General features: G+C 36.4%; 3 protein-coding genes and 1 long non-coding RNA gene across 6 annotated transcripts; 2 read left to right on the forward strand and 2 right to left on the reverse strand.

The window, feature by feature from the left end:
• Window positions 1-7,694: 7,694 nt before the first annotated feature.
• LOC112588689 (uncharacterized) lies at window positions 7,695-9,010 on the reverse strand. 2 transcript variants are annotated; one of them, XR_003112999.1, is made up of 3 exons: window positions 8,814-9,010; window positions 8,425-8,616; window positions 7,695-8,315 (listed from the first exon to the last, which is right to left on the reverse strand). It is a non-coding gene; the product is annotated as an uncharacterized LOC112588689 (long non-coding RNA). The 2 variants fall into 2 exon arrangements; XR_003112998.1 differs by having other exon boundaries at window positions 7,696-8,315; window positions 8,776-9,010.
• A 4,227-nt stretch (window positions 9,011-13,237) lies between these two features.
• On the forward strand, window positions 13,238-86,105 carry Sk2 (Sphingosine kinase 2). Of its 2 annotated transcripts, XM_025299361.1 has the most exons (7): window positions 13,239-14,807; window positions 56,175-56,526; window positions 71,279-71,650; window positions 81,345-81,580; window positions 81,654-81,752; window positions 85,649-85,788; window positions 85,873-86,105. In XM_025299361.1, the coding sequence occupies exons 1-7, from the start codon at window positions 14,264-14,266 to the stop codon at window positions 86,059-86,061; spliced, it is 1,932 nt and encodes a 643-aa protein (XP_025155146.1). In that variant the 5' UTR covers window positions 13,239-14,263; the 3' UTR covers window positions 86,062-86,105. The 2 variants fall into 2 exon arrangements, with proteins under 2 accessions (XP_025155147.1, XP_025155146.1); XM_025299362.1 differs by lacking the exon at window positions 71,279-71,650 and having other exon boundaries at window positions 13,238-14,807.
• A 2,962-nt stretch (window positions 86,106-89,067) lies between these two features.
• LOC112588679 (piggyBac transposable element-derived protein 4-like) lies at window positions 89,068-92,144 on the reverse strand. Its single transcript, XM_025299352.1, has 2 exons — window positions 90,588-92,144; window positions 89,068-89,241 (listed from the first exon to the last, which is right to left on the reverse strand). The coding sequence occupies exons 1-2, from the start codon at window positions 92,142-92,144 to the stop codon at window positions 89,068-89,070; spliced, it is 1,731 nt and encodes a 576-aa protein (XP_025155137.1).
• A 32,882-nt stretch (window positions 92,145-125,026) lies between these two features.
• LOC112588695 (uncharacterized) lies at window positions 125,027-125,639 on the forward strand. The gene has a single exon (XM_025299379.1). The coding sequence runs from the start codon at window positions 125,036-125,038 to the stop codon at window positions 125,594-125,596; it is 561 nt and encodes a 186-aa protein (XP_025155164.1). The 5' UTR covers window positions 125,027-125,035; the 3' UTR covers window positions 125,597-125,639.
• Window positions 125,640-144,179: the final 18,540 nt, after the last annotated feature.

Consider the following 144,179-nt stretch of genomic DNA (forward strand, 5'->3'; position numbering starts at 1 on the left):
AGAACGAAGTTTTGTCAACAAAAACAGTAATGCCTGCGGCGCTCCTTGTCGTTACGGCCGATTCATTTGCGCTCTTTCCGATCATACGTTACGTCGTACCACGCGGGAAAAGATTCGCCGAATCAGCTGTTAGTACTAAAAGCATGTAATCGCCATAATAAACGCGTGCGCTGCGGAGTTTTGCGGAAAACGAGTACGTATCACACGCTCATTTATACTGCGCAAATTTCACGACACAGCACTGCTACTGATTTGGACTCAAATGAGAGAACGAGATTTCTTGTTTTCCGCTACAAATTGAAAATTTTCCGTCTGTTTCCTCGGTTGATGTTTTCAGTAGGAACAATTGTAAATGTCAGTTCAGTTCAGTTCGTTATATGGCTCCGGACTGCATACAGCAATGTCCATATGCCACTTCTCAGTAGTATGATGTAAAAAGAAAAACAGGGACAGCGCGTACGCAATCCCCACGATCAAAAAATTATGCGTAGTTACAAGAACTGCATCCAACCGCCACGGAGGTGAACAAAAGACTATTGTAAATTGTCAACAGCGAAGCGCCAGATCATACTGGCTCGTCCACATGGATATATGTGCGCATTGAGGAATCGACCAATTACAAGTCGAGAAAAAATACTTTGTCATGTTCTATTTGTCATACGTCTGATAGTTTCAGGGATGATTGGTTTGTCCAGTTTTTATCATTTTAATTTCTAATATTCAATATTCAAATATTCTATACGTATTAGTCTATATTTTAATTTTAATATTTTAGAAATAAAATTTTAATATTTTTGTAAAATTGAAAATATCCCGAGAAAGAAGATTATAAAAGACATTTATGAATTTTATTTATATGTGGCTATAAATAGAGTGGTTCATTTAAATTGATCACCTTAAATTTCTTACTTGTTTTTGAGGATACGGAAAATATCTTAGGAAAAAATTACAGTTCGAAGGGACAATTATGATGACAGAAAGTTTTTCCTTCGAGGTTATTTAAACTATTTAAAGATTAAGACAATTTTTTTTTAATAGAACTATGTTTCTTATTTGCATGCTTTTATAGCTAACATCGAGAAAAGTTTAGCGACAATATAACTTTGAAATTATTTTGAACATGGAAAATTATGTATGAGGGAAACACAAAAGTCAAATATTTATGCTTTTCAACACAAAAATTTATTTAAGGAAGTGTTCGAAACGATGCCCTCCGACTTCAATATATTTTTTAATATGATACATAAATAATACTCATCTTGTCCTTTCTATTACTTCTAATTTTATAATCGCACATGCATCCACAATGCGCTGTCTCATGTTTTCTTGCGAGCTGGTACGTCATTATCAATTTTTCATTCCCCATAAAAATATTTGGAGTAAACGCTTATGTTTCTGACACCTCATGATATTGACGTTTTTATTTGAATAAAACTATTTTTTCCTTTTTTCATTTAACATCATTTTTTTTCCGTGTGAACATATATGATTAAAATTTATTGTTATTTATTATTATTATTGTTATTTATTTTTTATTTTATGATTATAATTTATAATTTATATGTAACTTAAGTATAATCATACATAATTTTATATAATTATTTATAATCATATATGTTCTTTTTTCCTGGGATTATAATATTTTGTAATTATAAACAATTCACGAGGTAGAATCTTGCGTAAATGAATTCTTAATGTTTTTGTGAAAGTTTTTGTGAAAATTTACATACAAATGCATTCATGCGATAAAAAGCGAAGACTGCACAGCCTTGAACTTGGGTCTTTCGTCACAAAAAGTGGAATATTAACACTATTATTATCTTGGGCTTGAAAATGTACTTTGACATTCTTGAAGTATGTCGGAGCAAGGTTCGAATATGCAGCACGATATCGGGGTCATCTTATCTAATCAATATAGCATATCTAAGATATATCTATTTTTCGCATATGTATTGAGCGGAATATTACAAAAGCAATAAGTAAAAATAATATAGTCAAAAGAAAAGAAAATAATATTCTCTTTCCATAATCTTTATTTACCTTTTTTTATAGTTGACTTTTACATAAATCTTTTGTAATAGCAACATATACACACGTAAAGTTTTTTTTAAAAATAATAATGTTATTAATATTTAATCGACATGATTTAATATTTATTTATCAATACTATTAAATAGTAACAATACTATTTAAATAGTAACTTTAATTTCTTAAAGAAGGGAGAAATTTAAGAGATTTCGTTTGCAACAAATTTTTCAAATAAAAGATTTATAAAATCGAATTTACGAAAGGAATATAACACTCATCTGCTATTATTCGTTTTCTTTTTTCGTTCTAATATCTCAGGAGAGGATTTAATTATTAGAAGATAATTAAATGTTTTTGATTCATTATTGCTTGTGTATTGACATTTGTTTCACTGTGTTGATGTTTCCGTCTTATCATGCAATTGCATTATATTCCTTCTTTTGTTGATATGCACTATTCTACAGCAAAAAATTCCTTGAAGTTACTTCACACTGTCAATACATAATATCGATACAATTTAAAGCCTGTATTAATATTTGTTACTTGAAACTTGCCTCATATGAGATATCTAGATTTGAATTTAGAGATCTAGATTTAAATTTAAATTTTTCAATTGAATCATATAATATAATTTACGTCTATTATTTAAACAGATTACTATTTATATAACGTTTTCTACTTAGTGGATATTGATTGATTTGGGACCAATTAATGACAAGATCTGTGATAAGTCAGACAGAATTTAGAATGTCATAAATTGCTCTTGGATTGATCAAAATCTGCTCAATCGAAAATGTTAATAAAAGAAATTTATGTTAAAGACATATATATGGTATATGTATTATATCTTATATATATATATATATATATATAAGGTTTTATATATGTATATACATACATACAAAGTGACCCATTTCATATACAGGGTGTCCCAAAAGACACAGACCACCCTAATAACTCTTCAGTATTGAAGTTTCAAGAAAAATGATCTGAATAAAAGTTGTAGGGATTTAAGTGAGCTACTTTATGATGACCTTGACTTTAACTTTGACTCCTATTTTCAAGGTCATTCGAAGGTCAGCTTACGTTTTTTAAATGGAAATCCTTTTTTATTTTTTATTACACTGTTTTTTCCTACTAGTTAATTTGAACAACTTTTGTCTAAAACATTTTTTTATTTGTCTAATATTTTTTGAGATATTTGAGAAAAACTTCATAACTTTTTCAATATTTAACTTACGATATCTCACTAATTATTTGTCGGAAGAAACAGTAGTACTAAACTTTCTTGCTTTATTTAGTCTCAAGAATATATTGTTACAATAGTGCCCTGATTTTTGTTAATTTGATGATTTTGAAATTTCCAAAAATCAGTAAGTTAACAAAAGTCAGGGCGTTATTGTAACAATATATTCTTGAGACTAAATAAAGCAAGAAAGTCTAGTACCACTTTTCCTTCCGACAAATAGTTAGCGAGATATTGTAAGTTAAATATTGAAAAAGTTATCAAGTTTTCCTCAAATATCTCAAAAAATACTAGACAAATGAAAAAATGTTTTAGGCAAAAGTTGTTCAAATTAACTAGTAGAAAAAAACAATGTAATAAAAAATAAGGATTCCTATTTAAAAAACGCAAGTTGACCTTCAAATGACCTTGAAAATAGAGGTAAAGGTCAAAGTCAAGGTCATCATAAGGTAGCTCACTTAAATCCCTACAACTTTTATTCAGATTATTTTCCTTGAAACTTTAATACTGAAGAGTTCTTTGGGGCGGGACATTAAAATGGGACACCCTGTGTATACATTGATATATTGTTGGACATTGTTGAAAAGATTTTAATTATTAAAATCCACGCTCAACAATATATAATAAAGATGCAATAAGTTTGGTTAGGTTAGGATTTCTTTGGGAAGGTGTGGGAGGTGGGGGGGTGTGGGAGAGGGGCGGAGCCTCTCTCCCACTTATATGTACCCTCTTACACTTTAACACATTGCACATGCTTCTCAGTTAGTTTTAAGCCAGCGGCACACGGTGCTTGTTTTCGTGCTGGTTTGTTTGCTGGATGAAAATACTGCGTTCTGATTGGTACATTTCCATCCATCTTCGGAAATGTACGCAGTATTCAATCAGAACGCAGTATTTTCATCCAACAAGCAATCCAGCACGAAAACAAGTACCGTGTGCCGCTGGCTTTAGTCTATATTATCGGCATGACAGATTTTCTAACCCTATACGTGTTATTTTTTAGATTTTTGTAACTTTTGATCCATTTGAGAGCGACACTTTTTTCTTGCAAAATCGCGTTCTACGCACCAACATACACAATTATGCAAAGTTTGTGCGAAATCGAGGTCCGTCTTCTAAATAATTACCTATCACAAACTATACAGGGTGCACGATTTATCTGAAGACATTGAAATATCTCGAGAACTATGCATTAGATAAAAAAAAGTGGTTAATGAAAGTTGTTAGTCTCGAAGGGGGACATCCAATGATATCAAACTCGACCTCCCACCCCACCCCCTGGGGGTGGGGGTTGGGGGCAACTTTGAAATCTCAAATGGAAACCCCTATTTTTTATTGCAGATACGGATTCTACGCCACAAAATACGTAAATTTTGTCCGAAACTTTTTTTTTTATTCGTGATAGATGGCGCTGTAATCGCAAAAAATTATATTTTCCGCAATTCTCCAGAAATGATCATTGGATTAAGAAATAAAAAATACCTGTTCAATATTTTTAAAGAACATAATAAAACTTATTCCCCCCCCATCCTCTCGGGGTAGGGTGGGTAATAACGTTCAAATCTCAAATAGGGACCCACATTTTTCATTGCAGAATTAGATTGTACGTGAAATTTTTATTGAAACAATTTTTTTCATTCGTGATAGATAGCGTTGAATTTTTCCGAGAAACTACTTTTAGCGTTACACAGGAATAACGACGAGGACGTAGTAGTTTTATGTTCCCTTCGGGTGCTTTTTTAATGTGAGTCCCCTTGCCTCTCACAGATCGGGGTGCTTTTTAATGTGAATCCCCTTACCTCTCACTGTTCAATTAATTAGAGTAAGTGTTCGAAATTTTTACCTTCAACTTCAATACACTTATTGATCCTTTTTTCAAGTGACTGTACACAGGATAGAAGCATATCTGCGGGAGTTTCAGCGCAAGCGTTTCTTATGCGTTCTACCATGTTTTCACGAGTTGTTAGCACTTGTTGATAAACCTTATCTTTTAGGTAACCCCACAGAAAGAAATCCGGCGATGTCAAATCAGGCGACCTAGCAGGCCAATTAATCGGGCCACCTCTGCCAATCCACCGACCATTGTAATCACGGTCTAATATTTCCCGTGCTGCTATTGAGTTATGCGCTGGGCAACCGTCATGCTGAAACCACATACTTTGTCAAACGTTGGGTTCCCATTTGAGATTTGAACGTTACCACCCACCCTACTCCGAGAGGATGAGGGGAATAACTTTTATTATGTTCTTTAAAAATATTGAACAGGTATTTTTTATTTCTCAATCCAATGATCATTTCTGGAGAATTACGGAAAATATAATTTTTTGCGATTACAGCGCCATCTATCACGAATCAAAAAAAAAGTTTCGGACAAAATTTACGTATTTTGTGGCGTAGAATCCGTATCTGCAATAAAAAATGGGGGTTTCCATTTAAGATTTCAAAGTTGCCCCCAACCCCCACCCCCAGGGGGTGGGATGGGAGGTCGAGTTTGGTATCATTGGATGTCCCCCTTCGAGACTAACAACTTTCATTAACCACTTTTTTTATCCAATGCATAGTTCTCGAGATATTTCAATGTCTTCAGATAAATCGTGCACCCTGTATAATTTTGGATATATGTAATAATATAAACTAGGCTCATTCGAATGACATTGCTAATTATTTATACTTAATTAATAATTACTGCATAGGAAAAATTATATAATAAACATTATAGAATCTAGAACCAAGAAATATATAGACATTTAACTTTAATACTTAAATTCTGTCTTTTATTTATCTATTTAAGTAAATTATCCTTTAAATACTTAATTAAATTATCTTTCATATATATATATATATATATATATATGATATATATATATATATATATATTGTTGTGCCCGCGCGTGAAAGAAATAACTCGGGATAAACTAAACAAGAATAGCTTTATTTACAGCCAAGAAAAACGGATTTTAATCAATCTCAAAATAATCGCACGAATTCGCTTTACGTCCGTACGCTGTGACAGGACTAGAGCGACTCTCTTATTATTCCAGTTGTTAGTAAACAAATTCCTTGACAACGATAACAGCTGTCAAACACTCTCTATATGCCTTCTTCACAGTCTTCTCCCAAGAGCGTGGGAACAATACGTTCCCCAAAGGTGTGGGCACAACAATATATATATATATATATTGATATATATATATATATTGATATATATATATATATATATATATATATATATGCAATATCTAATTATATTGGCCGCGTTCAGTAGAACAAAGTGATCAGAGAGCGCTTAGTGATTATTGTCTGTGATTGAAGCATTCTTTTAGATTCTTCATAGACCCAGAAGTATTTATTAATCAGGAGCGAGATTCAGTGGAAAATCTAGTAATGTTGAGTCCAACTGTTGAGTCTGCTGAATGCAGCCATTATGACCACCTGCTAATAACTAGAATAACCGCCTCTTGCAGCATACACCGCAACAAACTACCGTGAGAAGAACTCGATAATGTTATGAAAGGTATCTGCGGACATTTTTGATCATATAGAAAGCAGTGCATCCCGCAGTTCCTGGAGATCCAGTGATAGCGGATTCAGTTGCCTAATGCATCGGTCGAGAAGCTTCATAATTGGCACGTCGATTCGTTGTAATTGTTTCGTTCGTTCAGTCTTGATATATTTTCACTACTGCAGCACTTAACAAAATCCGCTGTTTCGGAAATGTTGGCAGCTTTGACCCGATAATCATGCTTTTTTCAAAGTCTGACAGGTCGCGTGCTTTGCCCATAACAGAAGCTTTTTTTTTTTTTGATAACGCAGGGGAAACCCATCATGGGTACCCTCCACCCTCTGGGAGGGGCGGAGGGTTATGTGAGACTCTCACTAAAACCCCTGCGGGGTGTCTACCAGTCAGACCGAGATGGAGGGAGTCAGGGGAACTGCGCCAACATTCCCTCCCCGACACTCCGGCCCCAGGGCTCGTTGTCGAGCCCCACGCCCAAGTGCCGTGCCCCCTTCTCCTTGAGGAAAAGGTTCATGGCGCGGCACCCTTAAAGAGCCTGAAATCAAAGAGCCGCAAACTGTCTGCTAGGCAGGGGAATCTTTTTCCTCGCAAACATGGCGTCCCTTCGCGCGAAGTTCGAAACTAATATCTGAATCTCGTAAATGTATTAGTGTGATTATTCAAATAAAATTGAAATAAATTTACATAATCGTTTGAGAACGAACATAAGTTTTATTGAAAACAGTTATAATAATTATATATTATAACAATTATATTATATATTATAATAATTGTATTGAACATAATTATCTTTTAATAATTACATTATATTATTATTGCTGTTACTAAAATGTAGGTTCCCAGACAGCACATAATATTTACAAAATATTTTAGAAATATAGATCAAATATTTTATAGTTATTGTAATGTTCAACATTCTCTGCTATGAAAACAATTATAATAAATATGTAAAAATATGTCTGCAAAATATGTTTCATAAATCGATTTATAAGTCATAAGTTGTTTCATAAAAATATTAATGAAAAATGGTTTTCTTAAATATTTTTAGATATTTATTATAATCTTTTTCATATCTGAGAATCTCGGACATTACAATATTTATATAATATTTCACATCTATATCTCTAAAATATTTTGCTAACACTGTGTTCTATCTGGGTTATTGCATTCAATAGAAATTTCTTGTGACAACAATTAGACTAACATACTAAAAATAAAAACAGAATTACTTTACTCAATATCGTTGGAAGTCTCTGCTGACTAATAATAAAGTTTTATTTCATGCTTTTGCCTAACAAACGTGAGCCCATGCTGAAACTACCAAATTCTGAACCGGATTCTTTTCGTTCTTCATGACCAGTGAAAATTTTTAGTCGCATTTGAATGAATCTCTTCAGAATAGCTGTTGCAAGATTGTGACAAGCTGTTGCAAGATTGTGACCTACAAGTATTTGAGCAGTTGCAAAAAATTATAGGAATAAGGCTTCGAGTATTTGTTTGTAAATCTTCTCTGCTGAAATGTTCCTACAATATAAGATAAGAACCATAAAACAAAATCTTATGACATAACATCTAAACATATATATTTTCTAAAGGAAACAACTATTTTATAATTTTATAATTGCATTCATACCTCAGAAAGATAAAATTCATTTCCCATAGTACTTCTGTTTAATTTTTCTAACCATTGTTGCCACAGATGAGGAATACAAGGGCACCTCCTGAACTTTATCCCAGTACTATACTTATTTGAACAATTATTTGCACTACATACTCGTACCATGATGCAAATCAATATTTAAACACCGCAACATAACTACAAATACTGCAAAAATAATAAAGTAATTACATAATTTGAAATTATTCTTATAAATGTTTCATGCGACAGTAAATAGCCATCAAATCTCTTTAAGGAAATACAATAAAACAAGTTTGTAAAAGGTTATGTTCAAATTCCAGCAAGTTTTTTAGACAATGTATTTACATTAGAAACATGTTTCAAAAGATTTAATGTAAAATAACCTCGCAACCTTCTTATCTAGCAGACAGCTAGCGAACTGTACGATTTTTCCTCGCAAACATGACGTATTCTGACGTCATATAGTACAGCCAATCAAAAACGTGGAGGCAGTTTGCGGCTCTTTGATTTCAGGCTCTTTAGGCACCCTAGTCGGCTAAGCCGACCGGGTTGGCCTTCCGGTGACTATTACGGGAGGGGGGGACACCCACCCCCACCTCCCCGCCCCCACCCCTAGAATTCCCACTCTGGGGGGGCGGGGGAGCGAGGCCCTTTCCCAGAGGGCCTCGCTCCCCCCTTTCCTAACCTAACCGACGCGCGAGGGAGCGCGGGGAGAGGTCATTCACCTCCGACCCCGCGTCCCTCCCCCGCGCGTCCGAAGTCGACCCCGAGGCAGCCGGGGGGGCCGCGGAGCCCGGACTGCCGGTCTCCGCCGCCTCCTCCCGGCCGGCGCCACCTCGGAGTCGCTCTCATCTCCCCCCGGGGAGCGCCGCCTTCGACTCTCCTGCACTCCGTGGTCCGAGTCGCGTCGGCACTCTCACTCGGCGGCCTCCTTCCGGGACATTACGTCCTTGCAGAAGGAGGCCGCCGCCCCGCCCATAACAGAAGCTATATTGTATTTACATTCATTCATTCATTCAATATATGGCTTTGAGCAGAGTTATTATACTCCTTCTCTTATGCCAATTACAACGATTTTGGAAATTAAAAAGAGAAACAGGGACAACGCGTACGCAGTCCCTAAGATCAAAAATATGCGTAGACGAGAACCACATCTAACCGCCGCGGAGGTGAACAAAAAACTCCTGGAACCCTATTCTTGAATCTATACGCAACTTTACGTATACGCACGTTGCGAATAGTAAAAATGCGCATACACGGTCTTGAACTTAATTGTGCAGTATTCGCAACTAGAAACGTATATGTTTTCCGTTGCGTTTAATTACGTTTGACAACATTGGAAAACATATGTACTTTTTGCAAATATCGACCAAAAATACGATATGACGACTTTAATTGGCTGCGTTCAGCAGAACAAAGTGAAAAATATGGAACTAATATGGAACTAATATGGAACTAATATGGAACTAATGGAAAAATCTTTTTGGTTCTTCCATTATTTCAGCATGTTCTAACGCATTTATAACTGGTATGTTTACTATTATATCGTCTAAATCCATTATTGTTACACAATTTTACTCTATAATTAAAATGCAGTGAAATTTATATGCTATTTTCTCTTAAATTTCGTATTTATTATTTCTCTTACGCATATGTAAAGTCAGCTATTATTTTCCACTCTTTTAGCCGTCTTAGCGTTGAATTATTCTTCTTCTTAATAATAGTGTGCTTCTATGTGTACTCTTATACTCCACTTTCTGTACTTTGCATAACGTATCACATACGTTTCGAGAGAAACGGATGAGACCAGAGCACAGACTTCTGCATAACGCATAATACACAACGCATAAGAGAATCAACCAATCAGAGTTCTTCATTTCTGTCCTGAGGAGGGAAATGAAAAAAACTAATTGGTTTATTCTCTTATATGTATTATGTGTTATGCAAAAGCCTGTGCTCTTGCCCATGGTATTACCCATTCGTTGCATTGCGAATGATAATTTGCGTTTACGTTTCACTTGCGACTGTCAAGAATACGGTTCTAGGGATTTTCCATTGCGATTAGTCGAAACTTGCTACTTACGTATACGCAAGTAGTTCAAGAATAGGGCCTCTGTATTCTATTTATAGGTGTCACAAATGTTAATTGGTCTGTTCTTTTTAGCTGCACTGCGAAACTAGTGCAATAAGTTAGAATAAGAGAACTATATTTTTTCTCACTTTAACTTATTGCACCAGTTCAGTAGTACAGCTAAAAAGAACAGACCGAGGCTGCGTTCCGATATTCACTGCTAGTATTGACAATCTATAATATATGTGACATAAAGTATATATTTTCAGTACTGGCAGTGAATATCGGAACGTAGCCCAAATCTCTCTGCTAGTAATATATGAACTTTACGCGATCACTATAAAATTCCCTAATTGTGTATAACTTCTGTTGACATCAGTTGACTCAGGTGGTCATAATAATATGATTGGAGCGTATATAATATATGGTCTGTTCTTTTTAGTTGCACTGCTGAACTGGTGCAATAAGTTAGAGTGAGAAAATATATAGTTGTCTCACTTTAATTTATTGCACCAGTTCAGTAGTACAGCAAAAAAGAACACACAATTAATAACACTTAATGTTTTATATGTGTTATTTATATTTTAGCAACTTAAGTCTATTATTATAAAATTTACTACGTTCTATAACAAGATAAATTTTGCTAACATTTAAGCCAGCGGCACACGATGCTTGTTTTCGTGCTGGATTGCTTGCTGGATAAAAATACTGCGTTCTGATTGGTGCATTTTCATCCATCTTCGAAAATATACCAATCAGAACACAGTATTTTCATCCAGCAAGCAATCCAGCACGAAAACAAGCACCGTGTGCCGCTGGCTTTATTCTTGCATTAGCCTTTTGCGGACAGGACTTCCAAATGTATGAACGTCCATCTAGACGAGTTTTGAGAATGTTCCGAAAAGAAATGAAATAATATAAAAATTTTGTTATAACAATAATAAATTTAATTACACGTAAAAAACTTTATTAAAGTATGTATTAGTAATATTATTAAAAATATTTTTTAATAATAATTGTACTAGAAATTCTATCTACCTAAATTTAATTTTTTAAATTATATTCTAATATATACTGTAATTAAATCATAAATTCTATAAACTTTATAATAAATATAATAAATTGTACTGAAATGTATGTAATTTACAAAAATATTAGAAATGTCTTTGAATATTAGTGATATTATGTTTCAAATATTTGACATAAAATTAACGCGATTACGAAAGAAATGCGTTGTAAAAAAAGACAAAGGTTTACTTACAAAGATTACTTATAAAAGGAAACATACGTAAATAATATAAGACTTGTGAACTGAAAATATCTTAGTTCCTTCAAAAAAAGGTTATACTAATACAGGGTGTCCCATTTTAATTATGTACCTCGATTAACATTATAGAAAATGGTCGAATAAGAAATGTTTTAGGCAAAAGTTGTTTGGTTTGGAGGGTAATATAAGACAACGATATTATTTTGTTTAAAGATGGCACTATTTTCGAGATATTCATTGAACGTCACTTTTTTTTATATAGAAATCCCAATTTTTTGTTATATCATTTATTTCTTAACTTGGACAACTTTTGTCTAAAACATTTTTTTATTTGCCTAATATTTTTTGAGATATTTGAAGAAAACTTGGTAATTTTTTCAAGATTTAACTTACGATATCTCGATGACTATTTATTGGAAGAAAAAGTGGTGCTAGATTTTTTTGTTTCTATTTGGTCTCAGGAATATACTGTTATAATAATGCCTAACTTTGGAATTTTGGAAATCAAGTTTACAAAAGTTAGTATATTATAGTAACAGTTAATAAAAGTTAGTACATTATTGTAACAGCATATTCTTGGCACCAAAAAATCTAGTATAATTTTTGTTTCAACAAGTAGTTAGCAAGATACAAGATGTATTGTAAGCTAAATCTTGAAAAAGTTACCAAGTTTTTTTTAAATATATATCTCAAAAAATATTAAGCAAATAAAAAAATTTTTCAGACAAAAGTTCACGTTAATTGGTAGTTCAAATGAATTGGTAGAGAAAAGTGATATAATAAAAAATGGGGGTTTAAAAAATTCAAGGTGACCTTCCCATGATCCTAATGTTGCTGTTGTTCAAGGTCATACTAGTATTGTTGTATGGTGTTTCATTTAAAACTTTACAATTTCTGTATATATTTTTTTCTGTATACAATTTCTGTAAAATTTTTTTTATCTTACATATTTTTAATGTTATTTAGAGGTTCCGACTTTTTTTCCCTCTTTTGTATATAAATAATAAATACGAAATTGGAAGTTTACAATCATCAAAAGTCACATAGAAAAATCGAGGAAGTTATTAGCCTGGGGAAATATGGTCTGTTCTTTTTAGCTGCATTGCTGAACTGAATGCATAAGTTAGAGTGAGACAACTATATTTTTTCTTACTCTAATTTCTATATTTTTCTTACTCTAACTTATTGCACCAGTTCAGTAGTGCAGCTAAAAAGAACAGATCCATAATTATGAACTTTTCTTGCAACGTGAATTCATGAAGTGTGAACATTTTCAAATGCTCTCGAAACCGAAAATTTTCACTTTTCAACAGAACTCACGGTCGACTCATGAAACAAAGCTGTAAGATAAATCAACACAATCGATGTCTCTTGTATGAATGGTATATTTCATATTATATAACGTTCCAACGCGATAATACTCGACTAGTAGGGCTATGAATTAGCCATAAGCATCAAATCCAAGCTCGGTCAAGCAGTGGGGATAATCCACGAGTCACGGAGAAGGAGTAACAGCCGGGATGGTAGTGGCGATGGTGGGAGTGGAGCCGGGAGCACAGTGTCAGTTCTACAGAACTTCCGATCACACAGGGTTAGCAGCCCCGACGACGCGAGCTTGTCACGCGGTGTATATTCGCCTTGACTACGATTGGCTCACACGAGCCGCACGGACGCCAGTTCGCTTGAGGAGTTGCTCCAAGTTGGTTGACGATTGCCACCACCGTTTTGATCGCACAATTCTACGCGCAAAACAGACTCTCCGGCTCGTAGGTCACCGAGATCGCCCGCAAACGTATGTGATATTTGTTTCTTTTTCTTTTTTGTTTATCGAAGCATAGGCGGAACAGTGTAACGAGTTGTACGAACGAGACGCGTCATCCATGGGCGTCGCGTTGTTCCTTTAAAGGCCTCTTCGCTTATGTGATTGGTGACGATGATCGCGAGCAGTTAGCAGTCGTTGCGCTCTATTCGCTCGCTCGCTAGCTCGTGCACGTGCTATCCTCAGTGAAATCGATAAAGGACGTGTACCGGTGGTCCGGACGTCGGCGACGGTGATATCGACTTTCGGTTTGTCCGCTTCGTTACGTTACATTTTGTTACGTCGCTTTACGTTACGCTACGTTACGTTACGTTACATCACGCTGTTACTCGCAGTAAACACAAGCACCGCGCTAGCTCAGCTGGAGCGCGAGTAGGAGCGAGTCGTTTGTTTACTACGGTGAGTCGATCAGTTGGTCGGTCCCGCGTCATTCGTTCCACTTTCGATTCCCGTTACGATCGCCGGGCGCGCGCGAATGTGAGATTATGGCTACATGTTGAGCGATTAGACCACCACCGCGCTTATTCGCCTGGCCGTTTCATCGACGAGCTGGCGGGAGAGCGCGTTCGGCTGCGAGGACGCAGCGAGGAAAACGACAGTTAGATAAGACGCGCGCGTGTGTGGATCACATCGGCAGTGAGAGGTGCGCGCCTCTCGCAGCTTTGATCAGCGGACGATGGAGAGCAACGGCGAGGGGAACCCGGGGAGCAGCACAGTGCTCGAGGAGATCTTCTACGTGACGTCCAAGCGGAACACGTACTACAAGGTGCGACTGACGGAGAAGGGCTTGAGTCTGCACAAGGAGCATAACGGCACGACCAAGAGCGAGACGATCGCCTTGGGCGACATCATCGGCTGCAGGTGTATGCGCTCGAAGCGCAGGAACGCGGGAAGCTGCGCCTGCCGACCGGGTGCGTCTAAGTCACAGGTGAAGCTGGTGGAGTCGTCGGCGGAGAGCTATCAGGCGTACTACGACGAGCTCGACACGTCCGCGTACTTGTACATCTACGCGTACGCGTTGAAGAAGACACGCGTCAAGGGTGGCCTGAGGCGCGAACGCACGACCATTACGTTGCGCTTCCGCAGCTTCGACAAGTATGAGGACAATCTGCGCGAGGCGAGCAGGTGGCGGCTGGCGATCAAATGCCTGGTCGCTAATGCACCCGTGCCCAAGAACCTCATGAGTCCCAGCCATGGTAATCTGGACGCGCTGATGGGAGGTGAGTTAGTATATATCTGTCTATCTGGATTTCGTTTGGAACTGTCTATGTCTCGGAATAACTTAATCCTTAAAAGCTATCGTCAAATGTCACCCCAATGTAATTTTTTTTATGTTTGTAGTAAAGTATACGGGAGAATGGATTTGTTTTATGATATAATGTTGTCATCACTGATAGTGTGAATAAATACCTGTAAAATTAGTGTTGCCGGTGGTTATGTTTTCTCAATAAGATCAAAACAAAATTCACATGGGGTGAAGTTCCATTCACGGTAGGTTTTCTAAGTGTTAAGTACTAAGCATAAGCGGTGAACAAACTGACCAATCGCAGTTGCATGTTTTTGCGCCATAAGGAGAATAATCAATCTTGATTAATCTCACTGCTTAAGTTTTTTTTGTATGTCCGGGCCCCAACAGTTCGCCGGCTGGTCAAGGTTGCGGTGAGTCTTTTTCTTGATTTCTATTCGACGAATTTCTTGTCGATGGATAAACTTTTGGCAATGGAAATTTCCAACACCAGATTGCCACGAATTTTGGCAGAAACACTTCAAATTATGTCGAACGATTGCTCTCAAATGAATTTTCACCGATAACAACGTTTAATGGCAAAAATATTTAAATATGATTAATAAGATACAAAGTGGTTCAGAACAATTTGTTGTCCTTGAAGTGACATGTTCTTGAGTGTATTTCTTTAGTTCCTGAGTTATATAGATAAACGGTTTGCTTATTACGGATCGGGTACAAATGATAGGTAGAAACGGTACAACATTATCAGACGCAGGCGTTTACATTGAGCGCCCAATGCGATGAGCTTATCAATGCACATAATAACATTGCGCATATCATTTTTATAACTTCCGTTCGGCTGCGACTGATGGAGTGTTACGTCTGCTCTTTTTAATTTTGCGCACCACGAGGAGGAAGGAAAATTCACAACTCACGATTGAACCGAATGTAAAATTGAAAATAAAACTCTTAACATATTACGGGAACAAACGCGCATCAACGAGTGATAAAAGATCACTTTCAAGATAATCTTTACAAAGGTGTACAAATTCGTCGGTTTTCTTAAAAGTAAGAATATCTGATGCTTTTCAACTTGATTAACATTCTTTTTTATTTTTTTGTTTTCTATTTTCCTCCGTTTATATTTTCAAAGTGTGCTTTCTAGTTTGGAAATGCTCGTGTAATTAAATCAAATAAATTAATAAAATTGCACTAAATTAATTAATAAAATTATATAAAATTTTTTATTAAATTATATAATATTTTAATTGGATTTTATCAAATTTTATATAATTTTATTAATTAATTTAATACAATTTTATTATTTTAGTTAAATTTAAATTTAATTAATTTAATTAAACTTAATTAATTTTAATTCATTTTATTAATTTAATACAATAATTAATTCAAAATCTTATTTAATATTACGATCGCATTAATCCTTGCTGCTTAGCGATCGTGTTAATCTGTTCCTACCAAACAATATTGTCAACTATTGCATTTTGTTGTGCAATCATACGCGTTTGCGAAGGAGAGAAACGTATGTCGGCTCCGCAGACTCCCCTCGCGGCATTTGATATGATCGTTAACGGAAGTTTATAAAAATAATGTTAGCAATGTTATTACGTGCATCGATAAGCTTATTATTGTATTAGGCGCTCAATGTAAACGTCTGCGTTTGACGTTGAGTTCTGCCGTCGTTGCCTCTTATATCTGACCCGTAAAAAGCAAAGTATCTATCTTTATAGCTAAAAACTAAGCTTCAGATAACACTTTGCAAGAGGAAAAATTGTCTTAGAACTCGTTCAAGAACATGGGTTTGTTCTTTCCAGTTGAACTTTTTGTACTAGTTGAAGACTGTGTACACTGAAGCATTCTTTCTAGCAGAAGCGACATCAGATTTTACTGTTCTTTCCATCGGTGGAACAAAACTTAGTGCAGCAATCCACTGCTTGCATTAGGTCTGAAGTTAGTACAAGCAGTTCAGTATATTGCGAGGGCCAGATTTACATCAGTTTAGGCAATATATTTGAGAAGAACAAAGCTACAGTTATTAAACATTTCTGCAGTTTCTCCTTTATTAATAGTAATCAATTATGCCACATGAAATAACAATATATTACTATTATGTTCTTCATCCCAAATAGGTCCTGCGTATGATGGAGGTATATGAAGGTAAAATAAAATCTTTATTTGAATAATTATAAACGCATTTCTGTACCTACGAACTTTTACTGTATTCGTCAGTTCAAGTTTCGAACCAGTGCAATTCCAGCAATAGTTCAGCTGAAAAGAACAGTCCCCGTGTCATTTCAAGAATAACAAGTTATTCTGAATCATCGTGTATATCACTATTTGTATTACACTACTTTGTCGGATGAATATATCTATTAAATTTTTGCTTCATTGAATGAATATAATATGTAAAAAATAATGGATCCCGAGAAGATTAGCAGAACTTCCACACAAAGTACGATGTATCGTCAATTAGAAGTAACGGCATTATTGCTGCTGTTAGACACCGAATGTTGACGAAAGAAATGTATAAATTCAAATAAATACACATCTTCAAACGATATATTCGAATAAAATCAAATATATTCAGTATATTTATCAAAGTTAGCAAGTAAGTAGTAAGTAATAAGCAAGTTAAATTCAATAAATGTCAAATAAATATTATGTGCTTTCATTGCTTTCATGAACATCTTGTTCAGAAGACATCAATAACAACACATACGCGTAAATAACGTGTAACAGCGAACGATTGTCCGTGGTTATTTCGCACTATACTATGTAAATCGCTTATATCAAATATATTATTCAAAACATTGTAACTTATAATTCTAAACTTTAAATTTATCAAAAACATATAAGACAATCGGAATTAATCCTGATTCATCTGACAAAGTAGCACAATACGTGTTGAAATATATAATTTATTTAAACGTTTTTGAAATCGTGAATAAAACTTATAGTCCCAAATTTTCAATTTATTAAGTAAATAAAAATATAGCCTAACCCAACCAGATTCATCTGGCCAAATAGTATAACTTTATTTAAACATTTTTGACATTAAATTTTGTTGTCGGTGGAAATCCATTTGTTTTCGCAAGTTCACTCTTTTTTGACAACGCATTTATATCCAATAGGAGAGTTCGTTTCTCAGTACAATATTCATGTGGTTTGTTCATTTCCACTATATATTCTGCTTCACTTTGTCTCAGTTCTCTCTATTCTTCTTTTTTCCACTGAATCTTGGCTGCATATTTGTTTCCTAATAAGTTCTGAAAGTGAGTATTAGTTCTTCGAAAAAAATAAACAAGCCAATAGTCTGATCATACAAAATCATTTTAGGTTCATCTTGAGGCGCTGTGTGGTTTGATTCACTAGCTGTATTGACAATAGTTGCGTTCAGAAAACACAACGGTTGCACAACGATTGAGTAATTCGTCGATGTTATTGATCTGAAGTATAGGAATCTAACAGTAAAGACTAATAATCATTAACCGTTCACTGAACGCTTTGTTTTCTACACGCAGCAAATATGATATATCTGAAAGATTTATTATCAAAAAATTTCATCTGTTGTCACGATGGATTATAAACTCCAAACATACCGATAACATAGAGACAGTCTAAATATCGAAGGTCGTCAGAACGATCATCAGATAAATATTAACACGGTCTTTTCTTTTCGTATTTCTTGTACATGTATTACATTTAATACATGTAATATATTTTCTATAAATGTATGCTGCTTTGCTTTATTACATTTCACGCATACATAGAAGTCTTCCTGAAAATTATTTTTTTCGTATATATATTTAAGCTTCTAAATTCAGATGTAAAAGTTTATTTAAATGTTCATTGAAATTTTTCTTAGCAAGCAAATGCACTTTCGATAAGCTACAGAATTTGTGTATCGGGCAAATCTTTACTCTGAGACAATTCGAGATGTTGAATTTGCAATTCTTTGTCATTTTTGTCATATATCGGGCGGTGATTCAATTAATTTTTATATATATTTTTACATTGTAAGAGCATTTGTGATGCTGCGCAATCAGTGACGTAAATGTTACCGAAAACAGTCAGTATTCTACCGACAAAGTTTTCAAAAGTATGGCACCTCCTTAAGTTGAAATTAAAATGATCTTAAATATAAGATCTAGCTTTTTATGAATACCGCAATTAGCGATTCTCAGAAGATACATTTTCTTACTGAATTTTAAATACCTCGCTAGATTCTCTAACTTTATCCGTCATTATTCTGTTGAATATGCGTCATCTTATCCTATTCCGCTCATAACGTTTTGTGTTACGAGTTGCCTGTTCTTCGGACATTTCTGAAAACATAATATAAACAATGAAGAAAATAGAGATAAATAATAACGCTATATGCTACGAGTTAATCAGAGTGAAGCTTTTAAATTAATATTTGATAATTATTTTCACCGAGCGTTGCGACAATCGGCAAATAGATCGTCGATAACTATTCGCAAAACAACATAATATATTCTACTTCGTTTCTTGTATTGGAGCTTCTTTTTCCAAATTATTCCTAACCGTTTTTAAACATTTCAGTTCACTTCGTTAGGTAATGCTGCAACAAACCATTGGAAATGTGCAAAAATGTTGGAAACCTCAATTTTTTATTATATCATCTTTTTCTATCAATTAATTTAGACAACTTTTGTCTGAAACATTTTTTTATTTGCCTAATATTTTTCGAGATATTTAAGAAAAACTTGGTAACTTTTTTAACATTTAACTTATAATATCTCGCTAATTATTTGTCGGAAAAAAAATAGTACTACTTTTTTACTCTGTTTAGTTTTAAGAATATATTATTACAATAGTGTCCTAACTTTTGTTAACTTATCGACCTTTGGAAATTTCAAAATCATGAAATTAACAAAAATCAGGGCGCTATTGTAACAATATATTTATTCTTGAGACCGGAGAACGGAGTAAAAAAGTCCAGTATCACTTTTTCTTCCGACAAATAGTTGGCGATCTAACCGTTCAAAGAAGCAGCGTCACTTCATACAATAGGAAATGCTTTTACGAATCGCGTTAAAACAGTTTACAGAACACGATTTTATGCTGATAAATTGCGTAATGCAATCATAATGTTTATTTGATACAATGTATCAGCATGTTTTGTATTTATGGGATACATAATTTTCAAACACGTGTTACAAACTCTGGAACGCGCGCGCTAAGCGTATAACGTATAAATTCACAAGTGAGGAAATCACAAAGCAGCGAAGATTTGTATATGATTTACTGATTGTTCGACCCCGGATGTATTTTGTGATTCATCAAGGTTAAAGTGTCACAATTTGTTTTTCATCGATTATATACTCATTTGCACAATGGTTTGCGCAGTTCTTTTTTTCCCGATAGAATCATGAGAGCATCAAAATGGTGCGATTGCAAGCCACTATTCATGAGCTTGCATGGTATATAGTTATGATCGTACACGGCTGAAAATCAATTTATTCAAGACGACGTGAGAATGTGTTAATACTTCCGAGAATATTCCGATGATCAATCGTTGCGGTAATAGTGCTCGAAGAATTGACTAGTCTTGTACTTCGAGATGTCCGACGTTGCAAGCAATTTGCATGCGTAACAATTTGATGCGTGCTTAATCTCTTAATAAAATGGAAGAACGTGTCCAGACGGGTGCACACTTGAGTTCAGTTCGGTCACGTTTTTCTCATCGCAGCTTGGAACGCAGCCGATAATCCAATGAGACAACTTGTGAGAGTTAATCATAAGAGCAAGTTATCTCATTGAACCATCGGCTACGTTCCAAACTGCATCGAGGTAAAAGCATCCAAGCCGCATTGAGACCAGATACGTATAGATTAGCATAATAACTTTAACGCATGAAGTTATATACTATTTCTCTAAAATTCATAATCTATTTCTTCGGGAAATTGTAAAATAATCGTATGCTTGGGTTATTTTGTCGGTCTGTGCATTCGTTTACACATTTTTCTTCCGATGAATTTATGGCGAATTCGATTGGATGCACTAGTGCGCACTGGGGATAAATTAAGGTTATTCGTAGTCCGTTTTTTTTTATTTAAGTTCATCTTCAAATTTTTTATAGTCAATGAAACGGTCAGTACAGCATCCACATCCATTGTTTCATTAGCGAGGATTTTACGAAAGATTTGAAAATGATCTTAAGTAAAAGAACAGACTGTGAATAGACTTTAGGTCTGTTCTTTTTCGAAAGACTTCTGAACTGAGTGCAATAAATTAAAGAGAAAGAGATATATCTTTTTCCGGAAACTAATGGAACTTTTGAAATAAAACACATAAGAAGTTTATTCATCAATATTTATTTTGTTGCTTTCAAAGTACTCCCCATTGGAAGCAATACATACAGGGTTCTCAAAAAGTCTTCGAACGATAAAATATCTTGAAAACAATCAGTTTTTGGAAAAAATATTTCAGGCCAAAGTTGTAAGGTTCAAAATGATCTATTTACTGATCTTATCAGTTTGACCTTGGGTAGCGTCAACAAGGTCAGGGCAAAGTCACCTTGAACTTTTCAAATGGAACGCCCTACTTTTTTTGGCATATTCTTATAATGTATTTCAAGAGCTTTTCAAAACACTACAACAAAGTATTTTTTTTGTTAAGTATTAGGTTGTTCGGAAAGTTCGTTTCAAATTTCGCGCGCTCCACATTTCTATGTAATCAGTAAGAACGAGGGCGCTCTAAACGATTTTATGTTTGTCAACAAACATTCCCGGATCTATGAGCCCGCTAAAGAAACTTCGCAGATCTTCCTAAGTGCAACTATTTCGTCAGAAATCAGTTTGAAAAATGGAGAACCAAAAAGTCCATTTTCGTCATGTGATGCTATATTGCTTTAAACGTGGCTTCACGGCTTCGCAGACCCTGAATGAGATGTTCTCAATATATGGAGATGCCTGCGTCACTCACCAGACAGTTCGAAAATGGTATCGAAGATTCGAAGCTGGCGATTTCAACATGGAAGATCAAGCTCGCTCAGGCCGGCCTCAGGAGGTTGATGAAACGCTTCTTATGGATCTCGTGCACGAAAATCCTCAAGTGACAGTTAGAGAACTCGCCGACACTCTGCACAAGTCTGTTGCATGATCATCTGAAGAAGCTAAGATTCTCAAGTCGACTGGATGTGTGGGCGCCACACGAAATGAATGAACGGCAGTTGCTGGAACGTGTGAACGTCTGCAATATGCTGCTTCAACGGCACCAAAAAGAACCGTTCTTGAAGAGGATTATAACAGGCGATGAAAGTTGGATCCTATACAATTATGTTAGCCGCAAGAGGTCGTGGGGAACCAGCGACGCGTCTACGCAAACAGTGGCCAAGCCGGGACTTCACGCGAAAAAGGTTCGTCTGAGTATCTGGTGGGATTTTAAGGGCGTGGTATATTATGAGCTTCTTCAACCAAACGAAACCATCAACGCGGCGAAGTACAGCCTTCAACTGGACGAACTGAAGACTGCCATCGCACGGAAGCGCCCTGAATTGGCCAACAGGCGTGGAATTGTTTTCCATCATGATAACGCCAGACCTCACGTCGCAATGTCTATCCGTAGGAAGCTGTTAAACTTCGAATGGGACGTTCTTCCTCATCCTCTATATTCTCCCGACCTTGCCCCATCTGGCTACTATCTATTTCTTTCTTTAAAAAATTTTCTTCGGGACAAGAAATTCGAGTCTTTGAAAGTCCTCAAAAGTCATCTTGATAAATTCTTCGCCAATAAGAAACCTTTATTTTGGAGCAAAGGCATCATGCAGCTTCCTGAAAAATGGGCCAAGGTCGTTGAACAAAACGGTACATATTTACTTCAATAAAGTTCCTCTTTGTGTAAAATATTGCGCTCTTAATTTATTTCAAAAATTTGAAACGAACTTCCCGAACAACCTAATACATCCCGAGTTATGAAGCTTCAAAGTTACAGTACCGTCGGCATTAGCATTACCCAAGGTGTATCGCGTGGAGGTTGCACGATCGGATTTACACCTCTTATGTGTGTGTGTGCGTGTGCGTGTGCGTGTGCGTTGCGTGTGCGTTTGCGTGTGCGTGTGTGCGTGTGCGCGTGCGTGTGCGTGTGCGTGTGCGTGTGCGTTTGCGTGTGCGTGTGTGCGTGTGCGTGTGCGTGTGGTGCGTGTGTGTGTGTGTGTGTGTGCGTGTGTGCGTCTGCGTGTTATGTAACAGAAACAAGGACCCCACGGTTCGTCACTCCCGTAGTATTTCATGACTCCAAACCCTTTCTGTTGTATAAAGTGACTTTATCTCATCTTTTAAGATGTGCAACATTTTTCAATTAATTAAATGTTCAAATTGTCTTCATTTTACCATTTGACAATGAGCTAAACGTTCATAGGGATAGCAGTATTTCAGTAATAATTTGGCCAGTAGGGGTCCGTGGGATCCTTGTTTCTGTTACATAACACGCAGACGCACACACACACACACACACGCACACACACATGCACACACACACACACGCACACACACACACGCACGCACGCACGCACGCACGCACGCACGCACGCACGCACGCACATGCACACGTACACGCACACGCACACGCACACGCACACACGCACACGCAAACGCACACGCACACGCAAACGCACACGCACACGCACACGCACACGCACACACACACATAAGAGGTGTAAATCCAATCGTGCAACCTCCACGCGGTACACCTTGGGTAATGCTAATGCCGACGGTACTGTAACTTTGAAGCTTCATAACTCGGGATGTACTTGACAAAAAAATACTTTGTTATAGTGTTTTGGAAAGCTCTTGAAATACATTATAAGAATATGCCAAAAAAGTAGGGCGTTCCATTTGAAAAGTTCAAGGTGACTTTGCCCTGACCTTGTTGACGCTACCCAAGGTCAAACTGATAAGATCAGTAAATAGATCATTTTAAACCTTACAATTTTTGCCTGAAACATTTTTTCCAAAAACTGATTGTTTTCGAGATATTTTATCATTTGAAGACTTTTTGAGAACCCTGTATATGCCAACGCTTCTTCCAGTTCTCAAACGTTTCCGTGAACGCGCTTTGTAGTATAGCCTTCAGTTTACGCAGCGAATTTCCTTCTATGGCTTCAATTGACTCAAAAAAATGTCCTCGGAGCAACTTGAGTTTTGGGAATAGGAAAAAGTTGCACGGAACCATATCAGCACCGAATACGGAGCTTGCGGAACGATATTGGTTAAGTTTTTTACCAAAAACTCACGAACAATCAACACAATCAACGATGTGTGAACTGGCACATTATCGCGGTGCAAAAACCAGTTGTCACGCCACAATTGCGGCTGTTTTTTACGTATGGCCTCACGTAAACGCCGCATAACGGCTAAATAATATTCTTTATTAACCGTTTGGCCTTCCGGGAGGAATTCTTTGTTTATCACGCGATTATCACGCTTTGATAATCGAAGAAAACTGTGAGGTTGACTTTGATTTTCGACTTACTTTGCTTCGGTCGCTTTGGCCTCAAAAATTCTCATTCGCGATAGACAATCCCCAAAGTATGCCTTTCTTAACATTTCCAACGTTTGCATGTAATTTATATGATTTGCAACAAAATTTAATGCAAATTCTTTGATCAACTGATTTCGACATTGTAAAAATCGTCATGGAAAACAATCACTGTCTAACAAAAACTACTATAAATTGTTTACTAATGAGTATAGCGGTTTGAAATTTGACACAAATGTCACTGACAGTTGTATCAACTTAAAAAAAATGATAACCTCAGATTCAGAAGTGCGCGCAATTTAAATGAGAAAGTTCTGTCACTTTCTTAGGGATAGAAGGTATTTTCTTTCGAGTGTCTCATACATTGTTACTTTAGCACTCGTTATAACTGATTATCGTGCAAGCTTTTAATCTTATCTTACTATCGTAACCATTTGATATCTTTCTAATTTTATTGAAAAAAATATACAGCAACCATTACGCAAACAAACGTGTATCCGTTTCCAGAACAGTTTAACTCTTTGTACGGTACATTTTTTATATGACGGAAATCTTGCATTTCTATGTTTTTTGGATCATACAAATCTGAAGTCAGATTTCAAAAATTCAAAATAACAGATCCAAAATAGCTGCCATATACGTGTAATTTAATATAAGTATGAAATAATATATATAGACGAAATTTATAATTAACGATATAAAGGATTTTCAAATCGTTAATTATAAATTTCACATCAGATTTACAAAATTCATCCAAGTAATTCGTTTATAAAAAATCCAGCATGCAAAAAATTCTGGGACGTGCAAAAAATTCTGGGAAGAATATTTTATATTTTGACATGTAAAGAATTTAGTAAAATTTTCAGTCTCTAATCTTAAATACTTTCCAAGAAATTAAATTTGTTTTAAGTCGCTATTTTCGACTTCATTTATTTATAGATAATTAAAAATGAACAATTGGATATAAAAATCATGCGAAACACGTAAAATAAGTATTAATATATAAAAAAAAGTGAAATCTTATTTATTTTCATTAAACTTTCATTCACTATACTATAAGAATAGTACATCATAAAAGAGAAAAAGAAAAGGGTAATAAGTGCACTTAACATTGCCACACAAAGGGTTAAATATTTTTTCTTTGATGCACTTCAAAACACAATCGATGTTTAGTGGGAGAATTTGTCCTTGAAACTTTCAATTTTCGAAAATAGATACTCTCTCATTGACTGTCGGATGTGCTTTTAAGGTCAGCTGAAACGTAATATCGGATGAGATCGATGAATGCACATATTTTCGAAACGGATGTATTTTCATGTGAAACATTCTTACTTGTCAGTTAAAAACGATATTTCGTTCAGCATGTCTAATGTTTCTAGTTGGCGCAGTCCGATCCCGGCAATTTTGCCAATACAAACAGTCGCTGAAATTTACATATCAATCATGTCAGATGATACAAAAGTAACGCCCATAATGGGCTTCGTAGAAACGTCAACAACTATCGTTGCTGGATTGCCAAAACACTTTGCTTCATGAGATCATAATGTTAACGAATATTAGCGAGCGTCACGCGAATGAAATAGCGCTTTGTCACGATATTATATAGCACTCGCAAAATTTTTCTGTCAACATTTACACTAGGGTTCCGCATTGGTAAAAGTCGTATTGATATTTGATCACCAATGTTATCATCAAAAATTAGTATCGATATTCCATAAATATCGATGTGCAACGTCGATATTTTGTCAACATCGACATTTTTATTGAAGATTAAATTTTTGTATTACACGCGTAATTTTCACATGTGTGTAGTGCGAATATCTAATTTTAGCACGGATTTTATTAATAAATGCTCTCTATATAATAACGTTTTATAATAAATTTATATTATGCTAACACAGATTTTGTATACGTCCTATAAATTTTTATTTATGGATTGTAAACGTAATACTTGAGATAAAAGATACATTTCAGCAGTTTTTTTTAAGTTGGAAACAATCTCGCTTTTTATTGGCGTGTGAGTGATTTATCAACTAATGACAAATTAATAAATAAGGCGATAAAATAGTGCGTTGAAAGATACAAAAGTTGCTATTGTCTGTGTAAATTGTAGTATTACTTTATCTAAGATCGAATGTTTCCTTCAATGTTACTTGATCACAAAGCATTGAGGCAAGATTAGTCACTGAATCATGTGTAAAAAGAAGAATATCGAAGATAAGGCATTGATAAAATATTGGTGAAAGATCACATTGATGGCAAAATATCAATATATTGATAAGTAAATATCCATATCTTTTTTACATTTTAACTTTATATACAGGGTGCACGATTTATCTGAAGACATTGAAATATTTCGAGAACTATGCATTGGATAAAAAAAAGTGGTTAATGAAAGTTGTTAGTCTCGAAGGGAGACATCCAATGATACCAAACTCGACCTCCCATTCCACCCCCTGGGGGTGGGGGTTGGGGGCAACTTTGAAATCTTAAATGGAAACCACCATTTTTTATTGCAGATATGGATTCTACGCCACGAAATACATAAATTTTGTCCGAAACTTTTTTTTTTATTCGTGATAGATGGCGCTGTAATCGCAAAAAATTATATTTTCCGCAATTCTCCAGAAATGATCATTGGATTGAGAAATAAAAAATACCTGTTCAATATTTTTAAAGAACATAATAAAAGTTATTCCCCCCCCATCCTCTCGGGGTAAGGTGAGTGGTAACGTTCAAATCTCAAATGGGAACCTGAATCGAAGAGGGAACTGCTCGACGCGCCACTGTGGGTGTATGGCGAACTACGGCTTATTATAAAAGGCAAATTCTGTAATGAAAAATGTGGGTCCCCATTTGAGATTTGAACGTTATCACCCACCCTACCCCGAGAGGATGGGGGGGGGAATAACTTTTATTATGTTCTTTAAAAATATTGAACAGGTATTTTTTATTTCTCAATCCAATGATCATTTCTGGAGAATTGCGGAAAATATAATTTTTTGCGATTACAGCGCCATCTATTACGAATAAAAAAAAAGTTTCGGACAAAATTTATGTATTTCGTGGCGTAGAATCCATATCTGCAATAAAAAATGGGGGTTTCCATTTAAGATTTCAAAGTTGCCCCCAACCCCCACCCCCAGGGGGTGGAATGGGAGGTCGAGTTTGGTATCATTGGATGTCTCCCTTCGAGACTAACAACTTTCATTAACCACTTTTTTTTATCCAATGCATAGTTCTCGAAATATTTCAATGTCTTCAGATAAATCGTGCACCCTGTATATATGGGACCTCCCGCGTCAACCGGCTCACCGGCGTCCTCAAAAATTTATTCATCGAATCGGGACGAGTAAGGGCTCGAGTAAGGGTTCGTCTACTCGAATACTTCCAGAAGCAACATGGCCTTTCCGGAAATTCAAAGTAGTGGCTTCCAGGTGGACTAAATATACCGAAAGATGCACGAGAACCATAATGTATTTCCAATCAAATTATGAGAAACCTCGAATTTTCAACATAAAATACGATAGCTCATGTATTTTGACCCACTAAATCCGAATCTAAAATCAGAATAGCTCTTAAACATCACAGTTCTTTCCTAACCCCAAAAAATAGCTTAAAAACCCCTAAAAATGAGCAAAAGAGGATATCCCGATACTGTATTGGATACAGAGCCATTCAAAATAGGTTCTAATACTAGTATGTGGTTCATCGAGTCTAAATTATATACTACGATTATCCTGGGACGTCACAGTTGTTCCCAAACCACAAAAAATACCTCAAAAATCCCTGAAAATGATCTGAAAGTAAAACTGTGATGCTATCCAGCCGGTTAAGGCAAAACTAAACGTTATCTAACCAGTTAAGGCAAAACCAATGTGAAAGCTCTCTTTTTATAGGCTAAGAAAATATTTTTCGGCATGATTTTTTTTCTTTTATAGTAAAGAAGATCATGAGCATACACACGTCAGTTGCTAAAAGATTTTGCAACGCTCCACCAGTTACGAGAATATAAATAAATCACATATTCATACTTCAATTTGATGATTTGCAAGTAATGCGATATTCGGGTGCTTCAAAACCTATGGCATATGAGATCGGAGAGATATCTCAATCACCGAAAGCGGAACGACGCTTGAGAAGCAGAAAAATATAAAAGTGCACGAAACTATCCATAATTAGCTGAGCGATGCTTTGTCTTGCCTTGATAGGCCGGGCAACGCTTAGTTTTGTCTTAACTGGTCGGACAACGTTTGGTCTTGCCTTAACCGGCTGAACCGGCAGCATCACAGTCTTACTTTCAGATCGTTTTCAGGGATTTTTGAGGTATGGGTATGGTATTTTTGTGGTTTGGGAACAACTGTGACATTTCAGGGTGATCGTAGTATATAATTTAGACTCGATGAACCAAATATTAATATTAGAACCTATTTTGAATGGCTCTATATCCAACACAGTAGCGGGATACTCGCTTTTGATCGTTTTTAGGGGTTTTTGAACTGTTTTTGGGACTGTTTTTGAGAACTGTTTTAGGAAAGAACTGCGACGTTTAAAAGCAATCCTGATCTTAGATTTAGATTTAGCGAATCGAAATACATGAGCTATCGTATTTTACGTTAAAAATTCGGGGTTTCTCATGATTTGATTAAAAATACATTATGGTTCTCGTGCACCTTTCGGTATATTTAGTGTCACCTGGTGCCACCACTTTGAATTTCCGGAAAGGCCATGTTGCTTCTGGAAGTATTAGACGAACAATTCGAGTCCTTATTCGAGTCCCGATCCGATGCATCAATTTTTGAGGATGCCGGTGATTCGGTTGATGCGGAACGTCCCATATATATAGATAGATAGGTAGATTTATTACATTTCAACATTTTAACCAAAAAGGGACTTGGTTTACAAAATTTTTTCTAACATTGCATTGAGTCATTCATATGGATACTCATTTATACCTTCTTTATTATTCTACCCTATCTTATCCTATCTCAACTTAACATATGTACAGAAAAACAAATTATCTTAAATTTATTTCTTTTACTATACATTGTATATATCTCTTTGCTATATATTATTATGTACAAAAATGTATAAAATGTATAAATGATGTATAAAAATGACCGGGACGACAAAATATCTCGAAAACCAAGCATTTTAGACAAAAATGTTTCAGACAAAAGTTGTATGGTTTTAAAAGAGATATAAAACAACTATATCATTTTGTTTACAGATGACGCCACTTTCGTGATATTCACTGATCATTACTTTTCTTAAATAGAAATCCCAGTTTTTTATCATATCATCCTTTTCTACCAATTAATTTTAATAAATTTTGTTCGAAATATGTTTTCATTTGCCTAATATTTTTTGAAATATTTAAGGAAAACTTGGTAACTTCTTCAACATACTTCAGCTTACGATATCTCGTTAACTATTTGTCGAAAGAAAATAGTGGTACTAGACTCTTTTATTTTACTTGGTCTCAAAAATATATTATTATAATAATGCCCTGACTTTTGTTAATTTAATGATTCTAAATTTTTAGAAGTCGAGTAAAAAAATCTAGTATACTATCAGACATCTTTTCATATCAGGTGTAGTAAAAAGAAATCCATTATTTTTCCAATAGATGTCTTTAGTTATCTGTATCTCGCGTTGTATAAGTCCGATCGGGTTCCACTAGATGGCGTTAGAAAGATGAGATTTCGTACTAAAAAAACTTTTGTGACAATTTTGTGATTAGTTGACTCAGTTTTGTTTGAGCGCGCGTCAAAGATGGACACTAGCAAAGAGAAAATACGCTATATTGTACAGTTTCTTCGATAAAGGCGAAAACGCAAGCCAGGCGGCTGAAAATGTGAATAGTGTTTATGGTCCTGATATTGTAACAGCCAATCACGCGCAATTTTGGTTTCGTCGATTCCGTTCCGGTAATTTCGATATCAAAGATGTACCACGCACTGGAAGGCCAATTGTCGAAAATATCGATAAAATCATGGACATTGTCGAGTCCGACCGTCATGTAAGCACTGTTTCGATTGCCCAAGAGCTAAAGATTGCACAAAAAACCGTTTGGAACCATTTGAATAAGGCTGGATACAAAAAGAAGCTCGATGTATGGGTGCCACACGAGTTAACGAAAAAAAACCTCATGGACCGAATTTCCATCTGCGAATCGCTGCTGAATCGCAACAAAATCGGTCCATTTCTGAAGCGGTTCACTGGTGATGAAAAGTGGATCACTTACGACAACGTCAAGCGAAAACGGTCGTGGTCGAATCGCGTTTAGCCGGCGGAAATGGTGGCCAAGCCAGGATTGACGGCCAGGAAGGTTTTGCTGTGTGTTTGGTGGGATTGGCAGGGAATTATTTACTATGAGCTGCTCCCCTACGGCAAAACTTAACTCGTAACTGTACTGTCAACAATTGGACCGTCTGAAGGAAGCAATCACCCAGAAGCGGCCAGCTTTGGCCAATAGGAGAGGAATTGTGTTCCATCAGGACAACGCCAGGCCACACACATCGATAGTGACTCGCCAGAAGCTCCGGGAGCTTGGTTGGGAGGTTCTTATGCATCCACCTTATAGTCCGAACCTGGCACCAAGTGATTACCATCTGTTCCCGTCCATGGCGAACAATTTTGTTGGTGAAAAATTCGCTTCAAGAGAGGCTTGTGAAAATCGACTATCTCAATTTTTTGCCAATAGGGACGAGGGCTTCTATGAGAGAAGCATAATGAAAATACCTTCAAAATGGCAACAAGTTATCGAACAAAACTGCGCATATTTGACCTAAATCGGATCATTCTAACTAAAAATGGTAATTAAAGCCTTCAATTTCATGCAAAAATAATGGATTTCTTTTTACTACACCTGATATATTTTTTACAGTCTCCATACTAACTATTCGTCAATTTTTTTCTCTCTTAAAAGTTTCCATAGTATTCCTCTGTCAACATTATCAAATGCAGCTTTCAAATCTACGAGAATATAACTTCTTATTCCTCCTTTACTTTCTCTCTTTCAGATGATTTAAGATAAATGTTATCTGTAGTCGATCTTCCTTTCCTGAAACCTGCCTGACTTTCTCGTAATATTTCCGACTTATCTACTCCGATTTCAACCTGTTTCTTAAGATTCCTGCGTATATTAAGAGTATGATTTAGTTTTGAGGGTTTTGCAAGAGATGGCATGCATTTCAGTTTTGTCGAAGACATTCCAATCACTGCTATTCTTTCTTAATGCTTTAATATTAATCCATGATATTTAGTCATTTACTAACAATAGATGCAGTAAAAATCATGTTAATATCATCTTAAAACTAGAGCTTCCTAATGAGCATTTTCTTTTTGCATACGTTTCTTTTATTTTTTAATTAGAAGAAAAAAGCTGAAGGTCATAGAATTCTGATAGAAACTTATGATGATGTTGCTCCATCAATTAAGATACGTATATGAATATTGGTTTAGATGATTTAAAAGTGATGATTTCAATGTTAATGACAAAGATAGCTCGAGATAACCAAAAAAGTTTGAAAGTGCAGATTTGCAAGTATTATTGAACGAAAATTCAACACAATCAACTTTCGAACTTGTCAGAGAATTAAATGTTGATCGTACAACAATTACTAAACGTTTACATGATATGGGAGAGATTCACAAAGAAAGAAAATGGGTTCCACATCAATTATCGGAAAATGCCATTATGAACCGGTTTAACATTTACATTGCGTTAATCGTCAGAAAAAAAATGAAGCTTTTTGTATCGAATTGTTACTGGTGATGAAAAATTGATCTATTTCGACAATCCTAAACGAAAAAAATCATAGGTTGATTTAAATCAACCAACAACATCCACTTCGAGGCGCAATATTCACCGTTCAAAGTATTGCTGTGTATTTGATGGAATCAAGAAGGTGTTGTGTACTTGTGTATGAACTATTAAATCCGAATGAAACTGTAATCGCTGATTGTTATCGACAACAATTATACAAATGAAGCGAGCATTGAACCAAAAATGATCACCAATTGCGAATAAACGACTTAAATGATTCTTCTTTGCGACAATGCTCGACTTCATGTTGCATTATCAGTGAAACAAACGCTATTATAGCTGGAATAGGAAATCTTACCGCACCCCGCGTTTTCTCCAAACATTGCTCTATCCGATTATCACTTGCTTCGGTTGATGCAATATGCTCTAGAGGATACACGCTTTCATAAGCCGGTGTGAAGTTGGCACCTCATTTTGTAGCACCGCAAGTTTTAGCGATAGTTCCATTGGCACCCACAATAGTTCTACAGTTCCTGATAGGTTACACCAATAGTTCTGTCGAATTAGTTAACAAAATGGCAGTTTGAAAATATGAGGTGCTAACTTCCCGTAGCACCGCAACTTCCAAAAAAACAATTTCAAGCACGAAATTTTATAGTTCTAGAATAGTTCTATAGTTCCTGATATCTTTTAGGAATAGTTCTGGCTTCTAACCAATTTTAAATAATTTTTGAAACTCAGCGCCAGCACCGCATCACAAGAGTAAAGTATCAGTTTGCTGGCAGTTCCAGCCGACTTCTGGGTTTCTTTTAGTAGTTCTACAATAGTTCCAACGCTTTAGGTTAGTCCCGCCGCGGGTGCCGGCCTTTAACTATTTTTAAATAATTTTTGAATCTCAGTGCCAGCACCGCATCACAAGAGTAAAGTATCAGTTTGCTGGCAGTTCCAGCCGACTTCTGGGTTTCTTTTAGTAGTTCTACAATAGTTCCAACGTTTTAGATTGGTCCCGCCGCGGGTGCCGGCCTTTAACTATTTTTAAATAATTTTTGAATCTCAGCGCCAGCACCGCATCACAAGAGTAAAGTATGTGTCTGCTGGCAGTTCCAGCCGACTTCTGGGTTTCTTTTAGTAGTTCTACAATAGTTCCAACGCTTTAGATTGGTCCCGCCGCGGGTGCCGGCTTTTAATTATTTTTAAATAATTTTTGAATCTCAGCACCAGCACCGCATCACAAGAGTAAAGTATGTGTCTGCTGGCAGTTCCAGCCGACTTCTGGGTTTCTTTTAGTAGTTCTACAATAGTTCCAACGCTTTAGATTGGTCCCGCTGCGGGTGCCGGCCTTTAACTATTTTTAAATAATTTTTGAATCTCAGCGCCAGCACCGCATCACAAGAGCAAAGTATGTGTCTGCTGGCAGTTCCAGCCGACTTCTGGGTTTCTTTTAGTAGTTCTACAATAGTTCCAACGCTTTAGGTTGGTCCCGCCGCGGGTGCCGGCCTTTAACTATTTTTAAATAATTTTTGAACCTCAGCGCCAGCACCGCAAAATAATCCAGCAGACACATACTTTACTCTTGTGATGCGGTGCTGGCGCTGAGGTTCAAAAATTATTTAAAAATAGTTAAAGGCCGGCACCCGCGGCGGGACCAACCTAAAGCGTTGGAACTATTGTAGAACTACTAAAAGAAACCCAGAAGTCGGCTGGAACTGCCAGCAGACACATACTTTACTCTTGTGATGCGATGCTGGTGCTGAGATTCAAAAATTATTTAAAAATAGTTAAAAGCTGGCACCCGCGGCGGGACCAATTTAAAGCGTTGGAACTATTGTAGAACTACTAAAAGAAACCCAGAAGTCGGCTGGAACTGCCAGCAGACACATACTTTACTCTTGTGATGCGGTGCTGGCGCTGAGATTCAAAAATTATTTAAAAATAGTTAAAGGCCGGCACCCGCGGCGGGACCAATCTAAAGCGTTGGAACTATTGTAGAACTACTAAAAGAAACCCAGAAGTCGGCTGGAACTGCCAGCAAACTGATACTTTACTCTTGTGATGCGGTGCTGGCACTGAGATTCAAAAATTATTTAAAAATAGTTAAAGGCCGGCACCCGCGGCGGGACTAACCTAAAGCGTTGGAACTATTGTAGAACTACTAAAAGAAACCCAGAAGTCGGCTGGAACTGCCAGCAAACTGATACTTTACTCTTGTGATGCGGTGCTGGCGCTGAGTTTCAAAAATTATTTAAAATTGGTTAGAAGCCAGAACTATTCCTAAAAGATATCAGGAACTATAGAACTATTCTAGAACTATAAAATTTCGTGCTTGAAATTGGTTTTTTTGGAAGTTGCGGTGCTACGGGAAGTTAGCACCTCATATTTTCAAACTGCCATTTTGTTAACTAATTCGACAGAACTATTGGTATAACCTATCAGGAACTGTAGAACTATTGTGGGTGCCAATGGAACTATCGCTAAAACTTGCGGTGCTACAAAATGAGGTGCCAACTTCACACCGGTTTCATAACTTTGAAGAAGTGCGAAATTTTGTTGAAAATGAATCAATTCCAAAGAAGAATCTTTTTATTGTTGCGGAATCTATCTCTTGCCAAAGAAATGAGAAAAAGTTATAGAAAACGAAGAAAAATATTTTGATTAAGGTATTCGTTTATTATCTTGTTTAAGTGAATTAGTTTTTGAGGAAAACCGTCAAAACTAAATCACATCCCTAATATTTTTAGGCTGAACATAACAACAATATGCTTCTATAATCTTCTACTTTTTCCGTGTCCTCTTTCTTATATATATTATATTAGTAAATCCACGATACTTGTTTTCTGATCCAGGGATATTCGTCCTTCCCTCGATACAGTATTAAGCACATCCCTTAATCTTCTTTTGACAGTTTTTTCTCCGTACTTTCAAGCTTCCATGGGTATCTCATCTATATTAGTAGCCTTTCTAATTTTCATTCTCCTAATTGCCTTTATTATTTCCTCTTTTATATTTCTTTATCCTCAATCATTTTCTCTTCTTATATTCTCTTATCTTCCGTTATTTCCTCTTCTTCTATCTTCTTATTCTCCGATGTTTCCTCTTTTTATCCCTTTATCCTTCGCCGTTTCTTCTATTATTTTATTCTTTACTTCTACCTTTCCCGACTCTATTCCTTCTAATAGTTACATAAAATGTTTCTTTCACTCCTTTTTTTTTAATACTTTTGGCAGTCTTTGTTCTCTTTCCTGTCCTTTTATTAATAAATTTTCACATATCCGCTTTCTTTCTTAGTTTCCTTAATTCTTTTTCTTTTTCCTCTCTCTTTTCTTTTTGTTTCGATCTTAGTAATTCTTTCTATTTCTAAATATTTCTTTCTAGTCATCACTTTCTTCCTCCATTGTTTATAAATTTCTTGAACTTCTCTCTTCTTTTTGGTACAATTCCTATTCCACCAATCTCTATATCCTAATTCCTTTTTAATAATTTTGGTCTTTTTCTTTATCATTGCCTCTTGTACTATCTTTCTAAGTTTCTTCCATTTTACTTATACAGCGTGTCCCATTGTAAAAAAAACAGTCAGTCCGAATATTTCGAAAACTGAACCCGGCAGACAAAAATTGTATGATTTCAAGGCGGACATAAAACAACTATATCGGTTTGGTTACAAATGGCGTCACTTCCGAGATATTTATTGATTATTACTTAAATAGAAACTCAAACTTTTTATCACATCATCTTTTATTCATCATCTTTTTATCATCATCTACCAATTAATTTGAACAATTTTTGTCGGAAACATTTTTTTATTTGCCTAATATATTTTGAGATATTTAAGGAAAACTTGGTAACTTTTTCAATATTTAACTTATAATACCTCGCTAACTGTTTGTCGGAAGAAAACATGGTATTAGACTTTTTTATTCTATTTGGTCTCAAGAATATATTTTTATAAGCGCCCTGACATTTGTTAATTTGATGATTTTGAAATTTCCAAAAGTCGATAAGTTAACAAATGTTAGGGCATTATTGTAATAATATATTCTTGAAACCAAATAGAGTAAAAAAGTCTAGTACTATTTTTTCTTTCGATACAGGGTGTCCTATTTTAAAGGACCCACTCAAATATCTCATTTACGAAACATTGCGTTAAATTGAAAAATGCTTGAAACAAAAGTTATTTGGCTTGAAGGGGGACATAAGACAGCCATAATATTTTGTTTATAGATGGCTCCACTTTTGAGATATTCACTGATCATTAATTTTCTTAAATGGAAATCCCAGTTTCTTATTATATCATCTTTGTCTACCAATTAATTTGAACAACTTTTGTCTGAAACATTTTTTTATTTGCTTAATATATTTTGAGATATTTAAGGAAAACTTGGTAACTTTTCCAACATTTACTTTACGATGTCTCGCTAACTATTCGTCGAAAGAAAAAATAGTATTAGACTCTTTTACTTTATTTACTATCAAGAATATATTACTATAATAGTGCCCTAACTTTTATTAATTTAATAATTTTGAAATTTCCAAAGGTCGATAAGTTAACAAAAGTTAGGGCACTATTATAGTAATATAGTCTTGATAGTAAATAAAGTAAAAAAATCTAATACTATTTTTTCTTTCGACGAATAGTTAGCGAGATATCGTAAGGTAAATGTTGGAAAAGTTACCAAGTTTTCCTTAAATATCTCAAAATATATTAAGCAAATAAAAAATGTTTTAGACAAAAGTTGTTCAAATTAATTGGTAGAAAAAGATGATATAATAAAAAACTGGGATTTCCATTTAAGAAAATTGATGATCAGTGAATATCTCGAAAGTGGAACTATCTATAAACAAAATGCTATAAACAAAATCGCTGTCTTATGTCCCCCTTCAAGCCAAACAACTTTTGTATTAAGCATTTTCCGATTTAACGCAGTGTTTCTGAGATATTTGAATAGATCCTTTAAAATGGGACACCCTGTAGTTAGCGAGATATCGTAAGTTAAATATTGAAAAAGTTACTACGTTTTCCTTAAATATCTAAAAAAATGTTAGACAAATAAAAAAATGTTTCAGATAAAAGTGGTTCAAATTAAGTGGTAAAAAAAAGATGATATATTAAATTGGAGTTTCCATTTAAAAAATGATCTACTTTCTTTTCCATCTTTTTGCCTTAATGATCAGTGAATATCTCGAAAATGGTGCCATCTGTAAATAAAATGATATAGTTGTTTTATGTCGTCTTTGAAACTTTACATACCATATAACTTTTGTCTGGAACATTTCTTAGTATCTTCTATATTTTTTGAGATTTTTGCTTGACTCATTTAAAATGGGACACCCTATATATCGTGAGCCAAAATGATCGAAAAAGAAATAGATTCATTCAATAACTTTTGTTATTACATTAAAATTCACGATATCGTCCTGTCCCGAATAAAAATAAATCAATAACGAAATAAAAATTCGACGTGAATGAAACAAGTTGCAAAACTTACGACATCCTTTTATCACACAAGACAAGTGACGGGTTGATATATCGTCACGATAAAAGTTTGACGTTTCTCAATGTTCTTCCGGGCCTCGTATCTTTCGACATTGGGGAATTGTGCTTGCGTACAGCAAACATTCCGAATGATCGCCACTTTCATGCGCAAAGACGAACGAAAGTCCAATACACTTCGATTTCCGTAAGTGTGAACAATATATACCTTTATTGCGGCAACAACTATTGCCCCATAACACCGACGACAAAGGTCGATACTTTCCTATTAGCTTTCCGTCTCGATTCGTAGTAATCGGAATTTAACAATTAATCTGTCGATGCGTGAAATGCGATATGCAGTTGTTGGTCAAATAGATACTTGAAGATATCGGCTGTCACTCGTTCATTTGTTTCTAATTTCCAACCAGATATTCGAGTAATAATGTAGACGATAGCACTGACTGCGTATATAGAGTGTCTCATCTGAATTGTCATAAACTTACTGCAAGGCTACTTAAATGGACATGAAATATTTTAATCTTTAGCGTATGAAGTTGAGAAACATCCATTACTTTTAATTTTTTTTTCCTCTGGGAATTCCTCTTTACTTGTTTGAATATCCATACTACTCTACGATCTTTTCTCTACTATTTAAACTGTAAACTCTTAGATTACTTCTTTTTAGTTGCATAGTTATTTTGCACTAGTTCTCTTTTCCTCTTTTTTTAGATAAATCTCATCTTGCATAACTGTTTATTTTAAGTTTCAAAATTATACGCCAGTTCTTCAAAAAAGAACAAATCATCTGTGTTTATAGCTACTAATTTGATGTTGTAATTATATAATTAACAATACTACTCATTGTATATTGAATATATGTTTTCAATTGATCGTTGCACCTATTTTTATAATATTTATTTATTATGTCGGAGACATTACAATGATATTTTTCTTTCTTCTATGTTAATGTTCAATGGATTTTTTTATATGACAGACTTTTCTATATGACAGATTGTTCCTGACTTTTTAGGAGAGTAAGCAGACAGCCGTCTTTAACTTTTGCAAACATAATGACGTGTATGTTTTTTCTTATACAAGTAAATTATCTTTGTTGTTTACGCATAAAAGCATCAAGGTAAAGTCAATAAAGAAACACCGTGTGCGAGATATTTCGTGTTTTACTTTAAGATATTCCAGCAAGCAAAACGAAATCTTCATAAGGTACTTATTTTTTACTGATTTTGTATCAATACTCTTATGCATTGAATGATGAGAACTTTCTGATATTATAAAAAATATATTGTTCATTTAAAGTATCAAAGAAAAAATACAAAAGGGATCTTATTAATGGTACTGAAGAAAAAGATTCGTAACTCCTTAAATGTATCATGCATATAACATTTGTGTAATATATCAATGCAATATATGTACATTAAGCGTTAATAATGTCTGACCACTTATTCGCTTCAGAGTTGTTCTTCTTAATCTTACTGATACAAATCGCACATAAAGCTTCCATAATGATAGATTAGTTATTTTCAATGTCATATTATATCGTCTCCTCGATTAATGACGTAAGAATATTTTATATAACATGTGCAATAAAAAATGTCTGACGATTCGAGTGAATAGCTAGCTTGATTAGCGTTCAGTGTGTGTGTGTGTCATATTTTAGTTATAAAAATAAATCCGATAAAACGTGAACATGAGAGACAAATGGTATTTAGAACGCGATTTCAGGAATAAAGAATGCAGTTAGAATGAAAATAGCCACAGCTTCGCAGAATAGATTCAGATCTCGCTGACCATATATCGACGCGCGCTATAACACACATGTATGAAAAGTACGTGTGTGTGTGTAATGTGTTGAATTGATTACTTTGATTGAAGAAAAACCTTTCACCTTGCGCAGTGAATCACGTTTTTACTAACTGCTGTTTTGTACTTTATCCTTAGCACGTATCAAGTACGAAAAAACACGCGCGGGAATATTATCGTATGTTATATAAAAGTATCAGTCGAGAGTAAAATAGTTTGAGTCAAATTGAAGAAACTTAATTCCACGGTTGTATGCGGCGAACTAATTCTTCCCTTCGATTCTTTCAGCAAGTTCCAATGTTCATCGAATCTCTTTTATCAATCGTGTTTAATGTTTTTTATTAATTATTCTTTCAATATTTATTATCGCTCGTATATTTATCGTTTGATTCATATAAGCTCCTGTCAATGAATTTTTTTCCAATATAATTCTTGAGCGCAGTATTAGTGAGGAATACCTGGAAGACCTAAAAGTGTCTTATCAAGGCAGAATCTCTCAAAAGTAATAATTTCAATAAAGTTATTGGCGCTTTCATTATACAGTTGATGTAAGTAAAAGTGAGACGTTTCGTTACACTTTATATACATGTGCGTTACGTAATTAACTTCGTTTGCATTTTATTATAATAATTGCCGTTGAAGGCGACCTTAAATGGAATATTCGTAAAATAATCTTGTTCCTGCAAAATAAGTCCAAAATTTAGTTTTACAAGGAAATTACGAACTTGTTTCAATAAATTGACTATCGGATTTGTCGTTTGATATACTTAATTTTCCAGTAGAAATATAGAATTGTTCATATTTTATGCAGTTGTATCAATTTTTTGGTAGTGAAAAAAATACTTATAAAATATATGCAACGCGTTACAGTTTGATTAACCTTCTACTATTAAATGAATCTTATAGTTGAAGTTCCCACGTCAGAAATTATCGATACGACTCGATTTTTATTCAGTTTGGTTTCCTTGCAAGTTGTGCAGAAAATTTGCATAACTCTGAAATTTGGCCTTTTTCAACATATTTCTTTCCAGTGTACGATTTCAGACACGATTTTGAATATTGTTTCGGATGTGTGTGTCTCGCTAGATAAAAAATATACCATAAATTTAGTTTAAGGAAATTTGCTCTAATCATCTCGACTTTGACATACAGAGTATCTCATTTTAAACGAGCCAAGCAAAAATCTAAAGAAATATGAAAGATATTAAGAAACGTTTCAGACAAAAATTATTTGATTTCAAAGAAGACATAAAACAACTATATCATTTTGTTTAGGTGGCGCCACTTTCGAGATATCACTGATCATTACTTTTCTCAAATGGAAATCCCAATCTTTTATTATATAATTTTTTTTTATTAATTAATTTGAAACACTTTTGTCTGAGACATTTTTTTATTTGCCTAATATTTTTTTAGATATTTAGGGGGAAACTTGGTAACTTTTTCAACATTTAACTTACGACATCTCTCTAACTATTCAAAAGAAAAAATAGTACTAGACTTTTCTACTATATTTGGTCTCAAGAATATATTGTTATAATAGTGTCCTAACTTTTGTTAACTTATTGACTCTTGGCAATTTCAAAATTACCAAATTAGCAAAAGTCAGGATATAAATAAAATGATAAAGTTGTTTTATATTCTTTTTGAAACCACATAACTTTTGTCTGAAACTTTTGTCTGTTTCTTAGTATCTTTCATATTTTTCGAGATTTTTGTTTGGCTCATTTAAAATGAAACACCCTGTATATTGTTGAACTCATCCTACTGAGTAACCTATTGTAGGTTTTAACCGTCGCTTATTATTTATTAAAAAGTTATTATTAAAAAAAGAAATAGATTTTTTGACATATCACATTGATAATGAGTACGTTAAAAAATATTAAACAAGACATGAATGGAGGAAAGGCGGAATGTTTCCCGCTGCATTTCCTTCTCGAAAAAATCTAACTTAATCCGGCTTATATGTCTTTGCATATGGTTGGTATGAGCGTTGTTGGAAAAGTCCTTTTAAAACTCACAATACTTAACCATATGCAAGATGTATAAGTTAGGTTAGATTAGGTTACGCTAGATTTTTTTTTCTTAGGCGGTGTCCCTTCCCCACTTGTATATACTGTTTAACATTTTAACATTTATATTGTATACTGTGTCGAAAAAATAGGCTCTATTTATGAAACTTCTTTTTGACTCACTTTTTAATAAACAATAAGCGCAGCTAAAACTTATAATAAATTATTTAGTAAGATGACCTCAACTATATATATAATAATATATCAAGGTCGAGGTGATTGGAGTTGACTTTCCTAAACTAAATAGTTACCAAAAATACACTCGAAAGATGTGAAGCGATATTGATGATGATGACGATTGATTCAATTTATTTTTCGATAGTTTTGACAAAAATGGCTGATGTGACATGTTAATTTTTATTTCAATCTTTTTTCAATCGACGCGATTATAAATCGACACGAGCATATCGAAGATTTGTTTGAATGTTTTGTTGTCGCGTTCGAATCGTAAAAAAGTAACTCGCCGCATGTGTCACTTTTTCTACAATTCGAATTCGGTGATATAAATTGCTAACATTTTTTTCTGCGACTCGCTCTACATAATGCTCGCATGCGTTTTAATTAAACATGAAGCAGCGAATACTACTCTGAAGTATTAGGTATATAAATGAATAATCCAAATTATTTTAAGCAGTTATGAAATCAATTTTAAATTGAATAGATTTTCCCGCTCTTTTGTGATTATGCAATGCTGACATATAGCTATTAAAAAGAACATATAGTTTGGCGAATGGCCCAACATAACTTTCAAAAGTATTCAGTTCAGTACAGTCGAAGATGGCAACAGATAAGGTGCATATTCGACACTGCATTCTTTACGAATTCCAACAAGGAAAAAATGCTGCAAGAGCGTGCAAATCGATCCTTTCTTGGCGAAGGTGTTGTATGGTATGATGTGTGCACATTTTGGTTTAAGCGGTTTAAAAGCGGTAATTTCAGTCTAATCGACAAACAACGCCCTGGAGGCCCTCCGAAGTGCGATAATGATGATTTGGAACAACTGCTCGCTGAGAATTCGGCACAAACACAAAAAGAGCTTGCAGAACAGTTGGAAGTAACGCAGCAAACGATTTCCAAACGCCTACATCAGATGGGAAAAATCCAGAAAGAAGGAAAATGGGTTCCGCATGAACTCACTGAAACCAACAAAAATCAACGAGTGGCAGCGTGTCTTTCTCTTCTCAATAACCAGCGTCGAAAGTCTTTCTTGTAGAAAATCGTTACGGACGATGAGAAATGGATACTCTATGACAATCCGAAACGCAGAAAGTCATGGGTAAATCCCGGCGAATCATCAAAATCGGTCGCAAAACCCAATCGCTTTGGAAAGGTTTTTCTCTGCATTTGGTGGGATATCAAGGGCGTGCTTTATTATGAGTTGTTGGAACCGGGTGAAACAATTACTGCGGACTGCTATCAACGTCAATTAATCTACTTGAGTCAAGAATTGGAACGAAAACGCCCATATACTGGCAAAGGAGAACGTCCAGTGAAATTGTTGCATGACAACGCCAGGTCACACATTGCTTCCAATACAAAAGACACCATAACGAGTCTTGGCTGGGACGTCTTGCAGTACGGCCGGCGTATTCACCAGACATTGCTCCATCCGATTATCACTTGTTCCGGTCGATGCGTCCGGTCGACGCCTTGTCCGATATGCACTTCTAATCAGTGGATGAGGTCCGAAAATGGCTTGACGACTTTATCGTATCCAAAGACGTAACATTTTTCCGAGATGGAATTCATCAGCTACCTGAAAGATGGCTTAAAATTATAGAAAGCAACGGCGAATACTTTGATTGAACAATTTAATTTACTTTCTTTTAAAATAAACTTTGAATGTAGTTAAATAAATTTGAATGTAGTTAAAAAATTGGATTATTTATTTGTACACCTAATATTTTTATCGTTGAAAGAAGCCGCCGGATAATGCCTCTCCGGGAATTATCATGTTTCTAAACGCATTTTGAACGAACGATTATCTTATCTTCGTGATACTGTTGCACCGTAGGAATTCGCTATCTTTTTGTTCGATGTTCAATATACGGCGCATCGTTATCTCGGACGTAAAAGTAGAAAATGCTTATTAGACAGTCTTCTTTAGTACAGTGCATATTATGCAACCGCTTGTTAATGTCGTGGCATTTGTGGCATGCACAAGAAACTTTAAAAGAAAAAATATGCGTCAGAAAGAATCTGTTTTATTCTCTGCTTCTCTTATTTATCTCGAAGCGGAGAGCAAATGTGAGAAACAAGAATTTCAGTGATGCGATGCAAAATATAAATTATTACTCGCGAGATGAGAATTCGAAAAACAATATAAAACCGGTGTGAATTTAATGCGGTGTGAAAAATAAGCGTTTTTCAGTCGTGCGTCATAACGAGGAAAAACAGGATGAACCTGTCGCGAAATGGATAATTGGATAGAAATCGCCGTTGCAAATTAATCACGAGGAAAGAACGTCTCATTATTTCAAACTGTGAGGCACATGGAACAACGTAAGCGATAAGATGTAAACGATAAGCTGCAAACGAATCAACCAATCATAGTTGAAGACGTGAGCAGTCGTCGTTTACATTTTACCTATGATTGGTTGATTTGCTCACTGCTTATATCTTACTGTTTAAATTTTTCTACATGCTATCCGCTTTAGAGATACTTACTGATGATAATGGAATAAATCGGACATATCATCGTTTTTTTGTTTTCCTTGCGTACAATTCATGATGATGCTTTGAATAAACCTGAGTAATTTTGGCCTCAGGTATGAATTTTTAGAATGATTTGAAGATATTTTTCGTCGCATTTCTAATAAGCACGAATATATAAAATTTTTCAGAGAAAAGTGGCCAAATTTTAAGATTTTGATTTCTAAATTTCTTTCATATTCCACTATAAGGAAGAAAGATAGTCCTGATAAATATGGATCCTGCTGTTTTTCTAAGTTATAAAACGCTTTTTCTGAGTTATAAACACTTTTTATCAAATACATCTCCGGCACATTTCAATCTCATTCCTTGAGCATTTCTGGATAATAATTATTGTACATCAATAGCTAGATTTTTTTAAAGAGACATTTTAAGAATTTCGTATGAGACTCCTAGAGTTTTTCATGAGACTCCTGTTGTTATTGTAAAGTACTGTAAAGTACTTCTTAATCATATTATCGTTTTGTCTAACAAAATACGCAATACTCCGGGAATTCTTCGACAATATATGAGACGTCGATACGAGACATGCATTAATGTGGAAGGAAATTATTTCCAATAATTTCTTTAATGAAATGTTCTCACCAAAGTCTGTTATAAATACAAAGTATTTGTAACTCAGAAAAAAGTTTATTCATCCTTACAATGCAGCGGGTAGAATGCTTTTAAAGTTTAATCACCTATTTCTGAAACATCCTATGTAATAGTTACAATATCGTAACAACAAAATGTAATATATATTGGGTGAGTGCAAAAGTTCGTGCGGAGTTTCAATAGATGGAGTTATAAGCGTCGTAAAGTGTTGTCATTAATACTTCCATCTACATATTATATAACGTTGGAAAGGTGACGTCTTCAGCTGTTATTAAAAGAAAAATCATTTGTTTTCATACAAACTGCTTCGAGAAATATCACTTTAAAAATGAGTATCGATAAGGTGCATTTACGGCATGTTATGCTTTACGAGTTTCGGAAGGGAATAAACGTTGCCGCAGCCGTAAAAAACATTCAGGATGTTTATCAGGATGAAGCACCAGCTAAACGAACTGTGGAAAAATGGTTTGCTAAATTTCGGCGCGGAGAATTTAACCTTGAAGACGAGCCACGCTCTGGTCGACCTTCTGACATTGATGACGATGTTTTGCGTACTTTAGTGCTCAATAATCCGCGAATTTCAACAGAAGAAGTTGCTACTACTCACTAAACGTTGACCGATCAACCGCTTTTCGGCGTTTAAAAAAGATGGGATTCGATTTGAAGCTCGATATATGGGTGCCCCATTTGCTGACCGAGAAGAACAAAATCAAGCGAATTTCTGCAGCCGTTTCTTTACTCGGGCGGCTCAATAACAAGTCGTTTTTGGATCGACTAGTGACGGGTGATGAGAAATGGGTCTTCTACAACAATGTTCAGCGCAAACGGACATGGAAACAATCAGGTGAGCATGGTGACGCAATGCCAAAGGCCAGTTTGCACCCGATGAAGGTGATGCTCTCTGTTTGGTGGGATTGCAAGGGCATAATTTATTTCGAGCTTCTCCCCGCTGGCGAAACGATTGATTCGGACAAGTACTGTCGCCAATTAACCAATCTGAATCGAGAAATAAAAGAGAAACGTCCGATTTTGTCAAATCGCAAGGGAGTCGTCTTTCATCACGACAACGCCAGACCACACGTTTCGAAAAAGACGCTGCGCAAACTGAAGAGCCTGAAATGGGATGTCGTAACGCATCCACCGTATTCTCCTGATATCGCACCATCTGACTATCACTTGTTCCGGTCATTGCAAAATTATTTAAATGGAAAAAACTTTGACTCTTTGGAGGCCTTAAAAAACGGCGTCTCTTCGTTCTTCGAATCTAAACCGCGCAGTTTTTATGATCGAGGCATCCGTATGCTGCCAGAACGTTGGGAAAAGATTATAGAAAACGATGGAGAATATATCATTGATTGAATAAAGATTTTTGTTTGCCTAATCAGTGTGTGACTTTTACTCACAAACTCCGCACGAACTTTTGCACTCACCCAATAATTTAATGTTAACGTAAGTCAATGTAAATAACATATATGTTCGTTATAATTTCCCACTCATACAAGATTGTTGTTATATAACATAAATATAATGTGTTGTTAAAACATTATATGGTTATATTATTATTCGTAACAAAACTATTGTGTAACAGTTGTGTAGATCGCCGAAAGAAATCTTATATAAATTATCTATTTTCCAACTATAGTATGTATGATCGTACACAGTGTACAAATGTTCAATTAAATTGTTGATTTATAAAAATATGTTTCGAAAACTGCAATAATTACTTTAAATCAAGAATGATATTTATAATTAGTTATTACCACTTCAGTGTGGTAATATATAAGTATCTTGCCAATCTAAACTGATTAGTTATAATAATTTAATCATTCTTAGCAATAAATCAATATAACAGTTTCAAAATACACATTGTACACATAAAATAGGTTGTCTTATTGTCTTATAACAATTGTTATATATTATTTCTACGTTATGTAGCAATTATATTCTGAGTTTGTTGAGCAATATTTAATAAGAGAATTTATCTTAGAATCCGAGAATCAAGATAATGATCCTAATTATGGATTATTTAAAATTACTTAAGATTAATCAAGAGTAACTTTCATCAATTGTTATAAATTTATGGATCGAATATTGAAAGGAGCTATATTAGTATTAATATCAATGGACAAACATCATAGTCTTAAAGCAAAATTATTAGACTTTAAATTAATTTATTCTAAATTAAGAACAAATAATTAGAAATGTTAATGGGTGCGTTCCAATTATACTTTAGCATATTATTTTGCGTTCTAGTAAGAATAACATAATATCTATATAAAATTCTGGGTCAATAAATAAAAATTATATACTTAATATATGACATCTAAGATTTTTTAAGGAATGCAGGTTTAAGGATTATAATTTTATTAAGTAAAATATGTTGTAGCGATGATATTCTATAATTTTTTCTTAAATATTAATCATATTTATGAATGTAGCTTTAGAATATAATAATTGTAAAAAAGTTGGAGAATATCAAAAAATTGCCTGTGTTTTCGTTATAATCGTATATCTTTTGAATCAAATTTAAGCTAGAATTAAGACTCGATTCACGATTAGGACCATAACTTTATCTAATAATTTCTTCAAGTGGACATTAGATGCGTTTCACAATATATCGAATAAAATATGTTGAAACCTCTCTGAAAACGAGTGTATACTCGTTGGAATTGACCTGTTGACATTTATCAGATATAAATGTATTCTAAATTCTTTCTTGGTCGATAAAAGTGGTTTTAAAAGTGACTTAAAAGCCTTCTGATTGACAAGTTTCGAAGCACTTCAGAGCACTTTTAAAGCCATCTTTAATGATAAAAGAAAGGTCAGAATATCAATCAAAGTCATTAGAAATTTTTAATTACATACAGGGTGTCCAACTTTAAACGAGTCAGGCAAAAATCTCGAAGAATATGAAAGATATTGGATGCTTACGATAACGAGAGTGGAGCGAGTGAGATCTGGATCTCACTCGCTCCACTCTCGTTATCGTAAGCACCCACTAAGAAATGTTTCAGATAAAAGTTGTATGGTTTCAAAGAGGATATAAAACAACTATATCATTTTGTTTACAGATGGCGTTACTTTCAAATCACTTATACACTGATCATTACTTTTCTTAAATGGAAACTCCATTTTTTTATTATATCATCTTTTTCTACCAATTAATTTTAATAAAATTTGTCTGAAACATTGTTTTATTTGCCCAATATTTTTTAAGATATTTAAGGAAAAGCTCGGTAATTTTTTCAACATTTAACTTCCAATATCTCGTTAACTATTTGTCGAAAGAAAAAATGGTACTAGAAAAAATATACTTTTTTACTATATTTAATCTCAAGAATATATTGTTACGATAGTGCCCTAACTTTTGATAATTTATCGACCTTTGGAGATTTCAAAATCATCAAATTAATAAAAATCAGGACGCTATCGTAACAATATGTTCTTGAGATCAAATAGTATAAAAAAAGTATCACTTTTTTCCGACAATAGTTAGCGAAATATCGTAAGTTAAATATTGAAAAAATTACCAATTAATATTAAATATCTCAAAAAATATTAAGCAGGTAAAAAAATGTTTCAAACAAAAGTTGTTTAAATTAATTGGTAGAAAAAGATGAAAATTGGTAGAAAAAGATGATATAAAAAATGGAGATTTCTTTTTATGAAAAGTAATGATTAGTGAATATCTAGAAAGTGGCGTTATCTGTAAACAAACTGATATAGTTGTTTTATATCTCCCTTGTTTTATACCCCTTAAACCATATAACTTTTGTCTGAAACGTTTTTTACCATCTTTCATATTTTTCGGGATTTTTGCTTGGTTCACTTAAAATGGGTGTATGTAGCATGTCTGGATATTCATGCATTATGATTGTTGATTAAATGGGAAAATAGCGACAATATTTCAAATACTATTCAGAGAGAGTGGTTTTATAACGTAAGACATAAAATTACATATAAAAAAAAGGTGTGATATCATCTTCACGAAAGACACGTGTGATATCATTATTGTTTCCTGGGATAATCAAAATTCATGAATATCCAGTTATAAATATCCAATGTATATGAATAAAAATTTTATGACCCTATGTTCTATATATAGTAAGATTATATTGTAAATGTTAAGAGATAAACGTTGCTAAGTATATTTGAGATGTGTAAGAGTATATTTTACAAATATAATAAAAATATAATATAATATAATAAAATATAAATATAAATATAATAAAAGTATAATAAAAAAAAGTGGAAACAAGTTGTTGAAACAAGAGTTAAATTGATTAAATTCAATTTTAAATATGTTTATGCATGATGGATTGACTACCAAAAATTTTTCCAAAAAAATTTTAGTGTTTTTTTTAATCTTTTCTTTATGTGAAACGACATTTAGTTTATTTCAGGCAATATAGCTAACATATTATTGGCTGTATCTATTATTTATTTACTTAATCTTCTAATCAGAGATACAATCATTTGTATTAAATAGTTAAATAAACTTTTTGATAGAATATCTATACCGTATATATAATTATACGTTTTAATTTCTTTTACATTTTACTATCGATTAAATTTTGTAGGTCAAATTCTCACGTTAGGTCGATTGTTAAACTGATTCTATTTTCATTTAATTTATGGAATAAGATTCGAATAATTCGACGACACAATTCTTTTTATCTGCTTCCTTTTTCCTATTTCTTGAATTCTAAGTACGTTTTTATAGTTTTTAAGATTAAATATTTATATAAGAAGGACATACAAGATTAAAAATTTATGTAAGAACAATGAGACTTGGAGTGAGACAGTCATTTTTAATGTCTTCAAAATGAGGCCTTTAATGTACAAGAAAATCATATGACCGTTGGCTTATCATTAATTCAATCTTTTCTACTTCCGTATTTCTTACTCTTGCACATATTATCGTTTCCGGGAAAACTCACCTGGGGCATACGAGAGACATACGCAACGACAATCTAACTAGCAATTTAATCCTCGCACAGCAATGGTTCGGTCACGCGAGACTGGTGGTTTGCGCAAGTCTCTGTGAAACATCGCTATAACAAATATATTTAACCCAGAAAAAATCTAGATTTAAAGAGAATCCATCATCACGAATCCATCATAAATCTTCGTTCCGAATACGTAAACAAAAGATCTCGAGTCGAGATAGAGATACAGCCGCCGTGTCATTGGTACGTCTGTTCGACCGTCTGTCGTCCAAGGCGTAATAGATTATTACGTCATTGCTATTAAGAATTGTTATGTAATGCCCGGATTGTTACGAATAAAATAGCGTGGCATTTTAGATGGAATTATATGTCGTCGTTTCGTTCGCCGAAACGATGCGGCATCGCGCGGATTATATGATTTTGCGCAGTTAAATCGAAACTTTTCGATAATTGAAAAGAAACATCTGTATCTCAGATGGAGCTACTTTTAGGTTTGTTAACTTTCTACTAATTTTGCAATTGGAATTCTTAAGTCTGATTTTTTTAAGGCAAATTTACAAATATTGTTGCATAAATTGATTAAAAATCGAGTTAGATATCAATGATCCGACACCATTTTTATTAAATTTATGTAACAATATTTGCAAATTCGCCTTTTTGCGGAAGCCGTACATATGCATTTTCAAAAAGTAGCCTTTCGTTTATGAACGATGTGCCCATATGGCCTAAGAAGATGCCTATCATTTATAAAAATTTATGAAGTATTATGTGCAAAATATATATATATATATATGTCGTGTGAATTATAATACACAGTCTGTCCCAGATCCAATGAGACTGGTCTAAAAAATATACAAAGCGTTTATTATTTTGATTTTTTATTCTTGTTTATTCAAAATAGTCTCCTTCTGAGTCAATACAGCGCTGGAAACGTTCAACAAATTTTTCGAAACATTTTTTATACTCATCGGCTAGAATGGTCTTTAGTATGGCGGTCGAAGTCTTGGATGACCGGGATGGTATCGAAACGATTTCCTTCCATCGCAATTTCAGTTTATAACTGAATAACCGATAACAATGATGCCTTTTTTGGTCAAGAATTCACGTACCATGATGACTTTATGCGATGATGCATTATCGTGCAACAAAAACCAACTGCCTGGCTCTCGATATTCCGGTCGAACTCGTCGAATTCTGGCCCACAATCGTTGTAGAACTCCCAGATAATATCTGGGCAGACACACAGCGGTCGCTTCGAAGAATTTCTTTGACTTTCTCGATGTTTTCTTCATTGCGAGTGGTTTTTGGCGGCGGTGCTCGGTCATCGTCTGCAAGGTCCTCACGACCGTCACGAAATCGGCCAAACCAACGGAAAACCTGTGCACGGGACATGCATTCATTCCCGTACACATTTTTTAGCGTTTCGTATGTTTCTGCACCACTTTTACCCAATTTAAAAGTTGGTTTTTCGACCGACGTACACAAAGTGACTTTACATAAAATGTCAAACCACAGTAAATTATCAACCGAATTCGCTCAAATTTTGAGGTTAAGTAGATGAAGGGTAGAACATTCACCTACCATCATTCACTCATAGATATCGCTGCGCTAAGAACTTTGATGGAACCAGTCTCATCGTATCTGGGACAGACTGTGTATTTGGTGTCTATTATTTATAAAGTGTTGTTCTTTATAAAAACTTCACAATTTTTCCTTAGCGAAAACGTCGAGACATCATTAATTTTAGGTACAGGAGATTGCCTTTACTATTTTTTATAATATTCCTATTTTTAGTACGAGAGGAATCTTGCCGAAAGTTGGAACTTGCTCGTATATACAGGGTCCTCGAAAAGTCCGGGAACGCTAAAATATTTCGAATATATAAAAATATATAAAAATATATAAAAATATGAAAGATACGAAAAAATGTTTCATACAAAAGTTGTAGGGCTTAAAAAGATCTATTTAGTAGTCATATCAGTTTGACCATAGGTGACATTGCTAAGGTCATATGAAGGTCAACTTTGTTTTTTTAAATGGAATCCCCTATTTCTTATTGGAAATTCTTGTAGCTTATCTTGAGAGCTTTCCAAAATACTATAATGAAGTCATTTTTTTATTAAGTTCTTTCCGAGTTATGACGCTTGAAATTTACAGTACCGCCAGCACTAGCATTACCCAAGGTGTACCGCGCGGAGGTTGTATGGTCGGATTTATACCTTGCGCGTGTATGTGTGTGTGTGTGTGTCACTACAGAGATCAGGACCCTACGGTTCGTCACTCCCACAGTATCTTAAGACTCCAAACTCTCTCCATAGTGTGTGTATGTGTGTGTGTGTGTGTAGGTAACATTTTTCAAGCTATTGTTTTTTATTTTTTCAATTAATTAAATGTTCAAAATGTCTTCCTTCTACTGTTTGGCAATGAGCTAAACGTTCATAGAAACTATTGATCACATGGCTTGTTCTAAAGTGATCAGAGATGCTTCCTGCATTATTCGATTCTTCAAGTCTTCCAAATTATATGGTTCCGTCACATTAACCTTACTTTTGATGTGTCCGCAAAAAAAGAAATGAAGAGGAGATGGATCAGGTGATCTAGGCCACTCAATGGCACCTCTCCTACCTATCCATCTATTAGGAAAAGAACGGTTTAAAAATTCTCGAACTCGTACTGCAAAATGAGGTCCTGCTCCATCTTGCTGGAACCAAACGTTTTGCATGTTTGCGTCAAATAAATTTTCAATTTCAGGAATGATATGATCTCGCAATAAATTTTCATATTTTTCAGCATTTAAATCACTATCTTTGAAAAATGGGCCTATAATACCGCGACTACAAATCCCTGTCTAAACATTAAATTTTTGTAGATATTGTGTGCGACGATCACTCATCCAATGTGGATTTTTGTCACTCTAATATCTACAACTGTGGCGATTAACAGCACAATTTATTTGAAATGTGGCTTCATCAGAAAAAATAACAAAATTCAGAAAGTTAGCATTATCATCACACCATGCATCAGTTCTTCACAAAACTGAATTCTTCTATCGAAATCATCTTCCATAAATTCTTGAGCGATAACAATTTTATACGAATAATATTTATGCTTGTTTAAAATGTTAGAAACGCTGCCTTCACTGATATCATGGACTTGTGCTGTTTTGATACGGACAAATGAGGATTTTCCTAAAATGATTGAAGAACATCCAAAGTCTTATCATCATTAGTTGCGGATTTTGGCCTTCCGCTGCGAGATTGGTCCTTACTATTCACGTTTCAAAAAAACGAGTCACTGTTCTGCAAACGGTGGATTTAGAAATAGGATCGAGATCAGGATGTGTAACATTGAATAGATCAGCTACTTCTTGATATGATCTAATACGATCACCAAATCCTCGATAAATAAGTAGCAATATTCTTTCTTATTTGGTCAACATTTTTCAGAAAAAAATGTGACATTATAATCGGAAAAAGAAACAAAAGAGACAAAGAGCGAGATACGAGCGAGCGCAACTCGTTTTTAGTATATGTGGACCGAGAAGCATCTCTGATCGCACCTCCGCGCGGTATACTTTGGGTAATGCTAATGCCGGCGGTACTGTAAATTTCAAGCGTCATAACTCGGAAAGAACTTAATAAAAAATGACTTCATTATAGTGTTTTGGAAAGCTCTCGAGATAAGCTACAAGAATTTCCAATAAAAAATAGGGGGCTCCATTTAGAAAAACAAAGTTAACCTTTATATGGCCTTAGCAACGCCACTTATGGTCAAATTGATATGACTACTAAATAGATCTTTTTAAGCTCTACAACATTTGTATCAAAGATTTTTTCACCTCTTTGAAGCTGGCAGGACAAAATGGACAGAATCGAAACGCACCTATCAAGTTTTTTAGTATTTATTTTGTGCTAATTTGTGCTATGAATAAAAATTTTGTACCTCGTGCCATTTTGAAAAAAATCGTGGCGCTGCTACCTTCATATGAAGTCAGCAGGTCCACAGGCAAAAAATAATTAAAAAATAAAAATACTTACATAAATAGAAAGAGCATAATTTGTGCTAATTTGTTCCATAAAAGAAAATTTGATATTTTGAAAAAAAGTGGCATTTTACTCTTGAGCGTAAATTGGGTCTGTGATGATTTATGAAGAAATGCCGCGGGTATAAAATCTGCAATTACATATTTTAGTAGCACAAAATAAGCGATACCCATTGCGAAAGTCGTGACTCGATTCTGCTCACTACAAGTGGCATTTTACTCTTGAGCTGGGTCTGTGATGGTTCCTGAAGAAATGCCGCGGGTACAAAATCTGCAATTACATATTTTAGTAGCACAAAATAAGAGATATTTATTGCAAAAGTCGCGACTCGATTCTGCTTATTACACGTAGCACTTTATTTTTGAGCGTAAGCTGGGTCTGTGATGGTTTCTGAAGAAATGCCGCGGATACAAAATCTGCAATTACATATTTTAATAGCATGAAATAAGTGGTATCTATTACAAATGTCGCGACTCGATTCTGCTCATTACAAGTGGCGGCTCACGCTCAAGAGTAAAGTGCCACTTTTTTCAAAATACCAAATTTTCTTTTATGGAACAAATTAGCACAAATTATGCTCTTCCTATTTATGTAAGTGTTTTTATTATTTAATTATTTTTTGCTGTAGTCCTGCTGACTTCATATGAAGGTAGCAGCGCCACGCTTTTTTTCAAAATGGCACGGGGTACAAAATTTTTATTAATAGCACAAATTAGCACAAAATAAGTACTAAAAAATTTGATAGGTGTATTTCGATTCTGCCAATTTGGTCCTGCCAGCTTCAAAGAGGTCATTTTTTCGTATCTTTCATATTTTTCGAAATATTTTAGCGTTTTCGGACTTTTTGAGGACCCTGTATATGTAAAGCCACTGTTTTACTTCATGTTTGATATCATCACATTAAGACACGTATGTACTGGCGAACGAACGGAGAACGAACAATAAATTGCGAAAAGTGAATAGGAAGTTCGGCAAATATGCACAGCAAATACGAACCGAATGTTGATTTGATTCACTCATGAAGAGATATATCAAAAAATAAGTACATATTTCGATGTTCGTTCGCTGTTCGTTCGCTCAGTGCATGCGCACCTTTATTGAAATTGTGTTTAAATGCGAAAGTGGTTCCGTGAGCAGATTCTCACATTTATTGACGGGATTTTTATTCATCGCTTAAATAAGATTAGGCGAATTTCAACAGAAAGGATGACTAATTGAAAAATACTGCGCAAATATATATTTTTAAGACGTATAAGCGTGTCATTACGAATAAAAATTACATGAATTGGGTATATTACTTCTTGATTCATCTTTGTTTTTAAATTATAATAAGGCGAAATATTGCAGCAATAATTTAATGAGATGTTAATTAATAAGATTAAATTTCTTTTATTATATCTCAACAATTACTACTTTCAATCAATCTTAACCAATCTCAACGATTACTCCCTCATTTGGCTTTTTCTATGAATTACACACTTCCAACTATTCCAACTATTATATTTACGATATATATTAATATAAAAAAGCACCATTCTTTTTACATATTTACTGAATCAGGTACTATGTACATATTTTCAGATAATTAAATATTGATTAATTTGCTCATATTTGTCTATATGCTTAATCATTTTATTAATAAGAGTTACTTTTATGATGCTAGATAGTATATTAGCTGCAGAAAAAAATTTAATTTTCTAACTAATAAAAAGGTATGTCGTACAAATTTAATTGCTTGTAGTGGGGGGACATTAATACGAATCTTCGAGATGCTAAAAAATTTTCTCCGGCTGCTCTCAAATTAGACTTCTTTTTTTTTTTAATTGCAATACTTTTTCAACCTTGATAAAATTTGGAGGAATTGCAAATCTTTTCCCACTGTTTCTTTTTTGCAATAAATACATAAATGTGAAATGCATTGCAAACCTTTTTCTTTATATGAATTTGTGTCAATGTTTTATGTAGAAATGTATCTATTTATTTAACAATAGGAAATGCCCATTAAGAAAAAAATCATAAAAATAAAAAAAAATAAAGAAATGTTCATATAAAAGAAATGCGGCATCAAAACGAAAAAGAGCGTTTATTACTAATCACTCTTGCCATCTTCTAAACTTTCCAGCTTTTTTTTTATATTTTATGATTTTTTTTATATTATTTTATTTTTTATATTGTATAATTTTATATTGTACAATATTGTCGGTTCAATTAGCTTTAGCCTAATTTAACTCAACATAAATGCAGATTACGTTTTGTATGAGGCACTTAAGCCAAATAATGTTGTTTTATTTCTGATATTGTTATAGTTCTGATATCGTGTTTATAAAAATATTGCTAATTATCACTTCGTGTTTTCTGTTTTTTTGATTTAGTGGAAATAGATCATGAACCAACCGTCAATCATGTTTCAGCGTGTCCGGGCGAGAATCGAAAGCTGTTGGTGCTGTTGAATCCAAAATCGGGCTCCGGCAGGGGAAGGGAGACCTTCCAGAGGAGAATACATCCGATTCTGTCCGAGGCCGAGAGACCGTATGAGATTCACATTACTAAACACGCTAATTACGCTCGCGAGTTCATACGCACGAGAGATATCTATCAGTGGAGCGGCTTACTGATGGTTGGCGGCGACGGGATAGTCTTCGAGGTAGTAAACGGACTCTTCCAAAGGTCTGACTGGGAGAAGGCTCTACGCGAATTGCCGCTTGGTGTAATACCGTGCGGCTCCGGCAATGGCTTGGCGAAATCCATTGCTCACGCTAAACAGTAAGTCTTCCTCGCAGGAGGAAAAAAAATATTACAACTTTTCTTTCATGTAACTTCTTTGTTTACACATATATTTATATTCATCCGACCACATCTATGAAGCTGATGCAGCTGGTACAACGAATACGATTTTTTCACAGGAATTTGGTATTTTTTTCTTTGACTTTAATATATTAGAAGGCTGAATTAATTCTGGTTTTTTGTCAATTTTTTATCTTTATTTTAAAGAAATGGTTAAATTTACATTAATCAAAATATTTTCCGTCGTTAGTTGTGACTTTTGTGACCGCCGTGACCCATCTTTCTGGTAATATAGTAATTTCGCGACGATAGAACGATCTATTTTTCGAAGCAATCCAATTAGACACCCATTTTTGCACATCCTCGTAATTATTGAAATGTATATCTGCCAAAACGTATTGCATCGATCGGAATAGATGGTAATCAGATGGTGTTAGGTTTGGAGAGTACGCTGGGTGCGAAAAGATTTCCCATTCGATCTCTAACAATGTTTGTTTAACGATTGAAACAACATGGACGAACATTATCGTGCAAAAGAATTACATTACGTCTATTGCTGGCTATCGCTGACCTTTTTTGCATTAATTCATCATTCAATTTGTTCAATTGTTGCTGGTATCACTCCCCCGTAACTGTTTCATTCGATTTTAGAAGCCCATAGTACACCACACCTTCCATATCCCACCAAATACAGAGCATTGCTTTCTGACCGTGAATGTTCCGTTTTGATGTTGATATTGATGGTTGTCTTGGATCAACCTATGATATTTTACGCTTTAGATTATTAAACTAAATTCAGTTTTCATCTCCAGTTACAATTCGCCACAAAAAAACCCTTTTTTTCTGTCTGGCAAGCAGAGACATGGCGATATTCAACCGATTTGCAATGGCACTTTTACATAATTCATGTGGAACCCATTTGCTTTCCTTTTGAATTTTTCCCATGGTGTGTAGATGTTTAGAAATTGTTGATTTATCGATGTTGAGTTGTTCAGCCAATTATTTTTCCGTTTGAATGGTGTTCATTCAATAATGCTTGCGATTCAAGGTTTTCGAATTTTTTGGTTGACCAGTACGTTCTTTGTCATTCAAATTAAAGTGACCACTTTTGAATCGTTGAAATAAAAATTTACAGTTGGAGTACGATGGAGCTTGATCACCGTAAGTTGTAATAAGCATTTCATGAGTTTCATTTGCCGATTTTTTCAAATCGAATAAAAACAGTAATGAAATTAATGAAAAGTAATGAATGTCAAAAATGCAATTTTGTAAGATCCATTTTAGACGCGTATAAACAATGAAACTATCAGTAAACAATAGCGTGCAAACTGTCACATAGAGAAATGTCAAATCTTTCAGTATTGCCAGATTTCAACATTCGTACTAATCATTAATACTAAAGCCATCTATTGCTAAGGACCAGAACTAATTCAACCTTCAGTACGTTATCAAGGTCATTAGTTTATGTAACATGCAAAACATTTTAGTCGCCGTTTATTGTTTATTAAAAAGTTATTAATAAATAAATCGTAAAAACTTAATTGCCAGTTAACTTCAGTATTGAAAAGTATATTTTGATGGTATATAGAAACAGTACATGTGCTTTGCCTTCCACCCCGTGAAGAACTAATTTAATTTGATTTAATTTATAATATTGGTATTGATGGATATTATCAAGAAGTGTACATATCATAATAAACGTAATAAATTGGTAATTATGCATAATTACCAACACATTTGATAATATATGATAAATTTCTTTCAATCTATCACATTTACCGGTGGTTATAAATAATTACTAGTTTTACTAGTTTTAGTTGGTAAAAGTAATAGATGTCAGAGAAAATATTACTTTTACTTAAGATAGTTAATCAACTTTTTCGAGCAAAATTGTTCGGAATTCCTAAAGAAATAGGTTTACTATATACTAGAAATAGAAATAATATAAAAATTAGTAAAGACCTTTACGCAGAGAGTTGTTGGTTAGGTTAGATTGGTTAAATTGAACATAATCTTAATTACGTTTATCAAGCGTTGTTTAGTAATCGTGCATAATTAGTCAAGATAAACGTTATTGCTGGGTTAAAAATAAAGTTAGTACAGTCGTTAGTAGGTAGTATAGTCGAAAAGAAATTGAGAATCGGAGGGTTCGGAAAACAAAGATATATTTTTAGTGTTTTTTTATTACTAAATTTTTATTCACGATGAAGTATTAAAAGACAGATATCTCTAAACTATGCGAAGTTGAGCGGCCTTTAAGATTAAATAGCTGTACAAAATACGTCACACGTTAATACAGAAAATATAAAAAAGAATTGTTTAAAAAATTGTTAAAAATTTTTGACCTGCAGAAAATCTGTTTCATTTCTTTTTTATACGAAAAGAATCTATTTACAAAGTTTGATTTAAATCGGAACATAAACGTTTTTGGAAAGACAGCTAATTTTTTAATATAATAGACTTCAAATCTTAAGATATAAATAGTACATGTGAAACGGAAAGATAATAAACTAAAAATGTCGATACGTTTTGTATAATTCTTAAAATTACTATAAAATTTTTTATAGAATTTACTAGAGTTTTATAGAAATATTATAGAATTTATAGAACTTGCATTTTAAATTCTTTGATATTTTATAGAATTCTTTTTATACATTATACTTTCTGTAAACCTTCTATATCCTTTTTGTCTACTTTTCGTACACATTATTTTCTTTTATATTTTCACAATCGACGTGGTCATATAAGTATGTAAATATGTTTACAATTCGTTTTCCGTAGAGTCGTAAATGAATGTAATAATATAAAAATTGCGTTATTTTTGTCTCAAGGTTACATATCATCATAAAAGGTTAAGATAAATGTATTCATTATTAAATGTATTTTGATGCGGTTTCAGTCGTATTTTATTGTTAGCTAGAAATTTCAACGATCGTAGACGTAAGATCGGTTACTATGGAATTCAGAAAAATTAACATAAGTGATATAAGTCGTTTATGTTAATTTTTCTCGGAATTGCAAGCCAATTTTATTTCCTAAACTTTGCCTTCTGTACTAATGATATTCACGTTGAGCAACTGTGGCATTTCCAGAAGATAGGTGATATTCGTTTTCTGTCTTTCGTCAATTTTGTGTTTTTATTATTAGTAGTTGTCTATATTAATTGTCTATATTTACAAATTGATTATATATATATATATATATATATATATATACAGGGTGTCCGGAATGTGATCATTAATATTTTGTGTACTGGTAGAACTTGTTAAAAAACAATTAAAAAAGTCCTGTGCCATTTTACAATTTTTTAAATATTTATTCCGTAATTAATTAAAATGTATAAACGAATGAGCGCACGAGAAAGCGACAGGACGAGCGTCGAGTTGTGTATAAGAAAATGGCTTACCTCACGCAGCGAGAGGCAACCGTAAGCGACAAGAGGCGTGCGCGTGCAACGAGGAACGAGCGAGCGCAAGCGACAAGAGGTGGCCGCCCAGCACTCTCTACGCGCTCATTGGCTCACATGTTTCAATTAATAACTCGATAACTATTGCCAATTTGACATTATGGTACATGAATTTTCTTCTCGGCTACACCCAATCTACCAGTACACAAAATATTAATGATCACATTCCGGACACCCTGTATATATCTATATACTAGGTGCGCAACTAAGTTTCCGGGCTTCACACATGGATAGCGCTAACAACACGTGTATTCGAAATATATGTCTGAAGTTGTGTTTTTTTATAGCTTGGACATCTGTTAACAATAACCAGTCGTAATACCAACACATATCACAACGCAAAAATATTTTTTCTAACAACGAAGATGTCGAGTTTTCTACCAAATAAACAGCATTTGCGGGAAGCTTTGCTTTTCTGCTTTAACTTGAAAAAAAGTACAGCTGAAGCACATCGTTTGTTTGAGGAGGTCTACGGCGAACATGCACCATCGAAAACTACCTGTGAAGATTGGTTTAAACGCTTCAGAAGTGGCGGTTTCGACACTGAGGACAAGGAGCGCTCCAGAAGACCAAAAACAATTGAGGACGCCGATCTGCAAACGTTATTGGATGAAGATGATACGCAAACACAAGATCAACTTGCGAAGGCATTAAACATGACTCGCCGAGGTATTTCCAAACGTTTACATGCCATGGGAAAAATTCAAAAGGAAGGAAAATGGGTGCCGCATGAGTTGACTGAGAGACAGATGGAAAATCGAAGAGCCACTTCCGAAATTTTGCTTTTGCGGCATGAAAGAAAGAGTTTCCTGTATCGAATTGTTACTGGCGATGAGAAGTGGATATATTTCGAGAATCCCAAACGTAAAAAATCGTGGCTTTCACCTACTGGCGAAGCGTCAATATCGACGGCACGACCAAATCGCTTCGAAAAGAAGACAATGCTCTGCGTTTGGTGGGACCAGAAAGGAATCGTGTACTATGAGCTGCTGAAAAGAAGCCGGGCGAAACTGTCAGTGGGCATCGCTACCGACAACAACTGATTAATTTGAACCATGCATTGCTCGAAAAACGGCCAGAATGGGACACGAGACACGAACGAGTGATATTGCAGCACGACAATGCTCCGTGCCATTGCACTTCCATCGTCCATCGTCCAGGATACCATCGCTGAAAACGCTGAAATGGGATCTAGTACCGCACCCGCCGTATTCGCCAGACCTGGCCCCTTCCGATTATCACTTGTTCCAGTCGATGGCGCATGGCTTGGCTGGGCAACACCTGGCCAATTTCGAAGAAGTGCAAAATTGGTTGGATGAATGGTTTCGGTCCAAAGGCGCGTCGTTTTATCATCGCGGTATTCATGTATTGCCAAAGAGATGGCAAAAATGTGTAGCTAGCGCGGAACGATACTTTGAATAAACCATTTTTTGTATTTCTCTTGAAATTTTCCATTTTTCATTGATCAAAAAAACCCGGAAACTTATTTGCGCACCTAGTATATATATATATGTATTTCTTCTTGCATTTGAATGAGAATGTGACCTTACTTCGGATCATTTAGAGTTACAAATAAGATCGAAAGCTGTTATAAACGAAAGATTCTTTGTTGTTTAGTTTGAAATGATGAATCAATATTATGCTACTGAATTAGACGATACTATTAAAAATATAAAAGAATATATTCTTTGTACTTTTACAATTTATAATTTCGAAAAATATCCGTCTTCCGTTTCAAATTTCAAATTAATAATACGATGAAGTCTTTTTCATAATGTAATAATTGAATCACATCAAGAATTATGAAATTAAAAAAATGCTATTATTCAAAATCACAAGAGTGAATAAAGAACATTGGCAAAAAATGCCCATTTTCGGTACTTTGATTTTTGAAACTTTTTTTATGTCAAATGGTTACTTATGATGACCAAAAAATCTCTGCAAAATTTCAAGATGAGTATATGCCCCGTTTAAGAAATATAGGGGGTCAAAGTTGACCATGTCCAATTAAAAAATATAGCAGCTTCACATTTATACTCCAATAATAATGTCCAAAAAGTTCAGCCGAAATGGTTCTTTTAAGATTTTTGGCTGCTGATTACGAATCTGAAGTCAGATTTAAAAAATTCAAAATGACGGATCCAATATGGCGGACGAATTTTTCTTAAATTCATCAGATTCACTTGAAACTCGTTACTCGGGGGTTTTTGGGGTCGCTGATTACGAATCTAACGGTTAACTAACTTTTAACCAACACTATATCTTCTTTGTCACTACATTAAACCTACTTTGACCCTACATAGAATCTATTTTGTCCTACAATGGACCTATTTTTCCTCACATTGGACCTACATTCTACCTAGGAGCGGTGAGCGTCGAGCGGACAGAGTCTCGTTTTAAAGAGTTCGGCCTAGAGTTACGAAACCCTGAAAACAAAAGACGATCAGCAGATCATCATTTCATTAACATTCCATTCCATCCTACATCTTATTTATATTGTACGCTTGCGAATGTAATAAAATAAAAGTTTCAGTTTCGAAAATCTAGAAATATTGTTGTTTGTAAAATATTATTAATGATAAATGGTAAGATATTTTTTGTACTCTTTGTTTTTTCATGCTAATGACTTAAATCTATACTTTCTTGTTATTTAAAAAGTTTTTATATGCGCTACTGCAAAAAGTTCGATTTTCTAGTAAAAATGCCTTTCGTTAAATGCGTTAGCTGTGATAAGCAAAAAAGAAGTAAAGATGACAAGTTTTTTATCTCTTTCGTATTTGGTGAACCCCAAAAACCCCCGAGTAACGAGTTTCAAGTGAATCTGATGAATTTAAGAAAAATTCGTCCGCCATATTGGATCCGCCATTTTGAATTTTTAAAATCTGACTTCAGATTCGTAATCAGCAGCCAAAAATCTTAAAAGAACCATTTCGGCTGAATTTTTTGGACATCATTATTGGAGTATAAATGTGAAGCTGCTATATTTTTTAATTGGACATAGTCAACTTTGACCCCCTATATTTCTTAAACGGGGCATATGCTCATCTTGAAATTCTGCAGGGATTTTTTGGTCATCATAAGTAACCATTTGACATAAAAAAAGTTTCAAAAATCGAGGTACCGAAAACGGACATTTTTTGCATGGGGCTTGCCGAGGCTCTTTAATTCACACTTAGGATGAATTCTATAATCCATACAAATAAATATTTCAATCTATCAGAATGAATATGTTTGTATGACAATGGAATATACAGGATGTCCCATTTTAAACGAGCTAGTCAAAAATCTCGAAAAATATGAAATATACTAATAAGGAAATCGTCGGAACAGTCTCATCGATTTTAATGGGCTTTTGATATGTTGTAGAGCAACAAAAAATATTAAATACGTATTTTTTTTTATCGGTGTATCTCAAGGTTTACCAGGTATGTCGGTAATTACTTTCCGGTTTTTGTAACAGATGTCACTAGCCATAAGTATGCAATGTTATGATTTGATACATATGTCATTTTATTCTACTGACATTAACCTCAAAACTACACAAGTTACGTTCCGCCAAAATAACAGCGTTATAGATTAATAATTTTTTGAAAATGTCGAATTTTGTGTCTGAAAACGTGCATTTGTGGCACGCATTACTTTTCTTGTTTAATCAAAAGAAGAAAGCCGCTAAAAGTCATCGTTTGCTGGTAGAGACTTACGGTGAGCATGCTCCAACCATAAGAACATGTGAAACGTGATTTCGACAATTCAAATGTGGTGATTTCAACGTTCAAGACAAAAAACGTCCTGGTAGGCCGAAAACGTTTGAAGATGCGGAATTGCAGGAGTTATTGGATGAAGACCCAACACAAACTCAAAAACAATTGGCAAAAAAGTTGAATGTGAGCCGAGTAGCAATTTGTGAACGATTACAAGCGATGGGAAAGATCCAAAAGATGGGAAGATGGGTGCCACATGAATTGAATGACAGGCAATTGGAAAATCGAAAAATCGTCAATGAAATGCTGCTTTAAAGGTATGAAAGGAAGTCATTTCTGCATCGAATAGTAACGAGTGACGAAAAATGGATTTATTTTGAAAATACCAAGCGAAAAAAATCATCGTTATCACCTGGTGAATGCGGCCCATCGACTGCAAGGCCAAATCGCTTTGGTCGCAAGACCATGCTCTGTGTCTAGTGGGACCAGGTTGGTGTCGTATATTATGAACTGTTGAAACCTGGAGAAACAGTTAATACTGATCGCCACCAACAACAAATGATCAATTTGAACTATGCATTGATCGAAAAACGTCCACAATACGTTCAAAGACATGATAAGGTGATTTTGCAGCATGACAACGTGCCGTCTCATATAGCAAAACCAGTCAAAGAAGTGTTGAAATCACTTGGATGGGAAGTTTTATCGCACCCGCCGTACTCTCCAGACCTCGCTCCATCCGACTACCACCTTTTCGCATCGATGGGGCACGCGCTTGCAGAGCAGTACTTCGCCGATTTCGAAGAAGTTAAAAAATGGCTCGATGAATGGTTTAGCTCAAAGGAGAAACAGTTCTTTTGGAATGGCATCTATAAATTGCCTGAGAGATGGGCAAAATGTATAGAATCAAATGGCCAATACTTTGAATAAATATATTTTAACTATCCATTGTAAATAACATGTTTTCTTTAGCGAAAAAACCGGAAAGGAATTACCGACACACCTGGTAGAGGGTGAAATAATCCTTCAAAGGAACCAACATTTTCATTTTTTGCGAATATCTTCTAAAATACGAGGTATATGAAACAATGTTTCCTACAAAAGTTTTACAGTATTTTTTATTGTTTGCAACGGTATATTCAGATTTTTTAAAGGTATTAATTTTCAACCTCCCTCTGCCCTATCCTTTTACTTTTGCAAATTTACAAAATTTTATGAAGACAAAAATTAAAGAGCACTTGATGCCGAATCCATCCACATATAATAATACAATATGGTCATGATTAATTTTTAGAAAAACGAGATCATATATCAAAGGGAGATGCACAGTGCCCTTGATTTGATCTTAAAACGTGTATTTAAAGTCAGATGAAGGTCAACTTAATTTTTTAAAATGGAAAGCCCAATTTTTTATTATATTCCCTTCTCCTACCAATTAATTTTAACAACTTTTGTCTGGATCATTTTTTTTATTTGCCTAATATTTTTTTAGATATGTAACTTGGTACTTTTTTCGATATTTAACTTATAATATCTCGCTAACTATTTGTCGGAAAAAAGTGGCATTAGACTTTTTTACTCTGGTCTCAAGAATATATTGTTACAATAATGCTCAGACTTTTGTTAATTCGATGATTTTGAAATTTCAAAATGTATTCTTGAGACCAAGTAGAATAAAAAAGTTTAGTACCATTGTTTTCCGACAAACAGATATCGTAAGTTAAATATTAAAAAAGTTACCAAGTTTTCCTTAAATATTTCAAAAATAGTAAGTAAAAAAAATGTTTCAGACGAAAGTTGTTCAAATTAATTGTTAGAAAAAGATGATATAATAAAAAATTAGGATTTCCATTTAAAAAAAGCAATGATTAGTGAATATCTCGGAAGTGGCGCCATCTGTAAACAAAATGATATACAGGGTGCACGATTTATCTGAAGACATTGAAATATCTCGAGAACTATGCATTGGATAAAAAAAAGTGGTTAATGAAAGTTGTTAGTCTCGAAGGGGGACATTCAATGATACCAAACTCGACCTCCCACTCCACCCCCTGGGAGTGGGGGTTGGGGGCAACTTTGAAATCTCAAATAGAAATCTCCATTTTTTATTGCAGATACGGATTCTACGCCACAAAATACGTAAATTTTGTCCGAAACTTTTTTTTTATTCGTGATAGATGGCGCTGTAATCGCAAAAAATTATATTTTCCGCAATTCTCCAGAAATGATCATTGGATTGAGAAATAAAAAATACCTGTTCAATATTTTTAAAGAACATAATAAAAGTTATTCCCCTCCCCATCCTCTCGGGGTAGGGTGGGTGGTAACGTTCAAATCTCAAATGAGGACCCATATTTTTCATTGCAGAATTAGATTGTACGTGAAATTTTTATTGAAACAATTTTTTTCATTCGTGATAGATAGTGTTGAATTTTTCCGAGAAACTACTTTTAGCGTTACACAGGAACAACGACGAGGACATAGTAATTTTATGTTCCCTTCAGGTGCTTTTTTAATTTTAGACCGTGATTACAATGGTTGGTGGATTGGCAGAGGTAGCCCGATTAATTGGCCTGCTAGGTCGCCTGATTTGACATCGCCGGATTTCTTTCTGTGGGGTTACCTAAAAGATAAGGTTTATCAACAAGTGCCAACAACTCGTGAAAACATGGTAGAACGCATAAGAAACGCTTGCGCTGAAACTCCCGCAGATATGCTTCTATCCTGTGTACAGTCATTTGAAAAAAGGATCAATAAGTGTATTGAAGTTGAAGGTAAAAATTTCGAACACTTACTCTAATTAATTGAACAGTGAGAGGCAAAGGGACTCACATTAAAAAAGTACCCCGATCTGTGAGAGGCAAGGGGACTCACATTAAAAAAGCACCCGAAGGGAACATAAAACTACTACGTCCACGTCGTTGTTCCTGTGTAATGCTAAAAGTAGTTTCTCGGAAAAATTCAACGCTATCTATCACGAATGAAAAAAATTGTTTCAATAAAAATTTCACGTACAATCTAATTCTGCAATGAAAAATGTGGGTCCCCATTTGAGATTTGAACGTTATCACCTACCCTACCCCGAGAGAATGGGGGGGGGGAATAACTTTTATTATGTTCTTTAAAAATATTGAACAGGTATTTTTTATTTCTCAATCCAATGATCATTTCTGGAGAATTGCGGAAAATATAATTTTTTGCGATTACAGCGCCATCTATCACGAATCAAAAAAGAAGTTTCGGACAAAATTTACGTATTTTGTGGCGTAGAATCCGTATCTGCAATAAAAAATGGGGGTTTCCATTTAAGATTTCAAAGTTGCCCCCAACCCCCACCCCCAGGGGGTGGGGTGGGAGGTCGAGTTTGGTATCATTGGATGTCCCCCTTCGAGACTAACAACTTTCATTAACCACTTTTTTTTATCCAATGCATAGTTCTCGAGATATTTCAATGTCTTCAGATAAATCGTGCATCCTGTAGTTGTTTTATGCGATAAGTTTATTTAGATGTATTTACGTATTAAATTTTAAGTCATGAAGTCTTTTTGTAAATGGGAAATTTTTAAATAGTATAATTTTATGTTAAGATTTTTACGCTGTTTTACATATCTATGATATCTGACTTTTATATCATCGTATTCACTACGATGCTGATTAATTAGCTAATTTGGCATTTTATCAATTTAATATAACACGTACAAAGTGTCCTGCTCATGTTATAAAAAAGATCATATATTTTACATGAAAGAACTGAGTGGAAAAGTTTTGTATCTTTTTGATATTAACCGATAAATATTACAAACCAGAATTTGAATAATTTTGTTATTCAGACGCTATTATTCACATGTTCAAATATGTTTTCATTATTCTGTTCCAACAAATAAAATAATGTAAACACAAAATTTATTCTCTATGTCAGAGTTTATTAATGTACTACATAATTCTGTAGCACATATACGTTAATTAATTTTGTTTCAATGAATAATGTGATTTTTCTATCAGATGAGGGCTGGAAGTTGGCTTCTGGTAGTGACGTAAGTAGGCAAATTTGCGGTCCTGTGCTTGAGCGAATAACCGAGAACGTGGCGCGTAGACCGTAATGCTTGGTCAGAGAAATTATTCAAAATCCACCTCGCAATACCTCGGTTAATATGAAAAGAAAGTTATACTAAAAGATTTTATGCGATATTTTTATGATATACATGAACGAGATATCTTGTATAATATATCATATCATATGGTAAATATTTAGAAATATCTAGTCGAGTCGAATGATTGTCCTTTTGACTGATATATATTATTAAGATTGATATATATTATAAGATTTGACTGATATATATTATTAAGATTATGTTCTTGAATCATTTTGCTTACTAAAATATCGTTAACATATAAAGTTAGTAATTAGTTCTTAGACTTTCGCGGCTATTGATACAATCAGGATGTGTTTCTTCCGGATGGATACCGCGTCGTAATTCGGCATTCAATCATTAATATGATTGGTCGAAACATTTCTCTTATCCCGTTCCTCATTTCCCTCAATCCCCACTTAGAAGAATGGAAGAGTATATAAGGACAACCACAAACCAGGAAGACTCAATATCGGAGCTTCTAATCCTGATGATGCAAGCTGCAGTGTTTGCGAAACGTCGGCACAAAGCTGAATTAAGACGCGGTATCCATCCGGAAGAAACACATCTTGAAAGTTAGTAATTTTCTAAACGGTTTTCTTTCTTTTATTTTTTAATTTTTGTTAATAATAAACGTTTTAATAAATGACAGACGATCTTTACAACATTTAGGAAGTTTCTCAGGGATCTCTGATCATTAGCGTTTAAATCTTTTTTATCATAAATTAAAGAGCCCACATGCGTGTTGTGTATGTGTGTGCGTGTGTGTGTATACATATATGTATGAATGAATTTGATATATAGAACTATATGTAAATTAGGAAACAAAACACAAACGCTCTTTGTGAGACACTTAACTTTAAATTGACATGAAAATATAATTTAATTCATTTCCAAAAAAAATGTTATGTGATAGCAAAATTGATTAAATGCATTTTATCTTCCTATTGATAAAATTTATATATAATTAACATATTTTCATAAAGTTTATCTAATTGAGTCCGAAAAGTATCTTACACTAAACCTAATAAACTCAACTAATAAGGAAAAAAACTTGTTTAGTTATATCACAAACATAGTTAATGAGCTATTGTACATGTACTGCCAAAATAAACACAATTTCATCTAAAATTATTATTTATAACACGCGCGTATTAACTCTTTATGTGGCAGTCATAAGTACTTACTATTTTTTTCTCTATCATTTCTATGATGTGCTGTTTACAGTTTAATAAAATAATGAAAATAAATATGATCTCATATTTTTTTATATATTAATACTTACTTTGCATGTTTCTCATGACTTTTATATCCGATCATTGTTAATTATTTATGAACAAATAAAGTCGAAAAAAGCGATTGAAAACAAATTTAATTTCTTGGAAAGTATTTAAGATTAGATGTTGAAAATTTTACTGAATTCTATAAATGTTAAAATATAATAGATATTGTTTCCAGAATTTTGTTCTACTAGATTTTTTTATAAACAAATTATTTGAATGAATTTTGTGAATCTAACATGAAATTCGTAATTAGCGATTTGAAAAACCTTTATATTTTTCATCTGATTTATATTTATTCTAATTTACGTTATTACATTCAAATTTACACTAATTTACTCTGTATGGCAACCATATTGGATCTACTATTTTGAATTTTTGAAATCTGACTTCAAATTTGTAATCAGTCTCAACTTAAAAATATAGAAATGCAAGATTTCATAAAAAAAACAGAAAGAAAAAATGTACTACATAAAGAGTTAAACGGTCGGAGGCAGTGTTGGGGGCATTTATTCCCACGGAACCTATTGCGCATACGTCAATCTACGTCACGCATATAGTTGCTTAGCATATTCGTGCCTAAATGCAATATTGAAGGTTTTTGTGGAGCCTTAACCATATCTTTTTCCATCCTTCTTTTTTTTTATATAATCCTACATTGCTACATTGAAATGATGTTACATTGAAAATATGTCAAACGCTTTTATTTTGTTACCGCATTCTACATACATATATTAATAAATGAATTATGAAATGATAATACATGAATTTTTATTAGAAAAAAATGTTAAATTCCTTATATATATATACAGGGTATCTCAAAACGATTATCCTTTGGGAATGCGAAAGAGAGTGAAATTTTGAGTCTAAAGTTCCTTTTCCATTTTTTCCTTCGACCATTAATAACAAAATTGTTAACGAGAAAAGTCGACCAATGGCGTGATGCGTACGACTGTCGCGCAGTACACTGACGCGGGACTTCGCCCTACGCTGGCATCGAAATTTGTCTTCATCTGATGATATCAAATACTTCATTTATCATCCATTTAATGGGCTAATTGATTAGTCGTTATTTTTAATCAACAAAAACATAAAAAACGATTGAAAACAAGTTTAAAAATATAAATTTGATTAAATGTTATTTTAAATGAAAAGAACCAGTGGTTTTTCAATAGTCTTGAAAAAGACCGGTTTTTTAGAGCGTCGGTTCAAAATGTTCGCAGAAACTACATAATGTATGTTCCGTGTACCCTTTTACAACGTATTAATCACAATAAATTCTCATTTTACCTTTTGTTTTGCTTTTTCCATGTTTACGTTTTCATCTTCGATGTCTCGCGGATTGAGAAACGGCTGATAGAATTGTTATTTCTTGCACGAGATACTCTTTAGTAGCGGTTCCTCAATTCTAGATGCAATGAGATTCAAAACATAAATAACGAACTATGAAGACAAAGAAAGAAGTGAAATATTTCCCGACTTTTTAATATTAGCGAACTCATTCGTTTATTATCTTTGAAACGATTGAGTTCGAGATGATTTATACGGTGGTAGAGTACGCGGACATGCACCTTGTGTATGGTGAGCCGGTGCAACGGTATGCAGGCCGCTGAAAAATTATTGATCCTTTTTATTTATTTTAAATTAAATACCTTTTAATTTAAATAACATTTAAATTTCCATTTTTAAACTTGTTTTCAATCGATTTTTTATGCTTTCGTTGATTAAAAATGATGATTAATCAATTAGTTCATTAAGTGGATGATAAATAAAGTATTTGATATCATCAAATAAAGACAAATTTCAGCACTAGCATAGGGCGGCGTCCCGCGCTAGTATACGGCACTGCGCGACAGTCGTGCGCGTGTGATTGGTTGACTTTCCTCGTTAATAACTTTCTTATTAACGGTTGGAAGAAAAAATGGAAGAGGAACTTCAGAATTTCATTCTTTTTCACACCCCCAAAGAATAATCGTGCTTTTTGAGACATCCTGTATATGAGGTTTCGCAGGAGGTTCCGTGGAAATAAATGCCCCTAACACTGGTTAGAGATAAACAAGACCAGTAGCGAATAAGCCCCGCCTTTTTATCTTTGTTCTGACAATACATGCAAGATCATTTTCGTGCACGTGAAAAGAGAATAGGGTGTTTCAGGGAGCCATATGACCGCAATCCCATGCTGATTAGCGCGCTATCAGCTGTTAAGAGTAAGAGAATGCCGATGGATCTGGTACGCGTGGAAACCAGGAATCAAATTCTCTTCTCGTTTCTGTCGGTGGGCTGGGGTCTTATAGCCGACATCGACATCGAGAGCGAGCGGCTGCGTGCTATCGGAGGCCAAAGGTTCACCGTGTGGAGCGTGGCGCGTTTGATAGGATTGAGAACGTACAAGGGCAAGATATCGTACATACCTTGCAACAGGGTACCGTCGATGGAGAACATTGGCAACGGCAAGATCTGCCGCAAGGATTGCGCCACGGAGAGCACGCTGTCGCATTCACGGAGTTATGGCGACGAGCTGGACAGGTACGGCTATGAGTTTCAATGTATTGTAACAGATATGTTCTCTGAAGTAATTAGATACGCGGTTGTAGGTATTCAAAGACAAACAGAACTAGATATATTTAAAATAAATTAAGATAAATTTTATTACGTTTTATAGCAAAATAAATTCCATTAACAATCTATATTCCTGTATTATTAGAAAACAAATAGTAAAGTTGAAAAGAATTTATATGAAAAAAAGCTATAATCTTCTCTCCGTATGACGATAACAAATAACGCATATGAGTACATCATAAACTCGTAAATTTCTTAAGGAAATTTAAGGGAAGAACCTATTTTACAAAGTCAAAATTTTACATTTTTTTTCATAAATCTATACTAATATCCTTTGAAAATATAATGCTAGAATTTTAGAGCGAAATTCGAAGTTATGTAGATATAGCTCTTTAAAGGAGAGCGCGTCACGCACATATTCACGCGCACGGCAACAGTCTCGGCGATGAGAGTCTAGTCTCCGTCTCTTGATCCTCAGATAACGATTAGCGGCTCGGCAGATGTTTTCTAAATATATATTAGTGAGAATTTGTTTACCAAACATAAATACATGTATATATGTATAAGTATAGCCAAAATGGCTGCCAAAGATAACAAAGGGGCTTGGGAAGAGATAATGTTGAAATTCGAGGCGCTTCTTTTCAATAGAGCTCTGATCTTCAGTTAGCAAAGACGTTTCTCTAAAATGTACCCAAAAGGAAAGATTGGAAAGACACACCGGTCGTCGAGACCATCGAAAAGAAAATTTTATGGAAATAGATTTACGCGAAGTAGTCAAGGGAATGAAGAAGGCGAATCGAGTGCTACTGTGAGAAAACTGAGTACGTCAAATAGTGACAATGTGATTTATAATCCACAACACACATACAGATTTTTGGAATTTTTTACTGTTTTTAACGCGCTCGCGGAATTACTTATTTGTCGTAAGTGCAAGCAAAATATAAAATTTGAAGAAAGCAGCATCCGCGGTTTCGGATTCAAGCTTATTGTAAAGTGTGCTTGTGGTCGTACGGAAATAAATTCGGGACCTTTGATTAATACCGGCTACGAAATAAACAGAAGAATTGTGCTCGTGATGAGACTTTTAAGTACGAGTTAGCCGACAAGGTATTAATTTATTTACTGGCCTCATGGACATTGGGCAAGGAATAGCGGAAAATGCATACAATTGCATAGTGCAGCACTTATACGAAACAACGAAATCTGTGTTTAATTCTCTGTGTTTAAAAGCCATTGAAGAAGAAAAACAAGAAAACATCAACAATCAAAGACCATTAACACAATTCAAAATATCAGGAGATGGATCATGGAAAATAGAAATTGCTACTTATATCGCTGCGGGCATTTTTAATGAAGGCTATACATCAGTTTTAAAAATTATGACTGCGTTAGATATTAATATTGGCCCGGAGTGTAAAAATTTCGCCTATTTTAATGACTCGCGGCGCATCACGAGGGAAGAGCGTCACCGACACAGCGCAACCAAGGAGGCTCGAGAGAGGCGTAGATCTTATCATTTGCAGCAAAATGAATTTTACGAGCAAGAAGAGGGATTACTATATGGCGCCGGAATAGCTGATTAGCCTCAGATAACTGTAAGTTGCAAATAACTATTATTTTTTTGCACCTAAAACTATAAACGTGTTTTCCCGAAAACGTGTTTTTCTAAATTTGTGTACACGATAGAGAAAAAACTATTTGACCAATTGACTTCGCTCAAGAAAATTTAGTTAGCTAATACCTAACCATCGTCGATGAACTAAAAAAATTGAGAAAATACTTATTTAAACAATATTTTTTTGCATAAAAAAGCTAAAATTTTAGCGTAAAAATCGATACCTTGACTTTAAAGTTGCACAGAATCTACATTTTTGCATATTTCTTTGATTTTCTTAGTTTATTTAGGATAAGAAAGTATACAAATTAAAATTTTTCTTGTCTTATCTGTTTCAGATCAGTTTTACAAGTGTGAGAGTGTACACAATGAAACAAGAGCGGACGCGCGGCAACACACTCAGTAATAACTAAAGATGGTTAAACTTTATAATTTTGTAATAAAAAAATAATTTTCTATAAGTTTAAGGAAGGATCTAAACATGCATTAAAGTTTGAATAAAATCGGATGAATGGTATTTTGTAAAAAAATTCCCGAACATCTAAAAAACATCTAAAAAACAGTGTCCTAAAGTAGGTTTCTTAAATTCTTCCCTTAAATCACTTTATTTTACTTTTTCCATTCTCTTTCTCTTTTCAACACTAATTTATACTCACAAACACTCGTCTATCCCGAAGTAAATTGGTTAAATCCTTTGACTTCAAAAAGGACAAATTCTATAACATAGACATCACCTTCACGACGTGACACTACCAATACCTGGGTACAGAAATATGCAGTACGGGAATATTCGAGTTATAAGAATATTAATACTTTGAAGCACGAATTTTTCTGTGCAATAATAAAAGAAACTGATTACGTATATAGAGAGTTTTCTGGGTCGCTGAGTACAAATCTTGAGTCAAAATTTTAAAATTCAAAATGGCGGATTCAATATGGCGAATTTAAAGCATTGTCCTGGTTTAGAAGGCGAAAAAATCGGTGATTTTCGGGAATTTTTTCAAAGAGAATGAAATAATCAATTTCCGTAAACGTTTAGTTACATATTAATATACATTTTAGCAATATAAAAAAATTTTTCATTGTCAAATTATTTAAAAATGGGGCGGAGTTGTTACGTGACAATCAAAACGCCTCGCTCCGATTGGCGGAACAAATGAAGCTCGTAATTTTTGTTTAAAACAAAAAAACCAAAAATATTTTTAATTTACATGTATTTTTATAGTCGATGAACTAAAAAAACTAAGAAAAAAGCATAAAATCATACAAATGTAAAGGGTTTTTCAATAAAGGCGGGTCGTTGTTGCAATGGAATAAAACAAGCTGTGTGTGAGGTATTAACGAAATTCTTTTTTTATTTGAAAGGCCCATGTATGCCATTATGTGTGGAATATAACATCGTTCAAATGTCCGCCGCGGCTTCTCACGGTGGCACGGATCCGAGTGGTCCAATTTTCAATGATTTTGCCGCATAGATCTGGCTGAATTTGAGCGATGGCCTGGGTTATGTTGACTTTAAGGGCATCGGTCGATTGCGGCTTATTGGCATAGACCTGCGACTTCAGAGAACCCCATAAGAAAATGTCTAGCGGGGTCAAATCGCACGATCTTGGTGGTCAATTCACGTCACCTCTGCGAGAGATAACCATACCCTCAAATCGTTCATGCAGAATGTCCATCGTGGCGTCCGCTGTGTAGCACGTAGCGCCGTCCTGCTGGAACCACATGTCGTCCACGTCCATATCGTTCAATTTGGGCCAAAAGAAATTGGTTATCATCGTTCTGTAGCGCTCGCCATTGACGGTGATGGCCTCACCAACGTCGTTTTCGAAAAAGTACGGACCAATGACGCCGCCGGCCCAAAATCCGCACCAAACAGTAACTTTTTGTGGATGCATTGCTACCTGTTGAACCTCATGTGGGTTGGCGTCGTGCCATATACGGCAATTATGCTTGTTAACATAGCCATTCATCCAAAAATGCGCCTCGTCGCTAAAGATGATTTTTTGGCCAAAATTGGGGTCCTCTTCTAAATGCTCCGAAGCCCAGTCAGCGAACAAACGGCGTTGTCTATGGTCATTAACTTTGAGCTCCTGGGCCAGTTGGATCTTGTACGGGTGCAGGCCCAAGTCCCGACGCAAAATTCGCCAAGTTGAAGTCTGCGAAAGGCCGAGTTCTTGTGCACGGCGAGGAATTGACTGACTCGGATTCTCCTGCACACTTTCACTTACAGCGGCGATGTTCTCGGCCGATCTGGCGTTCCTTTGACGTACAGGTGTTGGTTGATCGTTTACCGAACCGGTCGTCTTGAATTTGGCTACCAAACGTTGGAGAGTCGACTTTGAAGGGCCACCGCGTCTGCCGTAAAATGGGCGCAACGTGCGCAACGTTTGCACTAACGAACACTCATTTTGATAATAAAGTTTTATCATTTGGACGTGCTGCTCAATCGTGTAACTTGTCATGGTGATTTGGCATCAGTGACTGAATAATAAACAACAGGTTAGACAGACGCCGCCAAAACAACATGGCTGCCACAGGCTGCCAACATCGACCCGCACCAATTGAAAAACCCTGAACTTAAGCGAAAAAGTAACAATTTTAAAAGAAAAATTTTGCGTTTTCTATGCAACAGAAATTGTTTAAATTAAGTTTTGACCGTTCTTTTTAGTTAATTTAGGATGATTAACAATACTCTAGAGAATAAACTTTGGTTTGGGTCGATAGGTCAAATAGTTTTTTTGCTAACTTGCTCGCCAATTTAGTAAAATCACAAAACTACTATTTCGAGAAAACGCGAGTTAAAGTTTTCGCTAGAAAACAATATCATTTATTCGTTACTTACAACAATCTAATCTTAATCAGCTATTCCAGGTCCATACAAGAGTTTTTCAGCTTGTTCAAAAAAATCTTGTTCTTGCATTTCTTGCATTGTATTGGGTGAGTGCAAAAGTTCGTGCGGAGTTTCAATAGATGGAGTTATAAGCGTCGTAAAGTGTTGTCATTAATACTTCCATCTACATATTATATAACGTTGGAAAGGTGACGTCTTCAGCTGTTATTAAAAAAAAAATCATTTGTTTTCATACAAACTGCTTCGAGAAATATCACTTTAAAAATGAGTATCGATAAGGTGCATTTACGGCATGTTATGCTTTACGAGTTTCGGAAGGGAATAAACGTTGCCGCAGCCGTAAAAAACATTCAGGATGTTTATCAGGATGAAGCACCAGCTAAACGAACTGTGGAAAAATGGTTTGCTAAATTTCGGCGCGGAGAATTTAACCTTGAAGACGAGCCACGCTCTGGACGACCTTCTGACATTGATGACGATGTTTTGCGTACTTTAGTGCTCAATAATCCGCGAATTTCAACAGAAGAAGTTGCTACTACTCACTAAACGTTGACCGATCAACCGCTTTTCGGCGTTTAAAAAAGATGGGATTCGATTTGAAGCTCGATATATGGGTGCCCCATTTGCTGACCGAGAAGAACAAAATCAAGCGAATTTCTGCAGCCGTTTCTTTACTCGGGCGGCTCAATAACAAGTCGTTTTTGGATCGACTAGTGACGGGTGATGAGAAATGGGTCTTCTACAACAATGTTCAGCGCAAACGGACATGGAAACAATCAGGTGAGCATGGTGACGCAATGCCAAAGGCCAGTTTGCACCCGATGAAGGTGATGCTCTCTGTTTGGTGGGATTGCAAGGGCATAATCTATTTCGAGCTTCTCCCCGCTGGCGAAACGATTGATTCGGACAAGTACTGTCGCCAATTAACCAATCTGAATCGAGAAATAAAAGAGAAACGTCCGATTTTGTCAAATCGCAAGGGAGTCGTCTTTCATCACGAGAACGCCAGACCACACGTTTCGAAAAAGATGCTGCGCAAACTGAAGAGCCTGAAATGGGATGTCTTAACGCATCCACCGTATTCTCCTGATATCGCACTATCTGACTATCACTTGTTCCGGTCATTGCAAAATTATTTAAATGGAAAAAACTTTGACTCTTTGGAGGCCTTAAAAAACGGCGTCTCTTCGTTCTTCGAATCTAAACCGCGCAGTTTTTATGATCGAGGCATCCGTATGCTGCCAGAACGTTGGGAAAAGATTATAGAAAACGATGGAGAATATATCATTGATTGAATAAAGATTTTTGTTTGCCTAATCAGTGTGTGACTTTTACTCACAAACTCCGCACGAACTTTTGCACTCACCCAATACGTGCTATACGAACTTCCTTGCTGCTGCTTCGTTGGCGCTGACCTTCTCGTGTAATTCGGCGCGCGTCGTATAGATTAACGAAAATACTTACACTGTTGGCCAATATTGAGTTCCAGCAAATTCATCATAGTTAAAATAGCTATGTAACCTTCGTTAAAAATGCCTGCAGCAATGTAAGCAGCCAATTCTACGATTTTAGCGCCCGAATTAAGATGTCTTGGAGCGATGCGCCACACAGTAGAGTTAAATCTCTCGGTAGAATTCTGTGTGTGCCCGCCCAAACATCTTAACAACAGATCGTCCTTGCAAAGATCCTTACAGATAGGCGTGATATATTTTCCAACATCCGGATGAATAACTGGTGGCGGATGCTTAAAAGATTGTAATTGATCTGTGGCTTCGGCTTGACGCCACTCACACCAACTGTCGGCTCCTTCAGAATAGTTTGCATGCCTTGGTTGCGTATCCGTTGAGCAATAATGATCTAATGTTGCCATTATTGCTTTTTCATACTAATTTTCATACTAACAACGGAATCCATATTTTTTCTTATAGCTAAGCCGTAATAGTTTGTTAATCTTTTAATAAATACGTCTGTCAGTCGTCCTTTTCAACCAAAATATTGTTATATAAACTATTTTGAATCTTTGCTAAGCATTATAAAAAAAAACTATAAAATAGGGAGAGCGGCCCGCTTCGATTAAGCATTTTTCTAGCTGCGCCACGCTTATCTGCTCTCGGCTCTATAACTTTCGTAATACGTCCCAACAGTCTTTAAAACTTTGGGAACAGATTTTTCAATAGTTAAACTATCGATTTAAGCAAAAAAATCGATTTCTTGACCTTCTAAACCAGGACACTGCCTTATCTTGGTAAATGGTTAACTTTGATATGATATTTTAGATATGTATCAAACTTGGTATATATATGTTTTTTCGATCATAGATGACAAATACAGAATCGAAATAAAAAAATTCAAAATGGCGGATCCAATATAGCGACTTCAAATGACTAACTTTTATATGATATGGATTTTAATTTTGGAAATCTGATAACAAATTCGTGATCAGCGACTCATAAAACCTCCATATACCTATTTCTGTCGAAATTGAAGGATTTTTAACATTTTTGTCCACCATATTGAATCCGCCGTTTTGAATTTCGGAAATCTAATAAAAAATTCGTAATCAGCGACTCGAAAAGCCTCTATGTACCTATTTCTGTCGAAATCGAAGGATTTTAAATATTTTTGTCTACTATATTGGATTCGCCATTTTGAATTCCGAATTTCTGCCCTCGGATTCGTAATCGGTGATCTCGAAAACCTCATAGTATCAATTGTCATCCATATAGCTGTAATTGTTCTCTCTGACACGAATTTTTTGTATTGTACAATACAAAAAACACTTTTTTTGCATTTAACTACTTATATAAACAATTTCATAAACAATTTATGAAAATTACACATTACAACATAGTTAATAACATAATATTCGAATGAAAACATAGAAAACAGCAAGAAAATTGAGTTTTCTATACCTGAAAAACGTAATAAAATAAAACAAAGAAGGCGGGACTCCAGAGTCCCGCTGCGCTTCAAAGAGTTAATAGATGTACTCGGCAGATTTTTTCGTAATAATAAGTCGATAGTCACGATTATGTGTGTACTGTCTCGCAGTACAACGAAGAATTTATTGAATCTATCGTATGTAGTTCACACTGATGTCAATCTTGTTGATCCGATTTAACCCTTTCTTCACGGGGTATGTGTCCACGAGTAGGTTTCCGCCGTACGGCGGGTTCCGTACGGTACCGGGAGTGCTTACTTCATAGACAGAGTGAAATATATTTAATCTTATAGAGTAATTTAGGTTGATTAATTAAAAATAATATCTAAATGAAGATAATCGTCTAATTATCAGACAAGGTGTCCTATTTTAAATGAGCAAAAATTTCGAAAAATATGAAAGATACTGAGAAACATTTCAGACAAAAGTTGTATGGTTTCAAAAGGAACATAAAACAACTATATCATTTTAGTTATAAATGGTGCCATTTTTGAGATATTGTTGTGCCCACACCTTTGGGGAACGTATTGTTCCCACGCTCTTGGGAGAAGACTGTGAAGAAGGCATATAGAGAGTGTTTGACAGCTGTTATCGTTGTCAAGGAATTTGTTTACTAACAACTGGAATAATAAGAGAGTCGCTCTAGTCCTGTCACAGCGTACGGACGTAAAGCGAATTCGTGCGATTATTTTGAGATTGATTAAGATCCGTTTTTCTTGGCTGTAAATAAAGCTATTCTCGTTTAGTTTATCCCGAGTTATTTCTTTCACGCGCGGGCACAACAATATTCACCGATTATTACTTTTCTTAAATGGAAATTCCAGTTTTTATTACATTATCTTTTTCTACCAATTAATTTGAACAACTTTTATCTGAAATATTTTTTTTATTTGCCTAATATTTCTCAAAATATTTAAGAAAAATTTAGTAATTTTTTCAACATCCAACTTACAATATCTCGCTATTTGTCGAAAGAAAAAATACTACTAGTCTCTTTTACTCTATTTAGTCTCAAGAATATATTGTTATAATAGTGCCCTAACTTTTGTCAACTTATAGACCTTTGGAAATTTTTAAATCATCAAATTAATAAAAGTCAGGGCGCTATTATGACAATATATTCTTGAGACCAAATAGAGTAAAAAAGTCTAGTACGATATTTTCTTCTGACAAATAGTTGGTGAGATATTATAAGTTAAATATTGAAAAAATTATTGAGTTTTTTTTAAATATCTCAAAAAACATCAGACAAATAAAAAAATATTTCAAACAAAAGTTAAAATTAATTAGTAGAAAAAGATTATATAATAAAAAATTGGGATTTCCATTTAGGAAAAGTAATAATCAGTGAATATCTCGAAAGTGACGCCATCTATAAACGAGATGATATAGTTATTTTATCCCTTTGAATATTTTTTAGTGTCTCATATTTTTCGAAATTTTTGACTGGCTCATTTAAAATCATAAAAATGGGACACTTTGTATATTTTCTTTATATATTAATCTAAGTTTTATATATTCTTTATATATTATTTTTATAATTTTTATATATTTCTTCATATATTAATCTTTATATATTGTCTAATTATATATTTCTTTAAATCACACATTTATTAACATCAATAGGAACAGTCTATAATAATTAATGTACTCTTAGTAATATAATTTCATATGATAGAAATATTTTAATGCAAAGAGTAACATATAAACTTACATTACAATCTTCACATTGGTCTCTGATTTTTTGTCTTTTATCGTGTTTACTATATTAATTAAAATAATTATTACAGACGTAATCGGTACAAAATATCGAACGTCGACTAAAGTCGGCTCTAGGAATGAAAGGATTAATAAAGCTTAACAATTTTGCTGATGTCAAGAATATTTTATCCGATCGCGTTTTTATTCAATTACAGAAATTTAATGTACGATGAAATGCCTGAAACTTATAATTTTAGATATAAAAGACACGTTGCACGTTATCATATGCACGAGAATGCAATGTACATTGACATTTTGCTTACGTATTTGTATATCTAATCGATGCATAATTTATCGATAGTCTACTTAATATTGATAGTGGTGACTATTCATGTATGTAGATTTTGTATTGAGCACTTATCCAAGGACAAATAATATGAAAAAGGCTGTATGTAAACTTCTTTTTTCGACTAATGAATAATGGAGGAATTTTGTATTTTTGTGTAACTTAGCAAACAAAATATTAAATATGTACGCAATATGTGCATAGATATGGTGGAGGTGAACCGAAGAGCTTCCACACGGCTTTCAGTGAGTCCATCAACGATTTGAATGATTGTGTCGATAATGAAATAATCACCGAGAGCTTGACGCTCGAAACAGAAACCGAGAAAAGACACAGACTAGACAGCTTTTATTCTGCGACGTCGGCGAAGTCGACTTACTTCAGCACGGGCTCGGTCTCAAGCTATCATAGCGTCGACGACAACGATAGCGCGGAGATTGGTATGGTATTAATCGTACACACGTCTATTGAATTAATAATCGCTCATATTAATGAATCCATTGTCTTGCCAAGGCGCCGAGAACATTTGTAACAGCCAAATTATGTACGGGCCGTCGTCTACTCTTCCGGCGCTAACCACACAACTTTCGAATTGTTGGACGCAAATTCAAGGTAAGAGAATTGATAGAACAAAACTATACACATGCGTACAGATAAAAAATTAACACCCTATATATATATACTACTGTGATAAAAAAATAAGGTGAATTTTTCATTTAAATTTCGCGGGTACTTTAAAATCATGAAATTATTTTTTTGTGGGTTGGTAGCACTGTCTTTGACATCTATACAGAATTTCATGTCAATATATTCAATTGCTGCAGAACTATACGTGTTTTTGTAAACATACAAAAGTGAGTTTCTCGATTTTTACTATGTCTGATTTTGTTGAGCAAAGAATTTGCATTAAATTTTGTTTGCGGATGAATATTCTGCCGCAGAAATGTTGAGGATGTTGCAGAAAGCCTTTGGTGATAAGGCTATGTCGCAAAAAAATGTTTACAAGTGGTACAAAGACTTCAAAGAAGGTTGAGAACGAGTTCAAGACGAATAGCGCCCCGGACGACCATCAACATCTACCAATGAAAGCCACGTCAAGGAAATCAAATTGTTAACAAGGAATATTATTTGAGTGTTATGCGTCGTTTGCGTGAAGCTATTCGCCTCAAGAGGCCAGAATTATTGGCAATTCTTGGTTTTTGCACCACGATAATGCACCGTCCCACATTGCATTGGTTCTTCGAGAACATTTCGCCAAAAATTCGACCCATATCGTTCCACAACCACCGTATTCGCCTGATTTAGCACCGTGCGACTTCTGGCTGTTCAACAAACTCAAAAGACCGCTCCGGGGACACCGTTTCGACTCGATTGAGGAGATAAAAGCCGAATCGAAGAAAGTATTGAAGGCCATTCCGGAAAAAGACTTTTCTGACTGTTTCAAGGATTGGAAAAATCTTGGCATAAGTGCATTGTGTTGGACGGGGAGTACTTTGAAGTCGATGAAATTGATTTGGAAGAATAAATAAAGATTTTTCATTTTATAAACAAATTCACCTTATTTTTTGATCATAGTAGTATATATATATATAGAGTGTTAATTTTTATCTGTACGCATGTGTATATATATATATATAAGGCGCTGAATATTAAATATAAAATTAAATATCGAAAATTAAAAGCTACCGAAAAAAGATTTTGGGTGGGAGCATCAAGGGTAAAATAAAGACCGAACTATTTTTTTAAGTGGGTCTCTAATTTTTTGAACACATTACGTTTTTAGTCCTTATAACAACAAATTTAATGATCATATACCCAAGGTAATTAAAGGTCAAATAAAAGAAAAAATTCAAAAACAAAAGAAGAATAATGCTTTAATAAAGCAAAGAAGAAATAAACTTTATGAATCAATCTTTAAAATAAGAACAGAAAGCTTTGGAACAAAAGAAGCGTTTTTCTCTTTGAAATGAAAAATTCTGTTAATTTGAATGTTTAAAATGTTATTCCCTTGCATCTATATAAACTTGCAATCTTTGTTAAAAATCGTTAAGCATTATTTATAATTTGCTCGTTAAAATTATTTGACACCCCTGGCGAAAATATTTCTACAAGAAATTATTATATATAACAATACAAGAAACTGCGTGATTTGGAATATTTTCAAAGAAAGTGAGAAATCATTTCAGACTCTATAAGAATTCGAAAAACTGCGTTTGTATGAAATTCTTTATTCATTGCCTGAGTAATTATGCAATTTCTTTCTTTTCTCTAACATTTACCTTGAAATACTGAAATGTTCCTAGAAATAAAAAATGAAGAGTGGTAAATATGGAGAAAAGGGACCACCCTTTCAATGTCAATAATTTTCATATTTGTCATCAAGGTCATTACCTCCATTAATGTTATGAAGATTAACATATTGTTATAAACAATAAGCGCAAGCTATAATCTTATATTATATATTTCTACAATCTTATATTATAGCTTGCGCTTATTGTTTATAACAATATGTTAATCTTCATAACATTAATGGGGGTAATGACCTTGATGACAAATATGAAAATTATTGACATTGGAAGGGTGGTCCCTTTTCTCCATATTTACCACTCTTCATTTTTTATTTCTAGGAACATTTCAATATTTCAAGGTAAATGTTTAGAGAAAAGAAAGAAGTTGCATAATTACTCAGGCAATGAATAAAGAATTTCATAGAAACGCAGTTTTTCGAATTTTTTACAGAATTTCTTACAGAGTCTGAAATGATCTCTTACTTTCTCTGAAAGTGTTCCAATTCACGCAGTTTCCTGTAGTTTCTTGTAGAAATATTTCCGCCAGGAACGCTTCGCGTATTTGTTGCATCATATTTTCCCTAGTAGTTGGAGGTAGTTGGCAGTTCATATAAACAATTTTTCGGATTCTGCTCTAAAAATAATAACCTAAAAATAATAGGCAGACCAGACCAAATGATCTGGGTTAGGTTATTTTTTTTATCTGAGACTTTTTTCCGTTATTTAACCTCTAATCATTTTGAGGATTGAATTGATCCTGACAAGAGCTATGAACGTAAGTGTTCAAAAATTCAGAGTTCTATTAAAAAAATAAAAATAAATAATTTGACCTTTATTTTATTTTCTTTTATTTTACTTTCTTTTATTCAAAATCAAATTTTTTAAATCAAAATGTGCCTTATTCAAAACAATATTATTTAAAATGCGAACTTCGATAACATATAGTTTTCTAAATATATGACCTGTTAAGGTCCTTGCATAATACTAGACAACAGGCAGTAGAGAATAAAAATAAGGAATAATGGGAATTTCAACATACCAGAAACCATCAGTGCAGGATGAACTATGGCATAAATAATAGACATAGAATTTCTGTTACGTTGGATATTCTGTTCCTGCTTGTTGCCAACCAATCACAGCGTCCGAATGTTAAAATTAAATTTGTAAACTGCAGTATACAATAGGCTAGCTACTTGCATTGCACGGAGAAATAGCATTATATTTTTGTCTTCACCTAATATGAAGGATGTCAATGAAATTATTATTATACTAATGAAACTATATACAGTGTATATATATTTTTTATGTATTACTGATTAACTTCGTTCACATACACGACGAAAAGCTTTAAAATATGTAAATATTTAATTTACAGCATGAGTTCAAAATACACAAGAACTTAGAACCAAGTTACTTTTGGGTTATGTTTGTTTAAATCAACTATGAATATTACGAAACAGTGGACACAATTTGAACGTTCTGATTGGATAGTTTTTATCACCATAGCATTATTGTGCATCTGTGACGATAATTTCTTATTTCATATTTTTATTAGTTGTTCCTATTGTTGTCTGGCATTGTGCAAGGATTTTTACGTTTGAAATTTAACGCATATGCACACATGCACACATACACACGTGCGTAAAAATACATAAATATGCATGTACCAGACGTACTGAAACAATCTAAATGTCAATCAAACTGTATAACGTTTTAATAAAATTTTTCTTTTGCATATTTTTTGTCTTCATGACATGTTTAATTCAATAATTCCGGACTAGATGATACGCGAGCGAAAGATCAAAGTCTCATATTTTTGCATTTATAATTCACAAACGTCATTCGCGCGGGGAATTAGAAAATATCACACGTAGTTGTAATTGTCATATAATACGGCACAAAGGCTGCAGCGCAACATTGATTAACCCTTTAACTCCAGTTGAATTCGAAGTAGTATCACGTGCTTAATAAAATACTTAATGAAATACCGAATACCAGGGACCATGATTGAAAAGAAAAAAAAGAGTGTTTATAATACAACGCGATACATATTGCAATTACAACACGATGCTTTGAAAAAATGCGATGTATCGAAAAGATGAGGCTCATAATTGCCGTATTATTTGTTGCAACGAGCAAGGAATCGATTGAATGAATTTCATACCGATATAATGACGATCGATGAGACAGTCGAGTGAAAGCGTACGCTTGCCATTTCAGGGGAATTTGTGATGGTGCATGCGGCCTATCAATCACATCTTGGGCAGGATTATTTTTTCGCACCGCGCGCTAGATTGGCGGATGGAATTATCTGGCTTTTAATAGTCAAAGCCGGCATCACCCGAGCCAACTTATTGCACGTAAGCTATGTTTCAAATTAGCATAGAGACTCTCAGACAGAGAAAAAGAACTATTACAACGTACTCAACGCACACATTTATTAGTTTCTGTTAGGTCTAAGTAGTGGAACTCATGTGATGTGTGCTGGAGTCGATATGATACCAGTTAAAGCATTCCGAATTGAACCCATGGAAGGAACAAGTGGTCACATTACTGTGGACGGCGAAGAAGTTGATTATGGACCGCTGCAAGCCGAGATATTCCCTTCTCTGGCAACGGTGATGGTACCCTGACATAAACGATAATCGCGGACTTAGCGGTGATATCAGCAGCAAAATCAAACAACTCTTGGGTAATAACTTCGCCAGGAGGAAGATGATCGTTCCAGATTAGTTTAGCCAATTACGATATCAGATTGTTAACATGTATTAATACAAGTATCTTTAACTAGTATTTCGGATTTAGTAAAATCTCGATTGACAATCTGTACGTAGGCTGTTTAGAAGAAGAGAAGAAACACACGAAAGTTTGAATCAACGAATAATTTACTATATTTGCGATACACTCACAAGGGGAGACACTTTTTCGCATCTTCATTACAATATGAGGATGACATGATGAATACATATATAAATAAAAAAAATATATATTTATATATATACATATATATACATACATATATATATACTATATACACAAATGTGTATATGCGTATATATATATATATATAGGGTGTCCCAAAAGTAACCACCCTAATAACTCTTCAGTATTGAAGTTTCAAGGAAAATTATCTAAATAAAAATTGTAGGGAAATACTTAGTAGGGAATTTAAGTGAAATACTTTATGATGACCTTCAATTTGACCTTGACCTCTATTTTCAAGGTTATTTGAAGATCAATTTGCGTTTTTTAAATAGGAATCCTTATTTTTTATTACACTTCTTTTCTACTAGTTAATTTGAACAACTTTTGTCTAAAACATTTTTTTTATTTGTCTAATATTTTTTGAGATATTTGAGGAAAACTTGATAACTTTCAATATTTAATTTACGATATCTCGCTAACTATTTGTCGGAAGAAAAACTGGTACTAGACTTTCTTGCTTTATTTAGTCTCAAGAATATATTGTTATAATAGCGCCTTGACTTTTGTTAACTTACTGACTTTTGGAAATTTCAAAATCATCAAATTAACAAATAGTTAGCGAGATATCGTAAGTTAAATATTGAAAAAGTTATCAAGTTTTCCTCAAATATCTAAAAAAATATTAGACAAATAAAGAAATGTTTTAGACAAAAGTTGTTCAAATTAACTAGTAGAAAAAAACAGTGTAATAAAAAATAAGGAATCCCGTTTAATAAACGCAAGTGACCTTCAAATGATTTTGAAAATAGAGATCAAGGTCAAAATCAAAGTCATCATAAGATAGCTCATTTAAATTCCTACTCATTTAATGATAGATACATAAGATAGCTCATTTAAATTCCTATAACTTTTATTCAGATCATTTTTCTTGAAACTTCAATACTGAAGAGTTATTAGGGTGGTCCGTTACTTTTGGGACACCCTGTATATATATATGCATGCACACACCCACACATTTATATATTTATATAATGTTATATAAATATATAAATAATATATGTGTATGTATGTATGTACAATATGTATTACGTATATACATAAATATATACATATATATATATATTACACACACACACACACACAACACACACATACACATACACACCCAGAATGGTCCACTAATTTTGTCCACTTGAACTACATTAGCTGTTACATAAACAATTATTACATAAATAATAAAAAAAATTGAACTTATAAGGAAACCGTCAGAATTATCTTTCACCGATTGTGATGGATGTTGGATATGTTGTAGAAAATCTCAAAATAAGAGACTTATATTTTTTTATATGGGCTCTTGTTAAGATTTAGGGGTTGAAACTAAGAATTAAATCTAGTTTCGAATATTCGTGGTATCTGGATATTCGAACATCCAAATAATTATCTAAGGTAAAAAATTATCTGGATATTAAATTTCGGATAATAACAACACGGTTATTCAGTACTCGTATTATCCGGATAACATGACTATTGATATTATTCGATATTTGCATTATTTAGATTTTCGGACATTCGCATTATTCGGATATTTTGGATATATATATTATTATCCAGATATTTCTGATATTCAAATAATGCGAACAAATATGCATACTTCGCATTTTTTTAAAACAAGAAGAAAACTTTATGCCTGGTGGAGACAGATATCTAACACTAGATTTGATCTGTTTGGACACATTTCCATACAAATAAAGAACTGAAAACCTTAATTCCACTATATACAGTTACCATTGCAGCTATAATGCAAAATTGTCTTACTATAGAGCAAAGTCAAGTTAACTGATGTATAACCTACTTCGAAAAAATCAATTTTTTCGTCAGCTCCGTTATATCAGTCTTTCAGTTCATTATGTCTATGAACTGTTTTATTTTATTCTGACTTGATGTGAGCAACTTGTTAGTTCTATCTGCACGTGAAGGATGTATCATGAATAACCTGAATAACGGACACCCTGTATATATCCAGATCATAAAATATGAAGGAAGAGTCAATCCGTGTTAAAATTCTCGACTTACCTATTCATGCCATATATTATTGATGCCATTTATTGATCTGATATTCTTGATCTTCACATTGTTGATTGTTTTCTGCTGAAAAGCAGACGAAAGAGCGATGTGATTTCGAGCCTAGGTACAAATATTTTGTTCCATCACTTACGCATATAAAGCGTTTTGGCTATTTGCGTAAATATGGCCGTCGTAGATAGAGCTTTGTATGCGTGTTGAAAAAATGATCAAAAGGCAACAAATCGAGTAATAAGTCGAGCCTCGAAATTCCGCGATGCGTCTTCTTTATAGAACACTGTCATCGCAAGGGAAGACATGAACAACTAATTGAGCCGAGCCGTTTTCTTTTTTTTTCATGGTGAGACTGTCTTTCAAATTACTTCGGTATCTCGCTAGTCGGGCGATCTCGGATCGTCATTTTGGAACTTCGCAAATTCAAGTAAGAACGTGGTGGAATATTTCTGCGCAGCCTGAGGAACCTGACTGGCTCACGGTTCTTGTCGACCATTTCAGCGCAGCAATGTGCTTGGAGACCCTATGGTTCATACCTGTTTTAGATTCTTACCCCTGATTCATTTATTCTTTCTTCTGTACTTAGAGTCTTTTGCTTCTCGCGGCATTTTCACGTCGCCCCTTTCGACGCGGCGACTCTAAGGCGGCTCTTCGGCTGTCTGCGACGCCGTGTTTCTGCATCTTGCCTTTCCTACTCTTTGCGGCTTTTCATGCCTACATCGGATCGATTCTTCAGCAGATTTTTTGGTCGCTCTGCGATACCGCAGTTCCAATTCCTTGTCGCCTTGTACCGTGACTTCATCGTTGCGCGACTATAAATTGGTGTTCTATTCGTTATGCATGTGTTTGCGAGTTTTTTAACTGCTTTATTTCAGTGCACATTTCGCGCGAACAGGACCTTTATCATTTCCCGAACTAATTTGTTGCTATAGTGCGCGTAAGTGGAGGAGAAAAACGCTTGCTCGATTTCAATCGTATTAGTGAGACGAAGTGCTCTACATCAGATTCTCATTCAGCGACTACAATGGGAAAAAGTAAAGTGTAGCAATACTTCACACCATCAGTTGATAATAACGAAGCAGTATGCAAATGTGACTTAAAACTATCTCATAAGAGCTTCATGACATGTTTATGGGTCCATTATAATATAAAGCGCAAAATAATCCTCAGAATTTCATTGTCACATATTCGCGTGGTGAGTTTCATTGATGTGTTTTTCCTAACATTGATGTGTTTTTCATAGTCGATGGACTTTTGTTAATGACAATTAGTCGCATCTGTATTCAATGTAAGACTCGTGATTATAATCGGTTAATCAACCGAAGACCAGTTGACCGTTTAATTGATTAACTGTTTAAACGGTTCAAACCGTATTCTTCTGCTCAAGTCGATTAACCGGCTATTTGATTTAATATGGTTATGATTAATCGATTTATTATTGGAATTCATTAATCATTGATCGATTAAATTAGAGTGAGTATTTAAACTCGATTACTTTACAACAATTTTTGTCATTAAATATTTTACAGGCTAAAATGTGACTAAAATTCCTGTTACTTCTCTATTTTGAAATTTTGATATCAGAATCAAATAACATCGAATTATCTTGTTAAAAATTCAACAATTCGATGTTCTTCAACGACAAAATAACAAATAGTTGAGCTCAGATATTAACCGTGGCTTATTCGATTAATGATTAATCAGTTCCAGTAATAAATCACTTAACCGTATAATATTAACCGATTAACTGGTTAAGCACTTGTAATTCATTAACACTAGATTTACGGATGTTGATTATATACCTATTTTTACTGAAGTGAGCCAATTTGACTCATACAAGAAAATTGAAGTTTTTTGCAAAGAAAATAGTTCCAAATCAATTTAAATGAAATGTTTATTATCAAAAAATTCATGGAAAACATTTTTTACATATAAACTCTGTTTTTGAAACACATTTTCCGCAAACATTTCTATTACATTTAGCACAATGGTTTCTACATCTGTTTCTTTTGCATGATTGTTGAACTTGACAATTCTTCCGTGCGTCAGTAGCATGAATTTCTGTCATTGGAATGGAAGTGTTCTCGACTTCTTCTCTATATTTACTTCTTAGCTCTTCAGCCAATTGGAAAATAAAATCTTTTCGTGAAATATTTACTTGAGTCGTCTCTTTATACAGAATCCAAGCATTGATAGCTGCTAAATCTAAAATGTTGTAGAAAACTTGTAGAGGCCATCTGCGTGAACTTGCTTTAACGCTATATTTTCGGGCCATTTGGTCAAGTACATCAACGCCATACTTGGTGCTATTATAATAGGTTACTGTTTCTGGAACAAGTTTTTTATTTTTTTCAATTGTTATATTTTTATGTTTTGTACTTAGTAGTAAAACTTTTTTATTAGGCTTGCTTTTATAAATGGTCAGGGTACAATTCTCAGATCTATACAGTTTTGTAGAAAACTGTGTCATTTTATCTTTCTTGGCTTTCGCAATTTTAGGTAATTCTTTTCGGTTTGCACGTATAGTGCCAACCAAAGTAGTTTTCTTTGCAAGTAACTTTTTTGCAAGTGAAATGCTAGTAAAAAAATTATCTGTGGTAATATTTCGTCCACAGCCTAAATATGGCTCTGCAAGCTTAGTTACTACAAATTCGCTCAAGGGAATGTTTGATCCTCGGGTTTCATCCTTGCCCAAGTACGGAAAACCGTTTACAAGATATTTGCTTCTAACATCGGATGCCAGCCAAAATTTGATGCCGAATTTATCCGGCTTATTCGGCATGTACTGCGTAAATCGGCATCTAGCTTTAGTAGGGAATAATTGCTCATCGATCGTTATGTTTGCGTCAGGTTTGTAACAAGCCTGACTATTCTCTATAAATTTTTCCCATATTTTTGAAATCAAGGCAAATTTGTCTGTCTTCAGTCTTTCACTGCGTTCATTTTTTTTATCAAAACGTATGAACCGAAGTATGTCTATAAATTTATCTCTAGACATTGTCTGGGCGAAAAAAGCCGGACCCCACTTCGCAGACCACAAATATGAACACTTCAAATTTTTTGCCTCATATGCTCCTCTAGCAAATAAAATTGCTACAAAGGCCCACAATTGTGATTTTGTAACCGTCCATTCCTTATTATTCAAAACTTGACGAGCTTCGAGTTCGGTACATGATTTTATATACGCCATCATACCTTCGTCAATTATCAAATTGAATGCGCTACTTGCCGAACCAAGCATAATATGCCTTTTAGCATAGGCAGTTGGACCAGAAACGTCTTTGAATATGGTATAAATCGGTGATCTACCTACGTTTCTGCCTTCGTTCAATGTTTCCCATAAAGTCCCATCAGCAGCTTTTTCGGCTGAAATTTCTTTATCAGAAGATGTATCGATAGCGTCTAAATCATTTTCAGTTTCAGAATCAGAAATAACTCTAGCTCTTTTTTTACTAGGAGCTGTGTAACGAAAAATTTCATCTTCGCTTTCGGTTTCAGAATCAGAAACAACCCTGGCTCTTTTTTTGTTAGGAGCTATATAACAAAGATCTTCATCTTCACTGCTTGAAGATTCAATTTTATTGACTTCCTCCTCTAATTCAATTTCGTTATCACATTGGTCTATATCAATTGCATCCGATTCATTATCTGATTGGTCTTTCTTTATTTTGATTAGTTTTTCCAACAAAAGACAATTTTTCTGATATTTTCCCATAATAGAAACCCTAGATAACCAGATAAAATAAATATCAATTGTAATACCTTTTACAAATAAATTACAAAATTACCTTTGTGGATCAAATTTTTCTGGCAAAAAATGAATTTTATAAAATTATAAATTATATATTACTTCACTGCACTGCTCACACGCGATGTATAAATCGAAATGATGACAGAAGTGGGTAATAATGTAGCGGAATAGCGAAAACAAGTGACAATGGCTCCCACATACACACAAATATTGTATGTGAGGAATGCCAAATGAGAAGAGAAACAAATCACGTGCGACTTGACTGTTGCCCAGGCCTGATAGGACCAATAAATTTCATGTTATGCGATTAACTGTTAAACCATTCTATGAGTCAAATTGGCTCACAACCGTGAAAATAGGTATACCACATTCGATAATGCGAAATGAAGGGGTCTGCGGGGAAGAGGAATGAACGTTTACATATATTTCATTACTTAACTAAAAACCAACGTATGTTTTTAAAAAGTAATATTAAAGTTTTATATATATATATAGTGATCAAATTTTTAATGAGTCAAATTGGCTCGGTCCGTAAATCTAGTGTTAATAGATTTTAATTAATACACTCGGTTTTAACCATTTAAACAGAATTTGACCGAATTAATCGAACCTAATTACAAGAAAAAGACTCACTGGATTTCAATATGTTCACGTTACTTTAACAAAAAGACTTTTGAATACTGGACGCGCAGAGAATATTACCACGGCTATTTACAAAATGATTGCAGTTGACATACTCCCAACGTCAATTGTGGAGAATAAAGGTTTCATTCAGTTTATAGCCATCAGTGTTCCGGTTACAAAGTACCGTCAAGAAAAACAATTGATGATCGGATGCGAGAGCTACATAATGAGGTAGTGGAGCAAGTGCACGCCGCGTTGGATAAAATCGACACTGTGACTATTACAGCCATATATGTGTAGTCGTCTAACAAGGGGAGGACGCATCGATCGGGAAACGGTTTGGAATGAAACTTACGGAGTTAATAGTACTTGACTATTAATAACTCATAGTAATAGCATACGACGCAATACCTCTTTGTTTTCGAGAAAAAACGGTCTAAAGAAAAGAGTCAACAAAGTGTACGAGTTAGTTTGAAGGATATTCAACGAAGCGGCGTAACGCAGCAGCGAAGGTAACAGACTACCGAGGTGACGGCTGAGGTTCGATCCCTGCTGTATGGTTTTTTTTCTATTTTATAAGCATAAAAATGAAACAGAAAACATTAATAAGTAATAAAACTGCGTTTCTTAAATATATTAGTGTTTGTTAAATATACTATTAATGATTTAAATTGCAAAAAAAACCCTAAATCTTATCTATAAAATATATAGTGTGTGAGAAAATTTTTATATAATAATTGCAATGGAATTAGGAGTAAAAATATATTTCGCTGGAGGATTTTTCGATAATAATTCATTATTCTCGTAAATAGAATTCGCATATACGAGAGCATTAGTGAATTCACCTTTAAAATCTTCATTTTCAAAAGATCTTTCTTCTAGCAATTCTACACCAACTATTTTGCTTGTTGAAAGATTCTCTGACACTGTTATGATATATGTAATTTAAATATGATCACCGAATTGCTCTGTATCACTAGTAAACGCACACTGCTGCTTGCTTTACTGACGACTGTTCCGATGCTCGAATCATTTTGTCATTCTTAACGATCGTTTAGAATGACACAAAGGAAGTTTTTGGAGGGGGATTGCCAGAAGAGGTAAAGACACAACATAACTGCAACACAACACGACTTCAATACAACATAGAGAATTGTAATAGAAACAAATATTTTATATATACGATATAAGATTATGAAAAATTATCTCATACTAGTTTTACTCTTTGCGATCGGCTGATTTCGAAGAGATCGATAAACATGGATATCTGTAAGTTGATCTAAACATTTGAATCTAGCATCGGGAGGATAGTTTTCTTTCATTATCGCTAGCCTCATTTGCCGTGCCGCACGCCAGGCGATCATAAATGCCAGCCTGGCGGCATCGACTTCTACGACGACTTACGAATGCCGCCACTGTGGCGGCATCGACCGCAAAGGGTTAGTAGCATTCCTATATATTTCATAACAATATTTTTATTCCTATTTCCATTGCAATTATTATATAAAAATTTTCTCATACACTGTATATTTTATAGATAAGATTTACGGTCTTTTTGCAATTTAAATCATTAATAATATATTTAACAAACACTAATATATTTAAGAAACGCAGTTTTATTATTTATTAATGTTTTCTGTTTCATTTTTATGCTTACAGAATAAAAAAAAGACCATACAGCAGAGATCGAACCTCAGCCGTCACCACGGTAGTCTGTTACCTTCGCTGCTGCGCTACGCCGCACAGTGTGCGGAAAGCCCCGAAAAGTGGCTAAAATTAATTATGGCTGAACCAGGAAGGTTAGCCAAAAACTGATAATTGGAAATAGAACTGTAGCATGAGGAGTCATTTTTCTCGTAAAAAGGAAGTTGCAAAAATCAATGTTGCAATGAATTGTTATAAACAAATAACTAAATAATAACTGTAGAGCAAAACTGATTACGCTACTCGATTCTACGGGAAAAAATACGAAAGTAACATAATAGCGTAATAACTAAATAATATTGACATATTGTTTAAGTAAATAACACGTATATTTTTGTTTTTATATTTTTTTATTTTTGTTTATTTTATTTTTTTTTGTTTTTATATTTTTGTATTATTTTATGATATATAGTTATTCACCATGCAATAAAACTTATCTTCCAAAGTTGGAGCTGCTAACAATTGAAGAACTTCTGTAGGAAAAGGATCAGCTTTTTTAACAGAAGTTTGTTTGAAGGACAAAATGACAGGGTCTGAGGAAAGCAAAAGTCTTTTAAATAAATCCTCGTTCATTGCGATTCTCGATATTTTTCGGGTATGATATTCTCTTATATCTCTACAATCCTTATTCCTAGTTTCTTGAGCTTCCTCAGAAAGAAGACCAATCGGTAAAATAGATGCTGATATTATGCTAGCCCCATGTACAAGTAATTTATGTACAGAAGCGGGCATAAAGTACCAGCTATACAAACGGACGTATAGTTGAGCTATCTCATAACAATAGGTACCAAATTTATATACCAAATTTATATACGCGCTATACCCATTACCTATAAGGATTCCCATTTCTACCTAGGAGGAGATTTCTGTCACGGTAATAAAATAGTTATAAAATAGTTATAAAATAGTTATAAAATAGTTTATATATATAAAAACAAAGCAACAAAAAATGTTTATTTTATATAACCTTTAGCTTTTATATTTATAATTTTCATATTTATATTTTTTATTGTTATTTGTTTTTTATATTCATATTGTTTATGTTGTTTATCAATTTATGATTTGTTTATTTTACGTTGTTTAAAAACTACAATTTTCCCCGTAAATGTTCACGGTAAACATTTTTTGTCATATACGTAACATATATGTTAAATGTTATGTACAGAGATGGTTCTGCTACATATATAAGCTTTGTTGCGTTTCAGATATGTAACAAAAGTCAGATATATAGCAGAAACATCTCTGTATATAACATTAAACATATATGTTACATATTCGACATAAAATGTTTACTAGGTTGCATTATTAAACAGTTGTTATCGCGTTCGAAATAAATAAAAGTTTAAAGTTTGTGGTTAATTGTTAGTTTGTTTGCCAACGTCATAAATTTAACTAGAGTAAATTATTTTGGTCGACAATTTAATTTTGATATGAATCGGTATTATCTACAACTGAGAGGATTTGACCGTAAGTGTATAAGTATGGACCGCTGCTCATAAAATTTATCATATCTTTGTAACCGCTGGATATCGCTGTTTCTACTTCTGTATAAACATTAATAAACATCCTACCTTTGTTTTGACAAAAGTACAACGTTGTGGCAGATCGTGAATTTTTTGTATGCCACGAAATAGATGATAGACAGTATATAAAATATAACTTATTTACATTTAATTGTTATGTGATATATATAAGATTTTCTAATATTATTTTCCTTGTAAATGAAAGTAAACGGATCAGATATTAAACAGGAAAAGTCATTTTGATCATGGAAACTTTTTCGAAGCAAAATCAGATATATCATTCTGAGGATTATAATCGTGCTATTTCTTACATCTCAATATATATAACTTTCATTCTACATATCTTCGTTATACAGTCGAATTCCGACATACTTTAACTACAATTGATTAATTTGGACCTTCTCGAAAATATACTGTAAAGGAGAACCAAAAATTACGATTTTCATTTTTTTCTATTTTGGCCACGTTTAACGACTTTCGGCACACTGTGCGCCGCTTCGTTGAATATCCTTCTTACTAACTCGTACACTTTGTTGACTCTTTTCTTTAGACCGTTTTTTCTCGAAAACGAAGAGGTATTGTGTCGTATGCTATTACAATGAGTTATTAGTAGTCAAGTACTATTAACTCCGTAAGTTTCGTTCCAAACCGTTTCCCGGTCGATGCGTCCTCCCTTTGTAAGACAAACGACTGCCACATTATCAGCTGCTAATATTATCAGCATTAACTATCTTAATAATAACTGGACCTCACACACCATCAATTTAATGATGAATGTTGAATATCTGAAATAAACGAACACACAAGAACGAGACTGAGAAAGTTATAGGACTTGTGCACGACAATGCTAGCAATATTGTTAAGGCAGCTAAACGCCTAAGTGATGCGGACGGAACACGTACGATATGCGGCACACACCGTGCAATTGTCTGTCAATATAGTTTTAGACGCTCTAGAATATGTATCTCTGGGAACAGCGATTGTTAGTGCAGTCCGGTATTCTTACAGTAAAACAACCACTTTAGAGGATAAAATGAAAAATTTCGAATTGCCGGCATGCGACTAATACAGACATGTATGACACTCTGGAACTTCACATACTTTATGTTAGATAGACTTCAAACTTTGTGCCCAGATATTGCAGCAACCTTAACTTTGACCGGTCCGTCAACAAGTATTCAACAATTATTACTAAGTTGGAACTGTGCGAAGCAGAGTAAATATTCCGCAACTTATAACATTGCTAAACTTCAGCAAACAACCACAATCTTATGTTCCGAAAAGTCCATCACATTAAGTGCGTCCCATTATTTGCAGTTTAATCAACCATCATTTAGTGTCATCATTTAAAAGATGACCACGGTTCTTTAGTGAGAATTTTTAAAGTTCGAGTAGCTTTAGCTGATCGGTTTAAAATGGAACAGATTGATGTTATAAATGAGATGACCGTGATATAAATGGCCATTTTTCTCGATCTTCAACATAAAAAGCTGGTAAAGACTGGCACTATATAAAAATGTACGCATTCAATAGACATAGAAATGCAAAATTGCATAAATTTAAATAACAGATAGTCCATCGGACCTAATGGCAAGCCATCATCAGGCTAGCATCAAGGATAGTCGTGGATTTTTTCCTCGGAGTAAAAGAAAATTGCAAGATTGATGGTTTTGCGAAGTATGTCGCGGAGGTTCAGTTTGACCATATCTTGATTTGTGCGCTTGGTGGAAGGCATATGAAACATGCTTCCCAGCAGTGGCTAAAACAGCCCACCAGCATTTATATATTCCTATCTCAACTGCTGTAGCGAAAAGAGTGTTTTCCATTGTAGAAAACATTATCTCTGCGAAACAAAGTTGTCTGTTGCTAAAGAATGTGTCTTATTTAATATTTCTGCACCAAAATAGGTATTTTCTTTTCTAAGTAGTTAACACAATTTTTCACTGATCAGATTATCCCTGGTTGCATTACAAATTCATTCTTTATTAATTTCCTCATATAATTTTTATTTTTGATGTTTAAGATTGTTCTTCTGCTTTTTAATAACTAATAGTTAGAATTAATCAAATAAAATTTATTTTCCAGCCAAAGAGATCAAAAACTTAGAAGCTTATTGCAATATAATCACCTAAAAACGAATAAATAAAAGATTTTTTTTCTTTCATATATATGCTAGTTTCTTATGTTCTTTATACTAAACCTTGTTTATTTCTGCGCATTTTCCAATATATATTTTCTAATACTTGCTATAATATATATATATATATATATATATATATATATTTCCAATATATATTTTCTAATACTTGCTATAAAATATTCATTTTACGACTACAAAGCAAAGCACATAATTAGCTACCATGTTGAAAACCAATGCTAGATAATTCTTATAGAAAAGGTTGGTCAATACTAGGTAACTAAATTATTAATAATTTTATTACTAGTGGTTAATAATTTTAAATATTTAAATTATAGGATGATTAGTACTTTAGTAATTTTATCGACAATGATAATCACTGTTGTATTACTGAGTTCTTATGAAAAATTATTGATGCGCATTATCCTCTAATAATATAGAAAAATAAATATAAATTTTCTCATAATTACTTTGAATTGCTTCATATCTTGTATTTTTCAAATTAATTTATTATTTATTCTAATTTATTATAATATATATTTAATTAGAAATCTAAAAGCAATTATATTATTACTATTTTGTTGATACCATTATATCAATATCAATAAAGTTGCATTCTGATTGTTATTACGTTGTTTCCAACATTTGTTAAAATATGTCATAATAATGGTCTTTGAAAAGTAAAGTAGTACTTTATAAACATGATCTGATAAGATATCGTCAGAGCTCATTGACATAACTAATTTCTACTTGACCATTGAGGTTAAGTACCGAATAACGCAGTTCAGTTCGAAAAAAGATGAATAACCGCTACAGGAAAACCACGCGGAAGTATATGAGCATTGCAACGAAAAATATAAAATAATAATTTTTTTTATTACTTAAACATAATAAAACATTAAATTATCTAAACTATTCTAATAGATAAATTTGTGGAAATTTATTCAACTACTGAGCAATAATTAATGGCTATTAATAATTACCAGTGACATTTTTCTGTAAAGGCAATGCATTGTGTCAAATAGGCGACATAATTCAGTCGTATGATCAATTGTCGCTTCCGCAAAACATTAACTAACTCTGTATAGAACTATTCAAACAGTATAATGTCACAAATCGATATATAACATGTTTAAAACGTCTTTAGAACATTTTTAAGACATCTTATATTTCGATTTTTCGGACATTGCGTTGTCTATATATAACAAAAGAAAGACAGCATCTGCTGTCTCGATCTGATTCGATTCTGCTGGCTCGATCTGTCTTGCTAGAGTTTTGCATAGGTGATTAAGGAGTCATGGCTCTCACTTTGTGAATGGTAGTAAAAAGTAGTTGCTGGGAAGTAGATATGATCCATGCCAAAACTTGTGAAGAACCAACACATTCAACGTGCATCTCTCCAACATAGAAAGCGAGAGAGAGAGAGAGAGAGAGAGAGAGAGAGAGAGAGAGAGAATATTATTTTTATCCCTAAAATTTACCTATAAATGTTATTTCACACTAGTTCTTTTTGTTTCTTTCGTTTAATAGTAGTGGACTATGTTTAAATTATGTTTGCCTTCCAGTTTAAGAAGTACTATTTGATCGCTTATCGCTTTAAATTCAGTGACTGATTTTTGTATTTTTAATGATATCAAAATGGCTACGCCTGTGAATTTCTGTTGTTCTGGTGATCTTCCGAAGAAGCAGATATAATTACCTTTGCTAATCTTGAAATACCCTTCTTCCATTCAATGAATCTTTGCTAGACTAGAAATTCCAATGTTGGAATTTGACAGTTTTTTTTTCTATTATCAATAGTTTGCCAATGTGCGTTTGTAGACCTTGTATATTCCATGTGCCCACCTTAATTAGGTTCTTCAATTGTATTTTCTCCACATTGTTCCCCAGACCAGTAATCCTGTTTCTGCACGAGGCCTGGTCGTCCACTTTCGTGGCCGGTAGCCAATTTTTCACTCCTCGACTCGGAATCGCAGTAGCGCCAGTTATTATCCGGGTTGACTGTATCCGAAGCTTTTCATTCAGTGACATCATGCATGACCTTCTTGGGAGATTGTTATTGCATCTTGGGAGATGTAATGCAATGGATTCCTTTACCCTTCTACATTGCAGTATCGCAATTTGTGACACTATTCTGTCGTTTCAACTCTACTTGCGATATTCCGAAGATAAGCCAACCTCAGGTCTGTTCCCGTGTGCCTTAATTCGGTATTGGTGGTCGCTGCTGTCCTCCATTAAGAATGTTTATTGATTTTTCGGTCTAGATCCGTACTGTTCTACCTTCACAGGGTCACTTCTTGTAAGGTGTGGCTTTTCGCCACGCAGTACGATCTTGGTTGGAGAGATACTAAGCTCTTTCTACGTGGGCTATAATCGCTTCATCTAGTTCTGTTGACTGTGAAGACCAGTGTCCGATTTGCCCGCGACAAAGGTGCTACCTCTACAGGCCTAACTTAACCCTATAAGATAATTAGCATAAGTCTCTTAAAATCTTATGTTATCCATTGAGGCCCACTGGTATCCGCGCCGCGCTCGCGCCCGCGGCCGCATCCGGTTTTCGGTGGTTCGTCCGCGCCCACGCCCCGTTTGCATTATGTTAGGGAAGAGAGTTCGAGAAGGGAAGCAAATGTTGACATATTCCATTAAAAATTTTTTAATTTTTTTATAACCACAATTTTTCTTCCTCTTGTATAATATTTTCATATAAACTAAATAAATCATTTAGGTAAAAAATATCGAGGAATGGATCCTTTTTTCCTTCCACCTACAACTGGTCCATCCAATATAATAATACCTGTCATCGAAATGTTCCGTTCGAACGAACAGTCTATCCCCGAAGCTTACATAGCCAGATAGCTATATAAATATGTCGAGCTGAGTAGCTCCTTGACACATATACTGGAAAAAAAATATAAAAAATATTAGTACTCTTATTAAATTAGTATTGATAAAAAAATACATACTATGATAAGTACTACTACGATTACCAAGATAGTCGCACATCGCCGAGCAGAACGCTTCCCCAGCTGTCTGAATGGGATCCCGCGCCTCTGTGATCGAATCTTCAATCGATGTTCGATTTTAAAGTATTCAACTATCCTTTTAGGTGGTTGGATATTTGCTCTTCCACGTTCGTACAGGTACTAAAAACAGATTGAAAATAATAATAAAAAATAATGCACACGCACAATGTAACTATCATTTATACACAACACTTACAATCACTACAACTATAAACTTGTCCGAGTCAGAAAGTTCGTGCGATATTAATGTAGACATTTTTCTAATCCCGTATTGCGCACGACTGCTGACTGACTGATCACAGAGGCGCGGGATTCCATTCAGGCAGCCAAAGAAGCGATTCATCCGGCGATGTGCGACTGTCCTGGCGTCGTAATACGTATTTATTTTTTTATGAATACTAGCTTAACAATAGGACTAATACTTTTTTATGTTTTTTTTCCAGTGTATATATCGAGGAGCTATTCAGTTCGACACATTTACATGGCTGCCGGGTTATGTAAAATTTGGGGATAGACTCTTCGTTTGGGCGGAATGTTTCGATCGACAGATATTGGATGGACCGGTTGTGGGCGAAAGGAGAAAAGGATCCACTCTTCGACATTTTTTACTTAAATGATTTATTTAGTTTATATAAAAATATTGTACAAGAGAAGAAAGAGGAAATGTGGTTATAAAAAAATTTTTAATGAAAGATATCAACATTTACTTCCTTTCCCGAACTCTTTTTCCTAACATAATGCAAGCGGGGCGCGGCCGCGGCCAGATCACCGGGAACCGGGTGCGGGCGCGGATGCAAAATTGCTTGGACCGTCGGGAATCGGGAGCGGACCACTGGGAACCGCGGAGCGGACTACTAGCCGCGGGCGCGGGTGGGCTCCAATGAGTAACATAAGATTTTACGAGACTTATGCTAATTATCTATCGTGCGTGTCGTTAAAGCAGACGTGCTAATTAGATATAGTAAGTGTGGGATAGATGCTTAATTATCCCACTTATGTGTGCAGAAAGTTCTTTGTATTTTACATATAAGTGATTTTTATTTATGTTCTATATACATTGTTATACATATATTGATTATTATTAGGATCACAATATCTTCCCTTTGGCCTCTCGGTAAAGCTTCCTGGGATGCTCTGCGTGGCCTAGTTCTGAGTCATCTTTGTTCCGAAGGAGTAGAGGTTGAGGTCCTTGAGATATCTCGAAGACAATGGTCGTCTGCCGTGGTGATCCCAGATGTTGAAGTTGTGGAGAGGGGGTCTAGTTCTTCTCGGAGGGGCTTAGGTCGATTGGCCGTAATAGTCATTGCGATAGTACTATCTCTTGTCTCGAGTTAAGCTAGTGATGTTTCCAACATAAAGCTAATGTCAGCCTGATGTGCTGGAAACAAGGGAGTCTCAGGCGGCTCCTGATGTGTTGGAGACAAAAGAGTCTCAAGTAGCTCTTATTGCGGAATCTCGAAGAAGTCGAGATCGGGAGAAGATCGCCGAGACGGCGAAGGTATCCTAGGCACTGATGTGGGTGAAACGAGGCATAAGCTCATGGCCAAAAAGGTTCTCCAGGAGAAGGTCTTGGAATTGATTGCCTGGTTTCCTTCTGCCGCATATATATATATATATATATACACACGTGTGTGTGTGTGTGAGTGTGCGCATGCGTGTGCATGTGCGTGTGCGTGTGCTTGTGTGTGTGTGTGCGTGCGCGCGCGCGCACGGAGGGAGGATAAATTTTGCATTTTTGAAAAATGTGATATTATTTTTACAAAGAGTATAAAACAGTACACTATTTGTGTATAAAACATTTTTTCATATATCTCATAGTTTGGAAGATATTCGCTAAAAATGAATAATTCATTTCGTCTTTTTCCGAGGTTGTTTCGACTCCTTATATATATGTATATTTACACACACACACACACACACGCACGCACGCACACGCACACACACACGCCCACACACACACACACACACACACACACACACACACACACACACACACACACACACACACACACACACACACACACACACACACACACACACACACACACACACACACACACACACACGCACACACACACGCACACACGCACACATACGGTGTTCTAAAAATAACAGATCACCCTAATAACTCTTCAGTATTGAAGTTTCAAGGAAAATGATTTCAATAAAAGTTGTAGGGATTTAAGTAAGATATCTTATGATGTCCTTGACTTTGATTTTTACCTCTATTTTCAAGGTCATTTGAAGGTCAACTTGCGTTTTTTAAATAGGAACCCTTATTTTTTATTACGATGTCTTTTCCTACCAGTTAATTGGAACAACTTTTGTCTAAAACATTTTTTTATTTGTCTAATATTTTTTGAGATATTTGAGGAAAACTTGTTAACTTTTTCAACATTTAACTTACGATATCTCGCTAATTATTTGTCAGAAGAAAAAGTGGTACTAGACTTTCTTGCTTTATTCAGTCTCAAGAATATATTGTTACAATAGCGCCTTGACTTTTGTTAACTTACTGATTTTTGGAAATTTCAACATCATCAAATTAACAAAACTCCTCAAATATCTTAAAAAATATTAGACAAATAAAAAAATATTTCAGACAAAAATTGTTCAAATTAACTAGTAGGAAAAAAGGTGTAATAAAAAATAAGGGTTCCCATTTAAAAAACGCAAGTTGACCTTCAAATGACCTTGAAAATAGAGGTCAAAGTCAAAGTCAAGGTCATCATAAGGTATCTTACTTAAATCCTTACAACTTTTATTGAGATCATTTTCTTTGAAACTTCAATACTGAAGAATTATTTGGAGTGGGACATTAAAATGGGACACCCTGGATACAGGGTATCCTGTTTTAAATGAAACAGTCAAAAATATCAAGAAATATGAAATATACTAAGAAACGATTCAGTCAAAATTTATATATATAAACCAAGGTTTATATATATAAACCTTGATAAGAATCCATATAAATAAAAATGTGAGTCTCTTTTTTATTCTTTATAATATATCCAACATTCATCAAAATCGATGAGAGACAATTCCGACGGTTTCCTTGTTAGAATACTTTTAAAATACATATCATATGGTAACAGTTTTGGCTAAACCGTGAAGAAATTTCAAAGCCCACTTTATTTTTTATTGAAATTACTATTATTTATACTGGGATTCTATATATACAAAGCGAATTCCGAAGAAAAACTTTGATACGTATATTTTAAAAATAATAATCTTTATATTATTATTATTTTAAATCTGTTTGCATTTTACACTTCAAGTATATTGAGTTGGACATTCGTCATATTGTAGGTAAATTTTTTAACAAATGTATAATGGCACATTGTCTAATAGTCCAATGTATTTCTTTTTTACGAAATCTTCATATTTTTTATCAATAAGATCTTCATTGATGCTTTTTTTGTTAACGAAAACTATAGTTGCACGATAAGTTAAGCGTCACGAATACTGATTTTGAAATGTATCTATATTTGCAATATATTGTTTATAGTTACTGATTATAAAGTATAATATTACGTGTAAGATACTATATTTTACATTATTATGCAAGATAAGTTAATGATGTTTCCTTCCATACACATGCGAGCGTGCGCACATGTGATTTTTTTTATGAGTTTTCATTAACTGATACGTCAGAAATACTGTTTATATATTTGAGAAGTATTAACTTTGGAGTATGTGCATCTTAATAATTTTGTCTTTAGTCTTCAGAGTTATCACTTTATAAAGTACCAGATTAAAAAGATAGTCCATTAAAATATTTAAGACAGACATTCCATTAAAAGTTTATTGTTTATGACAGCAAAAATAATTCAGGTAGACGAAGTTAGTGGACTACCTTGTATATATGTGTGTGTGTGTATATATATATATATATATATATATATGCGTATATACACATATAAACACACATACACAAAATTATAGGATTGGGCGGGTTGAATCTGTTGTATCTTGGTAGATACATTTAGCTATTTTGTAAAGTTTTCTATCAGTTTGTACAGTCTATTTATATGCAATCATGCAATATATTTTATTGTTTATAGTTACTAATTATAAAGTGTATATTATATGTAAGATACTATATTTTACGTTACTATACAAGATAAATTAATGATCCTATCGTTGTTTCCTATCGTTGTACACACATATGCGCGCGCGTCAATTTCTTCGCCTATTGATATTAATTAATTGATCAGAAAAACTACTTATAAGATTGTATCTTATATGTTGGTCGCTGTGTCATATTTTCTGCATATAATGAAATAATCTTGTACATTTTTTTCTTTATACTACATATATTTAAAATGATATCGTCAATAATAAGTATAAAATTGTTGACTGAGGTTGTGTGAATTCCCTACTGAAATCATTATCAAACGTGTGTATGTGTGCATATGCATATGTATATATGTTAATGTTGTGAATGTTAAATTATTTCATATTACTTGAAAGTTTCTCTGTATCATGTTGCTTCCTATACAAGTATTGTACATATTTGTTAAGTGTAGTTAAGATTAAAAGAAATTTTTCTTTTATGAAGCAGAGTTTTTTTCATTCCTGGATCTTCTTGTATAATAATTTTGGCTAAATATGTAAATTATTGATACTATCGATTCGATTTTTACATATGTTATCAAAGATATGAATCTGAATAACTTTTAAATGGTTTTAAGTGATGGTCATCGGTTATAAAAAGATTATTAATACAGAAAAGTTTGAAGAAACGAGCGTACTATATTCATATATTATTATACGAGTATTATACGAGTATTAAACGAGTATATTATACGTAGTATAGTAGTAGATAACTTTACCGTACGTATATAACTTTACAGTACGTTACGTACTATTTTGTGTTGTATTGTAATATATTATTTTGTTTGTGTAAAAGCTAAAGTTATAATATTGTAAGATAGATTTAGTTCAGGTTTTTTTGCGAGTGGAAATGCGAAAAAGAGCTTTCATCTCTTCCCTACTTACATATGTATACATTGTATACGCATTATACTTATAATCAAGATAGCTTCAAATATTGAGAAACAGGTTTGTTAATAACTTTTTAATGAACAATAAGTGCTGATTAGAATTTTTTTGGAAGTTACTCAAGACTATGTTTTTGATAACACATATGAGAGTCAGATATCGAAAGTGTCACCAATAATATGCATAGCCGGTAAACATTAACTAGCAGTAACATACATCAATGTTATAATTTCCTTAATGTTATAACTTCATTTAAGGTAGTTGTTACATAACATACGCGTCATATTGCATTTGTATTATCGAGCGGAGAATTATAACATTGATGCTATTGATAACTAGGTTTTTCTAATTTTGCGTATCACGTCAATTAATCAAAAGTGTGGCATTCTATCAGCCACGACGGTCAAATAAGACAACGTCGCCAGAATTGACCGCGATGGAAAATAATATAGGGCGACGAGTCAAATGAGTTTAAGAACCGCTTGTCGCTGCATTATCAATGACGACGAAGGATGGGCGAAGAATCCGCCTGTCGCCTATCCGGGTATCAGTGGTTCTCCGTTTCCGAGCGCTATTCACGAATCATCTCCAGCGTGTATGATATACCATAAATAGCGAATTCCACTCGAAGCAACAAAAAGGTACTGGAAGCCTGCATTAGGTGGGTTTTTTAATTCAACATATAAATCCATCGCATTTTCACCGTGCGTAACAGTATAGCGTCTCCAATAGATGTTTGATGGCATATTTTTAAGAACGGTTTAACGAATGGATTCAATTGAGGTTAATAATAAGTATATACATGATCAAGATTGGTAAATATCTTGTCAGGAACAAATAAACATCGAATGAAAAAAAAATATGGATGACAAGGTAACGTAACCAGATAATTGCGACAAATTATAAGAGGACAGAATTTCAACCAGGAAAGAATCGATAGAGAGCTGCCTAAACTATCTTTGGAAAGCGATCTGTCTGGCGTTTCAGCAAAAAGAAGCATTTCAGAAGAAAAGAGCAGCATTAAAAAGCGCATGATCCAAGTTTCGCGTTGATATGCAATATCAACGCGAAACTTGGAACCAAAAATTCCTTGAAGTTAAAGTAAAAATTGAAACATCACTCCATATTGATCTATTCCAGTAAACAAAAAACATTACAACAATATTCAATTGTTACAACGATATTCCTCAGTGAGCAAGGAACATGAAATTAATGTTTAGAAATGTTAATTTTATGTGAATTTTTGAATGTTTCTTGAATAATATTATAACACATCACTCAATAAGTTCGTAGGATGACTAATAAAACAACAACTTTTAGGCAAAATTTGACTTTATTCATCTACATAGTCTCTTTCAAGAGTGATACATTGATTCCAACGCTTCTCTAACATTTCGATGGCTTTTTTGTAGAACGATTTATCTTTGGCCTCAAAATAGGCTTCAGTTTCGGCTTTGGGCGGGTTTCGCCGGTTGCTGTCCACTCAGCTGACTGCCGATTTGACTCTGGGGTGTAGTGATGGATCTATGTTTCATCCATTGTCACATACTGCATCAAAAAATCCTTTTTATTGCACTGAAACAACTCCAAACAGCCCGCTGAATCGTCGACGTGTTGCTGTTTTTGATTGACTGTGAGCAAACGCGGTACCCACTTCGAACCACTGTAACTTGTGAACTAAACGTTCGATTGTCATGAAATTTTGACATGTATCATTTGAAGGTTAGTACTTCCTAAAAATCATATGGATTTGTCAATAATAGCGCCATTTATATGTCATCCTACGAATTTATTGAGTGATGTGTTATATATATTTACAAAATATTACTTTGCAATATGATGTTTTCAAATGTTGTTAAAACATTTTATGTTTTACACTTTATGTTACATTATATGTTGTTAAAACATTTTATAAAACATTATAGCAAATATTTTTAAAATATCATTTTAACATTTATTTGATGTTAATGCAACGGTTAAAAAATATAATTTGATATTAGATTTGCAACATTATAATATTCTCATTTAAATATTACTGAAACTTCGAAATTATACTCAAGGTAAACACGTTTATATAAAGTGAAGAATTGGTGTTAAAGTGTTAAAATAATAGACTTACAATTCAGAGCCCTTCGGGTGTCTGAGTTCATGTCCCATTAGTACTAAGGGTGAGTTTTTTAAATGTGATGTGACATGGTATCAATAAACTAAGTTTCATGTAAAAACAGTATGGGCTAACTTTAAGAATCGTTTCTACAAGAAAAAAAGTAATAATTAGTTTTTAATTTTTGTACTGACAAGGGAACGGTCGAAGGTGTCCCTCATCGATTTGGATGGACTTTGGTTTTTAGATGTTACAAAGTATCAAAAAATATTAGACCCATATTTTTTTATATGCTTATCTCGAGGTTTAGAGGGTGAAACCACTCCTCGGAAAAAGGGAGGTTTTCGTTTTTACCGAATATGTCGAAAAATCCGAGGCATATGAAGAAATGGTTTATATAAAAGTTGTAGAGAATTTTATACTCTTTGCAACTGTGTACTCAGATTTTGCAAGATTATAAAATTTTGTCTACCCCTTCTCGCCTCTTCATTACTCTAGCAAATTTTTAAATTCTTGTTAGGATGAATGTAAAGAGTATCAAATACCAAATTCATTCATGTATAACAATAGAAAATGGAAGCCATTAATTTGGTTAATATAGAGATGATAACATGGAGCTATAGACGCTGCGCTATAGGTAGGCGCTCCTTATTTACGCTGTACTCGATATCTCTGTATTTTCTTTTGTACAAGCGGATAAAAACTTCTAATGATATACACAACGTATTAAATATCATGAACGTGAGTTCGTATGCAGTTATTTCGTATTCAATAAAACAAGTATGAAATCAGTGGATAAACTCAAGCTTAAAAGTCAAGACACGTCTATGAATTTTGTCTATAAACAGAATTGGTACAGCTTCCCAGAGTGATAAACGTTATCGTACACTTTGGTTATTGATGCACACCATTTGATACTGGTCGACCTCATTCTTTACACTTCGAAAGACTTATGTTTAAAACGCACTCGACCTTGCGCTGCGACCATGATGCTTGATAACAGTATGATCTTATCTACAGGGTTTTTCAATTGGTGCGGGTCGATGTTGGCAGCCTGTGGCGGCCATGTTGTTTTGGCGGCGTCTGTCTAACTTGTTGTTTATTATTCAGTCACTGATGCCAAATCACCATGACAAGTTACACGATTGAGCAGCACGTCCAAATGATAAAACTTTATTATCAAAATGAGTGTTCGTTAGTGCAAACGTTGCGCGCGTTGCGCCCATTTTACGGCAGACGCGGTGGCCCTTCAAAGTTGACTCTCCAACGTTTGGTGGTCAAATTCGAGACGACCGGTCCGGTAAACGATCAGCCAACACCCGTACGTCAAAGGAACGCCAGATCGGCCGAGAACATCGCCGCTGTAAGTGAAAGTGTGCAGGAGAACCCGAGTCAGTCAATTCTTCGCCGTGCACAAGAACTCGGCCTTTCGCAGACTTCAATTTGGCGAATTTTGCGTCGGGACTTGGGCCTACACCCGTACAAGATCCAACTGGCCCAGGAGCTCAAAGTTAATGACCATAGACAACGCCGTTTGTTCGCTGACTGGGCTTCGGAGCATTTAGAAGAGGACCCCAATTTTGGCCGAAAAATCATCTTTAGCGACGAGCATTTTTGGATGAATGGCTATGTTAACAAGCATAATTGCCGTATATGGCACGACGCCAACCCACATGAGGTTCAACAGGTAGCAATGCATCCACAAAAAGTTACTGTTTGGTGCGGATTTTGGGCCGGCGGCGTCATTGGTCCGTACTTTTTCGAAAACGACGTTGGTGAGGCCATCACCGTCAATGGCGAGCGCTACAGAACGATGATAACCAATTTCTTTTGGCCCAAATTGAACGATATGGACGTGGACGACATGTGGTTGCAGCAGGACGGCGCTACGTGCCACACAGCGGACGCCACGATGGATATTCTGCATGAACGACTTGAGGGTATGGTTATCTCTCGCAGAGGTGACGTGAATTGGCCACCAAGATCGTGTGATTTGACCCCGCTAGACTTTTTCTTGTGGGGTTTTCTGAAGTCGCAGGTCTATGCCAATAAGCCGCAATCGACCGATGCCCTTAAAGTCAACATAACCCAGGCCATCGCTCAAATTCAGCCGGATCTATGCGGCAGAATCATTGAAAATTAGACCACTCGGATCCGTACCACCGTGAGAAGCCGCGGCGGACATTTGAACGATGTTATATTCCACACATAATGGCATATATGGGCCTTTCAAATAAAAAAAGAATTTCGTTAATACCTCACACAGCTTGTTTTATTCCATTGCAACATCGACTCGCCCTTATTGAAAAACCCTTTACAAGCGAATAAAAACTTAATTCTAATAATACACGCATCGTTTTACATACGATATAAACGTAAGCAGATACGACTTTGCATATAAAGCAACGGTGTCCTGTATGTACGGCTTCGCTATTTATCAATGATTTCGCAACGCACAGGTTTTCTAAAGTACTATTGCGCTCCCTCTCGCACTCGCGCTTGCACTGGGGTAAATGAAAACACCCGCGTAACAACTAATAAGTTTTACTATTTACAGCACCGTTCTTTCAAGCGTTTTTTACAGGAATAACTCTCTGTTTTAAAAGACTCGCGTCTGTCAACGGTGACAGCTTGCCAGAAACTCTCAGTCAGCTGTTGTTGTTTTCTTATCAATTTCCCGTCGTCCAGACAGTCTTCGTTCAGTTGTCAAAATCAGATGCCTAAGGCTCACGAACAACGGACGTCGCCACAAACCTTGTGGCTCGGACACAACAGTATACATACTAGGTGCGCAACTAAGTTTCCGGGTTTCATATATGGATGGCACTAACGACACATGTAGTTGACATACATGACTGAAGTTTTGTTTTTTTATAGCTTGGACATCTGTTAACAATAACCAGTCGTAATACCAACACATATCGCAACGCAAAAATATTTATTCTAACAACGAAGATGTCGAGTTTTCTACCAAATAAACAGCATTTGCGGGAAGCTTTGCTTTTCTGCTTTAACTTGAAAAAAAGTGCAGCTGAAGCACATCGTTTGCTTGAGGAGGTCTACGGCGAACATACACCATCGAAAACTACCTGTGAAGATTGGTTTAAACGCTTCAGAAGTGGCGATTTCGACACTGAGGATGAGGAGCGCTCCGGAAGACCAAAAACAATTGAGGACGCCGATCTGCAAGCGTTATTGAAGATGATACGCAAACTCAAGATCAACTTGCGGAGGCATTAAACATGACTCGCCGAGGTATTTCCAAACGTTTACATGTCATGGGAAAGATTCAAAAGGAAGGAAAATGGGTGCCGCATTTGACTGAGTTGACTGAGAGACAGATGGAAAATCGAAGAGCCACTTCCGAAATTTTGCTTTTGCGGTATGAAAGAAAGAGTTTCCTGCATCGAATTGTTACTGGCGATGAGAAGTGGATATATTTCGAGAATCCCAAACACAAAAAATCGTGGCTTTCACCTGGCGAAGCATCAACATCGACGGCACGGCCAAATCGCTTCGGAAAGAAGACAAGGCTCTGCGTTTGGTGGGGCCAGAAAGGAATCGTGTACTCTGAGCTGCTAAAACCGGGCGGAACTGTCAATGGGCATTGCTATCGACAACAACTGATCAATTTGAACAATGCATTGCTCGAAAAACGGCTAGAATGAGACACGAGACACGAACGAGTGATATTGCAGCACGACAACGCTCCGTGCCATCGCACTTCCATCGTCCAGGACACCATCAAAACGCTGAAATGGGTTCTGCTACCGCACCCGCCGTATTCGCCAGACCTGGCCCCTTCCGATTATCACTTGTTCCGGTCGATGGCGCATGACTTGGCTGGGCAACACCTGGCCAATTTCGAAGAAGTGCAAAATTGGTTGGATGAATGGTTTTGGTCCAAAGACGCGTCGTTTTATTTATAATACCGCGTCGCGGTATTTATGTATTGCCAGAGAAATGGCAAAAATGTGTAGCTAGCAAGGGACGATACTTTGAATAAACCATTTTTTTTATTTCTCTTGAAATTTTCCATTTTTCATTGATCAAAAAAACCCGGAAACTTAGTTGCGCACCTAGTATATGTTATAAGTAATTAGATTTATTTAACGATACAATATATATAAACGAGTAACAAACTACGTAAAGACGTTTAAACGAACTGTAATATCTCACAAGCAGTTTTGGACACTGTACTGTCTGGGTAGTAAATACATATAATTAGGCTACATATTCATCACAAATGTGGTGTTCATGGAAAAAATGTGTCATGCAGAGCGATTTTTTACACTAAGCACAAATAATTATAGCAGTTTGGCCACAAATTTCTCATTTTGCTTTTGAATCGGTTTGAAAATAAAATTCGACTGGCATTTGAAATTCTGCCAGTTTATTCTGTATATATCCACTTTTAAACGCATATTTAAATAAATTTTGAAATCTGGACGATGAAAATTGGTGGTGCGTTAATGAGTGCAATTTTAATATATTATCTCTAGTATGGAGATCAATTGTCAGATCTAACAATAGAACAACGTCAGAAATATGTTTAATAAAATTTTTCCGTAATCTGAAGCTATACATAGCTATACAAGCTATATAAAGCTATACATATCTAGTGGTTGTATTTTTCCTGTTGTACCAGCTGGAATGGTTAGGAAGACGGTATCTGTTGCAGAATCTTGTCTAGTATCTGCAATTATATTAGGACAATGTCCAGTCCATAAATCTAATAGCAATACAGACTGTGGCCCAACATTCGAAAAAATACTTCTTTTAACTACTTTTTTACATGATATGATGTTAGTTTGCCTGATAATGAAACCATAACAAAAATATTAGCTGCTTTGAACATTTTTTCTTGTACTCTCGGACCAAACGTTCCTTTTATTTCTTTTAATACTATAAAAAGCGGCGACAATAATCTACCATCTGCGGAAATAATCGGCTGTATAGTGTAACTATATGTGGTTGCTGGTATAGATTGTACGGTCGCGGACATAAAGGTTGTCACTTTTTTTTTATGACTTTCGGGACGCATCCCGACTTGAGAAAGATGAGAGCTGCTGATCCGCCTGCGGAGCACGCGCAGTAACTCACAACGAAAGGTGAGAAATGAAATATACGTGGTATGACATAAGTATGTCAACAATCATTGCGTTTAGCGGAGAAAACCGCTCAATGAGCGATTAGTAACTATTACTGTTAGATCCTTACATTCAGACTGATAACGTTGACAAATTATTTAACAGTTGCTCAACCGTTGAGTATCGTGAACGCACCCAATTCTTATATTTTGAAAAATCAGCAACGGAGGGATAGATACATAGTGCAAGTCATTCAAATGGGAATGCGTCTTTTGCAAGGTATTGAACAGGTATGTATATTAAATTTTAAGTGAAATCGTATTTATTTAGTCACCAATCGCTCACTGAGCAGTTTTCTCCGCTGAACACAATAATTGTTGACATACTTATGTCATACCACGTATATTTCATTTCTCGCCTTTCGTTGTGAGTTACTGCGTAGGCGTGCTCCGCAGGCGGAGCAGCAGCTCTCATCTTTCTCTCGAGTCGAGATGCGTCCCGAAAGTAAAAAAAAAGTGACAACCTTTATGTCCGCGACCGTACAACAGATTCTACTCTTTTTTCTACACCTTTATGTGTAAAAAGTATGACCGGAATAAAATTCTAATTGAAATCCACTTTGATCAGAATTGTAAATATTTTCTACTCCATACCGACCAATATTTAACATTTTCAATAAATGTATCGCATTTATTTTCTTCTAAATCTTTTGATAGCAGCGATTTTTTGGTTACAAATTTAGTTATTTTACGAGATACAATATCATGTGCCACTTTAAATCGTTTTACCCATGCGTCTGAAGTTATAAATCCTGCAACATTTTCCACTTCTTGTGAGCGAGTAGCCCATCGCGCAATATCGACGTCATGAATGATTACACCTCTTTCAAGTAGTTCGTTGAATCGAGCCAATGTGTATTCCGAAATTCGTCTTAACTTTTCATTACCTGTTACAACCTGCTTCGATTTGTTCTTCCCATCGTCGTAATTGTCGTTTTGATTTAATTTTTCTGAACCTACGTTTAACTCCTTCAATCGATCTGCGTTTGGACTTTCCAATTTTCCAATATTCCACTGCTTCTCTCTTATAGTCAATTGATATTTCGTCAGAAGTACATCTAATTTCTTCTGGTAACTAAACCTTTGCTTCATGTGGCCCAAATAAATCAATTTCTTCTGTTTCTGGAATCTTGTGTTGTAATAATCTAATTTTTCTTCCTTTTCTATTACAACTTCTTTCTCGTTTCCAATTTCTTTAAGCATGTTTTCTATTGTTTTTGTTATTTCTCGTTCTTCCGAGGTTATTGGAGAAGTTGGAAGATTCATTGTGGTAAATGTTACATACAATAATATTATTACATTATATAGATTAAATTGCATCATTCTGAAAAATATATGATTCTTAAATATTTATCTCGAAACACCTCGGGCCCGCTGTCTAAGCCGAGGGAGCGCCGCCCTCTCCATCGCTCCCTGCAACAGATGCTAGGGCGGCGCTCTCATTCAGCGGGCTCCTTACGGGACATAACGTCCTCCGTGAAGGAGGCCGCCACCAGGAGCGCCTACCTATAGCGCAGCGTCTATAGCTCCATGTTATCATCTCTATATTAACCAAATTAATGGCTTCCATTTTCTATTGTTATACATGAATGAATTTGGTATTTGATACTCTTTACATTCATCCTAACAAGAATTTAAAAATTTGCTAGAGTAATGAAGAGGCGGGAAGGGGTAGACAAAATTTTATAATCTTGCAAAATCTGAGTACACAGTTGCAAAGAGTATAAAATTCTCTACAACTTTTATATAAACCATTTCTTCATATGCCTCGGATTTTTCGACATATTCGGTAAAAACGAAAACCTCCCTTTTTCCGAGGAGTGGTTTCACCCTCTAAACCTCGAGATAAGCATATAAAAAAATATGGGTCTAATATTTTTTGATACTTTGTAACATATCCAAAGCCCATTCAAATCGATGAGGGACACCTCTGACCGTTCCCTTGTAAAAAACACATACCAAAATGTTAACAGAACGTTAGCACAACATTATTTATAATAACTTTACATTTGTGCATTCAACATTACCGAAACTTCCAAATCGGAGTCAAAATTTGTTTATTATGATATTGTATATAACATTAGATACGACATATTTAAAAACGTTACTGAATATCGTTATAATAACGTTGCAATAATGATTTTTTGCTTACGGGGTCAATAACATATAACGTTTAATGTTAACATATAACATATAAAAAATCATTATTGCAACGTTATTATAACGATATTCAGTAACGTTTTTAAATATGTCGTATCTAATGTTATATACAATATCATAATAAACAAATTTTGACTCCGATTTGGAAGTTTCGGTAATGTTGAATGCACAAATGTAAAGTTATTATAAATAATGTTGTGCTAACGTTCTGTTAACATTTTGGTATGTGTTTTTTACAAGGGAACGGTCAGAGGTGTCCCTCATCGATTTGAATGGGCTTTGGATATGTTACAAAGTATCAAAAAATATTAGACCCATATTTTTTTATATGCTTATCTCGAGGTTTAGAGGGTGAAACATCACTTAACGTTAATATAATAATATATCAATGTTGATGAAAATATAAAATTGTAACATTTATTCAATATCATCTGACGAACATTATTAGAATGTTAAAGAAATATAAATATAATATGAATTACAACGATGTAACATCAATAACTTCAACATTACTGTAATCTCCAAATCAGTGTCAAAGTTAATTTGTTCATAATAATGTTGTATACAACGTTAAATACGACATATTCGGAAACGTTATATGTTATTGACCCCGTAAGCAAAAAATCATTATTGCAACGTTATTATAACGATATTCAGTAACGTTTTTAAATATGTCGTATCTAATGTTATAGTGATGTTACGTTAAAGTGATGTTAATTCTAATATTTATTTAAAGTTATTATTAATATTTTATTTCAATTACATATAGCACATTTTAAATCGATTTTCAATATTGGTAGAATATTTAAAAATATATTTCTTATATGCTTAATCTTCCCTCTGAGTTATCGCAGCGCCCATCATGTTTACAACATTTTATAAGTACGATTTGAAGACTTTGAAGTCGCACCTCACTCTGAAGAAGTGAACTGAAATGTTAAAGTAACGTTAGGAACAAATCCACTGACTTTTGGTAATTTCAAAATCACCAAATTAAGAAAAATCAGGGCGCTATTGTAACAATATATTCTTGAGACTAAATAAAGCAAGAAACTATAGTACCACTTTTTCTTCCGATAAATAATTAGCGATATATCGTAAGTTAAATATTGAAAAAGTTATCAAGTTTTCCTCAAATATCTAAAAAAAATATTAGACAAATAAAAAAATGTTTTAGACAAAAGTTGTTCAAATTAACTAGTAGGAAAAAACTGTAATGAAAAATAAAAAAGGATTCCCATTTAAAAAACGCAAGTTGACCTTCAAATGACCTTGAAAATAGAGGTCAAGGTCAAAGTCAAGGTCATCATAAGGTAGCTCACTTAAATCCCTACAACTTTTATTCAGATCATTATTCTTGAAACTTCAATACTGCAAAGTTGTTAGAGTGGTCCGTTACTTTTGGGACACCCTGTATAAAAAAACATAAAAAGTATAAAATTATTAGAAACTGACATTTGGAAGCAAAACGCAATTTAAGAGAGACTAAATACATAATTCCACAAATAGATCTGCTTCGGAATATTTACTAAGCACGGATATTGTTTGTGTGTGTGTGTGTGTGTGTGTGTGTATGTATTAGGTGTGTGAATTAATTCGGTCCATCTGGCAGTCAATTGTTATACTGTGTAATTTTCTAATTTCTAATATCTGCAAAAGGCTTTATTTTTTAGTTTTGATATCTGGCAATAATATTCAATTGATAAACGTTTGGGTTTGTAACAATAACATCATGTTTATCTGATTCGAAAATGTCGAAATTCGAGCCAAAAAAGCATCATTTTCGGGAAGTTTTCATTTTCTGTTTTCATTTGAAGAAAACAGCCGCTGAAGCTCATCGAATGCTCGTAGAAGCTTATAGTGAAAGTGCTCTCACCGATAAATCATGCAGAGAATGGTTTCGACGTTTCAAAAGTGATGATTTCAGTATCGATGACAAACCTCGTCCAGGTCACTCGAATAAGTTCGAGGACGAGGAATTGCAGGTGCTAATCGATGAAGATCCGTGTCAATCGCAACATAAGCTCGCGCAATTGTTGAATGTTGATCGATCAACAATTTCTGTGCGTTTTGGTAGCCATGGGAAAGATTTACAAAGAAGGAACATGGGTGCCATACGAACTGAGAGAAAGAGACATCGAAAGGCGAAAAGCCATGTCTGAAATTTGCTTGCAGCAAAAGCATGTACTAAAATAAAATAAAAAAATCATTAGCACAGAAAACAAAAAAAAAAAGAAAGTATGCTTTTTTGGACCGATGTTTATCTGCTATTGAGCAAATCTCATTGCGACTACCAATTAATTTTTAATATTAAATAAAAATAACTTTTTATTCTGAAATGCCAACATTCTGTTTTTGCCTATTATTTTTTTATATTATATTATTTCTTAAAAAAAAAAAAAAAATAATATAAAATTTTTATAATAAAATAAAAATAAAAATTATAATATTTTTTATTTAAGAATAAAGTTTTTGATAACATTTATAATATTTATTAATATTTAAAAAAAAAAAAAAAAAAAAAAAAAAAAAAAAAAAAAAAAAAAAAAAAATTTTTTAATATTTTTTTTTTTTTTTTTTTTTTTTTTTTTTTTTTTTTTTTTTTTTTTTTTTTTTTTTTTTTTTTTTTTTTTTTTTTTTTTTTTTTATTTAAGAAAATTTGATAAATTTTAATATTTAATTCACGATATCTCGCTAATTATTTGTCGGAAGAAAAAGTGATATTAGACTTTTCTGCTCTATTTAATCTCAAGAATATATTGTTATAATAACGTCCTGATTGTTGTTAATTTACTGACTTAAAAATTTCAAAATCATCAAATTAACAAAAATCAGGGCACTATTGTAACAATATATTCTTGAGACTAAGTAGAGCAAGAAAGTCTAGTACTACTTTTTCTTCCGACAAATAGTTAGCAAAATATCGTAAGTTAAATATTGAAAACGTTATCAAGTTTCCCTCAAATATCTAAAAAAATATTAGGCAAATAAAAAAATGTTTTAGACAATAGTTGTACAAATTAATTGGTATAAACAAACAGTTTAATAAAAAATAGGGGTTCCTATTTAAAAAACGCAAGTTGACCTTCAAATGACCTTCAAGGTCGAGGTCAAGGCCAAATTTTAGGTCATAAAAATAAAACTTTATGAACCCTAAATCTTTTGTTTGGATTATTTTTCTCTATAATGCATAGATTCTGAGATGGGGGGCCCATTACTTTTGGAAAACTTGGTATATATACAGGGTGTTTGAAAGCTTATAATGCAGACGAAAGTTGGAGATAGATTGGGTGTAGCCGAGAAGAAAAGTCATGTACCATAATGTCAAATTGGAAATAGTTACCGAGTTATTAATTAAAACATGTGAGCCAACGAGCGTATAGAGAACGGAGGGCGGCTGCAGTAAGCACGTAGACATTTGATACAGGCGGAGTCAGCGATCCTCCTCGTCGCGCGCGATCGCTTCTTGTCGCTTACGTTGCTCCTCGCCGCGCGCGCTTGCCTATCCCCACTCGCTGACTCCGCCTGTATTAAATGTCTACGTGCTTACTGCGGCCGCCTTCCGCTCTCTACACGCTCGTTGGCTCACATGTTTTAATTAATAACTCGGTAACTATTTTCAATTTGACATTATGGTACATGACTTTTCTTCTCGGCTACACCCAATCAATCTCCAAATTTCGTTTGCATTATAAGCTTTCAAACACCCTGTATACAGGGTGTCTTATAACTAATCTGGCAGAGCTCGTGGAGACATAGAGCGGGTTAAGACAAATATAAAAGTCCCATATCGTTTTGTGAGATTCGCAATAGTTATCGAGTTATTAATGACAGAAATCTGAGGAATGAGTGCACGTCGGGACGTTATGGGAGGAGTATCTAGCCGCTCAGGCTAAAGAGCACTGCCCAGTCGACAAAGGAACTGTTGCCGGCGCGCGGCGAGAGGAAGGACGACGCACCAATGTTTATATCCTTACCTCGCCGCTCCTACATCCCGCCGCACCGCGTCTAAGCTCGCACCGATATGGCTGAATATTCGCGATTACAATTATGAGATTATTTTGAGGTTCACAATTATGAGGTACCACAGATAGCTCATATTGAATTGTAAAGTTCAAAGTTCAAAAGTTCTTTGATCAAGGAAAACATCGAAAAGTAAAAAGCGATAGAGAGCGATGAGATCTACAGAGATTCTCATCGTTTTCTATCGCAATCTATCGTTTTGCTGCATCGGATCCGAAAGAAATGATATCGCGTAAAGATAGAGTACGATGAACACTTTTCATCGAACTCTATTGTACTCTATCGTTAGGAGAATATTTAATTGTTAGAGTATGATAGAATTCGCGTAGACTCATCGTGTCCTATCGTTTTATTCAAGTCTACACGGAAAATATGTTTGGTTGAATGAACCCATTTTCTGACGAAACGAGAGAGAGAAAGAGAGAGAGAGAGAGAGAGAGAGAGAGAGAACGATTAAGAAATTTTGATTGAAAAAAGCACAATTTTGTTTAAGTTAACCATAAACCTTTGATGAATTAGATTCAGTGTTAATATTTTCAGTTAATATTTCTCTGTATCGTTCATATTTCATTTGCAAGCTGTATCATGGACCAAACATTTTTACCATATATCATGCATAAATTGTTATCTTATATCGTAATTCTTGTCAGTGGTATATTAACGACAGAAGGAAAGTTCTGTATCGTACAATTGCGAAAAGAGGACCATCGTTGTCAATGGTGCATCAACGATACTCGGCATAAAATTGATTCCTAGGTATAATCGCGATACAACACAAATCCGAGTGTGTTATTTTGACACGCATAAAAATAATCACCTTATCATGTCTTTGAGCGTATTGTGGACGTTTTTCGATCAATGCACAGTTCAAATTGACCATTTGTTGTTAGTAGCGATCAGTATTAACTGTTTCTCCAGGTTTCATAATATACGACACCAACCTGGTCCCACCAGACACAAAGCATGGTCTTGCGACCAAAGCGATTTGGCCTTGCAGTCGATGGGCCGCCTTCGCCAGGTGATAACCATGATTTTTTTCGCTTGGGATTTTCGAAATAAATCCATTTTTCATCACCCGTTACTATTCGATGCAGAAATGACTTCCTTTCATACCTTTGAAGCAGCATTTCACTGATGATTTTTCGATTTTCTAATTGCCTGTCATTCAATTCATGTGGCACCCATCTTCCCATCTTTTGGATCTTTCCCATCGCTCGTAATCGTTTACAAATTGCTACTCGGCTCACATTCAACTTTTCTGCCAATTGTTTTTGAGTTTGTGTTGTGTCTTCATCCAATAACTCCTGCAATTCCGCATCTTCAAACGTTTTCGGCCTACCAGGACGTTTTTTGTCTTGAACGTTGAAATCATCACATTTGAATTGTCGAAACCACGTTTCACATGTTCTTATGGTTGGAGCATGCTCACCGTAAGTCTCTACTAGCAAACGATGACTTTCAGCGGCTTTTTTATTTTGATTAAACAAGAAAAGTAATGCGTGCCGCAAATGCACGTTTTCAGGCACAAAACTCGATATTTTCAAAAAATTATTAATCTATAACGCTGTTATTTTGGCGGAACGTAACTTGTGTAGTTTTGAAGTTAATGTCAGTAGAATAAAATGATATATGTATCAAATCATAACATTGCATACTTATGGCTAGTGACATCTGTTACAAAAACCGGAAAGTAATTACCGACGTACCTGGTATATATATATATATAAGATAAGTAGAATAGCTAGGCCGGTTCTAACCCAGGAGTGCTGAGGGGGGCGCGGGGGAAGCGGGGAACTCATGGCGCGGGGTATGACGTCGCGCGGGGAAGGGGAACTCATGGTGGGACGTCACGCATACGTCACGAGAAAAAAAATGTGGTAGGACGTCACGCAAGATGGTGACCGTGATGTCATGCATACGTCACGAGAAAAAATTCATATAATGTGTTTTAAATGTCCCCTCGTAATTATCAAACTGAAATAATATACAGCGAACTGAAATTATATACAGTGTTTATATAAAATAACTAGTATGTTTTGACCGAAATAGTTACATATCGAACATCTCTCCAACGTCTCTCGAACGTCTATTGAACGTCTCACGAACGTCTCATGAACGTCTATCGAACGTCTATCAAACATCTATAGGTATTTTTATCAATATAATTAACATAATTAACATAAAAAATCCTAAGAAAGGGGATAAGGGGAAGTTGGAAGAAAGGATCTGGTCTAAAGTAAAAAAGATGTATCATAATATATAATAAAGTAATTTATTTATACTTTTATTACAATTTGTAAACGCTGCAATATAATGGTGCTGTGTATTACAATATCACATTTTGAGCAAAATATTTTTGTCAGCCGTCGACCTCCCAGACTGCTGATACCAAATCGTAGGTCTACAAGTACTATTGTGGTATCAGATAAAGCAAGGTATGCATATCTTATCATAGGATGCCTATGAAGCATTTAGTGCTGCATCATGTAAAAATATGACTATTTTGGCTAGGTTTTTCCGGGAGTTATAATAACGAGAAGAGTGGAAAAAGTGAAGCATATAGATTTAATTTTGTGTGTATTTACCAGTCAGAGCTCTTTCAGTATGGATCGTGAAAACATAGAGCATGAAGAAGTAGAAGACGAAGAAATAGAAAACGAAGAAATAGAAGACGAAGAAGTAGAAGACGAAGAAGATATAAATCATATACTCATGGATGATAGTAATTATGATAGTGACAATAATAATCAATTAGTGAATGAAAAAGTGAAGAAATTGGAAGTTTCAGAAATTAATACTTTGAGTGGCCAAACAAAAGTGTGTTGCATTTATTTTTCATATAATTCTGGAGACAATTTACGGTTCTGCACATCATGTTTTGTTGATGGCGTTCACGATACAGTTACAGAAATATTTGCAGTGCGCAAACACATCACCGAAAGACACGATGTGATTGATGGTGTATTTTGTTCAAACTGTAGAAACCCTGTCTACCAAATAACATCATGCAATCTGTGTCTAATATGTATGCACTAATATGACATATTTAAAACAGAATTCTTATATACGGTACAAAAACTTCATCCAATACACTATACAAGATAAAAAGAAGCAGGAAGAATGTAATAACGATATGTGTGTGTGTGCGTGTGTGTGCGCATGTGGAAGACAGAAGAGCTATAAAAAAGTTCAAATTAGAACATTCTATAATTTAGTCGAAGACAAACAGAGTGGACGCCAGACTGCTGATACCAATCATAGGTCTATAAGTCTATTATTGTATCAGATAAAGAAAGGCATGCACTTAGGCAAAGTCCACAACGAGTTGATATGAGTTTAAGACTCAGGAATGTGTTTAATAGTTCGTCGAGGAAGTTTCCCGAATTTTGATAATGGCATGTATTTGTGAAAGAGTTAAGAGCTATAAAATGTTCAAAGCAGAATATTCTATAGTTTAGTCGAAGACGAGCAAAGCGCGCAGTTACAGTGTGTTTACAACGTTTTGCTAGAAAAATGGCAGAATCATCATTATCATCATTATCAACCGTAGAACGTGAGCTGCAGAACCAGGCCGCTCGATTAGGCTCGCTAGACGAATACCTCGCATGGGAACAAAAGTGCGACGAGTGTCTCGAGTCGTTGGAACAGCATAGCCGAGCCAAACAACCACGACTATCGGTTGGTTCAGCGCACTCGATGGTTGCTCGTATAGCGCAACTCGAGGGTTTAAAAAATACTTTGCGCAGACGTTCGTACGTCTGTACGTTTTGTATACGCAGGAGCCAGACATTCGACACTTGTTTGGCGAGAAATCGATACAGCGTTCAATAGTCGCATATCAACCGGGGCGATTGTAAATACAGACTATATCGACCCTCTTCGATTTCTCCAAGATGTGAAGAATATCGTACTCGAGCATGTGCGAAGCGTTATGAAGAGACATGGTAGCGTAAAAGTGAATACTGTGTTCAACGGTGAATTTGTGGCAGGTGATAAACGCGCGAACAAGAGCATTAATACGAGGAACGTTGAACTTTTTTTTATATCCGATCTAGACAATTGGTTCGCGATGCGTGTTATCGAACCCACCTTAGCGTCCATGGAAGAATTTCAGGAACGAGATAGCGGGTGGGCACTCTCGCGCATACTCAATCTGACCGTTAATGTTAACAAGTACAATCCATTACATTCGGGATGTCATATCGAGTTACCGCGCGAAATAAAAATGAAGCGGGCTATAATTAACGTGCAATCTATGGACAATGCATGTTTCGCATGGGCAGTGGTTGCAGCGTTATGTCCAGCCGACAAACATGCAGATCGTCAATCTTCGTACCCACACTATACATCGGTTTTGAATATGCAGGAGATTGAATTTCCAATGCGCATAATTCAAATTAAAAAGTTTGAACGGTTGAACGATATCTCGGTCAACATTTATAGTGTGGAGAAGAGATGTGACAACGCAACAAAGAAAGAAGGAAACGTGGTCGCACCTATACGTCTCACGGAACAGAAAATGGAGAAGCATGTCAACCTGCTGCATATCCCAGATCCGTGAGATGATGATAACGCTGGGCACTTTGCGTGGATCAAGAATTTGTCCCGACTCGTCAACTCACAACTGACAAGGGACATTCGGCAACGCGGAAATTCAAAAAAATCTGAAACTCTGCATAATTGTAAAGCAGATATACCTAATAACAAAACAATTTTTCGTTGGTGCCCAAAAACGGTTTTAAGGGTGGAAACAACCCCTTGAACAAAGTTGATTTTTATCTTTCTAAGCGAATATTATCGAAACTATTAAAGATATGAAAAAATGTTTTAGACAAAAGTTTTATGGTTTTAAAAGTACTTTATTATGCTATATTTAGATTTTTTAAAAATGTAAAATTGTGTATAAAATACCCCCCCTCCTTCTCTTTTTTCAAATTGTTAAAATCAATTGTCCAACCAAAATAAAGCTTATTTTATGACAAATTCAACCATATATAATAACATTATGTTTGGAAAAGGCAATATTGAAAAAAAAATTAAAAATGCTCTTATATATATGCTACGCGTACCAAACTTATGGGTTCGCTACTTGACGATGGCATTTCTTTCTTCCTCAAATCTTCCTCATAATTGCAAACTGTAAAAGATAAGGAAGGAAGAAAATAGAAAATCTAAAAAAGCAATAAAGTTGATGTTAAGAAGTAAGTAGGAGAAAAATAGCATGATAAGGATACAGTCACTAATATTTAAAAATGTTATAAATTATAAAATTTCACGTAATAGACGTTTATTTTGCCAACATTGCGGCTACCTTTTTCATTAATTTAAACGACACACGTAAATATAAATAAATATGTGTGTGTGTGTATGTGTGTTTTTGTACGTGCGCACGTGTGTGTACATCATGGCAACATGCAAAACACTTGTCACAAGTTTACAGTACATGTCTCCTCTGTATCAGAACAGATGTAAAGTAATGTACACCGATACTGACAGTTTAATCTACCATATCCAATGCGATGATATTTTCGAGCACATGAAACGTGATATTTCTAAGTTTGATACGAGTGATTATCCCGCTGATAATATGTACGGTATACCGCTTGTCAACAAAAAGGTATCAGGTCTGATGAAAGATGAAAATAACGGAGCGATTATGACGGAATTCGTCGGGCTCAGAGCAAAGATGTACGCGCTAAAGGTAGACAGCAAAAATGACACGAAGAAGGCGAAAGGTGTGAAGACGAATGTCGTAGCGCGAACTATAACGTTTGATGATTATATGCAGTGTCTGAGAGATGAGGTCGAAAAGCAACGTCGTCAGTCATGCATACGATCCAAAATGCACAAAGTCTACACCGTGTCCGAACTGAAAACTGCTCTGAGTCCGTATGATGACAAGCGGTATATCGTACCGAACTCAACAGACACTTTACCATGGGGACATTACAGGATACAATTGTAAACTAAAAAGCGATCATTGTGCATACATGTATATTGTAAAATGAAAAGCGATCATTGTACATATATTTGTTTGTAAGAAATATTGTTAACTATAATAAAAGATGGTTTATTACAAGCTGTTTATAATAGGATATTGTAATAAAAAAGTGTTTATAACAAAGAATTGGTTACAATACATTTTCTTTGTGTATCCAAGAGTTGTGCGAATTATCAAATCCCAACCATTTCACTAAAACCTTGTCGCCGCTTTTTCGCAACACCTTTTCTACGAGATAAACGTCAGGATTAGCAGCGCGATGCAGTTCGTATTCGTAAAATCCTCCGGCAATAGACTTTCCGCGAGAATCCTCGAGCAGATAGGTCGCTGGATTAATTGTCTGCACTTTGACGATTTTAAACACTTCGGTTGTCCAATTCGGTGTATAGCCTTTTTCAAAGATGGTTTTGAATTTGCTCACGCGTACCAGATCACCCACTTTGAATCTCGCAGGCGCAGCGATCTTTACGTTGTTGTAGACTGTGTGTAGGAGCTTATCAGCGATTTCGGGTGTCACATCGATAGGACGCATGCCGATAGTTCGATGTTTCCGTGTGTTGTACTCCATGATAAGGTGTGGTAACGAGTCGATCCATTTGTATGTTCCATTCAACGTAAACATTTTCCATATGTCGTTCTTTAACGTGCGGTTGAATCGTTCCACAACAGATGCCTTCATTACCGAGTACGTAAAATAATGATTGATACCGTGTTTTTTAAGGAGTTTCTGCAGATCCGCATTATAAAATTCTTTTCCCTGGTCCGTTTGCAAATTTTTCGGACATCTTCCAGATTCTTGAAATATCCTGGCGAACACTGCCACTGCTTCTTTACCGCTCTTGCTCTTCATCGATACAGCCCACGCATATTTGCTCAACACATCGATAATAGTGAGTATATAGTGGTAGCCTCTATTGAATCGCGAGTAAGGACGCATCTCTACCAAGTCAGCTTGCCAAAGATCATCGTATCCACGCACTATGACGCGTCTACGGGGAAAATATCTTCTCGCTGGAGCGTGCAACTCCTCCACCGATGCTTTTCGTTACCGATGAGCTGCTTCTCTGAACTTTTCTTCTTTTTGTTAAATTTTGATGATTGCTTCGCCATTGCAGCTTGTGATGATCCGTCTCTCGCTATGTTGATACTATATGTCAATTTAACTGTAATATTCTACTTTTAAATTTCCCCTGATTTCTTTATCTCTGAGCGTGTCCAGTCTAAAATTATGGTATTGATACAGTAGTCTATCTCTCCATTCTAAGTAAATACAAAAACTATATCTTATCATTTTGAAAAAGATAAGTAGTTGTAGACCTTTTACGTCTGCGCATCACCATCCCCACTACTTTCTCTATTCTCTCCGGGGAAAGACATACGGTTTTGAGACTGGCGAAGCATTCAAGCTTCGTTGCTCCTACTTGCAGCATAGCTAGTTCTCGTTATTACAAGTTATTAACAAGTTCTTGGAAGAAAAATGTTCGGCGCTAACGTGGACACCGCTCTCAAGAAGACGTCGAAGAAGACGAGCAGTCTCTCTACAGAAGTGGGAAACGACCGTAACATGCTTCTATGTACGACGTACGCGCTCAACAATTCGGATACTAAGAGGATGCAGGTTGGATTGCGCACCACTTACGACATGGGTCCATTTAAGCCAACGATCAGGATCATGGGGAACACGTCTTCAGGAATTCTCCTTGATTTGAATACGTGGGAGAAGTTTAAAGATATTATACCCTCTGCAAATTCTTATTTGTGTGGGGAAAATAAGAATACACCAACCTCTATCATCATCAACAATATCAGCATCAACTTTACCTCAGCGTACGGTGCACGAGCTGTAATAGTGAGTCAGCGAGGGAAAATACTGGACGAGAGCGGACCTGCGAAGAAGACATCGGAGGAGTCTACGCATCTGAAGCAACCGCCGCTGAAGAAGCGTAAGCTGTATACGGAGAATATTATAATGCAGAAGACATCTTTCGGTGGTCTGCAAACTGTCACAAAATGTATCGATGCTAGATACGAACATTTACAAGTGGTTGCCGCTCTTGTGAGTAATTGCAAATATATTTTAGTAGGCGAAATAGAACTTAATCTCACGAAGGAAGGTGTAAACGAAGATTTCGTAAAACGGACGCTCGTTGATAAATATCGCGAAATCGAGGAAAATGTACGACGGCAAATGAAAAATTTACAATTTTTAGACACATATTTTAATATTGTATTCCGTGAATTGACTACGATTCATTTAAATGAAATTATACACAAGATTATAACAAACGCAGAATGCTACGAGTGTTTGCAAAACTACAAATGTAACTTCAAAAATAAAATGTGAATTTATTTTATAAAAATGTTGTATATTCCTTTCTCCCCACCTCTTTTCTCTTCCCTGCGATCTCCAATTCGTTGTAACAAAACCCAACTTAACTTAACTTTTCGAGTTCGAAAGCGAAGGGGACACACAGGTAAAAATATATTCTACTTTTATATTTCCGCTGATTTCTTTATCTCTGAGCGTGTCCAGTCTAAAATTTGGTCTATGTTCTCATGAATGCTATTTATGCTCTGTATGTTTTTTTTCCGGTAGTCTTCCAGCCAATCCTTCAATTTTTTAACATTCTCATCTACATACTGCTTCATCTCAACGTTACTCTCATGCAGTAGAAGCTTTACAGCATTTATATTCTCATCGATATACTGTTTCTTCTCAACGTTACTTTCATGCAACATAAGTTTTACAGACTTTATACTCTCATCCACATAATATTTGTGCGCAGCGTCATTGAAGGCTTCCGGCTGCGGTACATTATGTATCGCATGCATTTTTGCATCGAAACATTTGTGTATCAGACGTTACCTTCTTGCCTCGAATTTAATGATGATAATGGGCTTCTTCGCTGCGTTGAAACAGAAGCTCTTCGTTGATCGGTTGCAAACGTGGTGAACGTTAGACACGTGCAATAAAATGTCGCTGATTCCCACGCGACAGAAAGTTGAGATAAAATGCGTTTGGATACGGTACAGGAGTTTCAAATCACTAGATTTGTTTTCTTAAAAACAGCTTGTTTAATAATCAACAAAAAAAAGTGAGTCTCATGCGAGAATCCGTATAGAGAGTGGGAGACTCCTAACTTAGTGCTGCGATGTACCGGACTTGTGTAAAGAATGACGACGTTGTCTCCTCGGATCGCCTTAGCCTTAATATTTATAGTTCGCGAAAAACCAACCGTGTTCGAGCGGGATTGGTTTAATCTGAATTCACGTTCAGACTTGACGAGTAACGAATACGACCGTCCTTCGATGTCACATGAAAGAAAACAATGTCTTGTGCTCGAGTTTTTAATCAGTATTCCAATCAGCATTGGATGCTATTGTTTTGACGAATGTACACGAGCTAGGCTCGGCCAACTAGGTTACATTGTTAGCTGTTCATAAGAAATGGAACAACAACAACTCGGAATGTGACATCGAAGCGTCGATATTAGCATTATTTGGAAGCACTTCTTGCAAATCACGGCATCCTCTCGAGAAACTTCCAGAAGCGTGAAATTTAGATTATCTCGAGAGTTTGTTTTTATACACAGAGTTCACGCACTCGCTTCTTCCATACGAAACAATTTGCCATCACGACCTTTACTATTGGCGGTTAGACAAAGGGCATTTTCATGTACATATCGTTTGGTTGCAACGTTGTTTAAATGATACTGACACCTGCAACACATTCTTCCACGTATTGTTTGGTTGCAACGTCACTGTCGGCTTCAGATTGCGCTACATGTTGTATCTTGCGCGACTTTGCGTCGAAAACTTTGGCAGCGTTTAAACAAAGAGCATTTTCATGTATGTAATCTTCAACATGTTCATTCCATTGATGCGCTTCGATCGGAGAACTATTGCTGTCTGGCAATACTCCAAACTTATGCGTCGACATTTCGGAGCAAGCTGTGTCGATGCTCTCGACTGGCTGACGATTGACTGACTGACTGACTCGTGTCAATGCAGCGCTGTTTAATTTATAGTAAGACCAGCTTCGCGGAGTTCTTCGATAATCGATAAAATTTCGTTGTCATGAGTGTTGTTGCCGGCTTGGCGCGAAGCGTCAAGCAATCGCAAACAATCCACCAGCTCGTTGGGATCATCCCAATGCACGTAATCGATATTGTTGTCATTTAAGGTCATCATAGCTTGAGATACGTATAAACCTTTTCCGGCCACTTTATCGCTCGACGCATGTGATACTAGGGGCGCGATTATATGTTTATATTTGTGTCCCTTGTTACCGAGTATCGGATTTTGCGGGAGGTACCCGCGTCTGTGAGCATTCGTCGCCAATAGTATACTTTTGTATTTTTGCATATCAGCCTCGGTGTACACAGAATCGTCGGGGATTCTTTTGAATATTAGCTCGTAAAGACCGGGTGTTCCAATGTATCCTGTTTCGCCTATGATTATATTATCGTCTCTGTCCACATCGACACGTTTATCACCGAGCATTGCTCCATCGTTACTAAGACGTACACCGTAAACATAATCTATAGTGTTATCTTTTCTACTACTTAGCACAGCTCCCATATATTTTTGACCCAACGGACCAAAATGATCATGTAAAGTTTGTTGTCCTTTGTACGTTCGCAACTGACGTATAACGGATGTCATTACCGGTTTATCGGGGGTTTCGAAAACATTCTCATCATCATCATTATCATCAGTGAGTAGATTGTTGATCGGTGAAGGTTTATGTGGTTCCTCATATTGTAGAGCTCCCGTCGATGTAGAAACTATCGAAGGATCTTTGAATAGTTTCCGTTTCAGCGGAGTCAATGCGGCTGATGAAAATTTCGCCTTACGCTTTACCTTTTTTTCGGGTTTTAATATTACACTCTTTGTTTCTTCGCTTGTACTCATTGATAGTGGCGCAGTATTAACATCAACGTTACTTTCCACATTAGCGCTGCTTCCCGCGATTTGCTTGAGAGGTTCAATAATAGGTTTAAAGTGTCTCTCCAATGCAGCATTCTCAATAATTCTACCGGTTTTCAAAGCGCGATACTTCTTGCGGATCGATTCGCTCGTTTTCACAATCTCTTCCGCTACCTTTCCACGATTCTCAATCTTCATGCTACTATTCATCATTGATATATTTGTCTCGTGGACGTTGAAGATGTTACCACGTTGAGGTTGCAACGACGATTGAGCATCTCACAGCACAGCAAAGTCGTTAAATCCTTTCCTGTATCGTCCGTTGGTCATTGAGCTGTCCTTATCAATCACTGTGAAACCATATTTATCCTCCCAACATTTGCGACACAATGTACTGAAATCCTCATATGACATGTCGGTATTCACATGATCGTTGTACACATGTTTCAAATTGGTACCACCCTGTTTAAAGAGAATCAGAAAATTTGCATTGTCTCATATAAGATGCTTGGGTATTTTTGCGTACGTTTGACAGAGATAGAAACAGTCAACGTTCGAATGACGACCCATGGCAAAGTATTCTCTTATCATATCTTGCTTGTCACATGCCACATCGTCAAAGATAAAAATAGAATTTTTGGACGCTTCGGTCGTTGGAATTACGTCGCTGTTATCGGAGAATGTAAAGTATCCAATTTCATCTATCGGTTTCAATAAATTTTCCAAGTAGCGATATTTAGGTTGTTGCAACGATTTTGAGTATATGTACAAGTTCTCGAAACGCAGACCGTGCAGACTTTCCAGCAAGCTGATGAGAACATTCGTCTTGCCGCAATTCGAGGGACCGCATATGATGTCGCGTATGGTGTTCGGAAGCATGTTTCCATGCCTGCGCGCCTCTTGTCCAATCATTGATTGCGTTCGATTGTCGAAATTCGTCACACGTATCGATGTCGGTTGCTTCACGAATCGCATGTTTCCCCCACGAGTCACAAAATTGATTATGTTAACGGATCGTTGCGATTGAACTATATATAGACGCGCCGATCTTGGAAACGCTCAGTTTAGAAAATGTTGCTCCTTTTGACAGATACTCATGATATTCGAGAGCTAACCTCCGAACAGTTGAAATACATACCGAAGATTGTTTTGTTACGCGATTTTGCAAAGTATATTGGCGATTTGTGGGATAGACTCCCTGAACATATAAGAGTCGATCCAGAGGTTCAGCAGTATCGTCGATGTTTGGAACATTACAATCGTCCGTGGCAGCGAACGCATATCGATGGTCCGGCACCGCTGATCCGGGACTGTAGTGAATGCCTTCGACAAAAGTCAAAGTCAGCAGCTGTCTGTTGAATCGCGCGATAAATGCGCTTCCTATCGAACTACACATTCCCGGATATCAATTTTGCGGTCCTGGAACTCGCTTGGCAAAACGATTGGCCAGAAGCGATCGAGGCATTAATTCATTGGACGCGGCGTGTCGTGAGCACGATATAGCCTATTCACGTAGTAACAGTCTCGCTGATCGACACGCGGCGGATAAGATTCTCGCTGTAAAAGCGTGGAAACGCATAACTTCGAAAGATTCAACTCTAGGCGAGAGAGCGGCTGCTGCCATCGTTTGGGCTACCATGAAAGTTAAAACGAAAATCGGTATGGGCATGAAGAAAAAGAAGTCGTCTAAGAAAGCAATCCGAAAACGAGCACTTCCGATAGCAAAACGGGGTGGTATTTTACCAGTTCTGCCATTACTGGGAGTTCTCGGTTCACTAGTCGGTGGAGCAGCGGGTGTCGCAAAAGCGGTGAATGATGGCAAAGCCGCGCAACGTCAGCTGGAAGAATTAAAACGTCATCATCGCGCTATGGAAGGTCGCGCTGTGAAAGGTCGCGGAATCTATCTTGCTCCGTACAAGCGCGGGAAAGGCGCTACAGAAAAAAGAAAAAAAAAACGTCAAAGAGACACTAAAATTACCAATGGGTGCAATGACTAACGTACAGTTGGAAAGACTAGCAAGGCATATGCGTATATCTTTCTTTCGAGGTGTTTTCATGCGTGACGCCTTACCGATAGATGGAGTACGTCAAAACGAGAGTGGTATTGTAAATTTAGACAACACAGAGGGACCGGGTACACACTGGGTGGCATATGCGAAAAGAGGAAATCATGCAGTATATTTTGATAGTTTTGGTAATCTTCGACCGCCCAAGGAATTGATTCGATACCTTGAGAGAGATGTAGTGAAAATTGTATACAATCGCACGTCTTATCAACATTACAGTCAGAGCATATGCGGACAATTGTGTTTACAGTTTCTCCAAACGGCAGAGGATCGATGTAGATTTAAATGACAACATTCCGCTCGCAGCAGTCAGTATTCGCTTGGCAGTTTGCGAACATGTCGCTAACGCTTACGTTGACTGGCAACAGTAGCACCCTTACGGTGAGCTACTTTCCCGCTATAGATTTGAGCGACGGTGATTACGAGCTTGGTTTAACGGATTTCGAAACATACAATACGATACCAAATGTAAATTCGTCGAATAATAAATTTTACTATGGTGCTAACGATGAAGAAATTACGATTCCTGAAGGATCGTACGAATTGCTCGCTATATACGAATATTTAAAAAATGCAATTTCACATGCTCAAAAAACAGTACGTTCCAAAAATAATCCATATAAAGATGACGCGAATGAATATCCTATAATAATTCATGTCAATAATAATACGATGAAGAGTGAAATAAAATGTGCTTATAGAATAAATTTTAGCAAGCCAAACAACATTGGCTCACTTTTAGGATTCTCATCGAGTCGTGTATTAGAACCGCATCGATGGTACGAATCGGATGCATCGATTAAGATTGTCAATGTTAATATCATTCGTATAGAATGCAGCGTTGTCAGTGGTGCGTACAGTAACAGTATGCGTGTACATACGATACATGAATTTTCGCCTAAGGTGCCACCAGGATATAAGATATCGGAAACGCCGGCACATGTCATTTACCTTCCAATCATCGCACGGAGTATTACAGATTTAACGGTGCGTGTCGTTGATCAAGAAGGACAATCGCTCGATTTTCGAGGAGAAGAGATTACCATTAGATTGCATGTACGACGGCGACGATCATAAACACAATCTATGAAATGCTTGTGGTGAATCAAGTAGAACAGGAGAAACAAGCTGGAAATATACCTTTTACGAGACACGCGATTAACGATACAAAATCCCTCGTTTGAAAGAAACTCAGCGCGTTGAACGTTGAATTTTTGAAATCTCTGGGATTCATCGTACGAAACGATTGAGAAAGATGATTGACATTTTGAACATTGAAGGTGAACCGGTCTTTGACGAGCGCATCGTCAAGATTGAGACACATACGTACAACCCATACGCTAATACAACGTTTGGATATAGCGACGAGATACGAATATCCATACAGCAGCAGAATTTATACATATTGCCATGCGAGAGTTATCTCTATGTCGAGGGGAAGGTGACGAAACAAGTTGCAGTCGATGGTGCGACTGTAACGTTGGGATATAATTGCGTTGCATTCATGTTTGATGAGATTCGTTATGAACTGGATACGTTGCCCCTCGCCGCGCGCGCCTATCGCCACTCGCTGACTCCGCCTGTATCAAATGTCTACATGCTTACTGCGATCGCCCTCCGCTCTCTACGCGCTCGTTGGATCACATGTTTTAATTAATAACTCGATAACTATTGCCAATTTGACATTATGGTACATGACTTTTCTTCTCGGCTACACCCAATCTATCTCTAACTTTCGTCTGCATGATCAGCTATCAAACACCCTGTATATATACGAGGGTGGTCCGATAAGTACTTAGCCTACAAAAGAAAAACGAAAATTTTGGAAAAGTGGCGATTTATTTCTCAACATAGTCTCCTTTTAGCTCGATACACTTGACGCAACGATGCTCCAACTTCTTTAACCCGTCTGAAAAATACGTTTTCTCGAGGTCTGCAAAGTAGGCCTCCGTGGCGGCGATGACCTCCTCATTCGACTCAAATTTCTGCCCGGCGAGTGACTTTTTCAAGTTTGGAAACAAAAAGAAGTCGCATGGGGCCAAATCTGGAGAATACGGTGGATGGGGCAGCAGTTCGTAGCCCAATTCGACCAATTTGACCGTGGCGAGGGCGGAGGTGTGAGCCGGTGCGTTGTCATGGTGGAAGAGCTCTTTTTTCTTCGCCAAATGGGGCCGTTTTTTCTGCAATTCGGCGTCGCCGCAATTCTGCCCAATAATTCGGCATAGTACAGCCCTGTGACCGTTTTGCCCTTCTCCAGGTAGTCGATGTAGATCACAAATTGTGAATCCCAGAAAACGGCCATCACCTTTCCGGCCGATAGGACAGTCTTCGCCTTCTTCGGAGCACGTTCGCCGGGTGAAGTTCACTGTTTCGACTGTTCCTTGGTCTCTGGTGTGTACCAGTGGATCCATGTTTCGTCGACGGTCACGAAACGACGCAGAAACTCCTTCGGATTGCGCTTAAACAGCGTCAAACACTGCTCTGAAGTGGTCTCACGGTTGCGCTTGTTGTCCGGAGTGAGCAAACGCGGCACCCATCGCGCCGACAGCTTTCTCATGCCCAAAATTTCATGCAGGATGTGACCCACACGGTCTTTTGAGATGCCTACTGTCTCAGCTATCTCGCGCACCTTCAATCGGCGGTCTGCCAATACGAGATCGTGGATTTTTGTCATGTTATCCTCCGTGGTAGCCGTTTTCGGGGCACCTGGGCGTGGCTCATCAAAAACCGACGTGCGACCACGTTGAAACTCGTTAAACCAATTTTTGACGGTCGCCATCGAAGGAGAAGAGTCACCGTACACAGCATCCAAGCGCTCTTTGATTTCGCTGCGCGATTTCCCTTCCAAAAACAAGAATCGAATCACCGACCGATGTTGCTCTTTTTCCATTTTTCTAAAATCCGCGAACACGCCCGCTTCCACACGCGGTCAAAACAAAACTACGAGTCCGATTCGGCTGAAATTTCGACAGTAGCCGTCTACGAGAATGTACTACACGATAGTAAATTTCTCTTGCGATAGTGGCGCCATCGGGCGGTGAGGCTAAGTACTTATCGGACCGCCCTCGTATGTATGTATATATATAGCTAATTTAATTTAATGTAATTTAGTTTAAGACATTAACAAACATTACATGTGAAGTTGTAATTGGTATGTACGACATACGTGCGGCATATGACAATCTCTTCCGACTGATTGTGAACGCGACCTAATGAGCGACCTAATGTGATTGAAGGTGTAACGTTCCCAACCTAAATTTTCCTCCCCCTTTTTTTATAACGATGTAGAAATCCTCATGGATACCCCTGCCCCTTTGGGAGGGCGGGGGTTATGCCGGACTCTTACCGGCTAAAACCGGGGTGTCTACCGGTCAGGTTGTTATGTGGGGAGTCAGAGGAACTATTCCTGTATTCCCTCCCCAACACTCCAGCCCCAGGGCTCATACGGAGAGCCCTACGCCCGACTACCGCGCCCCTCCCACTAAGGGAGTTGGAGCGCGGTACCCCGGTCAGTTGCCCGGCCGGGTTGGCCTTCCGGTTCCGATTATAGGAGATGGGGGACACCCACCCTCTCTCCTAGCCCCCTTACCTGGGGAGGGGTTATATAGGGAGTAGGGCCCGTCCCAAAACCCTCCACTCCCCTTTACTAACCCTTCCGACCGGGGGTGGCAGGTTTATACCTCCTCTCCCGCGCGTACGGAGGCGGGCCCGAGGCGGCCGAGGAGGTCGAATCGGAGGCGGCTCCTTGGCCGGCGCCACCTCGGGCCCGCTGCCCAACCCCGGGGAGTGCCGCCTGTTCCGCCGCCCCTTGCAGCGGTTGCCAGGTCGGCGCTTCTACTCAGCGGTTTCCTTCCGGGACATAACGTCCTTGGAAAAGGAGGCCGCTGCCCACACCTCATCGCTCCCGCACATGGCCTTAACCATGCGCGGGAGCGAGAGGGCCTCCATTCGGCACTTCACTGCCCGGGCGAGGCGCTGTCGGGTCCATGCTCTGCATGTCCCCAATGTATGTTGCACCGTGTCCTCGTTGTCAAGCAGTGGTGGCAGCCCATGATGGGTTCCTTTCCAATACGGTGCAGGTACCGACCGAAGCACCCGTGCCCGGTCAGCACCTGCACCAGATGAAAAGTGAGTCCACGTCCCTTCCTGTCTGCTACCTCGGGCAGACAAGGGCGGACAGCCTCGGCCGTTCGGAGCCCGAACCCGGAGGGGTTGGCCAAAATGGCCGACCATTGCTCCATGGTCCGGGTTCTGGCATGGGATCTCAAGGCCGCTAGGCCCCTGGCCGTTAGTCCCTCCCCCTCCTCGCGGAGCTCCACGGTGGGGGGGGGAGTCGGCACTAGGGTGGTCGCCGCCAAGTATGAAACGGTGCGGAACCTCCGAATCGCTCTCACCATCACCGGCCGCATCACCTGGCGCATTAGGCTAATGTTGCAGCCGGAGGCCATGAACTGGGGCGCCCATATGGGCACCCCATAGAGAGCAATCGAGAGGACCACACCAACATATAGGCATCGAGCCAGCCATCCAGGTTCCCCTCAGGTCTGCATCAGTCTGGCTAGAGCCAAACCTGCTCCGCGGACCCGGGGGACTAGGCGCCTCAAATGCGCCTTGAAATCCCAGCGGCTGTCCAACGTCAGGTCCAGATACTTGATCGTGGGCCTGACGTGGATGTGGACTCTATCCACCCGGACCTGGGTCCTCGGCGGCGCCCCCCGACTGCCGTCATGAAATAACATGGCCTCAGTCTTATGGGGCGTCCTTTAGACCCAAGTCCTTGATGGTATCCACCACGGACGCTAGTGCCGCCTCCGCTCAGAGACAGGCTTCTCCCTAGCCATCTCTCCTGCCACCACTAAAATGGCATCTGTGTAGCAGACGTGGTAACCAGGGAGGAGGAGAGAGCGATGCACCTTGTCGAACACAATGTTCCATAGCATGGGGACAAGAACAGACCCCTGCGAGACACTGCTTCATAGTGCGCCGACCCTGGACCCCGCCTCTCCCCGAGTAGGCGAGGTCCCTGCCCCCGAAGTAGGCCGATAGGATTCACCGAAGGTAGACGGGCACCCCGTGGTATGCGAGGGCCCGCCCCACCTCCGGCCAGGGTAGGATGTTAAATGCGTTCGTGATATCGCGAGTAACACTCCGCCTTCCTCCTCCACGGCGGTATGGATCAGGTCCCACACGCGCTGGATAGCATCCAGCGTAGATGGTCCGGGCCTGAATCCGTATTGATCGCCGTGGAGGTTCGGCCCCTTCAGGGACAGTTGCTGGACGAGGCAGTCGGCAATGATGCGCTCTAGCATCTTGCCCGCCTCGTCCAGCAGGCATATCGGCCTGTAGGCCGACGCACTACCCTGTGCTTTGCCCTCCTTCGGGAGGAGGACCAACTTGGCCCTCCTCCACTCTGGGAGGAAAACCCCCTCCCTGATGCACCCGTTCATTACTTCCCGCGTGGCAGCGGACAAGCTTCCTTCGCCGAGGGCGAGAGCCCAAGCGTGGCCAGCAATTCCGTCAGGGCCAGGGGCTTTGCCCTTGGCCCCGAGCCATCTCCTGGCCCTGATGAACTCCTCTGGTGTGACCTCTAAGTCCTCGTTCCAGTCCCCGTCCCCTAACTCGGGAACGGGGATCTGGGGGGCCCCCTTCCACCCTCGGGAAAAGGGTGTCGTGGAGCCCCTCGAGGACCTGGGGTTCTGAGGTCTCCGTAGGCGGGAGCGTCCATGGACGGATTTTTCCAAGCGTCCGCTTATACGGGCGCCCCCACGGATCCTCATCCAGGGAACTCACCAGTTGCTCATAGGCTCTCTTCTTCGCCTCGGCTATGGCGGCCTTGAGGGCTACCCTCGCCTGAAGGTAGCCCTCTTTCTCCCTCGCGGCTTCCCCGCCGTTTCGATGGGCCCGGTTATACGCGCGTCTGGTTCGGATGGAGGCCTCGCGAAGATCAGCGATGGCCTCCATCCACCAGTAAGTGGCCCGGCGCCGGCAGGGGTGGGACCGGGGCGTCGCGGCGTCGCAAACCGACGCCATGATGCGCACCAGCTCCCTAGCCCCCTCCTGGGGGCTGGGGTCCCACGCACCTGGTCCCCTGTCTAGGTGCTAGGTAGCCACGAGGCCTGCCGCCTGGAACTTGTCCGCGTCCAGTTGATTGAGGGCCCCTTTTGGGGAGGGAATAGTTCCCCTCCCCTTGGCGGCGGTCCAGCACCTGCTGAGGGGTGGGGAGGCGGAGGGACCACGTTATGTAACGATGGTCAGACAACGTCTCCCTCTCTACCTCCACCTCCTACGTTCGAGGGGTTCCCCCCTCAGCCACACGCAGGTGCTGGTCGATCCCCTGTTCATTAACAGGAGGCCGAGTCCCGCCGCCCAGTCGGCCACGCCCCCGCCCCGAGGGTCTTCCTGCCGGGGACTACATCCCTACTCCGTGAAGTGGGCGTTAAAGTCCCCGGCAACCACGACGGGTCGGGGTGGCACTGTCGCAGCACATCTCCGATCCGTTCGAGGATCCTTATAATCGGGATGGGCTCGCCGAGGCTGGCCTTATTTCTGCGGTGGGGAAGATACACCCCCACCACACACAGTGACAGGCCCCCAATCAACCGTCACAAACGAGTTCCCCTTTGCCCTAAGTTCACAAGGTGGGCAACCCGTCGCGGGATTGGCCACCACGGCCACTAAGCCGCACCAGCTCCCGAACCAGCTTGATTTGGTGATCGGGATCCAGAGCAGCTCCGTGGCTATCCCCAGCCCGGCGCCTAGTTCCGCAAGTCTCTGTGCCCAAAGATCCTGCGCCCGGGCGCCGTGGTCGAGGTTGGCCTGTAGGACCTGGAGGAGGCGTAGAAGGCCTAGCCTTCACGCTTCTCCGGGGTACCTACATCTGTCCCCTCTAGGGAGACCTTTGTCGGAGTGAACTCCGACACAGTCCCCTCCTCAGAGGGGGCTTCGGTTGTGGTGACCTCTATCATGGGTGCCTCCTCGGAGGCACAGGGGGACCCTACCTCCGCTGTGCCCTCCTCTAGTGGGTATGAGGAGGAGCCGTTCGGTGGGGTAGTCGGGGGTGGCGCGCACTCCCCTTCCTTTCCTAGGGTTGGTGGGAGTGAGGCGCTAGCCTGCACGCTCCTTACTTTCTCCTCCGTTTTCTTCCCTGATGATGAGGCTGCTGCGGCGTCCTTCTCGCCTTTCTCCACTCCGGAGTCCTTCTTGGGCGCCGCCTTCTTCTTCCTTCTTTGAGGTTTCGGTCCCTCCGGTACTGGTCGTCAATGCCACAAACATCTACTTCCAGCTCCATCGGAACCGACTCCCTCGTTGCAGGGAAGGTCGACCTCCCCCTTTCGCTCCATGGGACCCCTCTGTGTGGGAGGAGTGCTCCTTGTATTCCCTCCTCCTTCTCGTCTACCAGGCCTCCTTGCCCCCTTCTTCTTCTTCTTTCCCGAGGGAGGTTTACAGACCGGCCCACCAACTTTATGGTCAGCCGGCCTCGGCGCATACGGCGTAGTGGGCCGCCATTATTTTTGGTAACGCAGGGGAAATCCATCATGAATACCCCCGACCCTTTGGGAAGGGGGTCGGGGATTATGTCAGACTCTTACTGACTAAAACCCCTGCGGGATGTCTACCATTCGGACCGTGATGGGGGGAGTCAGGGGAACTGCTCCCGCATTCTCTCCCCGACACCCCAGTGGGCCGCCATATCCTGGCGCTGGTTGGTCCGGTGATCGGGGCTACCGCAGTGATAACGACCATCACTGCAGTCGACGGCGCTTGTGCACCGCCCGCGCACGTGACCCTGTTCCTGATACCTGAAACAGATCACGGCGCGGGCGGGCAGCGTCGCCCGGCGCGGGTCCATCCCACTTGGACCTGCCCCGCAGCGGCAACCTTAGCGTCCGTCGCTTGCGGGCACCGGACCACAATTGCCGCTGGCCCTCACTAGGAGACGCTTAACCCACTGGCGGAAACCTCCGCATGCGAGCATTCCCCAGCTTGGGACAGTGCGGCCACCATCTCGTCGGCCCCAATCGTCAGATCGAAGCCGGTGAGCCGCAACGCGGTACTCCTCACCGGCTTCTGCACCCTATAATCGGGGCCTTTTTCCGCCACCAGCCGGTCGGCGGCTGCCCCCAACTTGGAGCCAGCACCTCAATCAGCATAGCTCCCATGAGGGCTTGAGGGACCTTTAGGGCCCCAGGTATCCCCAGGTCTGCTGGCTTTATGAGGCGCTTGGCTTCCTGCATAAACTCCTTGTAGGAGTTTTAGGGGCAATTGACGGTGATGGCCGCGGAGCGAGACGGTTTAACCCCCCCCGCCGTGCCGCCGCCGGTTCTCTCCCTGTAAGTCTCCCTGCTGTTGGTGGTGCTGGGCGATCCTCCTTCCTCTACTTTCTCTCCCTCCTGCCCATGACCTTCGCCCAGGTCTCCTCGGCCTGGGAAACTGGGGGACAGCACCGGAAGAGGCCGCGTTGGTCTTCTCCGGAGGAGGGAGCGTTCCTGCGCCCTCATCCTGCGGATGAAACCTTCCCCTTCTTGACCGTTGCTGCGGTGAGGGAGCCCGGCCTGGGTCCCCTCTAGTCCAACGCTTTTCCTCTCATGGGTGACTTGGCAGCGGCAGTTTGGGAGGGTCCGCTCCTGGGTCCCTCCTGGTCTGTTGGTCGGGCCGAAGCTGCTGCCCCGCAGCCTCCTGCTGTCGTTGTAGCCGCTGCCGCTCCCTTCTCCTCTCCTTTTCTCGCAGCTTCTTCCTCCTTTCGGCTGCCGATCTCTGCGCAAGTGGTTCCCTCCTCCCCGCGTTCCCGCCCCCCACCGGGTTGGCTATAGCCCCCCCGAGAACGGGAGAAGTCAAAGCAGCGAGAGGGGCGTCCCACAGCGCCAGGGTGGGGTCTACAGGACCCGCCCTCCCGGTCCCCCGGAGCCTCTCCTTCGCATCAAGGAGGCGGCTGATCTCCCTCGAGATCCGTCTATACTCCGCCTTCTTGCGCGAGGGCAGCCCCAGGTCTGCCAGAGAGTCGTCCAGATCCTTATAGACCCCCTTAGCCGCCGGTTGCTGGGCAGGAGGGGGGGACTCCTCCGGTAAATATTCATTATATGACGGTATGCTGTCGCAGGGCTCACCTCTTCTGTCCTCCTCTGAGCTGGAAGAAGAATGAGCGTTAATCACCGCGGCGATCCTCTTCTTCTTCTTCACCACCTTGACCCTCTTGGACCTAGTACGCTCGGCCGGCGTGTCCTCCACCGCGGAAATGCTGCCAGCCGCCTCCGCATAGGTCCTCCTCCTGAGAAATGGGGCATTAGCGGGGTCTAGGGCCGGAGAACAGGCGGGGGTCTCCCTGGCCCTTAGCTTCTCCTGCAGCCGCCTGTTCTCCACTCTTAGCCCCATAAAGCTCCTCGCGGAGCTCCCCCATTTCCCTGCCGACCTCTGTCATCTAGTCCTCCCGATCATCCTGGGCCGCGACCCCCGCAATGAAGGTCGACAGAGCGGCCTCGAAAGTCACGACGGCACGGTTAAGCAACGACATGAAGGTTCCTTTAAGGCAGGATACCACCTTTGACTGCGATTTTGCAGGCGTTCTTCATGAATTTTTTTTTGCATACAAAGAGTGCGCAGAAACAAAATCGGTTTTAGTCATTCATTAATGTAACTTTAATCTGTAACATTTCTTGAAACTGAAAAAGTCAAAAATAATCTCTTGTATGTGGCGCCAAAATACATTCCCTTGGAGGAACATCGTTAGACGGCGTGTCAAATTCCGCTCTGTACGTGGCTCCTAGAAAAAACCAAAGAATGTTCCTATTAACAACAATATTTTTTAATGCTGTAGCGATTTTACGAAATTTCGATTTTTAAGAAAATGACGGTCACTTTAATAAAAAGGACAATTTTTTAGGGTAAAAAAGTTTATAAAACTGTGCACCAAGAAAAATAACGCTACAGCAAAAGTCCTACGTACATCATTAGATTATACCACGGGGAAGAATTGTGCAAAGTTTCAAGTCAATCCGCTGAAAATTGTAAGAGTAATCTGACATGCCGCTTTGAAAAACATCGTTTCGAGAAAAACGCGTTTAAAGTTTTATATAGATATAACTAGTAAATATTTTCAACTAACCGTCAATCTGCAATACCTGCGCCATACAATACTCCTTCAGCATCTATATCCTCTTCATTGGTAAGCTTGCGAGCAGAAATACGACTTCTTCTAGCCTCTCGAACAGCTTCAGTCATCGAATCTTCCGCTCTCTGAATGCGATAATTATCGGTACACAAAAAATATAGCAACTTTGACTTATAGGCAGGTTCAAAGTTTGCATAATGTTCATAATGCTATGTAACCCATCGTTAAAATTACATACTGCAATATCAGCAGCAATGTCAACGATTTTTTTGCCACTGGACATAGATTTAGGAGCGAGAGCCCACAGAACAGAATTGAAGCACTCGTTGCTGTTCTGCGTAAACCTACCCAAGCACCGATATAATAGTTCATCGCGGCTCAATTCTTCATAAATGGGTTTAACAGCATTGAAAACTTCATCTTTCATTGCTGGTTTGTGTTGATAATTGTCGAGTTCGTTGCGAGCTTTAGCCTGTTTCCATGAGCACCAAGAATTTTCGCCATCTGGATATCTATCGTGCTGCGGGTTGTCGTCCGTAGAAATCTTATGATAAAGCGTGACCCGTATTTCTTTCTTCATGTTTATTGAATGTTAATTGAATCATGATTCTTGCGTATTGCTAGACTAAAATATAGTGATAGATCGTCAATTAATTTTCCAGTTAGCTTGTCTCTGCCACCAATACCTCGTACATTTTTTTTAAATTCCGAAGTCGTATTCCCATCCTTTTTTGAACGTGGTCGATACATTCTTTTTTCTTAACGTCCAAATTTTCATATGGTTTCGAGTCTAAAAAACCTTTATATGTTTTACTGTCTCCATCCCTTATGTAGTGACTATATTTCAAACTATGGAGTTCGTCTGATCGTTGAAATATTTAAATAATTGCGTCAACCTCCATTTTTCCAGCCGATCCCTCGTGATTTTTTTGACAGCTATCTTCGTGTGTCGCAGCCCATTCTTCGTATTCTGCCGTTCCTTCTTTTCGTTTCCAGTAATTGCATTGGTTACATATTTTCGACTTTACATTAACATCAATGACTTTCCCGGTGCACTGTCCTATCAATGACGTAACGCCTAATAAAAACGAGAATCCCCTCTTCTTCCACGTACCGTCGCCTGAAACTACTATCCCTTCTGTAAGTCCCTTCTGTACTGACAATTCTTTCTCTTTAGCAGCTGCGTTCTTCATTGATTTCTCTCGTACGGCTGCGGTAACAATAGAAATAGTCGAAACGATTTTGTCATAAAATGACTGGAATACTGGATGTGGTAGACACATGAATGAACAGAATTTTTTAAATTCCATTTACACCAACACCGAGCAATCGCATAACAAAAACTATACGATTTATATCATATGCATGATTATTTATGACGGGACACGACTTTATATATCATATTTCGGTGAGCATTGCTCACAAAGAATTGCAATTTTGAAACCCA

This window comes from Harpegnathos saltator, unplaced genomic scaffold, assembly GCF_003227715.2.
Source record: "Harpegnathos saltator strain DR-91 unplaced genomic scaffold, Hsal_v8.6 scaffold27, whole genome shotgun sequence".
Taxonomy (NCBI): domain Eukaryota; kingdom Metazoa; phylum Arthropoda; class Insecta; order Hymenoptera; family Formicidae; genus Harpegnathos; species Harpegnathos saltator.

What these genes read in the sequence shown, in the direction of transcription:
- LOC112588679 (XM_025299352.1), bottom strand. Translation starts at nt 92,144, where the DNA reads ATGGGAAAATATCAGAAAAATTGTCTTTTGTTGGAAAAACTAATCAAA. An exon ending in TGTATAAAGAGACGACTCAA is followed by an intron (nt 89,242 to 90,587) that starts GTAAATATTTCA and finishes ACCAATTTATAG; the next exon opens with TCGCGCAACGATGAAGTCAC.
- LOC112588695 (XM_025299379.1), top strand. Translation starts at nt 125,036, where the DNA reads ATGGCAACATGCAAAACACTTGTCACAAGTTTACAGTACATGTCTCCT.
- Sk2 (XM_025299361.1), top strand. Translation starts at nt 14,264, where the DNA reads ATGGAGAGCAACGGCGAGGGGAACCCGGGGAGCAGCACAGTGCTCGAG. An exon ending in CAACGATAGCGCGGAGATTG is followed by an intron (nt 81,581 to 81,653) that starts GTATGGTATTAA and finishes TGTCTTGCCAAG; the next exon opens with GCGCCGAGAACATTTGTAAC. An exon ending in CCCGAGCCAACTTATTGCAC is followed by an intron (nt 85,789 to 85,872) that starts GTAAGCTATGTT and finishes CACATTTATTAG; the next exon opens with TTTCTGTTAGGTCTAAGTAG.